At 36.6% G+C, this 144,179-nt stretch overlaps 6 protein-coding genes across 11 annotated transcripts in view; 2 read left to right on the top strand and 4 right to left on the bottom strand.

Annotated features, from left to right (window-relative positions):
- Positions 1 to 17,143, bottom strand: part of LOC116726161 (homer protein homolog 3) — a 58,444-nt gene extending 41,301 nt beyond the window's left edge. The window contains exons 1-2 of one of the 3 annotated variants that reach the window (XM_032572740.1): positions 16,640 to 17,143; positions 14,074 to 14,119 (exon numbers count right to left, since the gene is read on the bottom strand). In XM_032572740.1, the coding sequence (XP_032428631.1) occupies positions 14,074 to 14,096 (23 nt within the window). In that variant the 5' untranslated portion in view covers positions 14,097 to 14,119; positions 16,640 to 17,143. The remainder of the gene's footprint in view (positions 1 to 14,073; positions 14,120 to 16,639) is intronic. The other 2 variants (XM_032572739.1, XM_032572741.1) reach the window with 2 other exon arrangements.
- Positions 17,144 to 24,653: 7,510 nt separating this feature from the next.
- ddx49 (DEAD (Asp-Glu-Ala-Asp) box polypeptide 49) lies at positions 24,654 to 33,202 on the top strand. Its single transcript, XM_032571015.1, has 13 exons — positions 24,654 to 24,913; positions 25,773 to 25,896; positions 27,329 to 27,414; positions 27,591 to 27,712; positions 28,064 to 28,251; positions 29,236 to 29,376; positions 29,958 to 30,033; positions 30,556 to 30,632; positions 30,710 to 30,807; positions 30,910 to 30,984; positions 31,512 to 31,600; positions 31,733 to 31,804; positions 32,963 to 33,202. The coding sequence occupies exons 1-13, from the start codon at positions 24,799 to 24,801 to the stop codon at positions 33,125 to 33,127; spliced, it is 1,428 nt and encodes a 475-aa protein (XP_032426906.1). The 5' UTR covers positions 24,654 to 24,798; the 3' UTR covers positions 33,128 to 33,202.
- LOC116725133 (regulator of nonsense transcripts 1) lies at positions 33,198 to 55,630 on the bottom strand. 3 transcript variants are annotated; one of them, XM_032571012.1, is made up of 24 exons: positions 55,238 to 55,630; positions 54,552 to 54,694; positions 53,115 to 53,204; positions 52,261 to 52,428; positions 49,923 to 50,103; positions 49,649 to 49,810; positions 48,303 to 48,390; positions 47,952 to 48,050; positions 47,730 to 47,838; positions 45,998 to 46,157; positions 45,780 to 45,898; positions 45,542 to 45,706; positions 44,530 to 44,644; positions 43,098 to 43,241; positions 42,027 to 42,240; positions 41,819 to 41,936; positions 40,902 to 41,058; positions 40,091 to 40,233; positions 39,204 to 39,378; positions 39,038 to 39,119; positions 38,788 to 38,952; positions 37,327 to 37,535; positions 36,851 to 36,973; positions 33,198 to 35,562 (listed from the first exon to the last, which is right to left on the bottom strand). In XM_032571012.1, exons 1-23 carry the CDS (start codon positions 55,406 to 55,408, stop codon positions 36,854 to 36,856), a joined length of 3,297 nt encoding a protein of 1,098 aa, XP_032426903.1. In that variant the 5' UTR covers positions 55,409 to 55,630; the 3' UTR covers positions 33,198 to 35,562; positions 36,851 to 36,853. The 3 variants fall into 3 exon arrangements, with proteins under 3 accessions (XP_032426903.1, XP_032426905.1, XP_032426904.1); XM_032571014.1 differs by having other exon boundaries at positions 48,306 to 48,390; XM_032571013.1 differs by having other exon boundaries at positions 33,198 to 35,450; positions 55,238 to 55,408.
- A 2,790-nt stretch (positions 55,631 to 58,420) lies between these two features.
- On the bottom strand, positions 58,421 to 66,674 carry LOC116725136 (pyroglutamyl-peptidase 1). Its single transcript, XM_032571017.1, has 5 exons — positions 66,497 to 66,674; positions 64,935 to 64,987; positions 63,810 to 63,926; positions 62,910 to 63,145; positions 58,421 to 59,582 (listed from the first exon to the last, which is right to left on the bottom strand). The coding sequence occupies exons 1-5, from the start codon at positions 66,528 to 66,530 to the stop codon at positions 59,387 to 59,389; spliced, it is 636 nt and encodes a 211-aa protein (XP_032426908.1). The 5' UTR covers positions 66,531 to 66,674; the 3' UTR covers positions 58,421 to 59,386.
- A 481-nt stretch (positions 66,675 to 67,155) lies between these two features.
- On the top strand, positions 67,156 to 69,814 carry lsm4 (LSM4 homolog, U6 small nuclear RNA and mRNA degradation associated). Its single transcript, XM_032572689.1, has 5 exons — positions 67,156 to 67,308; positions 67,692 to 67,733; positions 67,949 to 68,047; positions 68,931 to 69,111; positions 69,252 to 69,814. The coding sequence occupies exons 1-5, from the start codon at positions 67,171 to 67,173 to the stop codon at positions 69,356 to 69,358; spliced, it is 567 nt and encodes a 188-aa protein (XP_032428580.1). The 5' UTR covers positions 67,156 to 67,170; the 3' UTR covers positions 69,359 to 69,814.
- Positions 69,815 to 70,294: 480 nt separating this feature from the next.
- LOC116726134 (E3 ubiquitin-protein ligase rnf213-alpha-like) lies at positions 70,295 to 131,501 on the bottom strand. 2 transcript variants are annotated; one of them, XM_032572687.1, is made up of 72 exons: positions 131,442 to 131,501; positions 131,066 to 131,175; positions 130,876 to 130,982; positions 128,849 to 128,952; positions 127,331 to 127,640; positions 126,953 to 127,239; positions 124,367 to 124,649; positions 124,034 to 124,275; positions 121,266 to 121,775; positions 120,973 to 121,151; positions 120,585 to 120,728; positions 120,286 to 120,482; positions 119,478 to 119,743; positions 119,087 to 119,313; positions 116,002 to 116,202; positions 115,728 to 115,920; positions 115,514 to 115,569; positions 115,192 to 115,351; positions 114,943 to 115,077; positions 113,244 to 113,342; positions 113,045 to 113,164; positions 111,924 to 112,113; positions 107,945 to 108,118; positions 106,945 to 107,097; positions 105,385 to 106,004; positions 104,573 to 104,732; positions 104,282 to 104,499; positions 103,453 to 103,590; positions 102,832 to 102,987; positions 101,459 to 102,695; positions 101,150 to 101,334; positions 99,843 to 99,998; positions 94,140 to 97,718; positions 93,274 to 93,404; positions 92,997 to 93,092; positions 92,796 to 92,917; positions 92,484 to 92,597; positions 92,350 to 92,399; positions 91,795 to 91,933; positions 90,392 to 90,530; positions 90,023 to 90,205; positions 88,501 to 88,619; positions 88,210 to 88,370; positions 87,611 to 87,814; positions 87,187 to 87,374; positions 86,357 to 86,477; positions 85,522 to 85,622; positions 85,229 to 85,408; positions 84,598 to 84,743; positions 84,288 to 84,390; positions 83,934 to 84,048; positions 83,198 to 83,402; positions 82,917 to 83,107; positions 82,568 to 82,690; positions 82,312 to 82,422; positions 81,800 to 82,042; positions 81,476 to 81,563; positions 79,852 to 79,886; positions 79,580 to 79,683; positions 78,839 to 78,992; positions 77,932 to 78,106; positions 77,170 to 77,258; positions 76,216 to 76,467; positions 75,697 to 75,826; positions 75,496 to 75,579; positions 75,139 to 75,319; positions 74,745 to 74,946; positions 74,422 to 74,499; positions 73,195 to 73,392; positions 72,953 to 73,042; positions 71,915 to 72,093; positions 70,295 to 71,701 (listed from the first exon to the last, which is right to left on the bottom strand). In XM_032572687.1, exons 3-72 carry the CDS (start codon positions 130,976 to 130,978, stop codon positions 71,545 to 71,547), a joined length of 16,263 nt encoding a protein of 5,420 aa, XP_032428578.1. In that variant the 5' UTR covers positions 130,979 to 130,982; positions 131,066 to 131,175; positions 131,442 to 131,501; the 3' UTR covers positions 70,295 to 71,544. The 2 variants fall into 2 exon arrangements, with proteins under 2 accessions (XP_032428578.1, XP_032428579.1); XM_032572688.1 differs by having other exon boundaries at positions 124,367 to 124,526.
- Positions 131,502 to 144,179: the final 12,678 nt, after the last annotated feature.

The following is a 144,179-nucleotide window of genomic DNA, read 5'->3' as shown; positions in this document are numbered from 1 at the left end:
AAGTTAAAACAAAAACAAGCTGACGTCGTTTTAGCAGCATTCAAACAACTTAGTGTCTTAAGCAAAAGCAACTCAAAGCCCATAAAATCAGACTTTTTTATGGCGTCCAAATGGCCCAAATACGACGTTTTCACCCCACTAAACATCTGATACTCACCACTTCCATAATGGTAGTAAATCAGATATGCAGCTGATTGTTTTCAAAGTGTCTGGAGTCACAAGTAACCAGAAACAAAAGTGGGAATTACCTTGTTATAATAAATATATTTATTTATCTGAATGAAAACAGTTGCTGCATTTTTACTTTATTAGAGAGAGAAAAGAAATCAAGCAGAAAAAGTCCGGAGAGGAACAGAGCCAAGTCCAGACTTGAACGGACTTGATTTCTGTTTCTTCACGTGATTTCTCACATCTGCGGAAACATAATTTTGATTCACCGACTGCTGCTTTAAGATAAAATGGTAAATGGACTGAACTTATATAGCGCTTTTCCAGTCATTTTGACCACTCAAAGCACTTTACACTAGAGTCACATTCACCCAGTCACACTCACAAACACATTTATACACCGATACGCAGATCGGTAGGCAATTTGGGGTTAAGTGCCTTGCCCAGAGGCACATCGACATGTGGCAGGAGGAAGCTGGAATCGAACCTACAACCTTCCGATCGCAAGACGACCACTCTACCATAGAGCCACAGTCCTCTTTCCTCTTTACCTTCCTTATTGAAGGAAAGAGCAGCTCTTTCCTTCAATTTAACCTCTGAATGTTTGCCTCAGTGAAATCTTTATCGCCGTTCCGCCGAGGTGAGAGGAAGGGGGAGTTTAATAGGTCGATCTGAACTCACACACCTTCTGAAATTACAGCAGATAGCACAAGAGTTGCTAAGGCTATCAGCTACATTAATCTGTCCTGATAAATCGATTGCAGCACAGATCTAAGGAAACCAACATCCTCTTCCTCCAGGTGAGCATACACATCTTTTCTTATTTTTTTACAGATGAAAATTTCTCTCTGATGTGCAGAAAAATATCACAAGCTGGACATGAAAGCTGAGGATCCTACAGAACAAGGAGACTAATGGACTTCCTCTGCACTCATGCGCAGTTTTAAAATATAACTATCTCCACTAAGAAAAGAAAATACAATCAATATGACAGCATGAATTGCAACTTTCAGCAGTCATTGCAACTTTTCTGCAAATCTGACCTTAACATTTTCTGTATTTCCTTCTTTTCTGACCAATCACTGCATTTTGACCAATAAACTTCTAATTCGACTTCCTGTTTCACGACGTCTGCTGACAGCCGAACCTGAAAGATGAAATGTTTGACGCTAAATGGTAAAATTTGCCTTTTTATTTTTATTTTTCCACGAAACATAGTTGAGATGTTCAGTAGGATTTGCTTATTATGTGTAAATAATTAATGTTATGTTGAATGCACTCTAAACATTTTCCAGGACTTGATTTTATTTGTATTAAGGGCATTATTTCAAAAAGGTACTTTTGTTTTTATTTTTTTTAACTTTTATATCACAAGGAAAATTCCATTAAAATGAAAAATTCCTGGAAGAACTTGAAAATGTTATTGGAACTTTAAATATTAAATATGTTAAAAGGTTATGTGTAACTTTTTTGTAAGGTCATGATATGGCAAAAATTCAGATTAAAAAATTAGCAAATTTGATTGGAAAGTTGCTGCAAAATCAGTAAATTTAGTCTGCAACAATCACAACATTTACGTTTTTTAATTAAGTGAAATTATTTCAAGTAAATCAAATTTAAATTTACAAACAACACTAATCCATAATTAACTCTGTTCTGCCTTCTAAGTGAATATTTTGCATTTCATTTCTCTATCATAACAATAAGAACGTTTTTAATGTATGAATGTAGAAACACTGACATCTGGTTTTAAGTCACGCTCTGATGTGGGATGAAATATTTATCAGTTTGTAACTTTTTGGTTTTATGTTTGTCTTGATATTTAGTTAATATTATCCGAATTAGATTGAAACTTTTTGTAATTGGTATAAAAAAACCAAAATCAACAGGAAATGTTCATTTCCCCACACGGTTTTGACGCTGAAATTAAAGTCACATGAAACAGTTTACAGTCCAGATCAAATTTATTATCATTAATCTCCTTGCTGTAGAGTAAAACTATGGATTATTCTGTGATTTTGGGATGTAATATTAAGCTAACGCAGTTGAAACAGTAGGAAGAAGCAACAACTGATAAAAAAAGATAAAATATGAGCTAAAAACTGCATGACAAGATGAAAAATTTAACTTTAGTTCACTTTACAGCCTGATAAAGTCGCCACTGAACGGGATTTTCATGGGAACGATCTAATTCTGTAGCAAATTGTCAGGAATTCACCTCTCAGCAGTTTTCAGCTTGAATAGACATTTATTATTTTATATTCTGATCCTTGAATGTGTCATAGTTCAGCAGTAATTTACACAACAAAACAACTTTTATGCAGAAACTTTAACTCCCTAAAACAGACTGAAAGTTATCTGTCTGTGATATCAAACTCATCAGATACAGGAGGAAACATTTTCCACAGATTTTCCATCTGCTCCTTATTGCTTAGTAAAAAAAAACTAAAAATGTTTCTCTTTATTTCAGAAAACTCACCAAGAGAAAAGCTGCAGCCGGAGAGGCAACAATTGCTACTTAGACATGGAGAAACTGCAACCATGAGAAAAATGCAACTAAAAATTATCCAGCTGTAATTTATCATGTAGGCAAAATGGGATTTCTTTAAATCTGCGGGGATTAAATTAAAGACCGCTATGGTTTAAATTTAGGACCTACTTCAATAAAAATAATTTGTTACCAGCTAATGATTTTTTCAACCTAAATTGGTATTTTTATGCTCTGGAATATGACTCCATCACACCAAAGACACCTTAATTCAGCTCTTCTTTTGTCTGACTATGAGGTAATACATGCACGTTATTTAAATATTTAGGAAAATAATTTATTCTAGGTTATTTTGGTAGGTCTTTAGGATTTCATTGTGAGTTCTTCAGAAGTAAAACAAACACACAGCAGTCACCAAGTTCACACCTTTGAGGGAAAACATTGTGCCTCTTTTCAGCAAAGGGGTTGCTGAAGTTTTTCTAACACATATTTAGTTTATATAGATATAGAGTTATATTTACTGGCACAAAGGTGAGCCGCTCTCAGAACAAGTCCAAATGTTTCCAGGCCCTGGAGAAAAACCCTAAAGAGCACCAACCTCTGGCTGGGGATCCACTTCACAGAGAATCCTACACATCATGTAAAGAAACTTTTAGATTGTTTTTTATTCACTATTCAATAATTACTGCATTCATTTTGCATAAATACTGGATCATGCTGTCAGATGTTTAGACAGCCATGAGTTCTGTGGCGGATAATTTTACAATTAGATAATATATTATGACTTTATTACCACATAGTAACATTTTTCATCACAGTCCCCTCTTTTGATCATAAGACAATATCAAATATTTTATTTTAATCACATCAAATTTTATTGTATTCCAACAATTATATGGATTTTTTTCCATTTCTTGCTTGCTACGCTAGCTTAAGGAGCGAAGCAACTTGATAAATTTGACTGGGAGCCAATCGGAAATTGAGGATCAGAAATAATATTTAAATCAATTATTTTCACATATCTCATAACAAATAACAAAAAATTTCAATTAACAAATTTATGGGATAAAAAATTTTTTTTTCTTCATCTTTCCTCCAACTTTATGAGCACTGCTCTAGAAAACTAACGCTAATGAAGCCAATGCTAATGAAGCTAATGAATGCGCTAACTTGAATGCAGTTGGGTGTGGCTTAATTAAAGCTTGATTTAGAAGTGAAACGGGAAAAGTTTTCTAAAGCAGCAGCTACATACAGCCCAAGAAATGTTTTATTTTTAGAGTCTGGAATGTTTTACAAGTTTTTTCCAAACTCAGGCAGAATTATTTTAATTAATTTGTATTAATAAGCACACCGACCTTAACTTGCAAACAAAGCAACAATAATACACGCAGGATTTGAGAAGTACTTCTTATTCACTATTTAGTTTTATCATGATACACACACACACACACACCTTCATCCCTTCCTCCAATCAGTGAGAAAGCTGCTCTCTCCTGTCTGGCCATGCCGTCAAACACAATCAGCGACTCATTGAGAAAATGTACGTCAAACTGCCAGTAATGAGGCCTTAAGGCTTTGTGAGCTCGTAAAGAGCGTGGAGGCGGAGGGAGATTTTAAAGTGAGAGCCATAAATTGCACCGATTATACCTTGAAACTGAAGTTCACACTTGAAATGGCCAAAGAGGACTGAGAGCTTGAGAAAGACGGGAGAAGGTGCGATTCTGCATGCTGTGCAGAGGCGCACAAATGATTTAAGCTGCAGATCTGTGAGCACACTGTGAATATAAGTAGACAGTTTTAATAAGAACATTTCTAAAGAAAGCAGAAGGTGCATGAAAAAGGTTTGGATTTTAGGAGAGAAGTTTCCAGTTTTTAGATCCAGATGATTCAGTTTGGTGAATCAGTTCTTTTACTGCTCTGAATGTGTTCAGCCTTTTGTTAACAATTAATCGATTCCTAAATCAGTTAACGATTATTTTAATAATCGAATAATCACAATGAATCTGATTAATTGTTTCCGCCCTCCATAAATCTCAATAGTTTGTGGTTTCAAAGTGTCATAATGTGGGGAAGTTAAGACAGTATTGTTCCTCAAATGGCGAGAGGCTGCTGGAAGTCAATCGTTAATTATTTAACGATTATAAAGGAAAACCAACATGTTTCAACTCATGAATCACAAACACAGACCTCGCTTTCTGCATCTTTCAGAGAGAGAAAAAAACTAAATTCTGTCCAAACACATTCAGCTGGGCATCATTTTCCACCATCTGCACGTTCAGAGAAGCGACTGAGTGTGGTCGCTGTTCTTTTAAGCAGTTCCGCTTTTGCTCGTCAGACGCCACTTCTCCTTTAAGGGTCCACTTCCTCCGACCTCTCAGGCTGCAACCCCGGGTCCACTTATTGGCTCCGTTGGGCAACACAACACGCCCTGCTTTCAGCGGCGGATTAAAATAGCACAGCGAGGGAAAACGCCAGCTCACGCTGCTGCTCAGCAGGTCATCGCGTTGGCAGCACAGACCAGAACCCGACACGAGCCATGTCTGATATTCTCTAACTATGTCAGGAATGCTTTGAAGGATTGAACTAAAAGTGGAGAAATCCTGAAAATGTGAGCTCTGCTTGCAGGAGTCTGACTGATAACTAGCTGCTGTTGTGGATTGTGAAGGTGACACAAAGATGAAGCACTTATTGCGTAAAAGGTCAGAGAGGGAGAGCTGATCTGCACATTGTTCTGGGGCTTTATGGTGAGAAAAGGAAGAGAAATCACAAGAAAAGCCAAAGTCTGGCACCCTCTCCACATAAATCAGCAAGTCTCCTAAGCAGCAATTACAAAAGCTCCCACATACAGAGCAGCTGCTTCAGTTAAAACCGCTCACTTAGTTAAAATACGTAATAAAACTTCAGCTTGATTCAGAGATATATGAGAGTTCCTGCTGCAACGCTGCTGCTTCTAAAACCAAACTAATAAAATGGAAAGGAGGATATTAGTTCTGTTTGCTCCTTTACTTTCAGTTTCAGTACAAAACATTTTCCATGTTGGGTTTTATTATCTTTATGCTGAGGTGCACTGTTAGACCTTTTATTGTAATTTTACAGTAACTTACTGGCAACACTGTTGCCAGCAAGTTACTGTATTTACCATTCTACAGTACCCTTACTGGCAACAGTGTTGCCAGTAAGTTACTGTAATTACCATTCTACAGTACTCTTACTGGCAACAGTGTTGCCAGTAAGTTACTGTAATTACCATTCTACAGTACTCTTACTGGCAACACTGTTGCCAGTAAGGCAACAGTACCCTTACTGGCAACACTGTTGCCAGTAAGGGTACTGTAGAATGGTAATTACAGTAACTTACTGGCAACAGTGTTGCCAGTAAGTTACTGTAATTACCATTCTACAGTACCTTTACTGTTATGATATTTCACAGTTAATTTTTACTGTGAGTGTGCTTTACAGTTATAACTGCATTACTGTAAATGTAGTTTCTAGTATAATACAGTAATTGTATTTTATAGTAAAGCTGGTCTACTGTAAACTTGTTTCACAACATAATGTCAGAGTTTTACTGCAAATTAAAGTTTACATTTCTTTAAGATAAGAATATTTTACCATAAACCGAAAAATTTCATAAAAGAAATTTTAGTCCAAGTACTGTGAATAACAGGTATTTATTTTCAGCAGATTTGTAGAAATAAAATCCATTTACATATTCGCAATGTCATAAAAAACAATGTCACAATACAATATAATGTGCTGTAAAACAACAAAACCATAGAACACATTTCCTACATCAGAAGAACTTTTATTCCATTCGTCAAACAAAAGCAGCTTCTTGTGGAAGCTGAACTGTAAAGAATAAGACAGACAATGTGGGAGGTCATGAGATGGTCAGGAAGTTATCTACATTTTCAAATCGACAGGAAGTTGACAAATTAAGCTGACTTGACAATGTTCACATGCATAAAATCTTTGTCATAAAGCAGCATTTAAGTTGATAATTTGTTTTAAAGAAAAAATCAATTGGACTGAAGTGATAATAGAAGCTGCATAAAGAATGAGCAGGACTGGCTTCACTTCAGGTTTTTGGATTGTTTATGGCAAAAGCAGTCAGTCAGTCAGTCTTCAGTAATTCAAAAGATTTTAGTCATTTTGTTGGTGCTGACGGATTACTGCAAAGGTGTGCCTAATAAACTGAAAACTGCATAGTATAAAAATACACCACACTTAAACGACTACACACTTATACATTTCTGTGATTTATTAAGAGATGCAGCGACATCCACTTTTTACCACGGACACAGAAAAGATGCAGGCTACTCTAAAGGGCTATTGTGTAGGAATCACATGCCATTTATAAATAATCATTAAAATCATATTATAAAGGCTAAAGTAAAGTCAGAGCATGCAAGATAGGAGGAAAAGACAACAAAATAATAAACATTTACATTTGGTAAAATACTTACCTAGTTGGAAGTCCTCCATTCAAATTCAGCAAGTTGTTGGAAGAAGGTGGTGATCTGGGAGTTGACACTGACTACTTTCCTCTTGACAAGACTTCCCGTCTTGCGGCTTGTACCGACTTTGGCTGTGCATTTGGTACCAACATCTGGATTGATCCTCACAAAGAATCTTTTAACAGAAATAAAATATATTAATAGTACTTTTTTAATGAAGACGTACAATACAGCAATCAGCTATGGTTCTTCATCATCAGTCAAACTGTCATTAAATTTAATTAATAAATGGCTTGGTGTAGAGTACTTACCGTTGTATCATCTCCAGCGTGGTGGATGCTGACTCCTGATACTCCAGATTGAAGACATAATATGACCCAAAAAAGACAGCAAGGACGCTGGCAAAGTCATGTAGTTGCTCAGGCTGGAAAAATACCTTCTCCTCCATACTGACCATCCACCGGGTTGCAGACATCAAGCTATTTCCTAAAATAGACAAACCCTTGTCAGGCTAACGCTAGTGAGTAAAAGTACAGACTACCATAACAATTACATACATTGCTACGAAAAAAGTATAGTGATAGAAAATATTCCTCTTACCAAGCATGATTACCCTTGGTGTAGTGGGTAAGGTCATTTCCATTTCAACAGACATCTTGGTGGAAGATACCTTTAAAACATAAAAGGAAAACTCTCTTAAATATGAATTACTGGTAGTAATTTATATTTAAAGGGCCAGTTCACCCAGATTACAACAGGTTTTTGAGAACCTCATCCCGGAGACTAGACTAGATTTTACTCCTACATCCTGCTACCACTCTGAAACAGCGGATGTGAATGACAGTTTGTGGGGCTAAATGCATTTTTTAAAGCATTACATTCCACAAGTGTTCAGTCTGACTTCTGCAATGGCGGTGACTCCTGTGCATGTGGGACCTGAATGCAGAAAATGTTCTGAAGGAAGCAGGACATTGCTCTATTCCACATGCAAACCGATAATTAGCTGTGTGTTGATGTTTCTTCACATGACTACAAAATTCTGTAAATTCTGAAGTACAAATGCTGCAGAATTTACACCTGTACATAGTTGCACCTGTTAGTACTGACTTAACTTTAAATTTGCAGGAGCATGGTTTAAACATGTGAACAGTCCTTAGGTGTAACCAGGGTTGGAAATTAACTTTTTTGTCCACCTGCCACTGTGGCTGAACCAACTCAAAAAATAACAGAAACTACTTTAATGTTTTTCACCTTTGTCCTCATTTACAGACTCTTATACACTATGTTGGAGATGTAATGGTACTTTAGCAGGCTAACCAGCTGTAGCAAGCTCAAAGTTATAGATTAGGTTAGCTGCTCCTCTACATTTCCAGACTATTTTGTGGCTTCAAATATGTTTGAAGAGCTGTCTTTTTACCTGTTGTCTTGTCTTTTGAAGAGATGAAGCTATGTTAGCAGTCAGCAGGACAGAACTGCACAGCCACTTGGAGGGAAAAAGCTTAGGAGTTTAAAAAAAAGGTCATCTGAAGAAAAGGAAAAAAAAGAACAAAGTTAGAAATTCATCCTTGCTGACCTACATAGCTAATCTGCACTTTTAACATTTGCAAGATCATGGTTTAAACAAATGAACAGTCATTAGATGTAAAAAAAAAAGAAAAAAGAGAAGGGGGGGGGATCAATTATCAGTTAAGGTTATATTGTTCGACAAAGGATGTAGCAACAATGCTAACAGACACTCAGCACTGAGCTAATCTCAACCCAAAGCCGCCCGAGGAAGATTAAGCGGTAAAAGTCAAGCTAAAACCTTCAACGGTAAAATTAGCACCTTAGCTAATGTTAATTCCGAACCAGCTCAAAAAATAACACCATCATATTTTCCTTTCTTTCACCTCATTTACAGACACATAACTTATAAGGTTGCAATATACCAGTTATATAAAACACCAGAGTTAGTAACGTAAAGGTAACGTTATGTTACCAGGCTAACCAGCACAAACCAGCTATAAGTTAACGTGCTATAAGTTACGTTAACTCCATCTAAAATGTACATTTCCAGACTAGGTTTTGGCTTCAATCAGTTTTCTAAGAAGTGGTTTTTTACCTGTCTTGAAGAGCTGAAGCAGTGTGAGCCCACAGCACGGAGACAGAGCTGCACTTGCACTTGGAGAGAAAAAGCTTCGGAGTTTAAAACAAACGTCATCAGAAAACAGTTGGAAGCGAAGCCACGCTTGATGACGTAGCTAGATAAACTGCATATTAATGTTAGCTAGGATGTGAAAAAAACAAAAGTACATGCTCTCTTTCTGCCTTAAAAATATGTTAACCACTAAAGGAGTAAAAATACAGAAACAGGGAACCACGATGAAGCAGCTATGATGACCGTTGGAAATCAAATATAATTCTTACTGTATATTATAAGTACAGTACCACTACTGTAATGTGTAAACAGTAAATTACTGCAAATTCAAAACATACAGTAAGTTACTGTAATACTATGTACTATACCCATAATGCAATGCAAATTACAGTAACTACTTGTAAAGATGTCTTATGGTAGTTTTACTGGGCATTTTGTGGTATTTAACTGTAGAAAATACAGCAAAGGATAACAGTGTGAGAAGAGCACCCAAAACCTGTAAAAATATGTTTTTATTCTTACTCCAGTAAGGTTGCTCAAATACTAATTATCAATCATTTAATATTTAAAAATTACATCACCAGACAGACCAAAACATTAATTTAAGTGGAAGCTTTGGTATTTTAAGGACCAAAACAACAATAATTCATATAAGTAACAAAACATAACAAAACCAGGCAGAATTTTTTTTTCCAAATCAATTTCTTTCAATATAAAACTTATGAAACTTGAACAAAAACTGCAGGTGTGTGTCTGTTTTTGGTGAATTTTTGGTTAAAACATGTTTACATTCAGTAGGAAGAGAATCCAGAAACTTTACTCAAGTAAGAGTAGCAAAACTTCATAGTAAAATTACTTAAGTAAAAAAGTATAGCATAGTAAAAATACTCATAAAAGTGCCTTTTTAAAAAATAAATTATTCAAGTAAATGTCATTGAGTAAATGTAATTAGTTACTATCCTGCTCTGTCTGTCTGGTCCAGAAAACATTTAGCAACATGAAGTTGAAGCTGAATTTCAGCTTGTTAATGTAGGGAAGGACTTTTTCTCACATTTCTTAGGCATCTTGGCCAATTTAATTCAGCTCTGTCCAAATCTAAACTGGATTTTTCTACAACATATGAAGATTCTGTGAAGCAGCTGCTAATGTGTGATTAAAAACTCAAAGTATTAACCAGACTCATTTCCAAACTGAACCAAGAGCCATTCTCTTTCTACACCATTCCACTCGATTTTCATCTACCTTCAGGGCTCCATCTGGGATTTCTCCCATTGAACTCAATTTGATGTTGATGGAAGTGACAATAAACCTGTAGTTTTAAAATCAGTAACCAACACAAAGCAGAATAACCAGGGTTATAACAGTTTTAGGGCCATTTATAATTTAGAATCAAAATAAAAGAAAAATAGACTTGTACTGTGTTGGCAAAAACAAACATTTTCTTTCAGGCACTAGATAGTCAACATAAATAATTTTGTTTTAGGTGTTAAGATGCAGTTAGTCAGCGTGGGCGCTGTTCACTGCCTCGTTACTGTAATATCTCATCCAGACATAGATCCGTATCTTAACAGTGTTCAAAAACAAAAACTCTGCAACTCACCCCGAGAAACTTTCCACCGGTATCTTCAGGCTTTTTTTTTAGTGACCCGGTCTTATCCATTAAACCTGGGAGTAGTGATGGACTCTGACCTGAACCTCCAGAGCCACATAAAGACAGTTACAAAGTCGGCCTTCTATCACCTGAAGAACATTTCCAGGATTAAAGGACTAATATCTCAGCCAGATCTAGAGAAAGTCATCCATGCGTTCATCTTCAGTCGTATTGATTATTGCAACAGCGTCTTCACAGGTCTGTCCAACAAATCAATCAAACAGCTGCAGCTGATCCAGAATGCTGCTGCTCGCGTTCTCACTAAAACCAGGAAGATAGAGCACATAACACCAGTTTTAAAGTCCCTACACTGGCTCCCTGTAGCTCATAGAATAGACTTTAAAATACTGTTGTTAGTTTACAAATCACTGAACGGCTTAGCACCACAATACATTAAAGACCTGCTGTTGTTGTATCAACCTTCCAGACCTCTCAGGTCTTCCGGTTCTGGTCTGCTCTGCATCCCCAGAACCAGAACCAAATGAGGAGAAGCAGCTTTCAGCATCTATGCACCACAAATTTGGAACAAACTTCCAGAAAACTGTAAAACAGCTGAAACACTGACTTCTTTTAAATCTAGACTAAAAACCCACCTGTTTAGGATTGTATTTGAAATGTAATCAATTACAAATTTATTGATGGAACCTGACTTAATGTCGTGTTTTGATTGTTGATTCTATGTTGCATTGTGTTTCTGTGTTTGTTATGATGTAAAGCACTTTGAAATGCCTTGCTGCTGAAATGTACTATACAAATAAAATTTGATTGATTGATTGATTGATTGATTGATTGATTGATTGATTGATTGATTGATTGATTGATTGATTGATTGATTGATTGATTAAGCCACTATTATTTTTAAACACGACCCTTTAGCAAGCTAACTGTAGCGTTGTACTTTGAGCTAACGGAAGGGCAAATAAACGGTTGTCTACATGCAGTACCCCGAGGACCACCAGGGGGAGCCCGCGGACCACCAGGGGTTGAGAAAGACAGACAGAGGGAAAAAAGATCACTTGGGCAGCTGACGTCATCATGAACTAAGGTCTTTCAGATCTGAATCTCCCACATTTAGGTCAACTTCACAATACGACCACCAGACCTAAAGAATCTCCACAATACAGCCTCCATCACGCTCTGCCATGTGAGTGTAATTCTGTCTAATGCAGCATCTTCACTCACTGCTCCGCCTGCCAGATGCTAACACAGAAATTTGGAACATTATGGCTCCACTTGTTCTGCAAACTGTTTGCCCTCTGGTGCCTCTTCTACCATCACCTTTAAACCTGAATCATTCACCTTTTGCTTTCTGGCCTTGTTGGTGCTACAACTTGTTTTGTCAGTGAGTGTAAATTTACACCCCAAAAACAAATCTTACAAAGTACTTTTGGTACAGTTTCTTGTGCAAATATTATAGAGGTGAAATAAGATAAAACTAAATTTAAATAAAGTTTTTAGTAAGATAAATCAGCTTGGTTTAAGTCAATAATTCTTGAATATAGATAAATGAAAGGCTGACTTTTTTCATTTTAAACTGGAAAAATATTTTGTTTTAAGTGAAAAAATATGCCAGTGGAACTAATACTTGGTTATTGTTGTCTCATTTCAACCGTAATACATTTGAAATGTAAATTAGACAAAAATAATTGATAAAATTGTGTGTTTTTTGCAGTGCATGTGACAATTTTGTCATGTTACACTGCAAAAACCCAAAATCTTACCAAGTATTTCAGTCTAGTTTATAGGACAAATATTGTAGTAGACTTGAAATAAGACAAAACTAACTGACAGGTAACTTTTCTGCTTGCTTTAAGTAATAAATTCCTTAATATTGTTTTTTAAAACGTACTAGTTCAACTGCCGGATTATTTATCTTGTAGCATTTTTTCCATGTTATGATTGAAATAATCTGCCTGAGGAACCTGAACTTTTTCATCAATATTAAGGAATTATTTATTTAAAATAAGTTCCTAATTCTTGCTGAAAAGCTACTTGTAAGACAGTTTTTTCTTATTTAAAGTGTAAAAGTTATTCGTACACTTTAAAAAGTTTTTTTTTCATTAAGTTTTGATGTTGTTGAAATAGCTTGTGTGGTGCGGTATTTTGTTGTGTCTTTTTGTAATGTTTGTAAGACGTAGATTCAAATTTTGTGTTCAATTTAAATTTGTTTGTGTTTTAAGGAAAACCATTAGATCTTTTTTGTAATATTTAAAAAATATTTTTATTGCCCCAGGAAGAATCGTCTCTACAAAGGTAGATACTAATGGGTATCTTTAAATACACAAATAAACAAAATAAATAAATATTCTCACAAAAAACTAGACCAAAAATAGTTGGTAAAGTTTTGTGTTTTTGCATTGTAAGCTGCAATATTGTGATACATTCTTTAGCCATGTCTCTAAAAAACTCAAAAGTAAAATCATATCTAAACTTTCTTGTTTTTTGTTTGTAACTTGAAAATACAAAAAATTTATATCAGTTGCCGTCAGTCGGCATAAACAGCTACTTTTTGCTTGGATTAGCACATATAATTTGGTTCGCTGCACATTCAAACAGCACTACATATTCATTAATCAGCTGTAGTTATTGTAAACATGGAGGTTTGACATGCAAAGCGAGTCTGATGAGCTGTTTACAGAAACCAGCGGCGGATCCGCTGACAGGAGGTCGAAACACGATAAAAGGGACATCAGGCGACGACAGCAGGAGTTGCACTGACAACATCTGCACAACACGACAAGCACGAAGCGTCTGCAGTTTCCACAGACACTCAGGGAAGGATTAACATCACAGCAATGGAATGATGGAGGATTCGCTTCATCAATGTTTCATAAAGCAGGGATGGGCGATTTATTCCCAATATGGCAATACCTAATGTTAAACTTTTGAGTTTCAAGCCAAACAATTTCAAACTCAAAAGGTTTTCATTTTTGGCATTTTGTGGTATTGTTGACATCTCCAATGATAGTTCCCTAAACTATGACACAAATCCATCTTTCTTTCACACTAATAATGCTAAATTTATGATCACACACTAATAAATTATGCATGAACAACTTGGTTCTCGTAAACAGTTTTAGGGAGGGATTTGAAGCATTGTTTTTAGACGTTTTGGTCATCGCCCATCCCTGACATGCAGAACCACGACACAGACACGGCGGCGGGTTTCTACCTCTCACGGTGTCGCGGGTACATTTTACAGCTCTCAGATACCTCCGCTGTAGACCAACCAGAAGAAAGAAAGTCCAAACTGTTAGGCGAACTGGAGCGTCAAATAAAGCAACACAGTCATTAATGGTTTTCTGCTGTTGATTCTCGGTTTCGGTTCCTAACTTTTCCACTGAGAGAAGTTTCACGTTTGAAGTGGCATTAACAGGATTTAGGTCAGATGTGCTTAGGAAGAAAAAAAAAACTTTTAAGAATACAGTTATAGCTTTGCTTTGATGTCTTTCAGAAGATCAAAATGTGCATAAATACCAGAGAAAAGCTCAGACAAGAAGAATTAAAGCTCCTCTTTAAAACCGAACTGCTCAGACATTATTTCCACTAAATATCCGATTGTGGAAGTCGTTCGCAGAGATTTGCAGCTTTGGGTTTTGAAAATGTGAAAATGTATTACAAGTGGAATTAAGGTACACCAATTTGACTTTAAAATAATAATAATATGAGTTTATCGCATAGTTTTAGCCAAGTTAAACATGATATCGTTTAAACTGACCCACCAGGACCAGGTGACTCATCTGGATAAAAGTGTGCAGAGTTAAACCGAGTGAAAGCAAACCGAGGTCATCAGATATGATGCTTAACACCAGCAAATGACTTACTTTCCTTGAATCCTCTGAGACGATAGAGACCATAGCAGCTATCCTAAATAAAAAAGTTATTTCCTATTCATCATCTGTATTTTAAAATGCCTGATTTCTGACTAAGACTTGTTTTTTTGAGACGTGTAGCATACTGACAGCGTCACAGGCTCCTGTGAATCTCCTGAGAGCCATCATGTAGTTTTTAGTGCAGCACAGAGGAAAACTCTGACTCTGCTGAAAACGTTTTCAAATGTACAGATGAAGGCACCATTTTACATGTAATATTTGGAAGCAGAAAGATTGTATTTATGCATCATGTTCTGTATTTTCCTGCTTGACGTTCGTCCACAGATGCATCAGATCTACTCACTCTACTGTACAGCGAAGGGCAGACAAGTCCAGTCCTGTAGAGCTAAAGTCCTGCAATGTTTAGATAGCTCTGGCGCTAATTGTGCTAACCTCACTAATCTTGCTAATCGCTAAAATGCTCACGACAACGTTTTAGTCTGTTTGTTTGATCAATTAAGTGGAAGCCTGTTTAACTGCAGAGCTGTGTAAAGTCAACTAATCCTCTGGTTGTAATATGAACATTTACTGATTTAAAAATCCAGCATTTAACTATGATTCACAGATTTATTAAGTCGGATGTCTCTACTACTTGTTTGAAACTATCTTATAGAAAGAAAAATTGGTATTTTGTGAAATATTTCACCCTGGAAGAAAAGAAAAAAGGTTAATGAACTTTAACCTGTCCTGCTAAGCAGTAAAGGAAATGTGCTGGTAGGTCTGTCTTAATAAGCAATTAATGGCATGATAAATTAAGATAATGATTAATATTTTTCTACTTTTTAATGCCTCAAATTTGCATTGTTAGCCACTATCAATATATTACATTTAAATGGTCTCAAAGCAACAATAATATTGTTTATTGTGATAATATTTGGGACAATTTATCATCCAGTAAGATTTAATATTGTGACAGGCCTAAGTGTTGGTTGGATTTTATTCTTATGGGTGGTTCGCTACAAAAACCTGGAATATTTTCAGAGATGCAACTTTGGGATTATTGTTATGGTAAAAATCTGAACAATGTTTCATCTAGAGTCATTTGTGTATGTAAAAATTAGAACAAGCAAAATTTGGGATTAGCATCTTAGAGCTACGACCGCAACAAATCTTTAGTCATTGTTATTTACATTTTAATTTATTCTACAAATATTTTTACTAATCCAAAAGGGAAATCAGAAAAAGTCACAATTTTCTGATAATGTGCAAAAAAATAAAAAATGTCAATACAACCTAAAAAACTCCTTATCTGTGCAGGTAACTGAGTCCCATCCTGGAGACCCAAAGGGGGGATTTATGTGAGTTTTAGCTGCAGGCTAGTATATGAAATATTTACGGCTCTAACTCAGACGCAGCGTCAAATGGACAGAGCGAAGCGTCACCCGGAGATTCCCAAAGCAAAACCCAGCCGGGATCCTCTGCACAGAAATCGGATGGGAAATGATCCAGAGGCTCCCGGTGTGTCTGTGGAGCTGAGTAATTTATTCTGAAGGTGTTTAACTGGCCTCTAGGATCAACATCCCAGGTAGAGCTGAAGAAGCTGCAGAGTGATCGCAAAGGCAGTAAATTAATTATACTGTCAATTTGACCTTTTTGCGGTCACAACTGTCGTTAAGGTTTAAACGGAGACGTGAGGAAAGTAGGTCAGACTCTGCGTGAAGGATCCCCCTCTCTGGGATGTCTTTTATGGTTTAAACAAAGAAAAAAAGCCCAGCGTCTCATACAGACTGATTAGAATGACTTCAATGCTGCAGTTAAACCCGATCAACTATGATAATTCCCTCAGAAAAATAAACAAAGTTCACTTTCAAACATTTAGCATTTTCTGGAGGGATCTGAAAGGATCTTATCAGATCACTAACTCACCCCATGCTCCGATGATCTGGATGCTGATTTTTTTAGGAGTTGTTCCTGTCAGAAGTCCGCCTGGCCCAGTTCCTCCTCTCTCCAAAAGGCTGACTTTCTTCCTGAAATCCTTTCCTCACGTTACATTTCTCAAGAGTAAAAACACAAGTCACTTCCGACTCCGGATCCCCCGGTTTCCCTCCCAACCACACTTCTCTCCTCTCAAGTCAGGCGTGTTTCTCCAGCCCGCCCGCCTGCCTGCCGTCCTTTGTCCGCGGTTTTCCACGGCCGGTAGCGGCGTGGATCCGTCGTGCCCGTGCGTAATTACGCACAGTGAACGTTTGGCTCAGCCGTGCGGGCGGAACAGACGGAGGAATGTCGATGAAAGTCGGGCAGCCGACAGCTTCTAGCTCCGACCTCCTCCACAACTTGAGTGCCCTGCTCTCCCCTCCCGCTTCCGAGCGCGATCACACTGGGATCCCATTCAGCAACCTCAGAGGGGCCGCGGGGCCTCCACAGCGCCACCTGGCGGACACAACGCGAAGAGACGCTCCTAGCCTAGAAAACGTCAGTCTGAAATCAGCAGTTTGTTGGCAACTAGTTACATTTACTTAGTTACAACTACTAGAGTAGCGTTTGGGGGGAAAAACGTAGTTTTATGAGTATTTTTATTACACTGTACTTTTTACTTTAACTTGAGTAAAATTTCTGTATTCTCTATTCCTGGACTGTAAAACATTTGAGCCACATTTAGTTGTATCCACTGTCTTCTACGCTTTAAGTCAAATAAATGTAGCCAGTTTTAGATTTTGAACCTAAATGGGTGAGTTTGTGAAAATAAACTTAGCAGTAAGTTGTTTTAACTTTTTATTCATTCTGCCAAACCTCCAAAAGTTGAATAAACCAGAGTTTTTAGGTTGGCACTTAAAAAATCTGAAAGAAGAAAAAGACAGGAGTGGGAACTATTTCCCAGAATGCTTAGCGGCTTGTTTTTGTATCCTGAGATGGATGTGCGTTACATTGATCTGACTCTTGTGTTTTAAGATAAATGTTTATTTTTATGTCCCGTTCACACTAAATGTTTCTGAGCTGAATTCATTGTGATGTTTAATAAAATTTATTAGAAGATCAGAAATTTTGTTCATGCAGTTTGAAATTCTTCTAAAGAAAAATAATTAGTTATTTTAACTTGATATTGTGAGTAGAAATAATAGAGAATGTGGCTCTTTAACTCGGTGAGGGCAGTTTTTTTTTTTCTTCCATATTGTGAAATTATTATTTGGTTTAAATTGCAGCATTAAGTTAAAACTCACAATTCAATTTAATGAACTTTAAAAACAATGTTTAGAGAACTTGTGTCTTATTAAATAAACTTCATGAAGTTTTATTGCTGAGTTAAAACCAAAACAATTTTCTTGTTGACTTAAGTTGCATTTTCAAGGCAGCAGGTGGATTTTCATGTTCAAGTTAAACCACCTTCAGATGTTTTACTGTCTGAATGAAAAACAAAACAACATTTTAATCAAAAATACCTGACACACATACCTGCAGTTTTTGTTAAAATTTCATACGTTTTTTATTTAAAGACACTAATCCAGAAACATTTTCTTGTGTGTTATCCCAATGTGTTGAATCTTCTCTTCTGTTTCCAAGCATATACATGGAAAGTTGAGTGGAAGAAACTAAATTTTGGGATAACCGAAAGGAATTTTGACTCAATAGCCTGTCTTTTCAGATAAAAGTACATTTTGTATTCCAGTTAGAAATCGAGGTCACAGAACCCGGGCCGCTTGAGGTCCGGTTTGAGCTTTCAGTGATGATTTACGGAGCCATTCGCTGGAGCCGGTCAGCAGAGATGTCCACCGGTGAAACTTTACAGCGCTTCATCCCGCCGCTGAAAGGTTTTATGGAGACGCGGATTTCATTTTCCAGCAGGACCTGCTTGGCACCACATGGTCGGCGGGCACCAGTACCTGCCTCGGTTACCATGGTAACGCATGATGCAAACCGCCCGGATCGAAACCTCAGAGAGGAGCGATGGAGCTTTACCAGACCAGAGTGGTTCAAAGTGTGGTCCGGGGGCCATTTGTGGCCCTTGAAATGATTTTGTTTGGCCCAGACCTTAAGTCAGGAATGGTAAAAAAAATAAAATAAAATAAATAATAATAATAAAAGGCCAACAAAATAGAAAACGGCTGATGACTCCAAAAATTTGGAAATTAACAATTTTTCTTTTAACAAATTGAAGGCCTTTAAATGTTTTGTATCTTTATTGGAATACAGATTTCATTAAAAATAATTTATTGTTGAGCAGGTAAAGCTACAAAAAAAGAAAAAAATCAAACATTTTTATTTCAGTAAAATAAAGACACATATTAATTAATTTGTGGCCATCCAGTATTTTAAATTAGTCACTTTTGGACCCTAATTGATGAAGCAATTTATGCAAAAGGCGCCCCAACCAAGTATTGAGTCCATATACCATAAAGTGGAGATACTTTATGGTATATATATTATTTATATATATATACACTGATATTTCTGTGCAGAAAATCCTTTTTTATTGGTTTCATGTAATCTTCTAATTTTCAGACAAACCAAATTTCATCTTTTCCTTCATTGTAAACTATAATTATAAAAAACAGAAATTAATGTTTTAAACTATTTGATGTGTAGTAATTGAAACATTCAACAGTATTTTGAGTTTTTGAGATGCAGCTATATTTTATATTCTTCAGTTATTACAGCTAAAAACCAGCAATCAGCCCTGAAACCTGTGAGTAGTGATGGACTCTGATCTGAACCTTCAGAGTCACATAAAGACAGTTACAAAGTCGGCCTTCTATCACCTGTAGAACATTTCCAGGACTAAAGTCTCAGCAGGATCCAGAGAAACTCATCCATGTGTTTATCTTTAGTCGCATTTATTACTGCAACAGCGTCTTCACAGGTCTGAATAAAAATAATCAAACAGCTGCAGGCGATCCAGAATGCTGCTGCAGGTGTTCTGACTAAAACCAAGAAGATAGAGCACATGACACCAGTTCTACAGTCCCTACACTCTGGAGCTCAGAGACTTTAAAATACTGTTGTTAGTTTATAAATCACTGAACGGCTTAGCAACACAATACATTAAAGACCTGCTGTTGTATCAACCTTCCAGACCTCTCAGGTCTTCTGGTTCTGGTTCTGCTCTGCATCCCCAGAACCAGAACCAAATGAGGAGAAGCAGCATTCAGCTTCTATGCACCACAAATCTGGAACAAACTTCCAGAAAACTGCAAAACAGCCGAAACACTGAGTTCCTTTAAATCTAGACTAAAAACTCAGCTGTTTAGAGCAGCTTCTGAAACCTAATCAATGAAACATTAATCAATAATCTGATGTGAAACGATGACAAAATATAATGCTGCAATTGTTGACTGTGTTCTATTAATTTGTACTTTTGTGTTTATGATGTAAAGCAGTATGAAACAATTCACATCACTAATATCTCTCAATACATTCAAATATGAATCTGTCTAAAATTATTCCTTAGTTGTTAGAGATGATTTTTCATGCATTAGCTCAGAAGCTCAACCCTGATTTAAAATATGTGCAGTAAGTTTTGGAGGCTCAGATGTGGAGGAGGAGCGCGGTAATCGTGCTGCTCGGTGGCCCATTTCAGCGGCTCAGCTGACTGCTCCTCTGGGCTGCAGGGAGGCAACGTGGGCCACATCACGTCTCTGCCTCACAGAACAAGAAACCACTGAGGCTGCTGGTTTGCAGAACCGACTCTTCTTCGTTGGTTTTGGGCAGTTTGCAGCACAGCTGGACGCTCTGGGAAAGACGGCACTGAATGTCCAGGCGTCTGCCTCCAGCACAGAGGAAATAATCAGCTGCAGGGGACGGAGTGTGCAGACCGTCTCTGCAGGGATCTTCATCCCTCTTCAGTCAAACAGCGATGAGTCACAAGTTTCCATCCATGGAAACAAAAATGTGCTCAGAGAAATGTTTCGCTTTTAAAACGTTTAACGAGATAAGACTGTTCTTTCTGGTGGTCTGCAGAATTTAGCAGAGAAAATCTTTACTCTGTTTCTGCTGTTTGATGGAGTAGTTTATCCTCAGTTAGGGAAATGGACCGGAACCAGATGGAGATCAGCTGTTTGAACAACACCTGGAGAATATTCTGCTTCTTCACCTCTAAAATCTCCAGGGTCGCTGTTTGCAGAGTGTTTTGAATTGTTATCCGTCTGCTTGGTGAAATCAAGTTTATTTGTATATCACTTAAAAAACATTATATTCACAAATTAACAAGTAAAAAACATTTCATTTTCTGAAATGCCATCATAAAAATAATCAATACATAGCAAATATTGATCTATTTTGCAATCAAAAGTGATTCTAACCAGCTGGGTTTTTAGTCGAGATTTAAAGGAACTCAGTGTTTCGGCTGTTTTACAGTTTTCTGGAAGTTTGTTCCAGATTTGTGGTACATAGAAGCTGAATGCTGCTTCTCCACATTTGGTTCTGGGGATGTAGAACCAGAGCCAGAAGACCTGAGAGGTCATTCCTCTTTAAGTCCAGAGGGAATGACCTCAGTTTTGTTTCTGTTCAGGAGAAAGTTGTGGCAGATCCAGAAGCCTCTGTTCAGTTCTTGGATGTGTTCAGAGTCACCCGGTGAAGTCGTAAAGCAGAGCTGCGTGTCGTAGTTGGGTGGTGAAGTTCGGTCCAGTCAGGGATGAATCGAAGCAGGCCGGATATCTTTGTGCTCGTCAGCATTCCTCCAGCTGCTCCTGCCACATGTGGGACCCAAAACATCTGGAATGCATGTGTGCTCTCAGATGACGCTCTCCATGCATGCATGGACTGAGAGTCTCATTTTGTTTTATTTCCCCATCAGAGACCGTTTCCAACCTTTCCAGTTGTTTACCCTCCCAGGTTTTGTGAGTCACTGATGCTTTTCACCTTGTGCTGCTCATTCTGGATGAAAATCCCTCATTATGTCTGGAGTCGGTAATGACAGGCTCATCTATCAGAGAGAGTTTTTCTCTTGCCTGCATGTCCTGAAGCGCTTTTTTATTTGAACATGACAGAAATCCTGTGATCATCACTGTTTTCTGAATGTCCTCCCTTTTTAATCTTGTCGATATTGTTGTTGCTTTTTTTCTCTCTGAGTAAAAAACAAAAATGATTTGTCCACTTCTGCGTTTACAGTTGATTGATTTATTTTGTTGTTGCAACTGTAAGGACAGCTTTCAGCTCACCAAAACAACTTCATGTGCAAATGCTGACCTTTCAGCAGCCTGAACATGTCTCTGAAATATATTCTGTCAAATTTTAAATTACATTTGAGTCCCTGGATAAAAAAGGCCTGTGCATGTTCTCATCAGACACGGCTAAAAATAAAAAAGAAGCATGAATTAAATGTTGCTTTCAAACATTTAACTGAAATACAACTTCGAAAAAGCAGAACAATAAAATTTGATTTAGAAGGTTTTTTTTTTTAATAATAAATCATATTATTTTTGTTGTTTCTAGTACAACTTGAAAACTTGAGATCAGTTTGTAAATCTTCATTAAATCAGGACTGAAAATATTAACTCATACTGCAGCTTACAAACAAAAATATCTTATAAAGTACCGTAGTATATTAAGGCCTTTGTGTAAAGAAAAAAAAAGGAAATCTGAAAAAAAATTAAATTTTTTTTGGATTAATTTCAGAAATTCTTTGAGAAAAAACAATAAAATTTCTGAGCTTCGAAAGTCAAAAATATGAGAGAAAAGACTTTGAACATTTTAGATTAATCTCAGAAATTTTTAAGAAAGAAACTTGAAAATTTCCAAATGTCAAATTTGGAATTTGTAAATAAAAAAAAAAGGTGAAAAATATTCAACTTTTGAAACTCAAAAAATTTCCAGGTTTCAGTGATTAATCTCAAATTTTTGTAAAGTTTTTTTTTCTAGCAAATTTTCAACTTTTCAAACTGAGACGTTTCCACTCTTTTTTTCAGAAAATGTCAGTTTATTTCCAGCATTTTTTCTACTTTTGAAGATCAGAAATTTCCGAGTTTTCTTTTTTAGAAACTTTTGAGTTATGGTGGAAATTTACTCGTCCTTTTTTTTATGTCTCCAACGGCCCAAACAACCCATTAAACTTTAGATATTTATTTACGAATTTCAAAAATTGACATTTCTCAATTTGGATGTAAAGCCAAAATCTTACAGTTCCACATTTATTGCATTTCTTTAACTTTTTCCTTCTGTTTTGCTTTTGTACGAGTGTTAAAATTCGCCTTAAAATGATTCTTACAGTGTATTCCCTGTTATCACACCATTTTGCTTGTTCACAGATCATCTTGCAGGGTGAATTCCTTCATCCTTTACTCTCGAAAATAAAACATGAAGTGATGTAAACCTTCTGTGAAGCAGACTCAGCCTAAGATTTTGTTGAAAAATCCTGCAGGTCTTTTCCTTCGCTCAGTCCGTCTGCATGAATCAGTGTGAGCAGCTGAGTGAACTAAAGTCAGAGCAGATGGAGACGAACAGAAGGCTGAAAATCCAGGACAGCACTGATCAGTCAATTCTGAATATAACATGACAAATAAAGGTTACTAACATCTTATGTAACACAAGAAAAGGTCGTGAGAAGATAAAAACACTGGGAATTAACTGTGTGGTATTTTGGGGACATTTCTGGTCGTTAATCACGGTGAAAACTGAACAACCTCACAGTTTGATTTCTCTGCTACATGGAGAAAATAAAAAAAGCTTTTATCGATCTGAGGCTCTCTGTCGATTTATCACTTAACTCCATAAAAGATGTGTGAGGACGGATGAGTGAGAAATCCTGCTGTAAAAACAAGATGAATCTGTAAAACTGCTGCATGTGTTGCATTTCAGGACAGAAACAAAATGAACATTTGTAAATTATTACACCACAAATTAGTGAGATGAAATAACAGCTGCTAGGTATTAAGAGCAGCTGCTGAGCTGCTTTGAGACGATGAGTATTTAGTGACATCATTGTTTTCTGCACACTGATGTAGGTCATTGTGGCCATTAGAAAATTAATTTCATCTGATTTCACAGCTGCTCTCATTCAGCTTCAGCTCCGTCCTGAACACAGTCCTTCACCTGGCGGCCATATTGGTCACATTTCACTCTGAAATACGTCACTGACGTGTCCACCTCTGCATAAATATGCCATGATATTCTGGGCTTTGTTTTGTTGCTTTCAGCAGATCATACAGATTCAACTTTGAATCTTCAGTCTTTTCAGGTAAACACTTTTTCTGGCAGCCAATTCAGACACTTTTATAAACTCCAAAATTTGAGGTTTTTTAAGTCCAAGATGGCGGTTCTGGTTGTCTTGACTTGTCGAACATTGAACATTGTCGCCACCTGCTGGCTCATATTTTTTATTTTCAGCGATTTTTGACATATATACAGTCATATATGTCTAATTTAAAATTATAATAAAGAAAATATTTCAGGATTACAAGTGTAAATAACTTTTTTGTTGTGGTTTATTTGTCCCTCATTTTGATGTTTCTTCTTAATGATTTCTATGATTATAATACTGCAATGACTTATGACAGCTACCTTAATGCAATTTGATGTGTAAAATAGGCATAAATATAGGCCCTGGCCCTTTTTACTCAAAATGTTAAAATTGTTGCAGTGTTTTGAAGTGTTGATAACAAATTATTTGATGACTGATTTAATAAATAAAACATATAAATCAATCAATACACTGTAAATCAGAATGTGAGTTCGGATTAAGCTCATCTGCTAAATAAAAAGGACATTTTAAACATAAAAATGAGTAATTATTCCCACATTTCTGTGTTAAAATGTTTTTTTATCAGGTTGGTGTAATATTCTGGTATTAAATATCTGGTATTCAGTAACTGTGGGTGAAACTTATTGAAATTAACATTAATAAAGGCTTTCAAACATCTTACATCATATAACTCAAACACAAATGTACTTACACATTTTTTTCTATTAATCATTTGACCAGCAGGGGGCAACAATGAGCGCCTGTCTACTTCCGTAAGCGTCACGTTGTTACTTAGCATCATGGCGGCTGTGGAACAAACACGAGGATTCGAGTTAACGCAAAAATAGTGTTTTAGCCTAAAAAAAACCCCTCATAAATGTTAATTTAGAGTCTTTTTGTATTAATATAATTTAAAATGAGCGACTTGTCGTCCGTGGGCCTGTCGGACTGGCTGGTGAAGCAATGTAAACAGCTGGGGCTCAACAAACCCACTCCGGTTCAGGAAAACTGCATCCCACCCATCCTGGAAGGTAACGGCTCTTCTGTTTAAGTGGAGGATAAAAAGCTGCATTTAGCCCACATTTTACCAGCTCGCTTTATGTGTTTATGGTTTTAAAGTAAAAAATAAATTACATTAAGCTCTTTTTAAGCTGAATCTACAATCTGCTTTCCCAAAATGTTCAACAGATAGACGAACATGCACTAATAGCACAAGTACATTGAGATTTACTGAAATTATTTGTTTAGATAGTTTTAATGTCCACATTTTATCACGTTTAAACTACAAATTTGGGTGTATTTTGTTGCATTTTATAGACCAGAGATCTACATCTTTGCCTCTCAGTCCAGCGGCTTGACCTTCAACTTATAATTTTTGATAAATATCTAGTTCAGGAGATATTTTGTCATTTTTAAGGAAGGTAATTTTCTATCAGTTTTTAGGTTTTAAAATAAAGAAAAACAGAAAACCTTCACAGGAAAGTTTCCGTATGTGGGATGTTGAAACAAATGAAAATTTAAAAAATGCACTTTATAACTTAATGACAAAAAAATTAGATCTAAAACAATATACAGTATTTTTGATGTAATGTTTATATATCTGTCTGTCTATGGTTGTGATTGTAATGTGATAAAATGTAAAGCTTTATAAACTTGAGGTTTCTGGTATTAAGATGGATTTGTCTTTTATTTTAGTGACGGCTTGTTTAACACAGAATCTTATTTTTGGTTTGTCAGTTTAAAAAGTTATACAAGTTTAAAACAAATAACTGATCATAATCATTTGTTTAATACACTTATTAATTCTTAGAGAAGAAAATGGCCCTCAGTTTTTAGCCTTTTCAGCAGGACCTTGTTCTGGTTCTGACCCAGATCCGTTTCTCCTCTCAGGGCGCGACTGCATGGGCTGCGCCAAGACGGGAAGTGGGAAAACGGCGGCCTTCGTGTTGCCGGTGCTGCAGAAACTGTCGGAGGAGCCGTACGGCATCTTCTGCCTGGTTCTCACTCCCACCAGGTCAGAGGTCACAGATTCACATCCAGTTATCACAGAAGTCTTGTCTCAGCATATAAATAGCATTTATAATTGAAGTTTTCAAAATACAAACACAAAGGTTATTGTCTTGACATTTCACTCTGAATAAAGCCACTGAGAGAAAAACAGTTGAATAGAAATATGAATAATAATTAAACAAAAATGGGGCAAAAATGTCTTTTTCAACCAAAAACTCAGTGGAACGAAGTTAAATTAAACCCCACAGTAAATAAAAACATGATGTTGGTGCTTGACACAGATTCATAGAGATTTGCTTCATTTAGGAACCTTTCATGCAGGATTTATAATAATTTAAATCCACTCACAGTTTATAAACGGAGGGATCAGATTTCACCAACCGGCCCTTTGTCTGCTTGCCACTGATGGAAAAAAGCTGAAAGATTACGAGTGAACTCTCTGTCTTTTTGCTGCGCAGTTACATGTCTGTTGCTTTGCCCCTTAATGTTTTTGTAAATATTTATGTACTCAGATTTGGATCTTGGTTTCTAAATTATTTAACTGCTAGATATTTATTTTAAAATAAATATTTTCAAATGATGAGCATCACTGCAGTATTGTTGAACTTGTTTAGAGGTTAAATAATATCGCTTTTATTCAGACGTGACTCTACAGAGGAATGTCCCAGAGCTGAACATGTTTTGTAATATTCATGCCTAAATTTTCAATTCCTTACTTCATATTTTATTTATTATTCCAATGTCACTAGTTTTAGCTCTAGATGCTTTTCCAGGCTGAGATTTAATGGCCTTAGCGTCGCTGATGTGAAAATGTGACATGTATCTTTTAAGACTTTTATGCAAAATTCACGATTTGCATGTTATTTTACTTCCATTTGGGTTTCTGCTGCTTCTAAAAACAGCATAAGAGCTTTAAAAGAAAACCTCAGATGTTTTTTGACAATAAGTTAACGTTTTTCAGTTTCTGGAAAATGAGCCGTTTCAAAAACCGTCAGAGGTACCCTGTTACCTAGCAACCGCAGCAGAGCTTCAGCACATTTTGTCAGCTGTTTTTACCACTAGATGCGTTGTACAATGGCTGCTGGAAAATTGAAGTGTTTTGTTGTTGACTTACCATCCAGAAACGACTTTCTGAATTCTTGTTTGTGCAGGAGGATCTACTTCTACTTTTCAAAGATGTACAGTTGCATAATTTGCCCACCCAGTAGCACCTTATTGGGATTTAAAGTGACAAGACGCCTTAAAAGAGAAAATAGGCAGAACTGAGCTGATTAAAATCTCATTATCTAAGAATGATTTTGTGCAAAAAATGTAACGAACATGTTTGGTATCGCCCATAGACTAATCCCATACGTCACCATTAAAGCAATAAAATCTCTACAGATTCTCTATTTCTGAGTTGTTTTTTTAAAAGCTTGTCATGTGATGTCACGCAGGGAGCTGGCCTATCAGATTGCAGAGCAGTTCAGAGTCCTGGGCAAACCTCTGGGTCTGAGAGACTGCATCGTCGTCGGAGGAATGGGTAACTACGTTTAGCGTCGCGTCAGAACCGGCCGCATCAGAATTCAGCATCGCTTGATTTCTGTGTTTAAATGAAGAGAAAGAAACGTTTACAGGATAAAGTGGAAAATGTTGCTTCCAGTTTAATTTCTGCCTTGTTGTGAGTGACTGGTTTCCTGTGTGGTGCCGTCTGGACAGACATGGTGAGCCAGGCCGTGGAGCTGTCCAACCAGCCTCATGTTGTCGTGGCAACGCCGGGTCGGCTGGCCGACCACATCCGCAGCTCCGACACCTTCAACATGAGAAAGATCAAGTTCTTGGTGAGAAAAAAAATAAATATAAATATTTTATCACTGATGGAACAAAGATTTAAATCTGTTGCAATTAATGAACCAATTAATTAATTGCATGAAAAACAGAAAGGAGCTCAATAATTTACATTCTGATTATTAATATTTTTTAAAGGGCAGTTTTGTTTACGGAGTATTTATTTTATTTATGGTTTCAGATGTATGCTTTATTTCTGATATATCATCCGATTATTTGATTTATTGCTCTTGAAGCTGAAGTCAGAAACACGTAAACCTGAAGTTAAAGTTCCTGAAGCAGTTTTGTTTTTGCCGACTGCCCACTTGTGACTCTTTTTGTGCTTTATTGTGTTTTTCTGTCAGATTTTGGACGAAGCAGACCGGCTGCTGGAGCAGGGCTGCACCGACTTCACCAAAGACCTGGAGGTGATCCTGAGCGTCTTGCCGGCCAAACGCCAGACGCTGCTGTTCAGCGCCACGCTCACCGACACCCTGCAGGAGCTGAAGAGCATCGCCATGAACAAGCCCTTCTTCTGGGAGAGCACGTCCGAGTGAGTCAACCCCATAATTATCATCGTCTAGAACCGCCGGCTCTGCCAAGCAAAGTCCAACTTTATCAGTTAAAGTTCCCAGCTCAGGAGACGTTGGGAGATGAAACCTGGAAACTTTTGAGTCAAATTTAATGAAAATATTCCAGAAAAATTGCTGAAATTTGGAGGTAAAAAGTGTTGGCTCAGCACAGCTGAATGCAAGCTTTGTAAGTTTCTATTTGTAAAAGGAAATTAGTATCATGTATTATTTTCCCTCCACTTCACAAATATGGACCAGTTTGTTTTGGTCTGTCATGTAAAAAAAATCCTGCTGAATACTTTGACATTTTTTTTTAGCTGTAATTGAATTTAAACAGGAGTTGAGAGAGAAAACTGCTATTATTCTTTCACTTTTTGTAAACTCATGAATTGTCATTGTTTTTAATAAGGCTTCAGCTTTTGATTATTTCTGTAATCAATCATTCGGACAATTAATCAGATAAAAAAAATTACCACATTCTGCAGTTTTTCTATTTTTAAAATATTAGGAATATATAAAAATGCAAATGAATTGAAATAATTCAATTTCTTTCCAAAATAAACATTTTGTTGCCTGAAATGAATGAAAACAGCTTTCTGTTGGTGAAAGCTTAATCTTTTGTAGCAAAGCATAAAAAATACTTTTAATATCAAGACTGCATTGACTAAATATGGATACATTGTAGAACTGATCTTTGATTGTTTTGATTAACTGATCAATAACTGGAAAGGCGCTTAAGATTTTTTTTTTACAGAATTTGAACCAGATCAAGTTAAAACTTCAGAACTTTTTGGTATATTTACAGACAAAAAGTTTTAAAAAGAAAAAGTGTATATTTTATGAACAGTTTTTGCTCTGGCTGTTTTTCTCTGAGTCTGTTTACTCCGATTAACAGTTAATCAACTACTAAATAAGTTTTATTTTAATAATCGATTAATTGTTGTTGATATTATTGTTGGTGTGAGGACGCGCACAGTGGAGGAGCTGGATCAGAGGTACATCCTGACTCCAGAGAAGGTGAAGGACGCGTATCTGGTCCATCTGATCCAGACATTCACAGACCAGCATGACGACTGGTCCATCATCATCTTCACCAACACCTGCAAGTAAGGAGCCACAAACATGCCGAGTTTAATTATCTTCCCTTTGTGATCTATAGGTTTATATGAGGTGCTAAAAAAAAGTAAATTCTACTTACTTTGTACAAAGTAGTTCACAAAAAGCATTCTGAAATTAAATAAGTGCAACTTTCTTCTTAATATTCTGCAATCTGGCTTTATGGATCAAATAAACCTTAAATGTGGAATAATTGTTGTGAGGAGTTAAAACTTTTGTTTTCACTCTTTAAATAAAAAGCATAAAACTCACTTACTAAACAAATGCAATCAGGTTTGATGATTGTTTATTTTATTTTATGAGTTTGTCGATTGACTCAACTGAAATTCCTTGAAGATGTTTTATAAAAATATACAAGAAAGATGTTTCTGTTTGGGTTTTGATGAAGGTATCTGTTACCATTGGAAGGAATTTAAATATTGTTTATTTCTGTATTTGTTTTGTCTAATTCTTTTTCCTTTTCTTGTTTTCTAATTTGTGTATGAATAAGTTAAAAATAAATAAATAATAATTAAAAGTGCATTGATCAGGTAGAGAAAAATCAATCATTAAATAAATTTTTTTTTTTTAGGAGCTGCCAGATTCTCACGATGATGCTGCAGGCGTTCAACTTTCCTACAGTCTGCCTGCACTCCATGATGAAACAGGTGAGACTGATCAGAAGAATTGATTAGAAACGTCAGTAATGACGTCAACGACTAACTTCATCCAAAGCAGCATGTTCTGATCAGTTACACTGCAAAAAAATCTACTTTTTTAACAAGTATTTTTGATCTAGTTTCTAGTGCAAATATATTAGTGACCTGAAATAAGACAAAATTTACCTACAAATGATTTTTTGGCAACATATAGGAGCTTGATTTCAGTCAATAATTCCTTAATATTGATGAAAAAGCCGTAATACCTCTGGCAGATTATTTCACTGGTGAGTAAAAACATCTCCCAATGGAACTACAACTTTTTCAATAAAATTAAGGCATTATTTACTGAAAACACGCTCTTATGTCTTGCTAAAATGTCACTTTTATGTTTGTATCATTTTAAGTGTTTTAGGTTATTTGCACTAGAAACTAAACCAAAAATATTTGGTAAGATTTTGTGTTTTCGCAGTGTACTCTTGCCCGAGAAATGATCATTTAAAATAAATGGTGGCCATTTTGTTTCTACAGAAACAACGATTCGCCAACCTGGCCAAGTTCAAGGCCAGCGTCTATAAAATCCTGATCGCGACGGATGTGGCTGCCAGGTGAGTTATCGTAGATTGGACTCGTTTCAGACGGTTATCGGGTTTGTTCTGATGGTTTCTGTTTGCTCCGACTTCAGGGGTTTGGATATTCCAACAGTCCAGGTCGTCATCAACCATAACACCCCAGGAATTCCCAAGATCTACATCCACAGAGTCGGGAGAACAGCGAGAGCAGGTAGCAGGCTGGTTTACGCTAACATCATGGCGGCCATGTTTAATCCACTCTGAATTGATTGATTTGGTGAATAAATGTCACTTTTGATTTTTCTCTTTGTAGGGAGGAACGGAGTGTCAATCACACTGGTGACGCAGTACGACATCCATCTGGTGCATTCGATCGAGGAGCAGACCAGTAAGTCTGAACGTTATAAAATAAAACTAGTAAAATAAAAACAGTAATGGGGGGAAAACTATAACTAACTGAAACTGTACTGCACGTTTATAAAACTAGCTAGAATGTGCTGAAATTACAGATATAATATCCTCCTTATGTGTGTTTCTGAATTTATTTATCAGCCTTTTGAACTGATGGGAATTTTGTTTCTTCCAACACAAGCAGTTGTCGGCAAATTACGGCTCTTCCTAGTCCCCAAAATGCCGACAGCGAAAGTTGGAATAAAATGAGTCAGTTGTTGTTCAACAATAATTGAATACATGTTTTTGAAAATGGTATCTTCTGTTGAGTATTTATTACCCAATTGATGTATATATAATCAAAATATAATACTTAAGTTAACTTAGGTGCAGAATTCAAAAAGGTCAAAGTATGAAAAAACTAAAATTACTACTATAACTAATAATTGCTAATCTAGCTTGATAAATCAATCATTGACTGGAGGCCAGTTCAGGCAGATTTTATTTTATTTATTTTTTCTGCAGAGACGAAGCTGAAGGAATATCCCATGGAGGAGAAAGAAGTCTTGAAGATCCTCACACAGGTCAACGTGACTCGGCGGGAGTGTGAAATTGTACGTTCTTCTCTTCGCATTAAGGATTTATGTATTTTGTCATCTAAAAATAAAAACAAAAACATCCTCTAGTTGTTGCTTCATTGGCAGCCATGATGTAAAAATGTGAATTTATTTAAAATTCTGTTACAGAGGCTGGAATCGACGGACTTTGATGAGAAAAAGGAGATTAACAAGCGGAAACAGCTGATCCTGGAGGGGAAGGTGACTAACGGCTGCACATATCACAGATTAATTCATTTATTAGTTATATAGTTCAGAAAGAGACGTGTTGATTTAAGTATGGTTTAAAGTTAATAAAAAATTACCTTTAGCAATAACTATTTCCCATATTACAAGTTAAAATGTCTTGGTCCACTGGCAGATTATTTCATTTGTAACTAGTACTTTTTAAAATGAATATTAAGAAATTATTTACTTAAAACAAACTCCTATTTCATGCTGAAAAGTTACTTGTAAGCTAGTTTTAAATTATTTTAAGTGTATTAAGATATTTGTGATAGAAACTACACCAAAAATACTTAGATTTTGTTTTTGCAGTGTAGTGACTGTAGCCACAGTACATGTTTTGCTTTACAATTCCTGCACATAATAAATCAATAACAATATATATATATATTACAATAGAAATGTGATCAGTGTTGGTAGATAGTACATCTGATAGAATGTACTCATTCCAATCAGAACCGCACAGCATTCTGGGGGATGTAGGCAGAGGAAAGGCTTTAACCACTCATCCCCTCTCAGCCTGTAGAATAACTTGTGGTTACCTAGCAACGAGAGTAACTTACAGTTTTGTCAAGTTCCTACTGCTGTTCTTGTGGACATTGAAACTATTTTCAATTTTAACTTTAATAAATGGTTAGTTTAAGCCAGTGAACTTTCTAATTTAAGCTACTGGTGGCTCACAAAATTTATCAAATGGTAAAATTTTATTTAACCAGGTGAGTTATTAAAAACTAATTTAGGATTATTTTTTTTTTAGTTTTACCTACTAAAAAATAAATTTATTAAATTTATATCTTTAAAAGATCCAAAACATAAAAAGGCCTCCAGACTGTTGCCTTATTAAAAGAGTCAGTTTCCAAATTTCTGGGTCATGAATTGTTTTCTATTTTGTTGGCCCAACAAAATAATTTCAAGGGTCACAAATGGCCCCCGGACCACACTTTAAACACCCCAGGCTTAAGAGAAATATTTTATTTATTTGCATATTGTGCCTGTTAAACTAAAATTCCTCAGTGTAAATAAGACGGAGGGATCTTTCATTTACCGCCTTCTCTGTTGTTGAGTGTTGATGGAAACTGAATCCATTAGTTTTAAAGTTCCTGCCGTTGATTTGCGACCTCTCTGCCGTGGCAGGACCCGGACCTGGAGGCCAAGAGGAAGGCCGAGCTGCAGAAGATCCGGAGCCAGAAGAAGAAATTCAAGCAGAAAATCCAGGAGAGCATTCAGAGACAGAAACACGGACAACTGAAGAAGAGAAAACAGACCAAGAACAAAAAGGCAGAGCTGACCGCACCATAAGAGCTGCCTCTTGTATATATATATATATATATATGTTTCTATATGCAAATAAAGTTCATGTCACTGAAGCTCAAATCGACTACCTTTATTGATTCAGTTACCAAGGGAAACACCGTCTTGTGATAAAACAGCACTGCAAAGAATATCCACTGCTTCAAACGCTATTTACATCACATTAAATCCACGAATTTAATCTCTGAACTCAAATATTCAGATCGGATGCAGATGTTTGAGCAAATCTACTGAACCACTTCTAAAATAAAAATCACTGCGCGTTTCAACCGACCGCCGCTCCGATGATGGAAAAACTACAAAACTATATTAGGGCAGCGTTTTCCATTAAAGCTATCAACATGTTAGGCCTTCAGTGGAGCGGGTTAAAATAATTTATAGCACAAATGAGAGCCGGATGTCAACAAAAACTCTGAGTTAAACATCATCTACCCGGAACAGGATTGTCATGTCTGCAGAAGTGAGAAGCAGGTGAGGACTACATTCTTACAGGAAGTGTTGCTTACAAAACTACAATCCCATCGGACAGTTTGAGGAGAATACAAAAGTCCAGGTGAGGGAAGGAAAACGGCATCTGCCTCCTTCCTGTAGTCAGCAAAATGCTACAAAAGAGAAATCTTTGTAGAAATGGGCCAAAAAAACAACACCACCCGCTGATCATGATGCACACAGCAGCAACTGATTGAACAACAAAAAGGCCCTCAGATCTCCGGGAAGCTAAAACGTCATAAATCTCCAAAAAGGAATAAAATACATAAAGCAAGCAGAACAGCTCTGGACAAATCAAAACGCCACTGAAGGTAAAATAAACTCGACCAGCCTGTTTTTACTCCACAGAGAAGGAAGGTGGCTTTTAGTCAAGACCAACATCAACCTCGCTGATTCAACAAAAACTCCTTTCTGTGGCGGCCATCTTGCTCTAAGGGGTCGTCAAATGCTGGTAGTTCAACTTCTAACTACATTCATGGCTGTGCTGCAGCTTTTTATCTGAAGGTTGAATGGTTTTAGGCACTGATTAGTATTTGTATCTTTTAATTCATCCCACCGTCATCTGATCAGAGCTAACGGCGTTCCTGCTGATCAGGAAGTTTTTAAATTATAGGATTAATCTCATCCCCAATTACGGTAGTTTGGCCGAACAGCCACACCTTTTCTTTATAAATATTTTGTTTCTGAACTGGTTTCTCCCTCAGCCACCTTCCTTTTCTACCTCTCAGTGGTTCGATTGCCTCGTCGTTTCCCTCCACACTTATTCCACTCCCAACTCAAGCGGGGATTCGTTCATTGGGTGTGGGAAAAAAAACACTTTCCGCTCCGAGGAACCCCTCAGCACAAAGCGTTTAAGCATTCGCCAATCTAAGCACACAGAGTACAGTCAAAAATAAAATAAAATAAATCTGGTCATGAAGCGAACGCCAACAACCCCCCCCCCCACTGTCGTGAGATTACAGTAGGAAAAAAAAGCCTTAAGCTGAAACATCAAATGACACCGAGCCAAATATTTACTGCTGGTCATGTTTTGATAGTTTCACCAACTATTATTTTTCGATGCAATTTTGTGCTCTGTGGTAAGAAAGGTATTCAGAGAAGAAAAACTGTCCCGTGGCGATCACCACGTCGGTCGGCGGGATTTGCGTCTCATGCCTGCCTGAAGTCCGCGCGCCGCGTCCGCCGCCGCCTCGCTGGAGACCTTGTGACGGCGCCGGCGGTTCCCGAGGCAAACGAAGGCATTTCGACGTCAGACTGGAGTGTTCCTGCGTCCTCTGAGAGGGAGAGTCGACTGCTGCTTCCTGCGGAGGCTACCGAGGAGTCCGGGCCCGGCGGGGTGTCCTCCCCCGTCGAGCCGAATCGTTTTTAATTCTCTGGGACGTTGAGGCAGGTTGGCGGTCAGCCCGCCTTCAGGTGAGGTCGGGGGGAGAGAGTGTCGTTTTGTTTCTGACAGTTTCTGTCCAAATTTTTAGAGTTCTTCAAAATTCCACTGATTGGCTTTGATCCTGGAGCGTTTCCCAGAAGCTGCGGGTGTGGACGGCCGGGGTTGGGGTTTGGGGGAGCGGAGCCTCTTGGATTCTCAGGAGAGACCGCGGATCTCTCGTCTGTTTCCCTCAGCAGCCCGACCTGATGCCGCCAGATCCTCGACTTTCCTCCTTCACTCAGCACGGACGTCGCCTCTCGCTCGCTCGCTCGCTCACGCGGCCTCTTTCCGTCTCGCTGCCCGTCTGTTAGCGCTCTCTCCTCCTCCTCCTTCTTCCCTCCCATTCTCTCGCTGGTCATCGGTTTGGTTTCGCTATCCCGTCGCTTTCACTTGGTGGTGCTTCGGATGTAGCAGAGGAAAACAGGTATCCATTTTATGTTTTTATTATTTCCCGGATTAAAAAGCTGATGAACTAAGCTCAGCTCAAGCCTAGCTCCCTTCTTCAGGCAACCTGGAACACAGAAAGCCGCTTTTCAGATTGACTTTTGCTTACTATGTATTTAAAGCTGCAGAGTGTAATATAAAATATATTTTAAAATATCATGTTGTTGTAGTACGGTAAGAGATAGATAATCAGTGGAGGGAAAAGGAAAAAACTATGAAGCTCCTCTGTCTCCTCCCAGTGCTAACTGGAAACAACCAATCAGAGACTGGAGGCGGGTCTTAACGCTGTCAATCATTCCTCTCTCTCCCCTCTGGTCTCTGATAGCAGCTAGCATAGCCTGTTGTGAATGCTCAGGCTAGTTAGCATAGCCACCGATTGCAGCAGATAAATGGTTTTCCTGCCATACTAAGCTGTTCCTCTGCCATTAGCACATTGAACAGCGAGTACGTGAGGATGATTGACAGCTCTAAGACGCCTCTGGGTCTGATTGGTTGTGTTTGGTCAGCACATTTCTTCAGACAGCAACATTAGCACAAGGAGGATGTGGAGGAGATCGATCTTTTCACAGATCATCTTTCTCACATTTTTTTAATCAACGTAACAAACTGCAGCTTTAAAGTTTATTTTGTGTCTTGATTAATACTAAACCAAAAATAAAAACATTAATCCTCAGGTAATCACTTTAAGTGCAAAAATGCAACATTTTCAGGGGAATAAAAATCTACTCCAACCAAGCCCCCAAAATTTTAAATTCTAATCGACCGCACAAAAAGAAATCATCAGTTAATTTTACATTTACTCAGCTCACTCTGATATTAAAATGTGTTAAATGAACTGAAGATAATAAATAAGGTACCAAAACTTGTATAAAATTAGTAACTTTGGTTGAGTTGGTTAAATATTAAATCATTAATTTTTGTAGTAAATTGTTTTATATTTTCTGATTTTGAGTCCATGACATGATTTACACCGAGTGGCTGGTTAACTGCATGATAGCTAAAACTGATCAAGAAAAAAAAAATCCTGCAACACGGAATAATTGATATTAGCTTTAAACATTTTATATATTTAATTATTCATATATTTTCCAAATTAATTACAGATCTTTGTATATTCAGGATGGACCATTATTAAAACTTAATACTGATATCAGATATTAATACTATCCCTGTCACGGTAAGAAATAAATCAGGTAATTTTACAAAAGGCAGCTGAGAATTTGCAATACTTTTCTTGTGTCGCATCTCAATTTATTTAAAATATCACAATTAACCATTTCTCTAGTTGTTCCTTCACTGATTGATTCGCTAACTGATTAAATAAATGCGTTAGTGAGCGAACCGTAGCTACTTACACTTTAATACTGTGACAGTCCAGTCACCCCGCCATGCTGGTACGCACGTTCACCCTGGTAAGTCGAGTCCTGGGACAAAGCTACATCGATCTGGGACTTGAACTCGTCGCCCAGGTAGCTATCCTGCAGAAGAAGAAGAAGAAGACAGGAAGCATCAGAAACACACAAATCAAACTAACTTCCTAAACATCAGCATGATTTGTTTTAAGGTTAATGGAAAACACATTTCCCAGATAACGAGGAGAAAAGTTACTTTCAATAACTTTTCAACAAAGTTATTGCAAACTTTAAGTTTCAATAACTTAACTTAAAACCTGTTTGGTTTATTGAATTTGTAAACTGAAATTCAACTGAATTTATCCAAACGTCACAAAAATAAAAATAAATGACCAAAAATAAAGAAAAAAACCCTCAAGTTTAGATATTCTCTGTAATAAAAGGTAGATGTGGTTAAATCCTGAGTATCTGTGTGTTACCTGGGACAACTCTGGCTGGGAGAGGCCAGGTTGGCTCATCTGAGAGGGCTGGCTCATGGAGATGTAACCCTGAGTCAGCGGCCCCTGGGAGAAGGACTGGGAAGCCCCGTCCTGGCTGGCCTGGCTGTTGGGCCCGTTGCCGTGGTGAGCCGAGCCGCGGACCCGCTGCCTTCCTCCACGTCCAGGTTTACCCTTCATGGCACCGCGGCCTGAAGACGAAGGAAGAAACACAGAGGTGAGAAAAAAATAAAATCTACAAAACACAACCGAGTATCCAAATAAATTATATTTATACCAGAAACAAAAAGCCATCAGGAAGTAACAGATGACATTCACAAACACCATGTTGTCATAGTTGATTTAGTTCAGGGGAGGCAAACTCATTTTTATTTTGGGCCATATCAAAAATACGAATGTTCTTAAAGGGCTGCTTGTGCCAGAATATATTAAAACTGTTAAAATATCAATAAATAGCTGTTCTTCCAGGATTTTGTGATTGTTTTAGTGGGGTGTTTCAGAAAAAACTTGCAGATTTTGTGGTGGCAGTTTAAAATGTTTGTAAGGATTTTTTGCAATATTTGTGCTAATGTATTATGTTAAATGTGACTTTTTATTAATCACCGTATCACTCATGGACTATAACTCCACATCATAAGGCTGAGACAGCAGTCACTTAAAATCAATGTTTTTGACCAATTTTGAGAAAACTAGCAGTAAAATCAGTAAAAATGTGGAGATTTGTTGGTTTTGTGTGAATTTTGCAGATTTGTGAAAAACTGGAGAGACTTATTAATCTAATTTAGAGTCTAAAGGACCATTTAAAAAGCAACGGCGGGCCAGATTTGGCCCCCGGGCCTTGAGTTTGACACGTGTGCTCTAGTTCGATTGGTGAGGTGTGAATGTGTCAGTGAACTCCGGTGTGGTTAGAGTGCAAGCAGACCAGAGACCGCTCTAAAAGCAAGAAGTGGACTATAGCACAGGGCATTCTGGGTAAATACAGCCAAAACAAACGTGAGAGTCTAGTGGTAGCGGGAGAAGTAGCTTGTGTTTTTTTTTTTTTACCAAAGACAAAAGAGAAATTATACAACCACTAAAATCTGACGATATTTTTATTTACATTTCATGAAGAAAGTTGCTCAGAAATCTGCCTTCTGAGGCTTTTGAGTTGTTTCCTTCAGTTATTATTGGTGCAGCGCCCCCACAGGCGAGGAGGGGAAAAGGTTTTTCAAAGGATTTGGATCGTTTGACAGTAGAGCAATGAAAAAGTGAACTGTAACAAATGTTGCATCAAACTATCAGGCGTGAAAAACAAAACACTCCAAAAGTTTCCATGTTTTCCTCTTTGGCTGTCCTGCTCTTTACACACTCCCAGTGTCTCGTTTTATTTCACACCCTTAGAGTGCGAGAAGCTACAAAGATACAAACCAGTGTATGCACAGAGAAAGAAGATGTTCTAAGTACCTGCAGCCGGGCCGTTGGTCTGACCCAGATAGCTGGGCGGAGGCATCGGGGGCATCACCAGGTTGAAGGGTATTGGGATGTTCATGGCCGCCATCTGACCCGGCCCGGTTCCGATCATCCCGATCTGATCGTGAGTTTGGAAATACATGTTGGACGGACGTCCAGCTGAAACACAATTCAGCACATCAGTCGAGGACAAACGCAGATGACTGTAGAAACGACTTGTGATTTTAAAACGCTGAATAAATACCAGCGCTGCTGCGGTCGTAGGCGGAGCCTGGGATGAGCGCCTCGCGGGCGTCGTACATGGCGGTGCTCATGAAACGTCCTCCCTAACATTCAACGCACAACAATATTAGTTCATTAAACCCGAAAACCAGAGGAAAACTGACGTTTCAGATGAATAAGTCACGGACCGGGTTGATGGTGTTGACCAGTTTGCGAGGCTTGCTGAACTGCATGAGGCTCTCTCTGAGGTTGTTGAGCGGGCCCTCCACCAGAACCTTCTGCTCCTTGTAGTAGTTCAGCAGGTTGTTCCACAGCGGCTGCTTGGACAGCGCTTTGGGGTTCCCCACGATGATCACTCCGTACCTTACGCACACACAAGACAACGTGTTAAAAGCTGAGAAAGAGAAAATAACCTGGATATTTTAAATAAAACTAATACTTGACTTAGATGCATCTTAAAAACAATAAAAGGGTCATCTTGTATTTATAAACTCTCAATATCATTGGCCACGCTGCAAAAACACAAAATTATTCTTAATTTAATCCAGAGATCAAAATATTTAAAAATATGAATCAGAGTTTAGGCCACTGTCAAATAAAGAAAAACCAGAGGCCACATTTTATTCAATTAGAACGAGCGTGATCATTTCCATAACGATTATTAATATTTTTTGAAGGGCAATTTTAACTCAGTTTATTTATGTTTTCATTTGTGCTCTGCAAAAATACAAAATCTTCAAGTATTTCTTGTCTAGTTTCTACTGCAAATATCTTTGTACACTTGAAATAATACAAACTAAATTAAGTAATTTTTAGCAAGAAATAGGAGCTTGTTTTAAGCCAATAATTCCTTAATATTGATGAAAATGTATTAGTTCTACTGGCAAATTATTTCACTTTTAGCATGAGAAAAATATCTGGCTGTACAGAAAATAATCTGTGAATGGTACTGGTACTTATTCTTACGAGGGAAATTATTGACATTGTCTTATTTCATGTGTATTAAAATATTTGCACTAGAAACTAGACCAGAAATACTTGGTGAGGTTTAGTTGTTGTCAGCAGGGTCACTTACTTTGCTCTGGTCAGCGCCACATTCAGACGCCGCGGGTCATTCAGGAAGCCGATGCCCTGATGCTCGTTGGCTCGAACACAGGACAGGATGATGAAATCCTTTTCTCTGCCCTGGAAGGCGTCCACACTGGCGATTTCCACTTGCTGTCCAGAAACAATACAAGTGAAGAGTTGACGTAATCAAATCCAATAACGTCAAATAAACTGGAGCCCTGGGTAAAGGTTCGTCATTACTCAGCTGTTTGCAGGTGTTGTAGCTTGAATACACTGTAAATGTTCAGTGTTGATAAGATAATTTTATTAGTCTCCCATAGGAGAAATTTATCTTGGAAGCAGGGGCAAAACTGCAATACAACAATAAAAGCCCATCCAAAAGGACAGTAACCACGAATGAATACATTAAAAACAAAAAAATACATAAAAGCATAAATGTCAGATTGGCAGTACAGCCCCATAACCATTTCCATTCACATACAATACACCCTCTACATACTACTGTTGGTCATCGTCTGGACCTCTTGTTGCTCGGTCCAGGCCTGCTAGTCTGTCATTTATCAGGTTAATGGTACAAATGAATGTTTCAGACGGTTATATTTGCACAGGGGACCCTCAACCGTCTCCCAGAGTTCATAAGAACATATTCATAAGAACAGATTGTGACCCATCAGATGTTCTGAGCTTGCCCGATGGTCCACCTGCTCAAACAGGTGCTGTGGAGAAGATAGATCTGGAGTGTTGATATTCTTACTTGCCATCTTCACCAGACTTTGAATTTGAGTTTTTAATTTAACGGTAAGATTTCCAAACGGTACCTGATACAGCTTGGTGTGCAGGGAGCCGCTGAACTGCATGTACTGGACCAGGTAGGAGCGCTGACCCTCGTACGGCGTGATGATGCCGATCTGGTCCGGTTTCGCTCCTGCCTTCAACAACCTGGTGGTGATTTTCTCCACGTTTGCTGCCTCGGTCCTGGAAAACATCAGCATCAGGTAAATTTAAATATCCATACTGAAAACAGAGGAAACAACAAATAAATTGTTACAGATTGGATCAGTAGTTCTGATGTAAAAAGTGTAGTAAGAGCTTACGCTGGAGGATAAATTGACCCAGCAATAAATAATAATATTGTTGCTTTAAGACCATTTTCAAATAATGCAAGTTGGCGTCCTCAAATACTAATAAACTTTAATTTTGTAAAGAATAGCTAACACTGGAACTGGAAGTTATTTTAAACATCCAAAATAACAACCAAAAACAATAAATAAGAAGATTATTTACTGCAAAAACACATCTTTCACCAAGAATTTTTGGTTTAGTTTCTAGTGCAAATATTTAGTACACTTGAATTAAGACAAAACTAAATAAGAAGCTTTTCAGCTTCAATATTAAGTAATTTTTTACTTAAATAAAGTTTCTACTTTTTGCTGAAAAGTTACTTTTGTTTAGTTTTTGGCACTAGAAACTAGACCAAAAAGTAGTTGGTAAGACCTTCAGTCTTTTAAGTGTAAAATGGATTTTAATGTCTCTGTAAACAAAATTGCTCTACAAAAATATTAATCATTATCCAAAGGAAATTACTGAGCGCATTTTAATTTATTTTAACTAATTGCTTATTGCGATGTCTGTTTTCTCTTTATGATAGTGGCTTAGACTTTGATTCATATCCTTAAATGTTTTTGATCTTTGGATTAAATTATGAAAAGCAGCCAAGGAAGATGGCTGTTGATACCTGTTCAAGTATGACGTTCCAGAACTGGCGATTTCCTCCTGACCCTGAGTCACGTAGAAGAACATGGGTTTGTCCGGTTGAGGCCACTGGAAGTCGAAGCCTTTCTTGATGCGATCAGCTGGGAGAAAGAGAGATTAGGTTTTTTTTTAACCTGCCAATCTGCAGGAGGAACCCACACATGTGAGGAAACCAGAATATTTGGGCTCACCTGCTGTAACGCCGTTCTGCAGGGAGCCCTCGTAGAAGATGTTGGACGGGAAGGCACTGAGAGCCGGGTGCATGCGGTACTGGACCTGCAGGCGGATCGGCCGGATTCCCAGCACCACCAGTCGCTCGAACAGAGACTGAGACAAACCCGCCTTTGCCGCTTTCTTACACATCACCACCGGACCCAGCTGGCAGTGGTCGCCCACCAGAATCAGCTGCAAAACAGGCGAGTTGGACAGCTGAGTTCCACTTGTGGGGCAGAACTTCACAATCAAAACCAAAACGGGTTCATACAAGTTTCCCACAGTGAAGTTCAAACACCTTCAAAACATCTTCAGGGTAAGTTTTCTAACTTTTCAAGCTCTACACGTTGGAAATAAAAACAATACTAATTAACTAAAACTTCACGATTATCTAATTTATTCCTGACTATTAATATCCTGATAGTATTTCACATTCTAGAGGAGAGACAATGTGAACTAAAATATAACAAAACATGTTTGGAAATCTCTCTCTCACTCCCTATGCACATTACTGGTCCGAGAACAAAACACTAATTTAACAAAAAGGCCCCCAATTTCATGAACTTAGTTGAACACATAAAGTAAAGACCAACATTTAATTCAATTACACAGATTAATAAGTATATTGACAAATTAGGAATAATACTAATTTGTTTCAAAGTTTAAATTACCTTCCTGATCAAATTAAATGCTAAGCCACAAAGAAAATCTCTAAAAAAGTGTTTGCCAAGTTTTCTGGCATTTAGCAAATAGATTTTAGATAATTTTGCCAATTTTAATTTACCTAAAAAACAAGAGAGGTTTGGCCTGCTTTAACTTCAGACAGTGAAAAAATAATTTCTCTTTTCATCAGGTGTATGAAAATATCCAACTGTAAATAATTGTTGTCTGAATATCAAACACTTTTCGCTGAATTGAAATTCAAGCAATTCCAAGAATTTGAAGAATCCATCAGACTCTGATTTAACACTCAGATGAGAATGAAAGTTGTTTCTGTAATGAAGCAGCGTTTAGCATGGAGAAGGTTGTTTTGTTTCCTGTAACGGTACCTGCTTTGCTCCCAGCACCACCGGGACCATGCACTCCGGCTCGGTGGCCTGGGTGCTCTCGTCGATCAGAATGGACCGGAACTGCATCTTGGCCAGACGGGGATCTCCAGCTCCAACGCAGGTGCAGCAAATCACGTCAGCGTTCTGCACAATGAAGAGGAGACAGAAGATTGATTCCTTCTGTCTGTACGGCATCAACACAATGTTCAACAAGCCAAATTAAAGGTGACCCGTTATTGTTCCTTGAACAGGTTAGGATACATCTGTAGGCTGTACTAAACCTGTTCATTAATTTATTTATTTATTCTTTTTTTTTTACACAAAATCATTTTTCACTGATGATCAGTTCTGCCTATTTTGAGCTCCTTTCAAAATGAGCTTCACTTTAAGTCCAAATAAACCGCAGCTGGCCACGCCCCCAACTACAACGTTTACACTCCCAGGTGAAAATAGCTGCAAACAGGTGCACAATTATACAACCGTACATCTTTGAAAAGCAGAAGTAGAGCCTCCTGCACAACCAAGAAGAATGCAGCAAGTATTTTCTGAATGACAAGTCAACAACTAAACACTTTTCTTTTCCAGCAGCCATTATACAGCATATAGAGAGATAAACCCAGCTGACCAAATGTGCTGGAGCTCTGCTTGGGGTACAAGGTGAGCGGCGGTGTCTGCTGATTTGTGACGTTACATTCTGGACGTTATTGAAACGGCTCGTTTCACCAAGAAACATTAGCTTATTTCCAAAAGCAAGGCTGGGTGGGATTTTTTTAAACGCTTGGGCTGTTTTTAGAAACAGTAGAAACCCAAATGGAAGTGCAAAAAAAACCCACACAATGGTGAATTTTCCATAAAAGGTCTTATTTCTTCTTAATGCCACCTTGAATAAAATTTAAGGCCATAAAACCTATAAACTATAAATACAGGGGATGCTCAGGGGATCCTGCTGTATTACAATCAAGTTTAGGACAAACTGAAATTTATGTTTGTGCTTCTTACACTCCATGTGGCTCTTTGAATGCATCAAAGCCTTGCCTGGGTTGGCAACAGAAATGAACCAAAAGCAAAAACAACAGTTAACCAGCCAACTGGTGTTAAATTTCTAATAACTCATGACAGAAGTAAATCATGTAGCTAGCAAGAGTAGATTCGCAGCTAGCTAGTGGTAGCCTCAATCGGATCGAGAAACAGCACACAATCAAGATATCTGCGCACGACTCAAACGTTTTCCTGACACAAAGGTCCCGGCAGAAAAACAGCAACATATTAAATAAAATAGTTGTGTCACACGAGGGCAACTTACTATTTACTTTATGAACTTCAGACTTTTTAACGATGCAGACACCGTGAACAAAACAGAGTTTACTTCAGAGTCCGTCACTGTTTTATGGATGCTCTTATTTTTCACACACAGAGAACCCTGAGCTCTCACCATGAGCAGCTCCCTCTCGGCGGTGCGCTTCAGAGCCCGGTAACGCTTCTCGTCAGCAGACGACAGCTCTCCAGTCTCATCCTTCAGCTGCTGCAGCTTCTGGAGCTCTGGCATGCTGCAGAGACCGAGAGGAGAAGCAAAAACCTAAAACTCACCCACAGTTCAATGCTGTCCCCATGAGACAAGCAGAGCTTGAATCAACAACGTTTACATCTGTAGCAATTACAAATATCAGAAACATTTAACTGAACAAATTAAAAATTTATTTAATGGTTTTGAATTTATATGTTTTGTTTCTTTTTCAGTTTTTTTCATAATTTAACAAGAAAAACCACAAGAATATGAACAAATGAGCAAAGACTTACAGCAATGATGATTGATGGGTTGCAGCTAACAATTAATTTAGTTTAAATATTTTATAGAATAAAAAGCAAAAACCAAATGAAGCTAAAAATGCCACTTCAAGAGTTTTGGCTAAAACATACTTACAGACAAAAGTGTTTTTATCTTAAATGCAAAATGTTTTTAGAAAGTTTTGGCTTAATTACTGCTTTGAATATGTTGCTTTTTTCACCAAATGAAATTTATTTTTGTGAGTCTGTTCAGTCCACTTAACTATTAGTTTGATTAATCGTTTCAGCCCGAGATGATTGTTAGCATTTTCTAACTTAACCAGAACCAAACATGGTTGCAGCATTCAGCTTCTATGCACCACAAATCTGGAATAAACTTCCAGAAAATTGCAAAAGTAGCTGGAACACTGAGAGCCTTTAAATCTAGACTAAAAACCCACCTGGTTGAAGTTTCTTTTGAAACATCAATCTGACGTGTAACGATGGCACTCTAAGACGTTCTAAGACTTTATATTTTAGTGTTTTATTGATGTAAAGCGACTTGAAATGCCTTACGAAAAGAGTTAATTGAAATGTGGTTATTGATTGACTGATTAACTGATTTAACAACAAATATTAAAACATGTTTAGGTGTTTGAAGTTCTTTCTCCTCCGCTGACCTGTCCATGTTGCTGATCTGGTTGTGGAGCGCCAGAAAAGAGACCGGAGACTCGATGGCCTCCCGGCTCTTGGCGCACAACCTGACGACCTTCAGGCCGGTCTTGTCAATCTTCTCCGTCAGCTGATCCACGGCGATGTTACTGGGAGCGCACACCAGGACAGGTCTGCAGGACCAAACACAGAAACAGTAAAACTGGCATCTAGAGCGCGTCTAAATTTAAGGATGATGTGTCTCACCCATTTCCCTGTCGGGACAGGTGGTACACGATCGTGGCGGAAGTGACGGTCTTCCCGGTGCCGGGCGGCCCCTGGATGAGACTGAGCGGCCGCTGCAGCACCGTCTTCACAGCGTAAACCTGGACAAAGGTGCCGTTTTTAATACAAATAAACAAATAAGTGAGAAAACTACAACATTAGATGCAAATAATGGAGGGTAATCAGAGTTTGACTCTGACCTGTGAGTGGTTCAGGTCCGGCAGGCCCGGAGCGGTGAAGCGCTTCGGCAGCTGGCACTTGATGGTGACGTCTTCGACCTCGTGACCCAGAAGTTTGTGGTAAATGTAACCGGACACGGAGGTTTCATCGACAGCAAACGTCTTCAAGGCGCTCTGCATCCTGAACAAAAAAACAAACAGGAAAAACGACTCCAAGTCCAGATGTGCAACTTTTAGCTTTTGGATTAGGAAACATTTTAAAACCTCTTTAAAATAAGGACTTCTAAGGAAGATTGCCTTTGAACTGGAAACTATATTGAAATTTAAATTAAGACAAAGTTGAAATAATCACTGGATCTAACCAATGTTTATGCTGAGTGACTTTTAAGTTGATTTAATTTCCTAAAGCTAGAATCACAATTATGAATGGAAATCTGTGAACAGAGCAAATGTTCTCCATACTGTTGTTTTCCAGACGTTCTGCAACAGTTTTTGGAAGAACCTACTGGAGCAACGCTTCGAAAGGATGTGAGAAATTACCTAAAAAGCTAAAGCTCAAATAGAGTAGGACTCAGCGGAAAGAAGACAGAGGAAGAAAAGTGGAATATTTCGCACCTGATGTCGTCATTGCAATATTTTCTAAAATCGTGCAGCCCTGTATGCGATCATTAAATACTTTTTCTCCCTGTCAAGTGCTTTTAAAAGAAGATAAACATTTTCAAACTTCTGATGCATTTAGGCTTCTGTGTTTATTTTTGCTCAGTCAATCAATATTGTTGCCTTAAAATCCAACAAACAAAATATTATTTTTCATAAATCTTTCTTATTTCTGTGTTTGAGGGACTGAAGCTACAAATTATTACAATTAAATGTAAATAATTCCTGCCACCTGATTTGTAGACTAGGATTGGCCAGAAGATCCACAGTTTAATGAATTATACATGAAACTTGTTTTCCAATCATCTCTGAACCAAATCTAGAGTTTTCAATAAACAAGGCCCTCGATCTTTACTAATCACCAATTAACTCCTAATTAATAACAATTTTTAAAATGGTAAACAAACTCAATTTATATATCAAGTTGCTTCACACTACAGCCACATTCACACAGACTTTACACACTGATATGCAGCTCAAACTAATATATAATTGTAAAATAATTCTAAATAAATTATGTAAAACATTTTTAGAAATTATCTTATTTTTTAGACATAACTTTCCTGAGGCTCCTGGTCATTTAAATATGTAATGGGAAGGTTATAATGGAACATGAATTGAGAAATACAATAATTTTTTCCAGAAAATAAGAGCATATAGTAAAAACTGGAACAAACCAGAGACATTTCCAGAATGCCAGTATTTTTATTTTTATAATTTAAATTAGGGGTGCACCGATTGCAGTTTTCTGGCCGATTGCCGATCTTTTAAAAAGCCTAACTTACCGATTCCAATTTTGGCCGGTACCATTTTTTTGTCCGAAATGCTGCTCAATATATCAAGAAAGTTGCTGAATTGGCAACAATGGGGTGACTATTAAATGTGAATGTGCAGACATGACCTGGTCGGCCGGTTTGTCGGTCAAACTTCTCTCACAGGAGAAAAGAAAAGCACAGAGGTTGATTTTTAGACTTTTGCAGAGGTGGATAACATCGGTGGACAAGATTGGCCGATCACCGATCTCCCAAAATTAAGGAAACCGGCTGGACGATAAATCGGTGCACCCCTAATTTAAATCTTTAAAAATGTCACAAACCTGTCAAAGGAAGTTGATTTCCAAACAAAATCCACTTGGAAGTTATGAGGGATTTCCACAGGCGCTCCGACGCTGCTGCGCAGCTCAATGGCAATTTCATCCCCATAGTCTTTAAAAACAAGCTATTAAGGAAAAAAACAACACAGCTGCACTTTTAACAATTTTTAAGCATGTCATTGATTTGTTGAGCACAGCTGAAGCTGTTGGGAACATAAAGGATACTGTCGGGGACTTTGATGACATGGCCGATGCCTTTCCACAGAGGAGCCAGATCTCCTTTGTAGCGCAGGCAGATCTCATCGCCCTGCATCAGCCGCATATCTGGGATTCACCAAAAACAAACAAGTTACTAACCCGTTTATGCTGAAAAGCGACAAAAACATCAATCACGCCCTAATACTCATGACAACAAACTAGTGAAAAAATTAAAAAAAAAAAAAAAAAATGTAGGGATGCCACCAAAAAATGCAGGAAGGAGGGAGGCTGCATGCAAGTCTGATGACTGAGGGGAGTTTGGAGGGAGCTACAGCGACACCACAGAACCACTGGAGGAAACAACGTTGAAAGCATTACCACCTGAATCCGTCTTGGGAAGTGTGAAATAAGCAATCCGCTTTTTGTTTAACCCCAGGTCCCACCTGACGGTTATATTGTCTTGAGTCTGGAAAAGAAAACAAAAAACAACTGAACACCTGCAGAAGAAGAATCAGTAAAGCCACAGGTGTTTAAAAATGAAAACTAATGTGAGTTTTTCTCATGCTTTTCTCTCTTTCTGCGGTGAGAAACGCTGCTATGGCAACCATTGCTGCTATGTTGAATTGCAGGGGAAGCAAGTTCAGTCAATGAGATTTTTTTCCTGCAACTTTTACACATCAATCAAAAACTCTCCAGATCAAATCGACTGTAAGTTGACCTTCTCAGTACGATGGAGACGTTTGAGCCTGGCGGTGAACAGAACCGACTGCGGTTTTATTAGGACTCAACATAAAGTCATCTGAACGCTGTGTGGAGAAACGAGGGAGGGAGCTTCTGCATTTATTAAAACTAGGCCTCATTCATAACTCCTCACCTTTAGTCACTGAGGATTCGTGCTCTGTTTTACACTGATTAAGACGAGACGCAGAGGCTTCAGATGTAACATTAAAACATTACTTTACATTAAATACGCTAAGATGTTTCTCGTTTAAAGTAATTTTGGTGAATATTGCACACTATGCATTGTTATTTTCCACATATAGTAGCAGTGGTAATCTAAATAATAAGGCCTATGGTAGTTTGTTTCAGTAAAGTTATTATTTTCCTCTTTATTATTATTATTATTATTATTATTATTATTATTATTATTATTATCTTTCATTCTACTTAGAAATTACAAAACAGCCAAAAAAGTAACAAACACAGCTTTATTAAATGCTAAGTTTGTCATATTTAGCTCATTTCTGTGATTAAATGATTCTAAGCAGCAGATCTGAGGGTTTTAGAAAACTGTTGGAGAGTAAAATCTAAAATAAAAATAAAAATCATTATAAAGGAAGAAAATGTGCTGCACTTTTCAAAATGATCCCTTTTTTGCAGAGCAGTACGTTCTTAACCTTATACTAAACTGAAACAATAAAGTGAATCACAAATCATAAAATTTGCTTTTACAAATTAAAAATAAGAGACTGAATTAAAACAGAAACTGAATCGTCAGTATTTGACTCATTGATTGTTTATCGAGGGAATGTTGGAAGTTTCAGTAATGCAGAAATGCTTTTGTTAACCCCACAAAACATGAAAAATAACCTGGAAGATTAAAAGAATATGAATCCAAAAAAAATCTGCAGTAATGTTTGAGATAAGAAGCAAAACTCCCATTTACTCATTTCTTTATCCCTTATGATTTAAACTCTTCTATTCATGTATTTTGCACTCTGTACCTGTGACTCCTTTAGCTTTTTGTCATAGTCGGCCTCCAGTTTGACCAAAGGGCCGAAGATGTTCTGGTACTGGTAGGCGTCTTCGTAGCGCAGCAGCACATGCTGGGGTTCTTCATCCACTCCGGGTTTCTCCAGGTCTTCCAACGTAGCGCCAGGATTGTCCTTAAAATAAAAAATAAAACAGTCAGATAGAGCCGGCCTGTAAATCTAAGCGGCGGAGGCGTTTCCTGCAGCTGCAGGATGCTCTAAACGCCTCGTAAAGCAGCTCTGCTACCTTCCAGAGCTCCTCCAGCTTGTTGATCTGCTGGGCGGTGATCTGACGGGCGCGGAGCTGCTCTTGCTCCGACGGGATCTTCACCAACCAGGACAGGAAGCAGCGGTCCTGGATCAGCGGCTGCCACTGGGAGCTGTCCCAGTTGATGTCTTTCAAGCTGCTCTGGCTCGCGCACGGCTGCCTGCACGCAAAAATTAAATCAGAAAGTAAATATTTAACAAAAACGATTTAATAACTCAGTGGATATTTTACAACCTATTGTGCAAACACAAACCGTGTGGCCCCAAGCAAGCCGTGCTTCGGCCTGCAGCTGGAGGCTGCATCATGAACCAATACAGACGTAACAAACTGAACTGTAATCTGAAGGCTCCCACTGAACAGCTTTTCATTAATCTAGATGTAATTTTGTCTTTAGAAACAAATTAAATCAAGGTAGTCAGAAAACTTTCTGGCTTTTTGACCTTTTACATCAACTTCTCAGATTTTCTTGCTCTGAAAAAGGCAAATAAAATATATTTTCCCAGGTTTTGAGATGCAAAGGAGAACAATTCAGAAGCTGTTAACATTTGATTATCTTTGTTAACAAATTCTTAGGAGACCAGAAAATTCTTAGTGAGCTTATAAAGTTGAATGGACCAAAACATCATGCACCTTCAGCACCGCAGACAAAACGACTTCAGAATATGTGTAAAACAAAGCAGGGCTGCAGCTAACTATTACTTTAGTAAATCAACTATTCTGATGATTAATTGAATAAAAATCCAGCAGATTTTTCATTTAACAACTTGGAGCTTTTTTGCATAATGTTAGAAATACATTAGAAGACGCAAATAAACAATTCAAATAATTTTTAAAATAAATTTTATTAGTGAATTTGAACCAGCTGAAGCTAAAACTAAGCCACTTGAGGAGTTTTGGGTAAAATAAAGTTGATTTTTATATTCAATACAATATAGAAAATACATTTTGAACATTTCTGGCTTAATTTCCGCTCTTAAGTTGATTTTTTAGCCTCTTTTTCAGTCTGTATACTCTAATTAATTAATCGATTACTACATTAGTTGACAATTATGTCAATAATCAAATAATCTGATTAATCGTTTCAGCCCTAAAACAAAATTGCAGTATTTAGAAACACCACCCAGCAATCAACATCAAAAAAATTTTCTAGCTCAGGTAAGGAAGAGCTAATTAAAAAAAAGTTAGTTCCAACTTTTACTGGAGAGGATTTACTGAAACCGAGCGCTCTTCTGATTTAATACTGTATGTTAAAGACATTTAATTGTTGCTGTGATCCTCACATACAATGAGATCAAAAAGTGGCATCAGAAGCAGGTAAGAAAGCTCCAACAAATGATGCATGGAAACCGGAACACAATCATGTGTGGATGTAAAAGCACATATTTAGCATATTGGCGAATAAATCTCCAAACTGTAAAACTAAAATATAAGAATCCAGAATGACAGGTTGCTGAGAATGATTTAGTTTCTGTTTCTGATGAGGTTCGAGACGCTGGGATCATTTATAAGTGAATAAGATCAGCTGATTGTTGGCTTGTAAGGGGCAAAGGTCAGCAAGTGTTTAAATATTCCCACCCATATTTAATTCTGCAGTGGAGCATCTTTTACCAGCCAGACTGAGGCAGCCGAGGCGCATCACGTCACACTGCAACAGGTGTGTAAACAAAGTCCAAAGGAACCCAAACCAAAACTATTTTTCAGTTCCAACTTATTTTTAACTTGACTGAAGCAAAATAAATACAACTTTGTTCACTTAAACTGTTTTTTTTTTTATTATCTGATATGTGGCAATTAAAAAATACTTTATAAATCCCAAAGGGAAAGTAAATATAACTATTATTATACAGTTTTCTTTCAGAGATCAGAATGTTTCTGCTCTTACATCAAAGTTACGTCAACACCTACACTGTTGTCGCAGTTCAGTTACCTTTCTAGTTTCTTTTTCTATTAAAATTTCATTAACTGTATTATTTTCCATGACAGAGAACCAACTAGTGGATAAATAAGACTGTTTGAGGTTAGCCACCTAAACAAAGTTTTAAGCCTGTTTTAGGAGCAGATTTGGAAGAGAAGAGAATCTAAAACAATCATTTTAGATCTTGTCAATGTTTCCCCCTCAGAAATATACATAAACTGTGAATCCCTGCTTTTAAACTAAGTCAGCAGAGACATAACTGTTCACTGGACTGTAGAACAAGAAAGAAGTGCTACAATAGACTTCTCAAAGTAGGAACCTTCGTCATATATTGTTTGTAAGAAGAGTGTAATAGAAAGTTTAGTAGCAGTAATAAACCAGTCTCTGGATGTTTGCCTTTACCTGCAGAGCAGCACCACCACAGAGTCGGCTTTAGCTGGGATGAAGCCCAGCAGGAAGACGTTGCGACAGCCGCAGTTGTAGCACTCCAGCACCGTTTCGCCCAGAGGCCCGTCTTTATGAAGAGTCACCTCTTTACATTTGGCCCTCACCATGTGGTTCACAATGTGGCTGGAGGAGAAACAAAGGACACATAAAGTCACCAAAGATGCAGGTATAGTTGCATATATACAACTCTGGTAAAAACTAAGAGCCCACTGCACTGAACCTCATTGAAAACCTCCTAGTTATTCCACCAAATATTGATTTCTGAACTCTTCCCGAGTTAAAACTTTAGTATTGTTTCTAAATGAATATCAACTTGTTTTCTCTGCATTATTTGCATCTTTTTCATTATTTTGTCCATTTCTCATTTTCTGCAAACAAATACTAAATTTTTGCTTGGAATTTCAGAGACATGTCAGTAGTTCATGGGATAAAAGAACAATGTTTATTTTGCTCAAATATATACCTATAAATATATTTATAAAAAGTAAAATTAAAGAAACTAATCATTTTAAATGCTCTCTAATTTTTTAAATAGCTGTAGTGTTTATTGATAGTATTCTATAATGCATGACAATTGGTCTACATACCACATTTTAAGATTTATTTAATGACACGATATAGTAATTTAGTAGTAAACCACATTTTTGGTAATATTGGTTTCAATGTGACAGAATCAACAGAAAAATACACATCCACATTCCAACAATCTGACTGTTTTCATGCCAACATTTCCTGATTATTGCTGCTACAGTCATGGTGTGATGATCTAACAGTACGTGTGTAAATCAGAGGAAGATGAAACCACAGACCTGCCAGACGTGTTACCACGGCCGTTACAGAACCACTTCTTACTGGTGTTGCAGTACACCACACACGCTGGGTCATGGATGCCGCAGTAGCTGCAAAACAATGACACCTTTCATCCCACAAATCTAGATATTTAGCATTTTACATCATTTAATATTACATTATTTTAAATTCTAACCACAGACTGATCCTGCGAAACAACTTTACAAAAATATATTTATCTTATTTGCCTCTTTAGTAAAAAGTTAATGGTCAACAGCAGCATCTCTCTTATCACTGCTCCACGGAAAACATCTTCCCATTATGGATCACTATGTCATTTTCAAGTCAAAATCACAGCAGTGATCGTTCAGAAAATGCAGGACAGGTGAAAAAGAACTGTAAACAAAGGAGTGTTTATCTGAAACAAATCTGCACAAGGTAGTGAGTAAAGTTACAAATAGTTTCCAATAAAACGGATGTCACTAATTCAGGATGGTGACGCGCTGCAGTGCTGCTACATCAATGAAAAATAATTTAACAATAAAAGAAATGATACATTTTTCTCCCAAGGATCAGACTGCTTACACAACAGCTCTGATTTATATGATTGTTAAAAAATTAACACAGAGAATTTACCTTTAGTGATTTGTAAAATACATAAACGTTTGCTATTATACAAAGAAGCGTGATGTTGGACCACAGATCATATAAATCATGCTATACTTGGAAGACTAGTTTCCTCTGTGAATCAGTTTTAATTACATCATCATTGCAGCACAATTTAAAGCCAAAACCTATAAAACTTAAGCCTTATTTATACTCCCTATTCATAGTGGTTATATAAGACAATTTTCATTTAAACTGCTTGAAAGAAGCAGCTGGAAGAATGAATCCAGTGACACTGACGTGCAACAAAGAACACGTCTGATCAGCTGCTGCATTTGTTTATATTTCCAACTAACTGGAAAGACTCCCGGATGAGTATTTTGAGCCATAAATCTAAAGTGGTTCCCTCTGTGTCTGTCTGAGCTCTGGGTCTCCATCATCACTAAGGCTGCACAGATATATCTTAAAAACAAGAAAAGCTCTGCATCACTCAACATGTTATTCTACTAAAAATATATGTACACAAACAATGGATGCCAGAGGAAAAAACAGGACAAGCTGGAGAGATTATGTTTCTCAGCTAGTCTGGGAATGCCTGGGGATTCCCCTGGAGGAGGTGGCCTGAGTGCCTCCTGCTGAGGCAGCTGTCCCCACAACCTAAACTAACCAAAAATAACAGATGGATGATCAAAGACCAGAAGGTTCATCTGAAAGGTGCTACTTTAACATAGTTAGAAACATAAAATGTGTCTCAGGTTCAGGTGACAAAGAGGATTAAGTGTTAGCGAAACAATATGGAGAAAAACAGAGCAGTAGAACCACCCAGGATGTTCTGGTTCCTCTCACAGTACCTGCATGCGTGTATTGGAAGATCTTTGGTGTAGTAGGTGTCTTCTTCATCCTCCTCAAAGTTGAGCTCGCCCAACAACTGGCTGGTTTTGACCACAGAGTCATCCATTCCTCCATTGTGAAGACCCTCATCAGGACCATTGATCTGTCGAATGCGCAGGAAATAAATTACTGATACATTTTACGTGTGATTTTCACCTTCCACATGCGTTTTTTTTCATAAGCGTCATTACAGCTAACTATACTTTCACCGGAGCACAAGCTTCACCAAACAGGTTTACTTATAATTGAGTAAACTTTCTCCAGAGAAGCTGTTCTTCTCCTTGAGAATAGTATTTTAGCCTCTAACATGTGGTAGAGACGATCATTATGAGACAAACTCGGTGCTAACAGACCAGCTAACGGCTGAGGAAGGCGCACAGTGAGGATGTGGACACGTTGACAGATTGTCAACGGTGAAACTACTGTCATCCCAAACAACTGGAGACATTTCCGTGACCCTGTTTTGATTTAGATATCAGAAATAAGGAGGTGAGACAACTGGAGCAACTTTAAGAGTGTACTTAACGGTCTTAGCAAACGTTAGCTTAAGCTAAGCTAAGGAGGCTAGTAGTTTTAATAATAGCGGGCTAGCAGCGGCAAGCTAACGTCAGCACCGCGCCTTCTGCTGAAAATGAAAGCCTCGAACCTGTCCGTCCAACTGGCTCTGGGTCTGGCCTTGTGTTTGCGTCTGGCTCGGAAGAGTGAAGTCGGTGAAGTCGTACTCGGAGCCCTGGGTGTCCGCTCCGAGCAGCTCCGCTTCCTCGGTGTCCAGGAAGGTGAGGGTCTGGGAACTCGGCCCGTACGCCTCCACACTCATTTTCGTCCCTTAACTTTCGCTTTACTCTGCTGTTTCCGGTGCTCGTAACAGACGAATAAACAGCGCGCAGTGTTTATTTGTTGATTTATCTTTCAGAAAGCGTCGCCAAGAGTCCGAATTTGAACCCAAACAAAAATGGAAACGATCAGAACCTCGATAGCTTCAGCGGGACCAACAGCCCAGCGGCGGTGACGAACTTCCCTGCGCCGCGCAATCTGTGACGTAACCGAGGGAGGTGGGGAGGATTGGGGGAACAACACAGACAGATTATTGAAAAAGAGTGTTCACTCTTTTGATTTTCACTCTTTTGATTTTTTTGATTTTCACTCTTTGATTTTTTAGAAATGTTTCTCTTATTTAATTTTCTAGAATTGGGTTTGTGGTGACACCATGTTCCGTAGCTCTGTTACGTTAATTCTGATTTATTCCTTTTATAAACTGTTGTTCAGATTTTTTATTTGGATGAGTCAGTACACATTTGGATGCAGATGGAATCATTGTTGCATTTACCATTTTACTTTCTGACAGTTATGTGTAACCATGGCAACAAATGTATGTTTTTACAACTGGGAGCAGGTGATTAGCATCTCAAAAGCTCAAATAACACCTTATTTACCAGAGGAGTTGAAAAGGAGACTTTGCTGATGGACCAAAGCAAATGGGACTAAGTTAAAACCATTTCTTCCATTGATCACATCACCAACTTCAACATTTCTTTACCAGACAGAGACGTAAGGAAAAGCAAAAGCAAATGAGGTGGATTAGTAGTGGCTGATGACAACAACCGATGGTGTCATTCAGGAAATGCTGCTGTAGAATATTGTCTCCGCTGTCCAAATGTTGAATTGTTGAAATGTGATGAGTCATGTGGTCGGCATACAGCACCAGTCTTCAGTCAGAGGCATCAGATTACTGACAAGATGGTCTGCTACTGCAAATCCTTCCTGTTTCCTGGTTTATGCCAAAGTATATTTGTGTGTTTGAATGGCAAAAATCCCAGAAATCGATTCAATCTGTGCCAATACTTGAAAGCTGATGTTCAGAAACTCTCCAAGCTTGAATCAAAGTTTGTGGATGCTTTCTTAAAATGATGTCAGTGCTTTTATTCGGCATCACCGCTGAGTTGTAAGAAAATTAAACAGAAAGGTATTTAATGTCATCATTTAATTTCTTTATTTCAAAGCCTTTATTTTACAAAGTGAGATTAAAGACTGTAACAGTGCATAATAACACAAAAAAAATCTTTCAGAGAACCGTCAACATGTCACAGAGCAAAGATGTAGGTGCACAACTGAGCACACACTGAGATCAAAACCAAAACAGTATTTGTGAGGTAGCCACACGTCTGTACGGACAGCATCGATAATACTTCTCAGATCTGACCCACGAAGAATTAGTAAGGCCTTTTTCAGGACACAAACAGCAACAAGGCACAGGAGAGGGTCAGAGGTCACCTCAAAGGTTAGCTTGAGGCAGAAAATTTGCAGACAGCCTTCTTCACAACCCTCACAAAGCCACACAATAACCTGCCAATATTTACAACAACTCAGGACAAAGCTGTGCTCTAAGGTTTAATCACTGCAAAGATTTTTAAACACAATGACAGGATGAAATTTAAGTGGCTCCACGATCCAATTATGCCATCACAACTCTTACCTGGATCCACATATAAACGGCAGTGTTAAAATTAGGGGTGATTTACTAAAGCTCAATGAATCCAAGCTGTGTAACAATGTTAAAACATGAACAAGTCTAGCTATAAAAGTTTAAAAAAGCTGCTGAGGCAAACTGAAAAGAAGTGAAGCGCTCTAAACTGTCCTTGGTATTAAAAGAAACAAGACAGCAAAAAGGGAGGCCTGTTTATGTAAAAAAGCAAAACAAAACACAAAGCTCTGGAATAATAATAATAATAATAATAATAATAATAATAATAATAATAATAATAATAATAATAATAATAATAATAATAAAAACAGAATAAGTAAAACTCAATGAAAGATAAAAATCTCATAATAGTTGGAAAGAAAAAAACAAGTTAAAATGGTCATGGAAAGCTACATGATTCATTTTAAAGTGACAGAAAATTAAAAAAAACATGCAACCATTCACATTGTTTGACAAATGCTGTTCAGGACAGATTAAACCAATTTACAAAAAACAGAAAGTGCAACAGGAATAAAGTTAAAGGCCCAGTTCTGACTGAAAACTCTGCGTCCGACTTCAGTACGTCAACATGTCACTTAAAATAAGAAGCTACAATAAAAGTGACTCACTGAGGTCAGAGAGTTTGGATTAGGAAGGAAAAGCTGCACAACCAAGACAGAAAAAACTACATTTGGCTTCGAGCTGCAAACTGCTGGCATTTTTTTCCTCGAGAGTCTAAGATGCAATTAATTTACATCTTTAAGCATCTTGAGTTTAAATACAAAAAAAAGCATGAAATGATATGGAAATGTAGCATCTGTGTTTAGTTCCCTAATGCCGTTTTACATCAGCTGGATTTTATTGCATTAAAAAAATATAAAATAGCGCTTTGATTCTGAAATATTCACCGCCTTGGATGCTTTACTCTGTTTAAAGCTTTTATAAATCAATCATTATCAACAAAATTAAACTGTGTTGACAAAAAAATAACCAAGAAAATCCTTTGATGTAAAAGAAAAACAGATTTTGTTAAAATAAAGACAATTAAAAAAAGATACATACTATAACAAAATGGAAAAAATAAAAATTTTGCTTTTTTTATGACTGATTTGTTAAAGAAGCAAGAAAAGGGTAAAACATCCAAGGGGTGTATACCTTTTATACCCTACACATTTTGAATATTTTAACTAAACTGAATATCAGACGAATAGAAACTCTGCAAAAACAAAATGCTGTTTTAAAGTTACTTCTAGTGTTTTTTAAAAGGGGAAAAAAGAAAAACCAAACTGGTTATGAATGAAAATGAATTTCCAAATAGCCAGATTGTTTCTTTAAGAAATTAAATTTGAATCACTGACTCAGATTTTCCTCTGATCTGAAACACTAAAATGGGAGAAACAAACATTTTCCAGTATTTTCTTCGTTTACTAACCTTAAAAGAAATAATTTATTTTTAAATTCTGCCAGGAAACTTAAAAACTTGAGCCTTTTGTCAACAGGTGTGCAGCCGTAAAATCCTGACTTTGAGAAGGTTTCCAGTGAAGGAGATCCGTAAAGTTTCATTGCACAGTCCGGGGTCAGATCTCAGCGGGGCAGATTTATTTATTTCTGTCAGAACTGGGCCAACAAACTGGGGAAGTATGAGCTGGAACCAACCCGTTCCCTGATTTAAATAACCTTTGTAAAGGAAGGCAAATTCACAACTTCTTATAAAGAAAACCGACTCGGAAATAATTCAACACCAAAAGGGAAAGAAGACGGATGAGTTCAGGACACAAAAGGTGACGGAGAATGAAGCTTACAGCTAAACATTTCTACTTAAACCATGTTGTGTTATGTACATTGACATCTTCTAGATATTTAGCAATTGAACATGTAAAAAAAAAAAAGAAATAAAATCTCGATCTGATGCTACAGATTCCCAGATGTGTCTCCTACAGTAACCCTAACCCTATAAGGTGCATTAATAGGAGTCACATTTGGGCTTTTAGATCGTATTTAACGTCACATCACAGACTCTTTGTATCTCCGTTTGTGACCAAATATAAAACAAAAGCAGCGACTTGCTCTCGTGTATCTCTTTTAAATCAGATTTTAAACTTAAATGTTCCCTTTAGACTCCCATTTTATCTTCTTACCACGGGGAGACATTAAGTGACGAAGGGAAAACAGAAACATATATAGTGATATAAACAAAAGGGCCAAATCTCAAAAGTTCAGTAAATTAAGAGCAAAAAAAACAAAAAAAAAACAAGAAAAGGAAGTTTTGGCTACTTGTGGTCAAGTGCAATTACTCTTGTGTGGCTCGGGCTGGAGACGCTGGAGGGAGGTCACTTAGTGGATGTGCTGCTGGCAGTGGATCTGGTCCTCTGCCTGGTCCAGGAGCTCCAGCATCTCCCTGATGATGGCCTGCAGCGCGCGGCCCAGCTCCTCCCCGCTGTAAGGCTTTCCCAGAGGAGGCACGTGGATGAAGGCGGAGCGGCCGCGGCTCAGGTACAGAGACGTGTAGTAGGTGAAGTCGCAGAGGTACCTGAGAAAAAGAGCAGAAAACGGGACAAATGAAGAGATTAAATTAAAACAAAACAGGATCTGAACTGGAAGCAGGAAGGCCTGTCGCGATAAAGAATAAATGAAAATTATCAACCTCATTTTAGTTTATCAGCTTTATCGTTTCTTCCTGCCCTTTTCTCTTTCTATTGATGTCACTGGATGAAAAAGGCCTTCCTCATTTCCTTAATGGAGGAGTGAACTATTGCCTCAGGCAGTCGGATCTGCCCGTCTTCTCTATCTGAATCTATTGATTATTGAAGGGCAATATAGTATACAGACTTCATAATCTGCACTCTCTTGGTTGAAGGTAGTTTTTATTTCCACTTTGGTTTTATGTTGTTTAGTTTTCTTTGTTAACAGAGACTGAGAATCCATTTTATTTATTTTTGGTTGTTTTGTTTAACAGCTCCAGTGTTAAATGTTCTTTTGAAAATGTTTTATTTTTATTTTTGGCAGGATGTGCTTACATTATTATGTCATTACCATTACATCAGTTTAAAGTTATCTTCAAGCAATATTATTGTTTATCGCAATAATTTTTGAGACAATTAATCGCTCAGCAAAATTTGTTATTGTGACAGGCCTATGCAGGGCAGAAAATTACTATTAAGTTATTACTAGGCCTGTCATAATTGTCAATAAATCAATTAATCACATGATAAATTAAAACAAATTCAATAACTTTGACTTGCATAATTTATCATTTTTCTCTTTTTCTACCAAGAACTGGATATAAAAGTCTTCAGTTTGGTGATTTGGTCTCAACTGGGCTTTATTTTGAAGGACTGTTTTGTTTACAGAGACTTAATTCATTTTATTTCTTATTTCTGTTTATTTCTTGTGGACATTTAAAATGTCTTCCAGTTCCAGTGTTATATGTTCATCAGAATTTAAAGTTTATTGACCTGTAACAATGTGTTCTTGTATTATTACTTGAAAATGGTCTCAGCACAGCAATATTATCGCTTATCGCAAAAACTTCTGGGACAATTTATCATCCAGGAAAATTTATAATCATGACAGGCCCAGTTATTACAGCTTAAAACATTCAGTTGGTTCAGGTTTTACAACTGAAATCAAATAATAATCTTAATTTACAATAGTGTAGGGGTGAAACAATCAATCAGATTAATATTGAAATAATCTTCAACTAATTTAGTAATTGATAAATCATTAACTGGAGTCAAAGAAAAACCAATTACATGTGCAACAACATGTGCAAAGCAGAAGTTTAGCCAAAACTGGACAAAAATATATAAATCTTTTGTTTTTGGAGTGAAATTACAGTAATTTCACCCCCATTGTAGCAGGGAGTGAAATTAATCTGATAAGACAATCTTTTAATAGATGGTAAATTGAAAAAATAAGTAGCTAGATATTGAAAGTTCCAGTTTTATGGATAAATGGGCAAATATATATTTACTCCAGGATATTTAAAGAACTGCATACAATTAAAATAAGCAAAACTAAACTTAGGACTCAAAGTGTTAAAGTGATAATTTACATTTATGTTGAAGCGATGCAGATTAAAAACAGCGAACTCCCACCACAGCGGCTCAGTAACAGATTTTGGGTATAAAAAGAGCAGACAAGTTGCTGCTGCTGCGACTGAGATCCATTCAAGGTTTTCCTTTGGGTTTGTAGCGACTCTGCTGAAGTGTGATCACAGGAACAGAAGCAAAGGTCACACTTTTATTCATCACAACCTATTTTTGTTGCTGCAACACATTTTACATGGAGTCAGAGTGAAATCATTTATAATCTGCTCCAGTTACACATTTTTATGAAAGTTTGTAGTACCAGCACATGGCTTTTAAATCATAATTACTATGAAACCACCAGAGATTAATGCTGCATAGATTTTACTACACCAATATTCTTCACTGTGAAAATACAAAGAAATAAACTTTCGTACCAAGAGAAAATCCAACATGCAAACGCCATGATTCAAACCCAGGATCCCCTCGATACCAACAGTGCTACTGACTTCTTTCTGCACTGTGCTGCCCTCTGCTACATCGATCTCTACTCAAAATGGGATTTTTTCTCCTTTGTTCCATTTTTGCTGCTGAAACAAGTCAAACCTGGAGAATCTAAAGACCAAGTCAACACTTAACACTCGTTCTTATGTTGCACAAATCATTCCTGAATCTACAGGGTTGGACGATATGATCGAAAAATGTATCATGATATAAACGTTTCATGTCAGCAGAGGCGGGCAGAGTACCCAAAGTTACACCAAAGTAAGAGTAGTAGTACTTCAACATATTTTTATTCAAGTAAAAACTAGCCGTCCATGAAATTACTCAAGAGTAAAAAGCCTTTGGTAAAAAGTCTACTCAAATTATCAATCATTTAATTTTAAAAATTACATCATCAGATGAACAAAAATATAAAGTTAAGTGGAAATTTTGGTATTTAAAAAATTTGTACTTGAGTATTTGTACTCAAGTACAAATACTTCACAAAAAATACTCAAGTAAATGTAGGTAGTTACTACCAACTCTGCAATTCATACAGATAAGTATCGATTAGTTTTTATTTATTTGTTTTAAATTATTCTGAAAATGTTTCTACTTTAGCACGGTAACTTTTTCTTGAAAAGCCAAAAACTACTTTAATGAGCTTTCAAACTTTTTTTTATTGCAAAATAGAGGAAAGTATTTTCAATTTTCAGTCAATCAATAAATTAAATTTTATTTCTAAAGCACCTTTCAGCAATAAGGCATTTCAAAGATGTTGATGTTTACATCAACCTTTTCTAATGCAAGCTTTCAAAAAATAGTTGTTGATGGAAACCAGAGTTGGGCAGTAACTAGTTACATTTACTTGAATAACCTTTTAGGAAAAAATACTTTTAGGATTATTTTTACTCTTACTTAAGTAAAATTTCTGAATTTTCTTCCCACTGAATGAAAAATAAACGTGTTTAAACCAAAAATTCACAGAAACAGAACTGCAGTTTTTGTTAATAAGTTTTATATTTAAAGAAACTGAGTTTTTCTTCTTTTGCCTGATTTTATTATTTTGTAAATTACATAAATTCTTTTCATTTTGGTCCTTAAAATACCAACATTTCCACATAACTTTATATTTTGGTCCATCTGATGATGATTTTTACATTTTAAATGATTGCTTTTTGATCAATACTTTTTAAATTAATTTCTTGGTTGGCTGCTTTTTACTTTTACTTGAGTAAAAACATAATGAAGTGGTTCTGCTCTTATTTGAGTCCATTTTTTGATTTCTCCACCCAGCTCTGATGGAGACACAGAAGAAACAAAACGAAAACAAAGATCCACTTCACCTTCCAGCATCTTTGGAGACGGTCACAGCTACTCCCAGTCCAGCTGTCGCAGTCACTCTCTTGCAGACCAACTCCATGTCAATAACTGAGTTGATACAGTCTGGGCCTCCCACGATGCAACACTGTGAGTCTGGACAGAAGCTGCTGTTGTCCAGGCCTTTGTAGCCGTGATTTCTGCCACACTTCTCCAGCGTCACAGTGGTGGCCATCCCTGAGACTCCCACATGGACGATGAGCTGGACAAGCAACCGATTGTTAGAATCACTAAGGCGGCTTTACAACAATGTTGCTATAAGTTTATGTGGCATAAAACAACTTAAATTGAAGCAAAATGTGTTATTGTGAAAGTTGTTTTAAGGTCAAAGAGTATGACTGGGTGTAATTTTGTTGAAAGTCTGAACACAGTGTTTATCCAAGAGTCTAATTAGATAAAATCTGAGTCAACAAGACAATATGCAGCTCAGGAAAAAGTTAAGAGACCACTTAAAATGATCAGTTTCTCTGATTTTACTTTTTATAGGTTTAAGTTTGAGTAAAATGAACATTGTTCTTTTATTCTATGAACTACTGACAACATGTCTCTGATATTCCAACCAAAATTTTAGTATGTATTTGCAGAAAATGAGAAATGGTCAAAATAACAAATAAGATGCAGTGCTTTCAGACCTCAAATAATTCAAAGAATACAAGTTCATATTCATTTAGAAACAACAACACTAATGTTTTAACTCAGGAAGAGTTCAGAAATCAATATTTGGTGGAATAACCAGGAGGTTTTCCATCGGGTTCAGTGCAGTGGCTCTTAGTTTTTTCCAAATCTGTCTCAGACATATTAGGGACTAAATTCAACCTTTATAAACACGGTTACTACACCAGATGTACGTGATTTTTTTGTCTTACCCGTGGATGAAATTGCTTCCACAATGAGGGAACCAAACTCTGGACTTTCTGGTACTCTACAGGAACCTCATGTACATGCAGGTCCACATTGTTCCCCAATCCAAGTTTCTTCATTTCCTGACAAAAACAAAACCTTTACGGTTAAAGAAATTCAACAGCAGAAATAATTACAGCAACTATCACTGTTTGACAGGAATAAAACACATTTCTGTGCAGAAGTTCCTGAATTATGACTGATTTTTATTTACCTTTAAAGGTGTGAGACATTTGTAATATTTTAAAGCAGTTTTGAATGCTTTTCAAAGTTGTTCTTTAAAATTTGGGTGATTTTTTTATAATTTAGTCACAAATAACTTGTAGAAGTTTGTTTTTCTTCCTTAATTTATTACAGATGCATCTTCAGAGATTCTGTGGCCTTTATTGATCAGTTTATTGATCTTTGAGAATGTGTTCCTGCATTTTTATGTCATTATTGGAATTATAATACTTGAAAATGTTCTCAAAACAACATTATTGTTTATGGCAATAAGTTCTGGGACAATTTATCGTCCAGCAAAATTTGTTATTGTGACAGGCCTACATATTTCCACCTAAAGTCTCCATTATTCATATTAAAAAAGATGCAATAATAGATTTCATAAGGAAGACAATTTGTGTTGAATTTACAGCCAGTGGACGTCCACCTCCCCCCCGTCGTCTCGATTTAGGACAGGTCACCGAGGTCGCTGACCCCCTCACTAGTGTTAAAGTAGGTTGGTCTGGCCGTGTCTGTGACCCTGCCTCAATGAGGCCTTTTGTTTGGCTCTAATATCCTTATCAAGTCCGTCTAGACACCCTGACAACCACCATCATCCCCCCACTGCAGCCCCCGACAAACAGCGAGGCGGAGTGTGAAGCCGGCCGGCCGGCGGCCATTAAAGTGTCACATAACTGTCTGAAATACAAACATCTCCAAATGTGAACAAAAACATGCGACACGAACACGGAGGGCATTACAAGCTTTAAGTGTTGCTACTGCAAGGAGATAAATGTTAGACTTTACTTTCATTTTCTCTCTCTACGTCTTTATGATTAAACATAATATTATTTATGAGGCCAAATAAAACAAACAGATGAAGGTAATACCTGAACTGCTACCCAGCTGGCGTTGACAGTGTGTTCTCCAAATGGTCCAAAACCTGCAAGAGACCCAATGTTTACTTTACTCAAGATTACAATCATGACTGTGTAAAAGTTAAAAAAAACAACTTTTAATTATATTCATGCAGAGAAAATGTGATAACTCAGTTTAATTTATAAGAAAGTACAGATTTTATATGTTTTAGTGCTGAACTGCAAATGAAAACAAGCCTGTCATTAAACAAAAAGGTGAAAAATAAACACACTTTCCTACAGAGCAGGAGTAATTATCACCACTTCATGAAGAGCATCATAAAGACTGAAGAAAAATATCTGGACAGCTAATGGTTGTTCAGCCAGGCTTGTTTATATAGGGATATACAACTGATCCCCCCCGCTCCTTCTCCTCCACCCGTCCCGGGGTCAGCGGGTCCCTGGGGGTTGGGTGGAGAAAGGATCAGTCTGTCTGACAGGCTGCTGAAAAGGAGCAGAGCGAGGGGCCAGCAGCTGCCCGCCGGCCCGCTATTGTGCAGGAACTGTTCCCAAGCAATCTACACATCCAGCCCTTCGGATGGGGCTGCGAGTCTCTGCACTCTTTTGTGTCTGACTGCACAAAATCTCAGTCTGGAGCTCCTGTGTGAAGGCAACAGTCAGGACTGTGCTTTGTGCAGTTAGAAAGCATTGAGTTAACGTAGCGAGATATGAAAGCACACCTCGCAAATTTAGTTTAAAAAAATAAAATAAAATCATAAAAATATGTTTTCATTTATCAAAACTGGTAATATTTTAGAATAAGTTTGTTATTTACTGATGGAAAAGATATTAACATATTTGATAACTAGAAGCAAGAAGTATTAAACAATGTTTATTGTTTAAGTAAAACAATAAACATAAGAAGAAATATTTTACACATAAAGCAATATAGTACAAACATTAAAGCTCTGAAACATTATTGGACTGCTAATTAATTACAGAACTAATGAGGATACAGATCCTCACTCTTTAAAAGCAAATAAAATCAAAAAACAAAAAGTTACAATTAAGGTAAAAACATAATTAAATGTATAAAAGTATCAGAAAAACATCTAATTATTATAAAATGCAGCTTTTTCTTTTCCTTTTGCTGTCAATAGCTATTAATAACTATTAATAAATAATAATAAATTACTTTATTTTAGACAAACAGGATAAGTTATTGCTTAAAACTCGAGATAACGTAGGTTAAAAAATATATATTACGTTTAAAGACATGATGCATAAACAATCCAAGAAAAACAACAACACTGATTTAAGAAAGACAACGTGCAATTATTAATTTATGTTAGAAAACAAATAATTTGCAAAGTCTTTAGTGCTGTCAAAATAATAAGATGCTCAGCAGCTGTGGATTAAAAGCACGCGAATAACTCTGCAAAGTGAGCAACAAAGCGTTTCTTTCAGGGCACAAGTGCAGCTCAGAACAACCTGACGCCATTAAGGGCAGAGCAGCTGTCATCTTCTCCAACTTTTCCTTTACTTCATTCACTCCCGGGAGCACGACAACAACCGCGCCGAAACGAGACACCGACCTGTCACCACCACAGTCCGGCTGCTGTTATCCATCGCCTGAAATGTCGCCTAGAATCCGTCGCTTCTTCTCGGTTCGTAAACTGAAGCAGATCCCCGCAGAGAGTCGAAGCCCCCCCTAAGCTGACGGCTCCTTCTGCCACAATCAGAGGAAACTAGCCCGTTCTCCTTCATTCTACGTGGTGCGTTGAACGCAACGTCATGACGTTGACGTGAAATTTTCTTCTTCTTCTGTGTCTACTAAGCGGTCGGTAAACTAGCTGGTGATGCACTTACCTACCGCCACCACGTGAATTCTTGTTTTCAGAAACGTGTTATAATGTTTTTCTTTATTTATTTCTTTTACTGTATTTTGTTTTTAAAATTACAACAGTTTTAAGAGTATTTCTTCTTCTTTTTTTTAACGGTGTATGCAATGAAAAAAAAGATTGAAAGATATTCTGGTTTCTGCATTTTTTTCCATGCACCTATGATTTGTTATTCTAGGATGCACTTGCTGGGGATAAATTGTTGACACAACAATCCCCTCTCAATCCTTTTTTAATGCTGACTCCCTTTTCACTCACTAGACTCGTCTCATTGCTGTACAACTACTCAAAGAGATACATTGAAAGCTATTTCATCTATTAGAAGCAAAAAAGAAGCATACAGGCAGAGGAACTCAAAGCCATTGAAGATGCATGTTTTCAGCAGCAGGGGGCAGCACTATAAGATACGGCCCCCTACCATTAGGAGACGAGGAAGAAGTGTAGGTGGGAAAAGCCGTGTTATTTATCGCAGGAGACAAGAAATAGAAACAAATATAACCATAATGGTGAGTAAATAACAATTTAGTCTGATCGGTTGCTTTATTTTATTAATCTAAAATGCAAATGGTAAGTTTGACTGACAGAAACAACGTTTATAGGTTTGTAAACCAGGAAATTGTTGAGCCGACAGCTAACTGATGTTAGCATCTATGGCTAAATGAGGTCTTCGTTACTCAAATAAGTATTTTATGGGTTAGAAACCTGTCCTGTGATTTTATGAATATTCATACTTAGTTCTATGAAGGTCATGCTTTGTCGTTGATACTGTAATATATCTTTATATGACTCGTTGGATACTAATGGATAACGTGTTTGCTGCGGAAAAGACAGCAGTTGCTTTGATTGCGCTTTATGAAAATATAAACTATGTACTTGTGTTATTTTTCAGCTTCCATTGTCTCTGCTGAAAACTGCCCAGAACCATCCCATGGTGAGGAGACACACTAACTCCTAAATAATTCAGTTTTAATGCTCACAACTCACACATCGAAGTACAACGTCGTTTGTGAAGCATTTGTTATGATGTGTTTGGCAGAAACATAACTTAATTATCAGCCTGATGTATACAATTAACTGTAATGTCTTCTGTGCTGCGGACTGATAATTAATTATTTGCGTTCTGTGATGATTTGTTTTGTTTTCCAGCTGGTTGAGCTTAAAAATGGGGAAACCTACAACGGCCACCTGGTGAGCTGCGACAACTGGATGAACATCAACCTGAGAGAAGTCATCTGCACATCCAGGGTAAAGCCGTGGTGAATCACCTTCTACTGTATCCAGACTAAATATGTTTTTTAAGATGACTTAAAGCATCTCTGAGCTACAGGGAGCTAGAGAAAGGACTCCAGAACTGGGTGATGTGCTTTGTTTTCCTGGTTTAGTCAGAACGCCAGCAGCAACATTCTGGATCAGCTACAGCTGATTGATTATCTGTTTTTAGGCAGATTTGTAAAGATACTGTTACAGTAATCAGTGCGACTAAAGATGAACACATCTATGAATTTCTCAATATGCTGTTGGGACATTAGTTTTTTAATCCTGGAAATGTTCTTCAGGTGATAGAAGGCCAACTTTGTAAGTGTCTTTATGTGTCTCTAAAGACAGCCAGCGTTTTATTAAGCCTATAAGACATACAGCAGGGAAAAATCCAGCAGGTTTGGTAAAAGACATGCAAAAAGCATCATCTTTAAATCAAGAAACTACTGTGTGTCGTATGTTTAGGCTAAAGCTTTTTGTAAATTGTTTCTTCTTTCTAAAATCCTTCCTCTTTGTGAACTTGATTCTACCATTTTTCCTGAGATTTTTTTTTTTTTAAAGTTCAAGATGCTGAACTGAATGAAGCTTTTTTTCTGAAATATTGATAGAAAATTGGTTAAGAGAGCAAATAAAATGTTTCAGAAAGTTTAAAACAGGTTTAATATTTGACTTGAAATCACCTTAAAATACCAAATAAACTCTGTTCCTTTGTAGCAATTGTTCTTAAAAATTCCTAGCAGTTTCCATTTTTTGTCTTCATGATCGCAACTTCTCATTCAGTCGTTATTTTCATCATTACTAATTTTTTTTCCTGTATCAGAGGCTTTCAGTCTTCAATGACTAAATTATCAACACTTATTTCCCCCCACAGGATGGAGACAAGTTCTGGAGGATGCCTGAGTGCTACATCCGAGGAAGCACGATCAAGTACCTGCGAATCCCAGATGAGATCATCGACATGGTGAAGGAGGAGGTTCTGTCGAAGGGGCGCGGGCGTGGCGGCTCCCAGCAGAACAAGCAGCAGGGCAAAGGAAGAGGTGGACCCGGCCGAGGTGAACAGAACTACCTCCTGTTTGTTTCCTCTGATAAATGTGCTGCTCAAACTTTCCACAGTTGAATCTCCTGACTTGTTTTACTCCTAGAGGAGATTAGATGTCGGAGTTTAAACACGTGGTGATCGTTTGATTTGCAGGTGTGTTTGGCAGCCGCGGCAGAGGGATGTCCGGTCCTGGGCGGGGCCAGCAGCCGCCGACCGATAAGAAAACAGGCAAACCTCAGGGAATGAAGAACCAGCACTGACCCAAGCAGCCCGTTTACTGAGCGGCTCCTGATGCATTCAACACAAAAGCTTTGCTGATTGTATAGATTTTTTTTTATTTGTCTCATCTTCAGAAATTTCTGTCAATCTGTGGAGGAATATCCATCTGTTGTGTTGTGAACAACTTAGCTCAGATCTTTTCATGATGTAGGAAGTGTCCAGTCTGTACGAATATCTTTTTAAATGTCTTTTTATTTACTTTAGTTGTACGTTTGATATGATGACATCAGGAGAAACGTCAGACTGGGAGCTGAAAGGGTTCAGCTGCTGATCTTTAGTTAAAAACATTTTCAAGGTGATGCATGAAAAGATTCTCATATTCTTCATATGGAAATGGAAAAGTCCAACATAAGTTGAGTTTTCTTTTATTTTTCTAACACACATTATTGTAATTTGTGTACAAAAGAACGTGAGAATAAAAAATGTTTTGAAAGCAGTTCATATTTTCCGAAAATATTTATTTTTCAATAATGGTTTAATTTACAAATCTGAGATACTTTAGCATCTTTTCATCTCGGTCTAAAAAAATAATAATTTGGTTTTTAAGGTTGTTTCATTTACTTTGAAACTAAAAGAATGAAAGAATAAGAGCCAAATCAAAGTTAAAGTCTTACAGTATTATTTACATCAAATACACATTGGGATTATTTTATTCCAGAAATAAAATTTTGGGCTGATTTAAAATGTAATCAAAGAGTTAAATTTGTGACAACTGCAAAGCTAAATTAAATGATTTGATCTGAAGTGTGAAGACCATCTTGAGGATTTATAAATTAAAAATCATTGGCTATAAATCAAAATCATCTATATTCATAGAAACAAAATATTTAAATCTGCTGACAGAATCTAAAGTTTTTCACTGTTTTACAATAAAACATTACAACTCACCAATTAAAAAGATCACTGAGTAGTCAAGATTATTTTTGATGATTTTAATTTCAGTGATGAGTACAATCAAAACAAAAGCAATCACTTATAGGTAAAACATAGTTGATTCCCCCCCCCCCAACAGTACTTTATTAATCGCATAATGGTTTGACAGTGAAGCTAAAATAATAGTAAACTAAAAGTAATCCCTAAGAGTAAAAAACATAACTTTCAACAGTTCTTGACTTTATATTTCACATGAAATTCAGCACTTGTCAATTTTTTTAATCAAAATGTTAATATATTTATGGTCAAAGCATAATTGTCTCCGCAAAAGAAAAAAAAACCACATTAGAATATTAAAAAATTAACTTCAGCTTGAAAAATTGTTGTTAGGTGACTTAAAAAGTCTCTAAACTTTATTACTATTTCATCTGAATTCTCATGAACATTCTGACACAAACATAGTAAAATAAGAATAAAAACATGCTAATTTATCACATGCATCATAATTCCATTGTTCTAAGCAACAAAAATATTCTTTTCTATTAAGTTATTTAAAAATGTAAATTTAAAACAAGTAAAAACATTTTCCCAAGTTTGTCCAACATTTTCACCATAAACTCAGAATGATTGTATTGATAAGAGCATTTAACATATCTGTAGTTATGCATTGCTTAATAAATGGGAAAATTCAGTAGAATAACAAATATTTAAGTAAAAGAAAAAAAACTTTTGTATTTTTATGATTTCAAATCTTAAATACACAATGCCAAATTCTTCTGATATAAGTTTTCTAAATAAATCATTCAAAAAAGTAAATGTGTTTAAAACAAGTAAAAATTTTTTTTAAGTATGTCCAATATTTTTTATATAAAACAGCAATATTGTATTGATATGAGAATTTTAAGCTAAAACACGTATCTGTACTTAAACATGTTTCAATAAATTGAAAAAAAATAGCAATTTTAGTTAAAAAAAGAACAAAAATTAAAATTAATTTCAAATCTTAATAAATTTATCATCCCAAACAGATGACCTAGTTTTACGATACACAACAATCTGAGAATAAAATATTGAATAAATGACATTTTTAGGAGAATAAAAACATTGACTAATAACATGAACTGATGGATCATAAACCAGCTGAGATAATTTTGTTCATGATTGGTTAGAATAAATGATAGTTATAATTACTGTCATAGTGAGAAAAAATACTAGAAAAAGCTACAGATGTCTTAAAAAGTTTCTTCGTTCAACAAAACAACCAGAAATAAATTGAAAATCTTCAGCAGTCACCTCATCCCTCCTTCATCCACTCCTGTTTGGATGTGACGATATATTTCCAAGCCTCCAGAATTTGGGAAAGCTGTAGATTTTCAGGGAAGTTTTCCTCCACATACTGAGGAACCTTTTCTTTTTTCTCATCCATGTAGAGCTGCATCGACTCTATTACACTACGAAAAAATAATAAGTAAAAATCACTTTATTTTCTCAAGTCTATCAAAAACAAAAGCTTAAGAAACCCAAGCAAGCAGACATGGGGAAAGCTAACTTCATGCTAAATTTAAGGAGTTCATTCAAACCTTCTTTTTAGAAACAAAATCTAGAAAAAAGCTGGAAAAACAATCATAAAGAGCATAAATTAAATTCAGCTGTGTGTATTTTACCTCCATGAAGGTTCATAGAGATCAGTGATGCGAGGACGGCTCAGAACCAGCAGGATGAACTCGTGCATCTCCAGCAGCCATTGTCCAGCGTTTCCACGAGACATGAAGCCTTTCAGCTCAGCCTTGTTTGGGTCAGTCAGCGGCTTCTTATACTCTACTGCATGCTCCAAAAACGGGTCCTTCATAAATAAACATCAAGCAAAGGCGTATTTATTCTGGTCTACTTAGAACCCAGGTGGATTAAAAGAATACGCTGTATTAAACTGCCTTAAACCTTAAAAAGTGCAGTACACTGCAAACTTTATGGAGGTAAAAATTGTTTTAAAAACCCTTCAGAGAGGTCTTATGTGATGCAGCCAAAAAGGAGAAACAAGCTCAAAGATTAAGTTTTTATTTATGTTGGTTTGTAGACATACAAATGTATTGTTCACTGGATCAGTTGAATAATTATTTTACTATTTTGGGTGTAAAGCTAACTTCATGCTAAATTTAAGGAGTTAAGTCAAACTTCCTTTTTAGAAAATAAATCTAGACAGAAGTTGGTGTCTTGTAATAACTAGATAACAAATTATCTTGTTACGCCAAGATAATTTCTTGGCGTAACAAAACTTTGTTTTCAAGTTGATGGAAGTGATAATAGATTCTGACTTCTACTCAGCGAAATCCTCCAGTATCTCAGTTAAAGTTTTGTCTGTTTGTAGTTGGACCCACATGCAGGCAGATCAGACGGAGAGTTTAAGTCTTAATTTTGAAAATGAAAAAAAAAGACAATAGCAAAAGAACAGAAAACGCTTTTAAAAAAGGAACCCTTAAATAGTGAAATGAGGTAGAAAATGACTTGGAACCATTTCTTAGAGTGTGACCTGAAAAGTGAATACATCAACCTAGAGTGATGCACTATAGCTTAGTACCATATGTTATAGTATGTTTTTGTTGTTTAGTTCACTTTTTTCTGTAAAAGTAGTAGTAATAGAAACATTATATTACAGATTTAACAAATGTAGACTTAAATGACATTACAGTAAAATAGACACGTACCCTTTTAAGAGGCAGCATGTTTTCAGATTTGAGGGAGGAGAGAAGTTGCCACAAGAAGACACAATGTTCCAGGTTACATTTCCTCAGAGCCTAAAGAAAACATACAGTTAATGCAAACATGGAACTACACGTCTAAAGAATGTAAATAGAGTAATGGTGTCATTTTTATATTATTTTTGCTTATATTGATGATTGTCTAAACAAATAGACAGCATCTGTCTGTCTCTGCCAGAAGTACTTACCTTCTGTATGTACTCATCAATGTTCTGGTCCATCTTTAATATGTCGTGGAGGTAAGTGACCAGTGGCATTCTGGGATCACCACCAGTCATTGACAGGAATCCCAGTAGTAGCTCAACAATCTTCAGCGCTTCACACACCTCACTTAACGAGTCGAGCTCTCTGGATATTCTGTTCCGGGTCATCTTGGTAGGCAAGACCTGAAACAGTAAGAAAAACCATCCATGAACATCCTGGTCACGTAATCATGAATTAATTGCATGTGTATCGTGGGTCCATGTACAAAAAAGTAAGTGTTCATCAAGTTAAGATGTTGTATTTTTGTAAGCAATGATGTTTGTTTAATATAACTACGCACAGAAAAACATTTGGTAGAACCTTTACTGTCATAGAGAGGTAGAGGGCTTCTCTGACAAAATTTTGCACATTTTAATATATTTTTATTTATGTACTTTTTGGTTATAAATTATATTTATTTTGTTACATTTGAACTTACTTATTTACATACTTTGAAAGCAGTGAGAAGTGCTTAGTGGCCTTCTGGACTTGATAAAGTGCTATAGAAGTACAGGCCTCTTTTTTTTTTTTAGCATTTTAATTTTAACTAATCTTTCTCTTATTTCCTAACGCCAGCTACTAGATCACTCGCTTATTGTTACTAACTCATGTTTAATTTGACCAAATTAGCTTTAAGTTCTTACTGAGTTTAGTTATCAACTTATCTTCAATTATCCATTTATTACACACAGACCTACTTCATTTTACTTTCTAATGTACTTAATTATCTACCAATTCAATTACTGATTGTAGATCACTTACTTTTACTGACTTACTTCTGTTTACATTCTTGTTGACTTTTAGTAACGCACTTACCTTTAATAAATTACTTTTCATATACATATTTACTTAATTGTTTTCTAATCTATTTATCTTCTATCTATCTATCCTACCCACAACTTTTACTTACGGACCTAATTAGTTGTATTTACTTATAATTACTTGTTCACTTATTTATTTATTTATAGTTACTTTTTACCTTTTTATTTACTGTTAATTGATACTGATTAGTTAATAAGCAAGAAATACAAGTTACATCTATAGATAGTTATAATTCAGTTTATTAATAAATATGTAAAATACAACTTTAAATTACATTTTTGTTGTTTATTACACTAACTACAGAAAATAATTTTTGTTTTGTAAATCAAACTGGACAGTTTAAAAATTACCTGTGGGATTTTTCCTTTAATAGCTTTGAAAATAGACTCATAGTCTTTGCCTTGTGCGTTGATCAGAGTGGGAATTCCCTGAAAAAAACAGATAGTTTAGTTCAGTAAATAAAATACAGTAACATCATAAAAGAGACAAATTGTGTAATATACCAAGATGAGAAAAAAAAAGCTTTTGGTCTCACTTATAGCATATAAATTTGTTATTTCTTGACTTACTCCTGTCTTAGTGAAAGCCAAACAGTTAAAACAATCAGTTAAATTTTATTTGCTGTTTCTGTTTACGCTCACTGAGTGACTGTAATTAAACTCTGCTGACTCACAGTTCGGGTGATGAGAGGTTTTTCTTGTAAGAAGCGTGTGAGGATCTGTTGCTGGATTCGCGGCAGGTCGTATTCGGATATCGTCTCTTGGCCGCGTCCCAGGCTGTACTGGCAGTTTGACAGAACCAGAGGCAGCAGGTCTTTCTCCACATCATAGCTGATCACATGCTCATCCATCAGGTCTGCAATAGCAACCTTGTAGCTGTGTTTGATAAATAAAATGTAAATTAAGATGTTCTGCTTCATGTTCTTTGTAAAAAAGAAGAATAAAGCAACAGAAAACAGATAAAACTTGTTCTTTATTAACAAACCTTTAGAGTTTCTTCTGTTTTGTGATTCTGTAAACTTTGTTTTCAGTGTAGCTCTGAAGTATAGTATTAAATAAGTTTTGTACCTGGGTTCTTCTCCAGAGTGGCGGTGCACAGCGTTCACCAGCTCATTCTGCAGGGTCACCAGGTAGCTGACCAGCCCAGTGGCACACAGTCCTGGACCCTGACGCCGGGGAAGGAGGTACTGCAGGGGGCTGTTCATGTCCAGATCGGTACTGCAAAATTCCTCTGGGATTTTTAGCTCATCTGTTTTTTAGGAAGACAGGACAGATATATTCATATTACTGATACAACACGCAGCTCGTTTTTTAAAAGTGAGAATCAATCTAAATCTATTTAAATCTTTAATTTTTTATTTAACTTGAAACATTTTAAGCTGGTGCCTTAATCCAGCAGGCATTGGGAGAGAGGCAGTTACTTACTGGTTGTCACATGGACTCTTAGCAGGTTCCACGTTTGCAAGAATATTTTGATGTGTTTTTCATACCATGGCCTCATCTGTGAGCCTGAACGATTGGAAAGAATAAAAGTAAGTCACTAAGATTTAAAGATAGCAGCCCAATAAATTACTCCGTAAAACTGAGTATTATCAAAAATATTTGCTCTATGATATTTAAAATTACCTTTTTGATTTTCTAAGAAATCAGAAATTGAACCAACAATCTGTTCAGAGGCATTCTGGTACTTTTTCACCAAACGGTTCTGCAACGTTACAATATCTGGCAGAAACATAATCTGACGATATTCTTTCTCCTGAAAGAACAAAAAGTGGTTCTAGTTATAACTTTATCCTACATCCTTGGTCATTTCTAATTTTAACCTTAGAACTTGTTCTCAAAATGAATATTTTCATCAGAAGACTGTTTTTATAATTAATTATTAGACTGCTTTGAACTTTCTCTTTATACCCTTAAAACAAGACATTTGTTTTAAGTGAAAGTTAGTAATCTGCTACTGGAACTAGTGATTAAGATTAAGGTTACAAGCTCCTGTATCTTGCTGAAAAGTTACTTGTAAGTTAGTTTTGTGTGCAAGTGTACTGAAATATTTGCACTAGAAACTAGACCAAAAATACCTGGTAAGATTTTGTGTTTTTGTGGTGTAGCTGACAGATTAAATATTCGTTTCTGGTATAAACTCACTTTCTGTAGGAACTTCCAGAGCAGCGGCAGCTCCTCTTTTAGATCGCTGTACTCTATGATGTGTGAGAGGCTGAGCAATGACAGCCTCTCCCTGCAGCTCCACACTGCTGAACTGTGAACCTCAGATGTTTGCTGCAGCGATGTGAGGAATTGACAATCATTGCCAAAAGTGATTCTCAGGATGAAGTTTGAAGAAACACGGGAATCATTTGTAATGTGGCCTTTTGCTTCCTGCAGGAGTTGATCAAGAATCTAGACAGAACAAATTATTGTTGTTGTTAAGTTTGTCACAATAATGAAACATCACTGTGGTTGAACATAAATCTGCAAGAAATGTCAATATCTCTTAAAAATACTAAGAATTGAAAAAGGAAAGTGTCAGTCTCTCAAAAGGAAGCAATGATTGATTGATATTTAAAAACCCACCAATAGGATTCCTGTGATTTTAGCTATTCAAAATATGTGGACAAAAGTCTCTCTGTAGATCATAACATTTTTAATATTGCTGTTATAGTATGAACCTTTGAAGTTCAAATTTTCTTCTCCACTTTAGCTGGCCATCTGGATTTTGTGATTTAGTTCAAAAGCTGCATTTTTATGGAGGTAATAAACATTTGTCCCAAATTGACGTATTTCCTTATGTTCAAATTGTTATCACAATTAGCTTAGGATGACTTTTTCTTAACAATTTTAACGAAATGTTAATTTTTCCATGTGGATTGTTTCAATAAATCCTAAAATAAAGAATCTTTGCCTCCTTCATGATGACTGCAGATTTTACCTCAATGGAAAGATGTAATTAATTTTGTAGATTAAATTAATGGCACAAATGTATTTTTTCACAGCCGATAAGTCTGGTTGGTCTACTGACATCAAAGTCAGTTTCTGTAAAACTTACAGAAATTAGTCAATTCAGAGTTTAATTGAAAAAGTGAGTAAAAGAGGAGACGTTACCTTCAGTTTAGGGGTCATGATGTCCGTAGCCACAGACGTCTCCCAAGTGTTTCTAGATGCTTTTGTAGAAAGTTGAGCATCAATGTTATCTGAGGGAAGTAAAACAGATCATATTAGTAAAACTTTCAAAACAGAATTGTTTTGTTGAATCATGAAGTGATTCAACAAAACACAGTGCTCGTTAGTACCCAATAAAATCACTGCTTTATGTTTATGCAAAAAAAAAGAGCTAAATCAAAGAGTGCAAACACTCCCATACAAATACCTGCTTTCAGATATAACTGAAATCAACATTTACAAAAATTCATTTCTTTTCATCCCTTTTCGATTTGATCAAGGGCAGCCTCATTAACGCATCACCTTGACAGGAGGCAGCGTCATGTGGTGGGCATGCGTTTCATCCACAGGGTCAGTGAAACTGCTCATAGTTGAAGGCAGATGTTTTTTTTAATATTACATCAATATTATATCAAAAAATTTTAACAGAATTGTATCAGTAAAACAATTCTGTTTTACTGATACATACTGATACAGTATGTATCAGTAAAACAGAATTGTTTTGTTGAATCATGAAGTGATTCAACAAAACAATCATGTTTTGTTGAATCACTTCATGATTCAAACCTATGAGAACAAAGACAAAAGAAAATTGTGCACATTGTTTCACAGTACTACAGGTTTTGCTCATGTGTTTGTGATTTATAATAATAATAATATAATGTCTGAAACAGTTACATAAAGACTGTCTGGTGTACTGCTTACAGTCATTGGGCTGCACTGGTTCTTGAAGGGATTTGAGAATCAAGTGGGCAGTGGTAGCAGCATCATCCGCTCCTTTTGCCAGGGCCTGCGTCAGCTGCTCCAGATCCTTCATTATGTGCTGACTGAGAAAAAAAGTAACATCTTCCACAGGTGGATGGATGATCTGCTGGACGGACTAGAAACAGAAATTAAAAAGAAAACAAAAAACTGTAAAATATTTTTTGCCGTTTTGCTGGACATTTTAGCTAAACTAAACTAAACTAAACTAAATGACTTCAATAGAAGTCAATAAATTAATAAATTACTGGACAGAAAACCCATCGAAACCTTGATACTTTTGCCAAAGCTTTTCATAAGGAAAAACTAAACTCAACCTCATTTCACTGGAAAAAATAAATAAGTAAATTAAAAAAAATATATATATACTGCTCAAAAACATAAAGGGAACACTTTAAGTGTTAAACACCTGTTTAAGTGTTCCCTTTATTTTTTTGAGCAGTGTATATATATATATATATATATATATATATATATATATATATATATATATATAAAATATACTTCCATCGTAGGAACATAACTCTGCAGTGGCTTAGAGCAGAAGCAATAATTTAATGAGCTGCTTTAACCAAGAATAATGCATGATACTTCAAGCTTTCATAAAGAAAAAACATATTTTCAGTGATCGTTCTATAGAAATTTCACCGTAATCATTTTTTCTCTGTTCTCTTATTGTTTTTAGTTTGTCACCTTAGAGATTCAATACGTTAATTTGTCACATGATCAGTTATACGTGTAAAACTTACAGAAATAGTGCAATCCTACGTAGCAGGAAAAGTAACATCTAGTTTCCTACTTGTGGACGGCACTGTGTGAACATTTGTAGGGGTATTTTTCTCTGTCTTACCTCACAGTTCTTCGAAGTGCCAAGCAACATGGCCAAATGTGTAACCAGCCTGACCAGCGTGAACGGAGTCAGAGACATGCTTTTGGTGTCCAGGGCATCTGGGTTGTTTCTTTTCTCAGGGTCTCCAAGGATATGACCAGGTCTTGTATAATCCCTAAAAAAAATAAGCATTATCAACCGAAATTTAAATATATATATTACATATAGATATGAATGGAATACTTTTCCATATTTGACTGTTTTTGTTTTAAAAATCTGATGGTTGTCTGTCATTTTGACGGTTTAGAATTTAGACCCCTGACTACTTGGTGTAGCTGTGCAGAAGACATTTTCAACTTTATGCAGAGTAAATCACAGAGGCAACTAAATCAATCCATAAAGAAATCCTCTCTGACATGGACACTGAACTAAATGCTAATTGCTGGGACCTCACAGTGCGTTGAAGAGTTATGGACATTATGCTTTTGGAGTGCATCTGATTCTGAAGTGCATTGAAAGGTTTGGCTGAATTGCCTTATAATTCCTGTCTCCACTGTGGCAGCACAGTACAGATTAATGTTTAGACCTACAGCTTATTTTTAGTTATCTAAATAAATAATGACTTTCCTAAATGACTATTAATATTTCCAAACATCTTTTAGGCTAATAGATTAACAGGTGTAAATAGTTTGAGGACTTCAGAATTTTTTTTAGAACATCCTGTAACAAAACAGATATTGAGTGGGAACTAATCACACTTACTGCTGTAGTTGAACTGGTGTGAATCCTTCCAAGGCTTTATGACTTTCCCCTCCAACCTCCTCACCACACTCCAAACATTTCCCTCTCTCCATGGGGAGGCCACACTGTAGTAAATAGTACAAAAACATAAACAAATACTTTCAGCCATTTATTGCTTATCAACACTATGAAAACCAGATAAAAGAACAAAATAAAGAATAAAAATACAGTACAGAAAGGGCAGATACAGTATATACCACATAGTTATAAAAGAACAGCATTATATGACTTACCTCATCAACGAAGCATGGATGATTGTTACGACACACTGTGGTAAACAAAATAAAATAACAAAAACTGCTGTAAAGATCTGCAAAAGAGGGAATTCCTGTCCATAGCAATATTATTAAACGATGAGCTATGCTTCCCAGTTTGATTTTGTTTTTATTTATTTAATCTTAGTGAGACTTTTGTAAATTGATTTTATATCAATATATATACACTGCCTGGCCAAAAAAAAAGTCGCCACCTGGATTTAACTAAGCAAATAGGTACAAGCCTCCTATTGGATAAGTACTGCATAGGCGATTATCTTTCAGCTGGCAACAAGTTATTTAACCCCAGCTGATGCAATGAGTAACTCCTCATTTCTTAAACAACCATGGCAAAAGGCACATCCTGTGGTCGTGGAAAAGACGTTAGTCTGTTTAAGAAGGGTCAAATCATTGGCATGCATCAAGCAGAGAAAACATCTAAGGAGATTGCAGAAACTACTAGAATTGGGTTAAGAACTGTCCAACGCATCATTAAAAACTGGAAGGATGGTGGGGAACCATCGTCTTCCAGGAAGAAATGTGGTCGGAAACAAATCCTGAATGATCGTGATCGGCGATTACTTAAACGTTTGGTCAAATCAAATCGAAGAAAAACAACAGCAGCACTCAAGAGTATGTTTAATTGTGAACGCAAAAGCATTTCCACACGCACAATGCGAAGGGAACTCAAGGGGTTGGGATTGAACAGCTGTGTAGCCGTAAGAAAACCTCTAATCAGTAAGGCTAACCAGAAAAAAAGGCTTCAGTTTGCTAGGGAGCATAAAGATTGGACTCTGGAGGAATGGAAGAGGGTAATGTGGTCTGATGAGTCCAGATTTACCCTGTTCCAGAGTGATGGGCGCATCAGGGTAAGAAGAGAGGCAGGTGAAGTGATGCACCCATCATGCCTAGTGCCTACTGTACAAGCCTGTGGGGGCAGTGCTATGATCTGGGGTTGCTGCAGTTGGTCAGGTCTAGGTTCAGCAACATTGTGTACCCAAAGAATGAGGTCAGCTGACTACCTGAATATACTGAATGACCAGGTTATTCCATCAATGGATTTTGTCTTCCAAATGGAACGGGCATATTCCAAGATGACAATGCCAGGATTCATCGGGTTCACATTGTGAAAGAGTGGTTCAGGGAGCATGAGATCTTTTTCACACATGGATTGGCCACCACAGAGTCCAGACCTTAACCCCATTGAGAATCTTTGGGATGTGCTGGAGAAGGCTTTGCGCAGTGGTCAGACTCTCCCATCATCAATACAAGATCTTGGTGAAAGATTAATGCAACACTGGATGGAAATAAATCTTGTGACACTGCAGAAGCTTATTGAAACAATGCCACAGCGAATGCGGGCTGTAATCAAAGCTAAAGGCGGTCCAACAAAATATTAGAGAGTGTGACCATTTTTTGGTGGCGACTTTTTTTTTGGCCAGGCAGTGTGTATATCCCAACAAAATAATTTCCAAAGGGGTTAGAAAAAGTATAGTTTATTTCAATCTATTTTTAACTAATGCCAACTCACAAGAAAGATGTAACTTACTCAAAGAGTTCTATTAATATTCAACAAAAAGTACAATAAAAGATGGATACTTACCATACCAGGTGAGTTGACCATAATCTTGTTGGATTGCGGTTTGAGCAATCGCTACCATATCATCAGGCATTGTGGGTATAAAAGCTCCCTATAAGGTGAAGATCAATTAAAGATCAGTTGTAATTATAATCACAATTGTCCTAAATGTCTGACCACTGACAAAAGTTACGTGACTTTACCATTTATTCAACTTTTTAAAATTGTTCTAAATAAAATGTCAAAATCCATATAAAGATCATATTTGTGAATCCATCCAAAAAGCAGCAGCAGACACTCTGAGAATAACAAATTCAGGACAAAAAAACAACAAAAAAAGTGAAATACCTGCATGTTATCAGGAAACAAACCAAGCTGTTTGAGTGGCCTGAGCAAATCATTGTTTGTGGTGAGCAGAATGACAGCCAGATGAACGGCCAGCTCGATGGGAACGTTGTCTGCAGGAGTGTGGCCTGACTGAACGGAGAGTCCTCCCAATTTGTTGCTGATCAAGGCGGATGCAAAGTCCCTCATTTCGTTATCACACAAATAATCTGAGCCTTCGATAAACTCATCAAATGCTTTATATGTCTACCAGAAACAAAAACAAATGTTTAGCATCAGTTCAACACATAAATACAAATTAACTGAATGCCAAAAATGAAACCATGAGGTAAATATTTTAATGTCAAACAAGATAATGTTAATACCAAAATTGTCCATACTCTTGGCAGATTTACATTGAATTTTACACATAGGTGTTTGGATACTAACACAGAGTTAGTTTTTGTAACTTGAAAAAATGCATTAATTGCATGAATACTTTGGGTGCATATTGGATATCTGAGGACTATTCATACCTCAGCTGTGGGATGGAGATTCGCAGTTGGAGATCTGTAAAGAGTGGTAACCTCTCGGAAGAGAGCCAGAAGGACAAACACCGTTCTATTTCTTGGTGTTGCTGTGCATTGCTAAACGAGCAAAGAAAGAAACTACATCAAATAATGTCAATTGATTATTTTAAAAACTGATCCATAACCTGGGTTTTTCTGAAAAAGGAAATCTCAACAAACATTTGAAGGAAGATGACTGAACATTTAGAAAATAAAAGCATACCTCCAATACTTCTTCTATCTGATCAACGTCACCATCCATTAAAGCCTTAGCAACTGCATCTCTAACGGTTTTGTACTCGTCACCGTACATCAGAAACTGGTCAATCAGGCCTCCATCTTCAGTCTGCTTACACAATGAACAGAGTTCAAAATGCATACTGTAAATGTGACTTATTTTGAAATTACACAATTATCGTTTTCACATTACCGTAGATAAAAATAAACAGTTCACACTAACACTTTAAAAAAATATATATCTTGTTGCACCCTATAAGACTCGAGTTATGTTAAGTCATTATATGACATACGGTTTTATATCAATCTTTCTAAGTTGATAGAAAAGTGCATACCTGTTTTTTGATCTCTTCTGGAAAAAGCCAACTGAACTCTGTTTGTTTAGCCAAAGACTGGACTTGCTCCACACCCTGCAATCCACTGATCTTACGTATCAGGTAAACACGGTACCAATCGTTGCCACTCTCCTCACAGAGCCTTATCACCATGTTCTGAAAATCATTTTCTGCATCTGGACCAATTTTGGCTGAAACAATAGTGTGAATTAACAATTTTTTTTATTGCTGCAAATAAACTAGACAAACTGCTGGAATTAGTTAAGTTAAATATATCTCACCAGAAAGTTTGTCACTGATTAGCTGGGCAGCCATCGTGAGAATCATCCGCAACTCGGCGATGTGCTGCAGGTGTTGAATAGACACCGTCCCTGAAATGGAAGCTGCTTCCCTCAAACAGAAGCCAAGAAACTCTGTTTCTTTTTTGTAAAATTGTGACTCTTCAGTGCTGTTGCTTCCCAGAGACATTTTCTCCCACATGGCGTCCTGCAAAACAATTTCACAAGAATTTTACTTTAATTTCCACCTCAATTTATAATTAACTGATAGACATTTTTGGTGCAACAGTTATTCAAAGTTTACTAGAAAGTCTTTCCCCCCTAGATCATTAAATATTCCAGAAAACAACATTAAGTAATCAGGTCACACTAGTTTACTATTTCATTCCTTATAGAAAAAACTGAAGTTGTAAATTTTTTAACATAACATATTAACTTACAAATTAATACAAGTTATATTAATATAACTTAGGTTAACTTATATTAATTTGTGTACAAGTGTTGTAACTGATAATGTTCTAGGAACTGACCTTCAAACATCAGATTTTTGTAAACATATAAACAACAGGGCATGCATTTCTCTACTGTCACCTAAGGGTACATCTGAGACTTACACAATGTAACATATTGTCATGACTTAAAAAAATTTGGTGGAAAGTCTCAGTCTACTGAAGTTTAATCTCAGTTTGCACAAATCCTTTTGCAAGGTACCTAATGAAACAAATAGGGATGTTTTTACCTCTAAACAGTTGATGTATAAGGCATAAAGTTCTGATTTATCATCTTCATCCACAAATCTGCTGTCTTCCACTGTTGACAAATGCTGCTGCAAATATTCCTGGACTTCATCAAAGCTGAAACAAATATGCAAATCAATATCTGAATGCAGTTCATAGAAATAGTTGTTAGTAGCAATAGGAAGCTAAAGTTTGTATAAACTTTACTAATCAAAAGGCTTGCTGAAAATAAAGTAACAATCTTTAAAACTTATATTTGCACACTCTAACAGCTGTCATCTTCCAAACATAAATTCTCTATTACCATATTAATCTAAATAATGTTATTGCAGTAAAACAACATTTAGTTAATGTACCTGAACTTCAGCAGTAGTTTGAGGATTACAGATCGCACAACAGGGTTTTTATCAGGCGACTCGTCAAAAGGTGACAAGTCTTTGGTCTGGACATGTTCATGTTCTGTTTCAAAAAGAAATAACATAAACCCAGTAGGTAACATGACATCTTTATTATAAAATTATATTTTGATCTATAGCTTAAAACAGGAGATATATAGTCAACATGAACAGCTCTGGTTTGTTACATGTAGATACAGGTGACGGAAAAATAAGAAAAATGCAACAGCTTGTAAAATTATTTCTTGTGGAGAAGTTTCAGAAATGATACCTGTCTCGATCCTCAGGTAAGACAACAGGTGTGTTATTACTTCTTTGCTTGGCGGTTTGTTGTCTTTGAAGCACACAGCAGAAAGCAGATCAATGAAGAAACCATTGCAGCGTCGTCTGAAATCTCCGTTTTTCTTGAGGGAACCCCTGCAAAAACATAATAATTAAGGGTTATCTAAAGACTGTTTCTAGCCTCACTTCAGCTAACCAGGTTTAACTACTTAGATAAAATATAGAAAATTTTGCCAAAACCATTTTTAGGCCCAATATAAACTCTACACTACTTTAACTCTATTTCTTATTAATATAGTGGAACTTGAGCAAGTGAATCACATAATTCAGCACATTATTTGAATTGTACGGCTGAAATAACAGAAGTTCAATATTCAAGATCATTTTGTCCAGAAACTATATTTAAAGAAACAATAAACTTTTTTTTACCAAAATATTTTTTTTGAGATTTTCCACATTGAAGATACAATCACGTAACTGTCATGTAATAACTTCTTGGTTATTACATGACAGTAATTATTATTTCTCATATCAGAGAAGTGAAAAACAAACAAAGAATAGAAATTTAATTAACAATAAACTTTGAATATTATTTAGTTATTCAAGGGTTTGGTGTTTACCGTATTTCCTCAGAGACACAGAGCTGAAAGCCGTCTGGTAAATCTTGCCTGCAGGTGGGACAGGATGTATTTCCAGCATTCAGACTTTCTTTTATGCACGTCAAGCAAAACATGTGATGACATGGCAAATCCACAGGCTCCTCAGGTTCTGCCATGCATACCCCACAGTGAACTCCAAACCTTAAGGAAGTTAGGTTAAAGTCAGCTATATAAAATTGTATGTAATTAATGTTGAGAATATTTGTCACATTTCCCCACCACATATTTTAAATGAATATGAAAGAAGTACTTACTTAAATAGTTTATCAAGTGCTGCTTTTTTACAGGACTTCAGCATTTTAATCACAGCTTCAAAAGGCCTGTTGACTTTTACATCTGAGTTACTCTCAAGGACCTTTAATGATTAAAAAAAAAATTAATACAAAAACAATATCTGCAATTACAGGCGTTTTGACCCTTTTTTGCCTATCAAATCAAAATCAAATCAAATTTTAGTTGTATAGCACATTTCAGCAGCAAGGCATTTCAAAATGCTTTACATCATATCAAACACAGAAACACAATGCAACATAGAATCAACAATCAAAACACGACATTAAGTCAGGTTCCATCAACAAATTTGTAATTGATTACATTTCAAATACAATCCTAAACAGGTGGGTTTTTAGTCGAGTTTGCATCCATAGAAGCTTTACCTGTTACACTCCTACTGTGTTATATGGAACAAAATACCTATTGCTATTTTTATTCCCACTCACGCTCACAATCACACAGTTTAAAACGATGTAGACAGCATTTTAATGGGCTTCTGGCACAAGGCTCCGTACACCTCTTTCATGGAATTTTGAGCAGGGACTCCACCGTCCCTCACGGATTTTTGTGCAATTCTATGGTACCTGTTAGTGTCTAGAATTTACAGGGTTTCCGTTACGCGCAGTGACCCTCAGTCACTCGCCATTTTTCTTTCGGCATGAAGAAAAAAAACAAAACAATAATTGCTCAGGTAATTTATCAGAAATATTTATATTAAGAAACAAATGATTCCAACTATAGATGAATAAAAAAAGAATGAATACAGTAAATGTCATACTGCTAATTAACTTTGAGAGTCACCAAGCATCTACTCACCTTGCTCAAGGTATTCATGTGCTCCATGGCCAGTTCCTTGAGCTGAAGGTCTTCACTTTTAAAACCCAGCAGCAGATGTTCCACAAAGAGCGAGAGGATGTGAATACGTTTCCAGCCGTTACTAAAAAACAGAAAATATTCGGTATAGTACAAAAACAGATACATTTTTTTGTGCGGTTCACATAAGTTCCTCTTGAAGAATAATACTTTTATATCAACTGATTTGTGCACATTCCAGGACACAGTTGTTCATAAATGGTCAAAGGCCCCTAAAACACATGAAAATTAGCAATATTGTGATAATATACAAGCATATGGATGGATTTTTAAAAACTGATTAACTTTGATGCAATAATATATAAAACGGCCTGGATTATTATCTATGTCAGAGCATAAGGTTGTGTTGTCAGCTTACTACACAGAATTCACTTCAAACTAACTAGTTTTTAAAAATTGTATAATAGTGACCTGCTGTGTGACAAACTGAATTCGCTCTGCTGTTTTTCAGATATTGCTCTTCCTAAGCATGCATGTAAACAGTGCCAGACATTTTAGCTGCAACGCTTATTTCTACTATGACCATGGTATGCAGTCTTTTTTGACACAAGATTTTACTATTCTAACCTAGTGTAGTTGGACTTAACTTATGTAATTTGATCCACTTGAATGAGAATACTATGAAGTGTTTCCCTAACTTGTTTGTTCTCTTACTATGGAGACTGAGAAACTGCATAGTCTACAGTCTTTGCTGCTCTTTGAAATTCCATTTTTGTTTTTTGACTTATGAATAATTGAACTTTTATTACCAGTTCTGTGGAAGAGATTCATACCTGATATGATGGAGTTCTCCCTTGCATCGATCTCCATACTGACGGAGACTATGTTGAGAGAAAATCAGCTCCATAGACACCTGAAGCCTCTTCACCTGCCTCATCCATTGTCGGCAGAGGGCATCAGAGTCTAAATTTTGGGGTTCCAGCTTCTCCACACAAGCCTTTGCTGCAAGAACATCTAAAACCTAAAAAAACATCAAAAATGTTGAAGTCACTCAGTACTTTGTTTTATTACATTCTTCATGCATTTTGAACTCATTTATTTAACTCACTAAGCTTCCATGTGTAAGCACAAAGCAGAGAAAATAAAATAGCCTTAAGTTTTTGTATAGACAATGTTTCCCTTATCTTGCATTAACAGATATTAAATTTATAGAATCGGGGTTGGACCTTCTTAGCTCATAAATTAAAATACTTTTACCATTTCAGGACAGTTTCTTCTGTGTTGGTTTTTTCGCAAAGGTGAAACAATTTCAGGTTGAAGAGAAATAATCCGTGAGAGGTTCTGAAGGCGCTTTCGGTAGGAGTCGAAGGCAAAGTGGATGTGAAGGAGAGTAGGTTTTTCTGCATCTCTTTTTTGTCTCTGCACTTCATCAATGCAACTGGACAGAGCTTGAAACAAGAGCTGAGGAGAAAATGCACAAGTGGATTTATAATGGTTTTATTTAACTGTAAATAAATAAAGTGACACAAGAATGTAAAAAAAATCTCAATACATTTGGTTTGATTTTCGGGCAATGTTGTAATGATTTAAAAAAAAAAAATCTTACTATGAACTGGATGCATTTAATGACCATTTTCAATATTACCCAATAAATGACCTTTTAACAGAAATCACTCATTCACAACATTTAACAAGGTATTTTCTTTTTTAAAGACTAAAACACAGAGGGAGCTTCATCGGGACAACATGGGGTTTGTTAACTTTTCTGAAAGATCTGAGCATTGGATGGAAATTTCCATTAATATAAATATAACCACATATGAATGTAGTAAGTTTGGACCTTTATTTACTCTTACCTCTAATTGATCATCTGATGCCACTTTTATGGTCATAGAAACAAAGTCCTGAAGGTACCTCTCAAAAAGGTCATTCTTCAGTCGCTCATTCACATTTTCAGCCATGTACTTGCCAAATGATGTATTCAAGAACAACTCATGGAAATACTGAAATGAATTACCTGAAAGAAAAATTTTAAAATATACATTTTTTAAAGGTTAGTCTGAAAAGAAAGATTTCAGTGTTTCAATATCATGACTTAGAAAGAGCAAAAAAAAATTTACATAACCATTTTCATAAAGTTTATTTACTTTGATGTCTAAATGATTGCATCATGAGCTCATCCAGGAAGTCTTTGATACACCAGCTGAAGGGCATGCGGCAGCGCATGGTGTTCCCACCTACGTTGTGGCTTTGCACAACTAGCATCCTGAAAGTCAGAGAAACAAAACAATGAATATCTGGTACAAAAATCCTCCAACTGATACTACATACTCTATTTTTTTAAAGGTCACAATACCTTTTGAATTAAATGTAAAGGTTTACACATTCAGCTTAATTGTTTGGAGGAGATAACTGCATTCTGCATTCTTTTTTTTTTCTTCTCTCCCCTTCAGGGGGTCTTTTGTGGGCTCTAGTGTCCCTTATATGAAAGTAGGTTGACAGGAAAGGGGGAGGGGAGAAGACATGCGGTAAATATCGCTGAGTCTGGGAATCGAACCCGCGACGGCCGCGTCGAGGACTCCAAATGCGGCTCGCGCTGTCCCCCCTACGCCAGCGGTCCCCAACTTTTTTAGTCGCACGGACCGGTCAGCCCTTCGCAATTTTGCTGCGGGGGGGGGGTAAGTATCTTGTCCGATGCTGTTGTTCGGGAGGGGCTGGGGTGCGCGCGCAGTACTCCGATGTTGTTTTGTTACTCATTCTGCTGCAAGTTGGCTCAATTTTGACGTGCAAGACGTAACCGGTAAAATCCGGTTTAGGATTTTCAAAATAAAAGATCCGGAAGTAGTTCATTATTTCTTGCGCGGCCCGGTGGTAGGAGACCACTGCCCTAGGCCACCACAGCACTCCCGCTAACTGCATTCTTTACAGTAAACTATGAACAGGACATAAAAAATTCTTTTGAATTGTTAGTTGTCCAAGCAAGTAAGAAAGGTCTCCAAGTTGGTTTTAATTTATGCGGGATTGGTACATGGCACTATTAGGCAAGGCACATTTATTTTTACATTACCAGTATGAAATGGCAAATGGGCTAAATGACCAGCAGCAAGAACCAATGCTGTGATTGGGTAGAAATCAGCCCGCCTAAGAGTGAGGTAGCCACAGGTCTGCATTGAATGGTGTTTATATAAGTACAAGCCAGCCTGCCGAGTTCGAGGAAGAAATGTAGTGATGGCATATGGTTTGTGCGACAAGCTGTCCACAGGACTTAAAAATGCAAGCAAGACTCATTTTCAATGAGAAGAGTAAGCATTTAAGCATTTGCTTGGCAATAAACAGAATTGCTACACTGAGTTTGCTTTGAAAAGACTGGAAAATGTTGACTTTCAACAAAGGCTTTATGTGTAGCGCTGAGATCAATGCAGCACAATACCTCCTGTTGTCCTAAATTGGCAACTTTAATTTTAATTTTACTGTATCCACTTGTAATTTATGAAAGAGATAGCACAAAAGGTAACAAGTTTTAGTGATTTTGTTATTAAAATATTTTGTGAAAGAGGCTTAAAAAAGCAGTCAAAATAACTTTAATCTAAAACAATTCTGTCTGAACAGCATCTTTTGTCAAGCTCCGAATTTGAAGGATATTATCTGAACAAAATCAAAATTACTTACTTGATCTCTTTTACATAGGGAACACTGAGCATTTCTTTGCTGCCAAAAATATGAAACCATAGGTTCCTCATCTCCTCCCCTTCATCCACCAGCAGGTCTAAATTGCAATCTTTGTCAATGACTGAAACCAAGTTGGCTAGAAGTGGAGTCACGACTGCTTGTATTTTCCTCCACAGTGTGTGTCTGTAAGAAGTAATTATGTCAGCAGAAACCCACTTAACCCCTGGTGTCACAAACAACAAAATATTTTCTGAATGCAACATGTCATTATAAACTAAATTTATTACTGACTGGTGGCCTATTGACTCCTTTTCAAGAAGACACCATAACTGTAATATAAGAAACCAATAGAATAAATGAGAAGCTTACACAAATGTTCCTCCCTCTTGAAGGGCACTGACATTAGAAGCTTGATTTAGGACCCAGTCTTTTGGCTGACTGAGGATGTTAGCCTCATACTCTTTCAACAAGGAGTAGAGATGCTTCCTCACATGATCTGCAAATATACCTAAAAAGCAAAAATATTTTTCTCACATCTTTTAAGGACAATATAATTTCTGTTTTACAAACGGTTACCCATTTTTCAAATCAAATCAAATCAAATTTTATTTGTATAGAACCTTTCAGCAACAAGGCATTTCAAAGTGCTTTACATAAAAATGTTCATCATAAAAACAGAAGTTATAGAACACACAGTCAACAACATTACATTTTGCACATCAGATTATTGATTAATGTTTCATGATTAGATTTCAAAATCAACTCTAAACAGCTGAGTTTTTAGTCTAGATTTAAAGGAACTCAGTGTTTCAGCTGTTTTGCAGTTTTCTGTAAGTTGGTTCCAGATTTGTGGTGCATAGAAGCTGAACACTGCTTCTCCATCTTTGTTTCTGGAGAAGCAACAGAACCAGAAAACCAGGAAGGTTGATACAACAACAGCAGATCTTTAATGTATTGTGGTACTAAGCCATTCACTGATTTATAAACTAACAACAGAATTTTAAAGTCTATTCTCTGAGCTACAGGGAGCCAGTGTAGGGACTTTAAAACTGGTGTGATGTGCTCTAACTTCCTGGTTTTAGTGAGAACGCGAGCAGCAACGTTCTGGATCAGTTGCAGCTGGAGGATTGATTTTTTTGGGCAGACCTGTGAAGACGCTGTTTACTTGTGTAAGTAATCAATGCGACTAAAGATAAACGCATAGATGAGTTTCTCTGGATCCTGCTGAGACATTAGTCCTCTAATCCTGGAAATGTTCTTCAGGTGATAGAAGGCCAACTTTGTAACTCTTGATACAGAAAGAGTATTATTGTTGGCTAATTTGGAACATATCCCTTGTAAAATAAACATCTAATCAAAGTGGGACTTTCTGCTTAGAGACAAGGGGTAAATGGACTGAATTTATGTATCACTTTTTTACTCATACTGACCAGTCAAAGTGAATTACACTACAACCACTTTCACCCAATCACACTCACAAACGCACGCACATTCCTACAACAAAACTCAGCTCAATAGGCAGCTTGCAGTTAAGTGCCTTGTCCACAGGTGCATTGACAAATGACAGGCACCCCCAACTCTTCAATTACAAGACATAATACCACAGATACTGATATTTTCCATGATTTAAATACCTTGGACCAGGAGATTTTATAACTGGCCAACATCAGTAAAGATTTGTACTTACTTTAAGCCAAAATGTATTATTTTTAATAATGGGTAGAAGTAAAAACAATAAAAAAGCCATGACTATTTCCAAAAGAGTTTCTTACTTTCCTCCAGAAGTGTTAGCAAGTTCTCAACTCTCCTTGTGCTCAGCTCCCCACTGTCAACAACATCTCGAAGCATCCCCACGGCAGTCTGAACACAGGTCTTCACTAGATCCGTTGTATCAAAAACATCTCCCATTGCCTGAACAAAAAAAAAAACAAGTAAACTATTTTTATTGGATAGTTTTTAAATACTAAAAGTACAGAATTAAGTAACAATGAGAAAAAAAAAAAATTATTTGTAGTGCTCTTTTAATATTCTGAAGGGCTACAGTAATAATAGTATAACGAGTAGAAGTATAAATGTATGAATGAAGTGAATGAAGAAATGTCAGGCAGGTTAAATTATTTACTTATAACTTACCTTAAATTTACTATTCAGAGTTCAAATAATTTAAGTCTTTGTGAGTTGCTATTTGTTTTTTTTTTGTTTGTCTCATCCTCCTGTTATACAACTTCAACCTCTCTCAGATTAGTACAGTGTTTATTTGCCATGTAAACTGACTTTCATCTTGACCATTCTTCCAAATTTGTGCAAGAGTGGAGAATTTCACTTACCGCATTGTTGTCATTTTGGGGTTGTCCAAACTGATCTTCAGTCTTCATGGCTGGATGAAAGAAAATAAGAGGTGTATTTATTAGGCTAAAATAAACGGTATAATACTTAGCTAAGTAATAGTAATATAACTTACCCTCAGGTGGGTTTTCAAAGAGATCACTAATGCGCAGATTTTTCAAGGAATGAACATCAGAAACAAACTCGCTTGATCTTCTGAGATCATCAATGTGAACAGATTTCCAAGGACCTAAAAATAACGTCTTCCAATTAGTATATTTACAGTATTTTTTCATTTATTTTTGAATAGTACTACATGCAAATTTATTGTACAAAATGTGCTTTGAAAAATTTTGTAACAGTGTTTTAGTGTGTTTTGGGGGAGGCAGCTTATAAAATTGTTGATGACATGAAATAGTTCGTAACTGTGTATGAGATCACGACTAACCGCCTTGAAATCCAATATGGGAGGTCCCCCCTTCCATTCGAGAAAGTTTTGTGACAAAGTACACAAATGTGTTTGTGTCATCAGTCCTGAGGTCCTTTTTTATTTCATTGATGCAGGAGTACCTGAGAAGTGCAAAGATTATTTACAAGTGTAACAAAAAAGCAAAAAAATATGATGTGATTGTGGGATGTCTTCACTTACTTGGCTGAGGAGAGAATATTTCTTTTTTGAAAGTCATCATCAAACTCAGTTTGGACAATGAGCACATTGTTCTTTTGTGCTGAGCAAAGAAATTCCCTAATGCCAAGATATTTTTATAATGGATGTTATAGCATATAGTACAATTTATAAAGATCACTTGACAATTTTTCCATAAAAGTTTAAAAAAAACTTTTTTTACTCTTATACTTTCTACTCAATGGATCTACTTGTTTTGTTGAATAAAATTTTGCATCTAAGATGATTAAAAGATACACACCTGATTGTTTTGAGGAAAGAGTATTCTGTTTCAAATTGCAGCAGAAATAGCAGCTTGACAGCATCACATTTTATCTCATTTTGCAGTTGTTCAGCATCTGCTGCAGTTAGCAGCCTGGAAAATGTTGTCACCTAAAATAAATAGAAAATGAAAGCAATAGCAATTATGTAATTAACTTTATTGGCTGTGAAAAATATGTGAAATGTAAAAAGAATAATTTCAAATGTTACAACATTATAGATATTGAATTAAAACTTCATATTAGTACCATTTTGTAAGAGGAGATTTCAAATTTTTTGCTACACCCCAGATTTCCCTCAATAAAACAATTTATCATTGACAATAAAATTATTTACTTGATGTAAATATCTGGAAAATAAACAAGTTGAACTAATTGACCAAAACTACAAGTGCACACAAGGCATGATACATCTTCTCCATTATTCAACAAGCTAGATGTGCCTCTAATGACTTTGGGCAGAGGTGCCCAAGGCGGTTCTCAAGGGCCGGCATCTTGCATGTTTTAGTTCTTTCCCTGGTGGTAGTAACAACCTTTTCATCATGTCAATGTTCTTCTTAGATCTTCTAATGAGCCATCATTTGATCCAGGTGCGTTAAACCCAGGAGAGAAACATGCAGGATGCCGGTCCTCGAGAACCAACTTTGGACACCACTGATCTAATGTCAGTAAAAAAACTCATGGCTCTACACTTTTGAAAGCCTTACAGCAAAAAGCCCGTAAGGTCTCAAAAGGCTGAAGTAAGGTTGAGAATAATGTAGATACACAAAGAAATGCAAATTTTGATTCAAAGTTAGAATGAACTACGACACAAATAAAATTTTATGAAATTGAAGAAAAACCTTACCTCAGTGAATGACACTTGTGAATGTTCAGACCTCTGTTTTATGTGATATGCAATGTAGTCTCCCAGAGACCTGTGCTTGTCCTCTTTGACATATTCCTTCATCCAATGGTCTCTTTCATCATCAGGGAGTTTAGATTTGTCCAAACGAACAACTGAGTCTGGGGTTGCGCAGTTGAGCATAACAGTTTTGACTTTATTCAGAGTGACTTGATCATCTGGTTCAATATCTTTATTCTTGGTTACTTGAAGGACAACAGAGGAGCATGTGTCTGAATGGTAGCCAATGAAAACATCTCCTGGAATGTATGTCTTGGTTGTGGAGAAGTCAAGTTCTATTGAGACAAATTTGCTAACCCAGGTCTGTATTTGTTCTGCAATGTCCCGCTGTTCCATTTTGAGGACAGTGTTGATGTCCAGGCAGTGTTTCTCCAGTCGGTTAATGAGTGGAATTGGAAACTGCTCATAAACAACTTCCTTTTCTTCAATGACAATGAGCCTGAACTTTGGATGAACTCTGCATTTCACACGATGCGTCCCTAATCCAAGGTCAACGTACTTCTGACCCCCTAGGGTCACATAGTACTGGTTGAGTGCATCATACAGACTTTCATACAGATTCTGTAGGTTTAGAAGCACAACTGTCTGTCCGGTCTCCATGCAAACTTTTACACGATTGATGTTTCTACAAATCTGCATGTACTCCTGGTCCTTTGGGAAGCTGGACCCAAAGATGATCTCTGGATGGACTTGACGAGACAAAAATATCTGTTGAAGTATCTGGAGTGCTGCATAGTTTTTAGTAAGGATTAAAAGATACCGATTTTCCTCCATTTGGCAAGCTGGGAAAATACTTTCTTCGATCATGCTAATGGTACTGGTGTTTGTACTGGAAAAGTCATGCTGGAGTTCTCTGGAGAAAATGTCAATCACCTTAACATCATCTTTTCCACTGAAGTTTCTCAGAACTGCTCCAGCGATTTGATCGACAGTGGGACACTCATTTGAGGTCTTTGTGATGGAAAATACCGTCTTTATAAGACTATAAAAGTCCCGTAGACCAAAAAAGCCTTTGCCCTCTTTGCATACTGTTATATATGCTTTTGCAAAGGGCTGAAAGAGATGCTTTATCTTCTCAAGGATGTTTCTTTCAGATGCACAAATTCCTTCAGCACTTTTGATGAGTTCTGTCTCGCTTAAATCTCCACGGGACACAAAAATCCCACGATTCATTTTGGCAGGGTCCAATGCCCAGTTGGAAATCCCAATAAAACCAACCCTCTGATGAGGCTGTGGCTTTTCATCAACACATCCTTCTTCCAGTAATGGGTGTAGTGTTTTCAATGGCATTTTCGGGGAATCCTCAGCTAACCCTATTTCATCAAGAACGACCACAGAGATGTATTCATCCAGATTTTTGCTCTCTTGAAATCGGGCACATTGTTTAAACGTGTGGATGATTCCTTCAGGGGTTGAATGGGGACTGCACTGGAAAGACACCAGATGTATCTGCTTAAGTCTCTTAAACAGGTCTGAGTGTGATGTGGGGCCTTGCATAGCATCTGCAACCAGGGTTTTAGATAGTGATTTGGAGCTCCCTGGTTTCCCAACAATGAATAAGGGGATTCTTAGCTCAACACAAAGGACCATCATAAAGAAGTTCTCTTTCAAAGCTTCATTTCTGGCTATTGTCTTTCCCAAGGGTACACCACTTAGTAGAAGCTCCTGCATGTGTTGGATTTCCTGCTGTATTCTCTGTGGTTTGTACTCAGGTGTAAGAAGTTGACCAATAATTTTCTGATACTGGTCTTTGCTCTCCAAGCAGGACTGATAGCAAACTCCGGTTGCCATCAAGAGTGACCAGGTCACTCTGTCACTAGCAGGAGAAAAGTTTGGTTTGTTTCTATTTTTGGTTTGTTGCTGCATTGAATCTTTGAGATTTTTGGCAAACATGGAGTGATTCTTGTAGAACCACACAAATACCTGCATGCAACGTTCAACATCTCTCAGACTGACAAAACTACATTCATCCTTCTTCTCCCTCATGAACTGTTGTGATGATGATAACATGTTACATATCATTGGAATGTGCCGTTCCTCAATCTCATTGGCTTTTACCTGCCTTTGCACGATTTGTTTGATATACATTTGTTCTGCTGAATCACTGAGTTGCCCAAAATCCCACACAAGAGGCATCAAGCTAGGTGGTAACACATGGACACGATACACAAGCTGGCGAAGAGGAATGGAGCCCAACTTTTCTTGTGTTTCTTGAGCATGGACTCTGTAGCCCAATCCTGATGCCTCAAGCCTCGCAATCATTTCAGGTGTATGTTTTCTGTATGGGTTGCATGCAGCAATAATCTGTAGCCCTGTCTGAGTGCTAAGGCTTTTTCCCTGAACTGAATGATCACAAATGATTTCTTTGATGCTGCTTATGGCTTCTGTGGTGTTTGCCTCATCAAAGAAAAGAACTGAGTCAAATTCATGATTCTCTTTGTTGGTTTTTGCAAGAGCTTCTGCTTCAACCACTTTATCATGAATTATTCTAGACGTTGTCCCTCCATGAACCTTGACCAGTTTCATGTTCTCTGCTGCCGCTCCACATCTTCGCAGTTCACACATGAACTTTATGAGTCTTGTCTTACCACATCCTGTCTCACCCATTATTATAACTGGGATGCCACACCTAAATCGCATGTGTATTGCCATCATTTTGAGGATATTGTCTGTGGTCAGTTCGTAAGTTTCATCAGGATCAGTTGGCCATTTGATCCCAAGTACACTACACAGATGCTCAATCTTGTCTGCTCTAGGCAGCTGATCAAAATCCACATTAAAAGGGACTCTTTGATGAAGTAGCCCCCTGTACAGCTCTTGAGTCATGATGTTTTCCTTTATTACTTTTCCTGTTGACGGATTTATAGCATCAACTCCTCTCCGGTCATTAAGTCTCAGATGAAATCCAATGAACGTCATGGATGTATGGTCATCATTAAAAAATATGTATGGATGAGGTTCAGCTTCCCACCTTTTTCGAATGAGGAATGGAGCCAAATCTTTTTCATTTACTCCAGTCAGGTCAGTTTGTTTTTTTCCAAGGCTCTCATCAGTGATACATAATGACGGTGTTGCAAAGTCTTTGGACATCAAGATCATAAACTCAACCACAAAGTTTTTGAACCCTTGAAGAGTGTCTCCTACAAACTCAACATTGCAGAAGACTGAATTTTCACAGGCTTGCAACTGAAGATTAAGAAACGACACAAAGTTACAAAGTTCTGCCCATGAAGGATCCAGGACACCACAGTAGAACAAGAATATCTGAAGACAATGTGAATGAGAGCCTTCAATTCCCTTGTAAGTAAACTTATCAAGATTCTCATTATTGTGAAAACGTGTGAGATATTGGTATGGTCTCTGAAAAGCTTCACTCCCAAAATACTCATCATCCATAAGAGGGTCATCGTTGTCAGTGGAAAAATTTTCCTCCTTTTGCTTTTCCAATGCCATGACTTCTTTAGGAGGTCGACAGAACACTTTTGGGAAAACGTCAGGGATTGCAAAGTTTTCCTTTTGTCCCTAAAGGTACAGAAACAAAAGGACTTAAGTGAACATCTAGGCCTGTCACGATAGCAAATTTTGCTGAGCGATTAATTGTCTCAAAAAATTATTGCGATAAACGATAATATTGTCTGAAGACCTTTTTACACTGATTTAATGGAAATGACGTAATAATGCATGTGATTTCCTACCAAAGATAAATACACTTTATTTTCAAAAGAATATTTAACACTGCAACTGATAAACAAAACAACCAAAAACAAAATGGATTCTCAGTCTCCATTAACAAAAAATGTACTTGATAAAAACTAAACATAAAGCCAAAGTGGAAATAAATACTGCATTCAATCTAAAGACTGCAGATTATGAAGTGTGTATACTATGTTGCCCTTCAGTAATAATTAGATTTAAATAGAGAAGATGGGCACATCGACTACCTGATGCAATAGTTCACACTACATGATTTTTTGCTCCTATTTTTCCCCTTACAACAATCTTAAAACGTTGATCTTTCTAAGATTGTGTGGTGTGTTACGTTAGATCCTCGCTGCCGCTCCGATCTAAATCAGGGATTTTTCCCGACTGGGATCTTAACGCAGCCTGTTGAATGTGACAGGCAGCCAATCAGAAAGCGCGGATTCTCCTCGTGTTTTCTGAGGGGAAATTACGTCGGGGAATCCCAAACAGCTGACACAGCGCAACCTGAAGTCCAGCCGACGTGGAAACAACATTAATGTTTATTCAACATGCAAAGAATATAGAAATGACAAGAGGAGGAGTTGGAGCGAAATTGCTACCGCAGTTGATAAACCCGGTAACTTTTCAGCTGTTCTTCGTTAACGTGACGTAAATAGGTTCTAATGATTTTCATTCAGTCAGGACTTTACGCTGACACTAGCCACATGCATTGCAGGTAGATTGTAGTAAAGCATTGATTAATGCCTGGTTTTAAAATTAGTTCACTGAACTTGCAGCCATTATTTTGTGCCCATTGTTGGACACCACACGGCAGGAACGAACCCGATCGAACCGTTACATCTAGGATTTCTGTCGGCTAATGTGTGATCTGTCAGGTTTTAAAAATGGGCCGACAATCGGCTGACAGCTCTAAAATCGTGTCGTCTGCGCTGGGCTTTACACTAAGGAAATGAGGAAGGGAGGAGTCAGTGGAGAGCACCGGAGTTGAGCCTTTTTTCATTCGGTGTCATTAACAGAAAGAGAAAAAGGCCGAAGAGACGATAATGCCGATAATTGAAATGACGTCGATAGTTTTAATTTATCGTACGATTAATCGATTTATCGTTTATCGCGACAGGCCTATGAACATCAATTCAAATACTTTCATTCAGTGAATTACATAAGTTACAATAGCTATGTTTCACTCTTCTTAAAGCTAACACTTCCAAATACAGCAGCTACTAAACAGTTGAAACCAAATATGATCATATACTGTTTAAAAACATATTTTTTTACTTAGTTTTTGACATGAAAGCAAATTAAACTTTCTATTTTGGGTAAATGTAGTAGACAGGAATGTATACTTTTTTTTTTTTACTGTCTGAGCATATTACATCTAACACAACACTTCGCACAGAACTATGTCGAAATAGTTCAACCAGGGCCTGGTGTCGAGTTCAGCAGGAGGATAGCTCTCTGTGAACAAAATTCATTGCACATCTACAGCAATGAGAGTCGATATGGCACTTCGGATGAAGTATGTCAAAGCCTTTAAGGGCAACAAAGGCAATGAAGAAAATCTGTGTGAGCAGGGGTAAAAAGGTGTGAATGCCAGGTGACCCACAACCCGACTCAATTACACAGGGTCTTAAGACGTAATTGGGCCAAAATTCTAGCAAACTCTTGTAAAATGCTTGAGAAAGTATTCCAAAAGGTATAATCCTAATCATACAGGTACACCAAAAAAAATTTAATCTGGTTGTTTTTCTGGCAATAATCCAATACTTTAGCAATCCTAACTGACCTAAACCGAAAAATGTGAATGAAAATATCTGATTTAACTGTATTAATTATTCTTTTCCTGTGGCCAAAATAATTGGAAAGATGCTGGATAAAATAGAAATAACCATGAAAATTAACCAACCTAATGATCATCACGTTTTTAAGACATACTAGACAACTTACCAATCTTGTGCCACATCTGGCCTGATCATTTGTGGTTTCTGTTAATTCCATGATATAGAGGTGGTTATGGGTACAATGCCACATTTGCCCATCTGAATCCATCAAGTATCGTAAAAAGAACAACTTGAAAAGGAATTCATCCAGGCCTTTCTGTACCTGAGATTAACATTTTGTAAAGAAAGCAACACTTTTTGAGTCAAAAACCAAGTCAAAATTAAAAGAAATCAGATTAATGCTGATCATCGAGTACAGGTACATATAAAAAGAAATTTATGTCATGAAAAAGTTAAATATTTGTGTCACTTATTTCAGAAAGTGAAACTCACATATTCATTATATATAATATTGTATATATTTCAAATATTTCAAGACTGCTGACTTGACAAATCTCCAGAAGACGGTCGCTGATATGTCCACAGAGTCTTGTATCCAAGCACATTCATAAAGAACACTTAACGAATATGCACCTACTACACACAGACAAATCCTACATATGGGCTACAATTGTTGCTTTGTTCAAGTCTGGACCATTGCTCAGTGGTCCAAAATCCTTAGAAGTAAAGTTTGCATATAATTTAGAATTCAAGGTCCCAGAGTGTTGAGGAAGACTGGATAGGCAAACACTCAATGTTGCTTGAAGTTCAGTGTGAAGTTTCCACACACAGTGATGGTTTGGGGTGTCATGTCATCTGCTGTTTCTGGTCCAAAAGGTTTTCTGAAGTCCATAGTCAATGCAGTATTCTACCAAGATTTTTGAAGCACTTTTTTTCTTCGGATATCTTAATTGATATGCTGGTTTTATTTCCCAGTAGGACTGGGCATCTGCTCACTCTACCAATGGTGCCAAATGCTGGTCCACTAACCATGGTGTTCCTGTTCTTTACTGGCTAACAAACTGGCTTGGCCCAAACTCCATAGAAAATCTATGAGGTATAGTTAAGAAGATGCCAAGAGACATCAGACCCAACAACGCAGATAACTTGATGGCCATCATCTTCGTTGACAGCCTTCAAGTCATCTGCATTGACATCCGCCAACCTCTACCAAGTTATGATGAGGTTCTCTCGTGTGCCTTCAAGTCAATGCAGATGATTTGCAGGCATTTGACCCACATTGGCGAGTGAAATGGAAACCCAGCAATTCATAGTAAGCCATCGACACCAAATCGAAAGAAAATAGGATTCAGAGATTTCACCATAAGTATAATGAATCTGAGTTTCACTTTCTAAAATAAGTAACTAAAAATGTGCCATTTTTCACAACATTCCTAATTTTTCTGATGTACACGTATGTATAACGCTCCTTACCGATGATGTTACATCAAGGTGAAAAACCTTAATATCCATTTGTGCTGGAGTTTCGTACAAAGACTGGAGAACTTGGTGGTCATCAATGGTATGTTCAGTGAGGCGAATGCACTTTTTAAAAGAAGTACCTTCTCCAACATATCTTTCCAGTTTTTCATACAGCCTTTGGACATATAGAGACTTCCCTAAAAAATGGAAAAAAAACTATTTATTATATGGCTGACTAAAATCATGACATCAACAGTAACAGGGAACAAAGATCACCTTATCCACAATTATGAATTGGTCGATTTTACATGTAAAACTTACCAACTCCAGCACGGTGTGATGAGACAATGCCAACAGTATGGCCCCCTTTAAACATAGCGCCCTTCAGATCTGAGGAGGGAGAAAAATGTCTGGACAAATATTGCTGGATCTTCCACAATGGCTCTTGAGGAACAAAGTCTCTTTTGAACTGACTAAATGCAGTTGGAACATAAGTGTGTTCCCTTTCAGAGCTACAATAGATCACAAGCCTGTAATCATGGTGTTTAAAGTGAGTGCTCAGTCTCTGAAAACATTTCTCCATCGCACAGCTGACATCATATGCAAGTTGATCTGCCCAAATCATTGTGTAAACTTTCTGGCCAATATCCCCTGGTGTGAGACATCGCCTCAGGAATAGCTCTACTTGCTCGTAGGATGTTGATGGGGTACACAAGAGAACCTCGTCATAACTTGGTAGAGGTTCATATTCACTGTTCCTGTACAAGCATATACTTGAAGTTAGAACCTGGTCATGTGGACAGATTAGTAGATTTGGTTGCTTTGCAATGAGACCTTTTGGGAGAGTCCTTCTTAGGGAAGAATCCTTATTTTCACAGAGTACCGGTTCTTCTGATTCATCCTTTTCTGGGTCAGCCATCATTTTAAATAAATGTCCCAAACTCCGTATGTCCAAAATGTCATGGAAAAACATTCTGTCATTCCCAATATAGTCTCTCCACAAGTCTTCTAGTTCTCTTAAACCAAAAGTCTGGTCTCCATTTTCTACTGCATCCTCATGTGTTAAATGGCTAAAGCAGACTGAAAATTTGTCATCATTTTTGTTAAGGATTTCACCATGCTCAAATCGGTTGGAGAGCATCTGCCAAGGTCCCCAAATATCTGAAGCTAAGCAGTTAGGTTTTATGAAAGAGAGCATCATCAGTACTTGCTCATCTATTTCTGTATTTACATTTGCAGGACTCAGGACACTGCATAGATGGAATATTTGTTCTGCTGTGAAAAAATTTAAGTAGTAGTGATCAGATCGGATTTCGTCCATGAATTTTTGCCAGTCACCAATAAACAACTCCATCTTCCTGGACAGTTCTATGAGTTGTTCAACCAGATTTCCATTTATTTTAATAGTAATGGTCTTGCAAAAGTTGATTTCCATGATGATGCATGGATCACTTTGACCTTTGCAATAGATCTTTGCTTCCCAGCATCTGAAAAGTGGATTCCCTGCTGTATGAAGATCTACAAATGCTTTGGCAAGTCTCTGGACATTTTCAAACACCTAAATATAAAGAACACGTGTTATAGCAAAACATATGTGAAAATCATAGATTATACAAAAATTTATACAAATTTAATTTCAAAAAGTTAAATTCCTGATCACAAAATTATAAAAATATGAAATTCATGGAATGCACCTCAGTGAAACGCTCCACTTCAGTCTGATTTTGTTGCTTTTTTCCTGACATGAGCATGAGCTTGTTTTGTAGCTCTTTCAGATCCTCATAAGTATGTGTCAAGCTTTGACCTTGTCCATCTTCAATCTGGAGTTTCAGGGAAGACTCCAAATTCAACTGTAGAAGAAAAATTTTAATAATGAAATGAAGCAAATTTGGTTTATTGTACAAAGCCACAGATAAGATGAAAAGTTTTTGTAGATTAAAAAGATATTGCTGTCACCTCAGATTGACTACTGTATTATATACCAACTGGGGATGCAAACAATTAATCAACTTACTTACTTGATATCCGAAAGCAGCAGATGCTGCTCCCTACAGTGCTGTCTGATATCATACATCTGAAAATTATCTAATCAATATCCTCTACATATAACCCAAGTAATTAAGATACTTTTTCAATAATCTTTTAATATACGTATATAAAATTATAAATGACATCACTTGTTACTACTTATGGTTGAAGTACTAAAGTTTCTTTAGTATTTAAAAAAATCTTAGATATTTTCATACCACCTATAAATACACTTATTTGAATGTATTTGCATACAACACTAACAGCAAAGAATGATAATGATTTACCCGTTTCTGATTTTGGGCCCTGATAGTATACATTCCTCTCTCATTAATGGATGTAGCCAAGGACAAAGAAGAAAATTCAACAGATCCATGTGTTTCTCTGACGGTTTTCAACCAATCCAGATGACGAACTGTATCTGCCTGAAACAAGAAAACCATTCAGGGAGTTAATCAAATCTTATGACGTTTACAGATATTTATATGTATTAAATGACAAATATATTAAAATAAATAAAACATCTTACATCTTCTTTTATCATCTCTTTGAATCATCTCCAGTCAGAAAATGACTCATTGGTAGAATAAAATAACTTGAAATGTAAACATACCAGGGGTCCAAATAATTTTGGACTTTACTGCAAGAACAACCTCTAAATGAAGATGTTTTCAAACTATTTTGTTTATATCTTGTTGGGATGCACTCACGGTCTGACGACAGTTAATTCTCAATACATCATCAAAGTTGGATCTGGCTTCCAAAAATTTGTTCCTAATATCTTTACAAATTGATGTGGATACATTAGAATGTTTTAACTAATTAAGAAAACAAGAGTGAAAATATTTTGAGTTCTATCCTGTTCCCTGTCTATTTATATTGTCCAAATCAGTGCCACTAACCACTTTTTACAACCCATTGTTTGTTTTGAAAACTGTTTTTCTTCTCATGGTTAATTCCAACCAAGAAATTATGGCTCATTTAGTCACAGTTTATAAATGTAATTAAGAATGTGTCAAGAAATTGTATATTGTATGTAATCCATTCACAATCATTTTACAATTTACAACTGTTCTGTTACAATAGTTTCAAAAAATAAGAAATATCTAAGATTACCAGTTTTTTTGGTACGTTTTTGTCATTCTCAAGAGCTTTCCATAGGGTTGGCAGAGAATCCAAGAGATTTTGAAAACTGGAGTCCTGTTTCAACCCATAAAGCAGTGATGAATAACCAAGAACAGCATCATGAAAACAGGCCACTCGATCCACATCTAGATCATTCTCTCCAGCAGAAATGGATGCCAGGTCAACAAAAACTTTCAGCTCATTGATATCTGCAAAAAGAAGTTTATTTTAGCAACTAGGAAATGTGACATTTTTTGCAACAAAATGTTAAATCTACTGTACCTTCAAGTTCCTTTTTGACCCACTTAATAAAATTTTCACTTTGACTGAGCACTTGAAGACACTTCTTGCGTTGATCTGTTATGTCTTTCAGAACATCTTTTGCACGGACAAAGCTTGAATCAATGTAGTTCAAATTCTTTGTCTTGGAGTTGTCGTCATTCTGAAAAACATAAATTATATAAATTCACAAGGTGAAGTCATGTATTGGGAACAGTACAGGATTTGAAAAGTAATGGGAACAGTTTTAGAACATTTTAAAATTTCTAAATATTTTTGAAAAACCGTACTTGTTTGAGCGACACAAATCTGCTTAAAGTTTAAGCAGATTTGTGTCGTTTGTTGTTGTTTAAGCCTTAAACAACAACTATTCATAAATCTGTTTTAACCTCCTGCTTAATTGAAAGTCTTAATTTTAGTCATGTAGCACACCAACATGGTACAAAAGAAAAGTTATTCTGGTTTAGGACATTGATAGTTTTGCATAGTTTTGAGTCTTGTTGCCCAAAATACAACATTTTTAAATGTGAGAATGAGGTAACCAAAACTCTGTACATTTCATGCTTATATCTACTCTTTATTTATTTATTTATTAACATAATTGCATTTTCTTTTTATTCTATTTTTTTTATTTCCTCTTATTTTTTATCTCAAGTAAAGAACTTGGTTTTTTCTCCACTGTATATAAAAAGTGTGAGATTAACAGTTTTAAAATATACTCCAGAGTTCAAGTAAAAAATTATTTGGGACTGATATTTTGTTAAAAAGTTTTTATAAACAAATCTTCCCCGAGTGACAGACATGCAGAAACTTACCATTTGCAGTAATTTCTCCAGGGTGTTGAAATCTCCTTCTGGACATAATGCATTCTTGATGTTCATGATTATTTCAGTAGAGTCCATTACCAAATGGTGTTCATGGTATTGCCTTATCTGTGCAACTCTTCTTTTGATCCATTTTCTGTTATCAGTTCGGTCAATCTTGCACATTATGTCTAAATCTTTGCGCAGGTCTTCATACTTTCCTTTGTAGTCCTCAAAGATGTTGTCAACTTCTTCCAGTAGCAGTTCCCCGCTCTTGATGTTGTCATAAAGGTTTTTATACTCGCAGTAGCAACTCTGGAAAACTTTGCTGTGAATAAGATCAAGAGTATAGACGGTTTCCTCTTCTTCACTGTGTTCAGTGTCATCTTCATCAGAGTGCTCTCTTGACAGTTCTTTCACTTGGTTGGTCCAGCATATTTTGAAGATCAAGCTGTCTTTAATGCCATGTAGTTCTGAAGCCATTTCATAGATGGTATCAGAGAGGTTAAAGTAAGTGACCTTCCTCGTGGCCTGCGAGCTGAAGTTATCAAGTGAGCAAACTGCCATGAATTCATTCAAATTCATTGACTCAAAGTTCTGTTGAAGATTCTTGTCCAGCCCCTGGAAGTCAACTGGAATTAAAAAGAGAAATGTATAGATTAAAATTAAAGTAAGATGCATGTTAAATGAGGATTCCAAATCCTAGTTTAGGTGGATACTTTTTATGTAAATATCTAGTTATATGCTATGAAAGGATTCTTTGACAAGTTTTGACATTTCAATAAATCTCGAAATAAAACTCATTTTTCTTTCACAACTACTCTGAGAATGATTGTGCTTTTTCTTTTCCTTGCAGTACATGATTCATGTTCACTAGAACATGAATCATGTTCTCTAGTGAATCAACCCTGAACCTCAATTTAGTCGTCTTTTTCCTTTTACAAGTTGTTTAAAGTCTCTTACTGAAGAGTCATGATTTTTTTTTTATCCTTTTACAAACATTCACATATCAGAGATTGATTCAAATTGTGATTCCCAACACATTGCACACACACATCAGCAGTAATGTAAAAATGTTGATGCCTGCATTGAGAATGAGAAAGCACGCCTGAAAAGCATATAAAAATTATTTTTCTTACTGGCTGGGATCTTAAGATGAAAGAATGAGTTGAGTTTATCTAGTTTGATGATTTGTTAGGACCATTTAGGAGACCTTCAGAACAGGAGATAAGTTGTCCCAATACTTACGTGTTGTTCCAAATGTAACAACAGAGAGCAAGTTTATGCATATAATCAATATTACTTTAGGGAGGGGAAAAAAGGTACAATAGCCCCTAAATGATTTAGAGCTTGACAAAGTGTAAAACAAATCAAGAAATAAGGCTGCATTTGGTTGTATATGTCTAAGGTAGTGGGGGCTTAGACTGCAAAATCCCATTGATATTGACAAGCATGTGTTAACAGTTTTAGGTGGTGTTGAATGGGTGCAATTTGTGTTGTACTTAGTTTCACTTACTCAGGACAAAAACATCATGCAAATTATCTGCAGGGTCCTTTGTGAATGTTACCCACCTTTGACATATTTAGAGGCCTCCTGACAGAATTGTAGGAGATCTCTGATCATCTCTTTTTCACTGGATACTGCATCTGCTTCCTCTTTCCTTAGTCTCAAAAATCTTCTCATGTTGGCTTCATCTTTACAACGACCGTCATCACAGAGGAAATCTAGAAAAACAAATAAAATGCAAATAATAAGAAATAACAACAAAAGAAAAATAGCACCCATTTGTAGAATCCTATTGAACAGTAACAGATGTCCTAAACAAAACATTTAAACACTCAAAGAATTTTTTTAAAGACTACATGCAGCATGTTGATTTGTGCTATTAAAGGCATGTCTATATATATAAAACATTTAAGAACACATGTCTTAAATAAGACATTGTAATTTATTTTTGCTGGGGGTTTATTTGTACATATGCTTTTTCTTTAAAAACTTTGAGAATTTTATTAATTGATCAAATAGAAAAAAATCTCAATACTCTCATGTTGTATTGGAGAAAATTTAAGGCTTTTTATTGTCAATTTTTAAGTACTGCCACTCTGAATGGCTGTCAAGTCCCCTTAGATGGATCAATTGAAACTAATACTCTTGTCATGTAGTCTTACTTTGATAGAATACTGAAGGTGAATGTGGACAAGCCCATGGGCACCTAAGTGTTTTAAAGGGGTGGGGGGACATTTAATGGTGCATTTAATGACAAAGAAATATTTTGGGGGAAATAAATGCAACATTTTTATGTAGTGCATTTTTTCTGAATTTTTCTCTCATGGTACTAAATCTACCATAAAAACCTGAGGGTGTCCATTGCTTTGCAATAGATCAGCCTATTTAGATTTGTCAGTAGACCGCCTCCCACATGGTATTGTGTGAGTGAATATTGTACATTGAAACATACAGTAACTAAACACAAAGGGAACACTCTTGAGTATTAGATTTCAGAGAAGAAACTATTTAAGACAACAAAATAGTTGGAAGAACAAAGTGAAGAGAAACAGAGAACATACTCACCTATTTTCAGCAAACCAAGAAAGTTTTGTTCTCTCTGGAGAATTTGGTGCAATGTTTTCATTTTGATCTGCCCACTGAAGAACTTTACGGAGACAGATTTAAACACAGAGGCTCCCAAAGTCATCTTAATTTGTGCCTCTTCTGACAGTTTGTTAATCAGGCCTTCTCCAGCACCTTAAAAACATTAAACAACAACTGCTGTTAAGGTTCAACAAAAAGTAAAGAGAAGCAAAAAAAAAGTATAGCAGTTTATTCTTAAAAGGAGAGGATTCATTTCTTCTGAACAGTTGTGATTCTATTGCCTGAGTTAACATTAATGCAATATCACCCAAACCTATCTATCCTCATATTTTACATTTAGTTTCCAATTTCTCCATAAAATGTGAAAATAAATTACTTGTGAAACCAGTATTAGCAGCAAAAGCTGACGTCAGAACTGGAAATAGTTATTTATGCATTGATTTCTTTGAAATTGGATTTTTATGACATATTTTTCACTTGTATGGATTTGAAATAGCAACGCATTAGATAACTCGTTACTGAAAAAAGTGGTCCGACGTCAGTAACGCGTTACTGACATCACTGGGTAGGACATAGTGAAAGTTCTAATACATAATGTAAAAAAAAACCACACTGCAGCATTAAGGAAACATTCAATGGGAGACCACTAAGTCTGTGAAATATTACATCTCAGTAGCACATAGCGGCAGTCCAACAGCAAGAGCAGTCGGCAGAACCGACTTCCACCACTGAGAAAGGGTAGTCATGTAGCCTGAGGAATTAAATTATTTTTGGGGTTATTTTCTTAGCCCTCTGATTGCCATGTTCATATAACTGAGTGTTGGCAATTGTGGGCAACTGCTCCATGTGTCTTTTTTTATTATATGTGGTGTGGTGAGCCTCAAAAACTCAACACACTCCATCAAGTGCTTGTTTATTAAATGTCATTAAATTTGTTGCGTTGATGCTCCTTGACATGCTTCATCCCCAAGGAATTTTTCTGTCAACAGACGCTAACTTCACATTACTCACAGACATTGCAAAAGTTCCAGATAACACTGCTTATTTATTGCTATGCCTTTGCATTATATGAAGGATTCCACTGTGGATTGCAAAATATGAACTACAAGTGATCAGGTTTTGTGATTGGCAACAAAAGACTTAGATCAGCAAACACAATTACTGTATTTTCCGCACTATAAGGCGGACTTAAAACGCTTCAATTTTCTCAAAAGCCGACAGTGCGCCTTATAATCCGGTGCGCCTTATATATGGACCAATATTGAGCCACAACAGGTCTCGCAACTACGGTAAGCAGCCGCCGACTTCATTTTCCCCCGTAGAAGAAGAAGCGCGCGGTGCACGCTGAGATATATATCTGCGTGAAGCGTGCCGTTTCATTTCCATTTGTGTGTTTGTGTAAAGAGTCAAAATGGCTCCTATTAAGAGACACGCTTACAATGCAGAGTTTAAACTCAAGGTGATCAGTCATGCAGTAGAACATGGGAATAGAGCAGCAGCGAGAGAATTTAACATTAACGAATCAATGGTGCGGAAGTGGAGGAAGCAATAAGATGACCTGCGCCAAGTAAAGAAGACTAAACAGAGTTTCCGAGGGAACAAAGCAAGATGGCTACAGTTGAAGGACAAACTCGAACAGTGGGTTGTTGAACAGAGAGCAGCAAATAGAAGTGTCAGTACAATCACTATTTAAATGAAGGCAACAGCGCTAGCAAGCAAACTTATCAATAAATTTAGAGGCGGTCCTTCTTGGTGCTTTCGGTTTGTGAAAAGACGTAATCTCTCCATCCGCACACGAACTAATACCACGTCACTGACTTTACCTCGGGGAAAATAATAAAACAGCTGTTTATTCATTTTTTGAATGAACTGAGTTTTCAGAATGCTGGTTTGTAATCTATTAATAAAGTTTGACTGACCTATCTGACTATTTTGTTGACATTCCCTTTAGCGCAGCTCCATCTAATGCAGGGGTCACCAACCTTTTTGAGACTGGGAGCTACTTCACGGGTACAGAGTAACACGAAGGGCTACTTGTTTGATACGGACATAAATTTTCTTGGCTCAGCCATTATAATAAGAGTATATGGTATATGATTGCATGCTGCCTGATCATATTAATGTTAGGGACTACTGACAATAGTTATCAGTAATAATTACCATGCAGCTATGGTTAATTGCTATTATGTGATCAGAAATTCTTAGTTCAGAGTTTTCAGTTTGATTCCCTTTTGGAGCTTTTCTGTGTGATTCTAAATTGCCCACAAGTGACTGAAGAGTCTGGATTGGTGCAGCTGAACAGATTTAACTTTAAATAAAAAAAATAAACGTTATTGTATTTTGTTATTATCCAACCCTCTTTACTATTAACAAAATTGTGGAGAGAAGTGGAGAGAAGAAAAAGTTATTTTGTGCCAAAACATCTTGTATGTAGCGCACATCAGTGTGAGTCTGTGGGTGTCAAAGGGCACGCGAAAGCTTAAATCTGATTGGTCAGTTTGCTTTTTCTGTGAGCTAAAAATGATGAGTGGAGTTTGAATCTCCCATAGTTCTAAGATCCCACCTGAACTTTTTACAGTGTGCAGTTCTGGCGAGTCGCCGGTTTATTAGCTTTTTTTTGTGGTTTCACAAACTTAAAAGCTGACAGGTCACCAGCTGGCTGACACCAGCAGATGTCGGAAAAAAACTGTCCGACAGATTGGAAGTTATGTACAAAAGTATCACTGCACCTGACCTGCAAGAGCACAACCACCTCTCTCATCATGTGGCGTCGCACAAAAGCCGCACAAACCTAAACCACTAAAGCAGCGCACCCTTTTTTTCGTTTTACACAAACGATGCTAAATAATAAAGACATGGAAGCGAAGCCGACCCGTGTGATCCACGGAAAGAGGAGGATGTTGATTCCCAGGTTCAGGTGGTGTCAGACGTCCAAAGGAGGAGAAGGTGAAGCAACAATGTTTGCTTAATTTCTACTCTTTTGGGGAACGTTTCGACTAGATTAAATTGTTTAACTCGCAGTCTTAGCGCGACGCTCAGGAAGAGCAGCAGATGTCAGCCGACAGGTGACCATCAGCTCTCCAGGTCGGGAAACATCAAAAAAGCTCAGAAACCGACGACCCGCCAGAACCGACACGGTACAAAGCTCCGCCGGGATCCAAACCGCTCTTAGAACTGCGGGAGGTTCAAACTCCTGTCATTCATTTTTATCTTACAGAAAAAGCGCCAAGCCACAAAATAAACAAAAGCAAACTGACCAATCAGATTTAAGCTTTGGCGTGCCCTTCCCCTCCCCCCACAGACTCAGACGTGCGCTACGTACAAGATGTTTTGACACATAAGATCTTTTTTTTTTCTCCACAATTTTGTGAATTGTAAAGAGGGTTCGATAATAAAACTTTCAGAAATTATTATTTTCTTTTTTTACTTCAAGGAAAATCTTAAGGTAGGCAGAGTGGGTGCAGCCGTCCAGCTGCAGGCGCTGCTGCCCTCCGATAAAATCCTGCAGGCGTCTGCGCAGTACTGAACTTTAACCATAGAAAAAAAATTTATGCATAAAGCAATTAATTTTAAATCTTTTTTGTAATTTGCTTTAAAAAAATTCTAATATAAACAAATGTTATTAATTCAATGTAAAAACATAAATTAAATAATTTTGTTGGCAGTGCTCCCTAATGACAATGGCTATTTTTAGAACTTGCTCTGCGGGCGACTGACAAGGTCCCCTCGGGCGACCAGGGGCCCGCGGGCACCGTGTTGGTGACCCCTGATCTAATGGATGCATAACGTAAACCCAGCCTCTACTGTAGCGTCTATTCTATGCGCCTTATAATGCGGTGCGCCTTATAGTGCGGAAAATACGGTACATACTTTCTTTTTTCCAATCGATTAGCGATAGGTGGCTAATCAATTGGAACACCACTAACAATAATATGTATACTGTATATGCTCCAATTACCTGCCATTTGGAAGACAGTTTCTGCCATGTGCCAGTCCAAAAGGTACTGGATTGTCACATCTTCATCTTCAGCATGATCTCCATTAGAATCTGCTGGCCATGACTTGAGCACCACAACGGACATCAGTTTTCCAAACTTTGATATATTGTGCGTTTTCAACAGTTGATCCATAGATACATTAGATTTATCCTGAAAAAAAAAGAAGAAAAAAAAAAGACATGAATAAAGTGTGACAATATGGTCACAATGATTTTAGAAACAGCTCTAAAATTTCCAGCGACAGGATTTCCGTGATGGGTAAATCAATTGTATTCTTAAAACACTGAATAAAGAAACCATTCTGGAGAGATGTCAAGAACACACAATGAGTGCTTGATTATTTTTCAACAGACATGCTGCGGTAGTTGTGGGCTCAAAGGGCGTGGGGCACCATTTATCCCACTTACCACAACCTGCAACTCATTTTTTCATCATTTTCCACTACCTTTTTTATACGTTTGTAGTGGTAACTAAGTGTTTTAGTTTATGTGGTGGATAACAACTGATACACATAGGCCTGTCGCAATAAACAATAAATCAATGAATCGCACGATAAATGAAAGTTATCGACCTAATTTTAATTTATCGGCTTTATCGTTTCTTACGGCCTTCTTCTCTTTCTATTGATGACACTGGATGAAAAAAGGTTCAACTCCAGTGCTCTCCACTGACCCTTCCCTTCCTCATTTCCTTATTGCCCAGTTCACACTACACGATTTTAGAATTGCCCATTTTCAAAACCTGAGAGACCACAAACTAGCAGACAAAAAAAACCGTAGGTGTGGGCATCAAACTGCACATAATCAGATAACAGAATTTTTTTTTAAAAATGAATCTGGTCCACTAGATTTTACAACTTCAATTTGCCAAGCATAAATGTTATTTAATTCTTTTAAAAATAGCCTAATATACTTTTGAGAACTCTATTTTGTCACAGTCAAGCTATGTACAGTACATCCTCTGCAATCCTCATGTAAGGTTTGGAATCACCAGTAAAAAAGGTTCACACCAAATGCAGAAACTAAAAAGAAGAGTTTTATTGTGTCTTGTGAAAATGTTTACTACATGAGTGATGTCTTACCTGGCAAATATGTGCTACAGCCTCCAAGGCACATTTTTCAATAATTAACAGCAGGGGACTTGTGTCGCTCAGTTCTTTTACAAATTTAGAGTAGAATCCAATTTGGTTAACATGTTCCTCCTAGTAGGTAAACACAAATCTTAGTGTAAAGAAAATACATTGAAAACATAAATATACAGTACCAATAAAGAATCCCTACCTTTTTTAGCTTTCCTTCAAAGTCTTTTAAGAATGTGTTTCTCCAGAAAGAAGTTTGTTCCTCATGACTGAATGACACTGAAAGTAACTTTGTCCAGACCTATTAATGGGAATGTTTTTTATAGTAACAGATAAGCAGCATCTAAACTAAAACATTGTCAAAAATACAAAGTTGAACCTTTTTTTTTTCATTTTCCAAAGAGCAACAAATAAAATCCTACAACAATTAGAGATGCACCAATCAATAACCTGTTGACCAAAATCTGCCAATTTTATTTTGATCGGCCCTGATCAGATACAATAAATATTTTAAATTTTCCCTTTAAGTGCAACAAAAATGAAAACGTACTTTTCCAGTTTGTAAATATACAATATACAATGCTTTCTTTTAAGGTAAGTGAAATCAGATCAATTTTAGGAATATCTGCTTTTATGCAAAGCACAAGGAGAATAATCACTGCTGCCGCTATCAATTGGACAGCGGCACATTTTATTTTTATTTATGGTCTATTTTGCATCTTAAGATTGAGTCAAAATCTACGGTGGTCTTGAGGTGCAAACCACTACAGCATTAACCAAAGCACTACAACATTAATAAAAGCACTACAACATTAACCAAAGCACTACAACATTAACCAAACCACTACAACATTAACAAAACGGAAAGGGTATGTCCCAGTTGGAGACCTGAGAAATCGCTGATTGAACGACAATGCTTTTAAACCGGAAGTTATCGCTTGAGCGGGTCGGACTGTTGTTGCGATACGATATAGAGTCCGCCATATTGAAATTGGCTTATCTACTAGCAAGCTAATACAAGTAAATGGACCGAACTTCGTAAAGTGTTGTTCTGCAAATATTTCAAGTTAATGAATGCCGCTGACACAATCTCTCACACATTATCATATAAGGATGAAAAAACAAACAAAAAAACAAAACAAAGGAAAACATTTCAAACTTTTTGATGTGATTATTTCATTGTTTTGGGGCATAATAATTACATTTGATACAGCTGATTCTGATAAATCATTTTTATTGATGAACACACACACATACCCTTACAGTGATGTATTCATGAACATATTAACACAATTCCATAATTCAATGTGCATTTGCTATTTCAAGATATGAATTAAAAAACGTAACGTAAAGGCAGTGGGTCCACTTTGTACAGTAAAACCGTTGAAACTAATCCACGCAGCAGGTTTTCTCCACTGCCACTTTCAAGATGGCGGTGACGTAGGACTCAGCATATACGTATGCTGAGTCCTACTCCGCCCACAACCGACCCACGTGACCGCAAGTCTCACAAACAAAGCTTCACCGCGCGTTTGTGAGGCTTGCGGTCACGTGGGTAGGTTGTGGGCGGAGCTTGGTAAGGTCCATTGTCAAATCAGCGATTTCTTAGGTCTCCCACTGGGACATACCCTTTCCATTTCGTTAATGTTGTAGTGCTTTTGTTAATGTTGTAGTGGTTTGCACCTCAGAGTCACTGTAAAAATCAGGTTTACAGAAATGTAATTTCCATGTGCTCTAGATATAAGAGTAAATTAGAATAGCCACAAATCAGAGGAGAGGTCAGACCTCAAGTCAGACCTAAAAAACTCCCCAAAACTGGAAAATAGTGTGGGCCAGTTAATTGGTGCGGGTCAGTTGTGATAGAAAAAGTAATGCATCATATTGCTGCCCGTAATTCTTACATTCATTTCTTTGGGAAAAGAAAGCTCCAAGTAGCCCCATGGTTTAAGCAGTTTGCTGTTAAAAGTGTTTCTTCGCCATTCAGTTATAATTTGTAATGTCTCTCCAAATGATTCTTCCTGGGTTCTCTTTTGTACCTGCGATCATTAGTAGAATATTATTAGTTGAGCTAAACATTGCCAGTGGTAATTTGACAAAATGTTAAAACACAGATGTGAGTAAAGTGTGACAGATTAACTGACAATTCTTGCCTCAGAATCAGTGTGACCATATCTCTTAGAGATCAAGCAGACGAGCTCAAGAAACTGAAGAGGAACATCACAGCGGTCTGGTTCTTTTATGTTGCGGCAGACAGAACCAAGTAGTGTCACAGCGGTTTTTAGACAACACTCGCCATATTTGTCATCAAAACTAGGCAAAAAAGAAAACATTTTCTAAAACATGTTTTGTTATATTGCAAAAATTGCAGAGGAAAATCTTTTTTAACAGGTTGTTAAAATGTTATAGGTAAAATTTATAAAACTTGCTCCAGCGTTATGTTTTGACAAGTGAATAGGTTTGTTCTATTCTTACCTTTGTTTATGACTGGATTCCTTTCTGATGAGATGAGATGACAAGTCTTTTAATGCCTGTTTAAAAAAACACCAGCAATTGACACTCAATTTTCATGAAATCACATAAAGTTGTAGATCTCTGTAGACTACTCATCTTTCATTTTATCCCATTGCAATAATGTCTTTTTATTTGTTTATGTATATTTATTGTTAAGATCTTCAAGTATACACACCATGTAGCTGGAATGATTTAGAACAGATTTCATGCTGAAATGCATATAACGAAGGACGTCAAGGAGCTCGACTTGAACTTTAGTCAAAAAGTTCATCACATCTTCCAAATGCAGCAGAGACATCCAAGAGCGCACAAGAAGTTGGTCAATGTCCGCAAGGTATGCATGCTCTTTAATGATTTTGATCAGACTCCTATTTAAAGTCACAAAAGGTTAAGATAAGAAATTTGAAGAAATTTAGCACTTTTAAAATTATGCAATAAAAATGTCATACTTTGCACCACTGTCAGAAGTGGAAGATCCTCTGGTTTGTCTCAAAGCCCTCAAGGGATCACATTGTGGATCAAAAACTGGTGGAACTGGCTGAAACGGTTCACTTTCTCCTTTCAGCAGATGAATCAAGGGGATGATCAAGATCCACTTTGTTGTTTGTTGTCTCGCATGGTTGCAAAACCTCTCAACAACATCTGCAATACTGTAAAGAGAGGGTCATTGTTTGGTTATATTATCTATTTTAATTTTCAACAAAAATGTTGAACTTCAATGTGGAAATTTTGCAAAAAATACAATGGAAATTCAAGGTTCTGCTTGTACTCAAGTGGCAGTGGTATAATTGTCCCTGACAGTATGTGGGCTCTTCTCAGTAATACTCAAAATAAACTTTTAATCATCAACTGATTAAAATTTAGATATTCATAAAATTAACTATTATAAGCTGAACAATAATTTAAAACTAGAAAGTTGAAGCCTCCATAAAGACAGGCAACCTTCCATTCATCAGGAATGATTGAATAAACAGTTAGATAACTTCCTAACAATAACCAACTGCTTTAACGTTTTTCAGTCTGGTTTCTGTGATCACCACAGTACTGAAATAGAATAGAATAGAAGTACTTTATTCATCCCAGCAGGGAAACTGCCCTCATCAAAGTGTTCAATGACATTCACATAAATACAGACTGTGAAAGAACCACAGTTTTGGTTCTGTTGGACCTCATTGCAGCATTTGACCTGGTTGACCATGATATGTTATTGAAGCGACTGGAGAGCTGGGTCTTACTGTTACAGAACTTAACTGGTTGAAATCTTACCTTTATAAGAGGGACTTCTTTGTGTCAATAGGTAACTTCTTATTGGAGGGGACAGAAGTCATGTGTGCTATCCCAGGGTTCAATTCTGGAACCCCTACTGTTTAATATCTACATGCTGGCTCTAGCTCAGGTTATAAGAGGTAATATGACTGGCTACTGTAAATACCCAGATGATAAAAAGCTCTACATTACGGTGTCACCAGGTGACTCTGAACCCATCCATGCATTGAACAGATACTTGGAACAAAATAAATGTGTGCATGTGTCATAACTTTCTCCAGCTGAAGCAGGTGAGAGGAAAGTCTGGGTCTCTGCTTAGGCTGCAGAGAGATCCTGCAACCTGACCCCAAGTAAACAGAAGCTAACAGATGGATAATAATACTAAAAACAATAATAATAATAATAATATATTTAAATTAAACAAGTATCTCAAAGTGATACAACACAACAGTGAAATTAATTTATACTTCAAAAAATCATTCAAAATCTGTAATCAAATGCCAGTAAACGCCAACCCAACCCCCCAACACATCGCGCTGTGTGGTCTCCAACTCTGTCGGCCCAATACTACCTCCAATCTTTCTATGACAAATTGGAATTGACGAATATTACTCACTTGACCAAAACATTGTAAACTACGGCAGGCCCATAATAATTTATTACATAAATTATTATTTTTGTAATAAATAACAATTATTATTACATAAATAATAATTGAACTAATAAAGGAGCCACAAGGGGGGAGACTATCGTGCACAAGACACTTATTTGTTTTTCCTCCAATATCCCATTGGCTACGTGATTTTTATATTATTTAAACATTTAAAATATTTTCACAAGCAATATCTTCTGTCATTTCCGTCTCACCACAGTGACCACAGTCATTTTTGCATTCCAGGTTGCACATGCTTTACAAACATGCTAAAAATGTCCAAAAACAGAACCCAAAAATTGGTTTAGCAATCTACTAAACACATTTACTCTGGTTTAGTAAATCGCATTGATTGTGGTAAGTCATACATTTGGATATCCTCCTCCCAGTATCTTATATGTGATGGTCAGAATATGTTCAACATATTTATGACAACAAAAGTGCTAATTAGGTTGTGCCTGCTACGCTGGTCATTTTGCCAACACAATCCTGCTTTTGTGTTTTGCCTGTAGATCAGGTTTGAAGGTGCTATCACATTTGCACCTGTTTTTATACACACTTTTAAAGATCAGTTTCTGATTTGTTACATCACTGAAAACTTGGTCAAGTCTGTGTTCTTCTTCACTAAGGTCAAACAAGCATTATTTGAAAGTCTTTAAACAAGATACATATTTAAACTCCAGTGTATCACTGTCAAGTTCTATAATTTCCTTGTTTTATGATTTACCATCTAGTTACATTACTATAGTCTGAACAACAAAAACAAACAAGTTTCTTTATTCTTCTGGTCATGTCTATTCTGTTTTGTGTTCCAGAGAACTTTCTTTTGTATCTCTCAATTTTTAGCTCTCTCTCATCAGATAGCACAATTGGAATAAATAAAAAATAATAAGTGAGCTTTAGCGTGTTCTCGAAGGGCGCACACTGGAGAGCTTTTAATGTAATCAGTGCGGTCCTTTTGTTATTGATTATATAATTTATACATACACAAACAGCTGTTAAGAAAATGACAACTAGAGATTGTTTTTAACCATTGCTTTAGCAACCCCTGTAGAACAGCATCCCTATGCCCTCCATCTAATGAATACCCACTTTTTGTGTCACTACAGGTGCAACAGCTTACAATTATTATTATTATGTCATATTAGTGAAACTTCTCTTTGCCAAAATTGATTATTTATTATTGGTAGATGAAACACTAGTAACATTTTCTCTATTTCTCATACTTTAATGTACCACTTTGATGAGGAGCTCTTTGTTTTACATGTATATGGTCTTATTATGGGTGTAATAGTGCATTGGTATGTAAAGTATATTTCATAAAAGACTAAAAATACTTCTTTAGCAGTGTTTCTTCAACATCCAAGGTAGAAATTGTCCATATTTAACTGCTTCTCTCTTGACTTGGTAATTTACATTTTTGATGCATGTTCCTGACAGCATGGACATATATTCTGTGGGATATCGTGTGCCTTTGCATATTGTATAAATAATCATGGTGGGCTGTGTAATATATATCTGTTTAAATCTTGCAATCTCCTTTGAAGTCCATTAACATACAAAATTAATAGGTTTTCGTTTGTTCATTTCATTAGTGACTATATGCAAGCAGTTACCTGTTTTTATCTACTAAAGGATCTCCAAAGTCTTTCCAAAACTTTTTCAAATGATGCGGTGCCATATTGGGCAGGCAAAGGAGATCACACAAAGTAGAACACTGATCTGCCATGAACCCCTGTAGATGCTTGTTGCTGACAAGCAGGGCGACGACTCCGGTATGTAGCGGATGAAAGAGAGGTTTGTTGATCAGTTTGTTCAGAAAATCTTTCAGCATTTTTTTCACCTGCAATATAAGTTACACAATCAGCGAATATGATTCTACATCATTAAACATCACGTTTGCTCAATTTGCTAGAATAATTCTTGGTGAAACACAGTGCTTTTTTAAGTATGTCATACAATAAAGGGATCATTTACATACATTGATACATATACATTGATATTTACCTGTTCTTCACCATATGACAGCTCCCATGTTCTCTTATGACCATCATGAAGTAAAGGACGGCTGTATTCATATATAAACTGTTGTAGAAGAATAAAGAAGTTCTCCACATTTTGTTTATTCCATGTTGTTAGAAGATCAAAGATCATTTTTAGCATCTCCTTGCCAGCTTGATCTCTTCCTTTAACCACAATGCTCTTTAAGGAATCCCAAGGCCAGAAACCTTTAAGTTCCAGGTAGATGACATCATCATACTGGTGCCATGACCCTTAAAATTCAATAGATACATTTGATGAGAATATTTTAATGCAACACACAGCAAATTTTGTACATTTTCAATATACTAATTACATATTTTAATTGTTAGTCTTTCAGTAACATATGATCTGCAACAATTCTTACTTGTGAAATGCACTGTAATTTACTAGTTGGTATACCGATATGTGCAGTGTAGCGCAGATGATATGCAGAAGGAAAACACAATTTAAACATAACTTTAATGCTTTCTAAATTCTAATTTAGAAAACATTTTGCTTTCTAAATTATTCTCTGAAAAACCCAGTTGAAAAACGTTTTGTATCCCGCTTTCCCCTATTACTAAAACAAATTTTACTGGACTAGCCGCACATAAAGAAAAATTTAACTCAAAAGTTAAAATGAACTGCATCTCAGTATCAATACACTTGCACCTTCACCTATATTTATTGTATTTATTGTTATGCTGTTCGATATAATAGCCACACACTTGTCTCTATTAATAAATAAGCACCTTCTGTTGAATGTAAAGGCAACAAGCAAAATCTACTATACCATCAAGACTTAAACATTCGTCCTTGATTGAAAGGCACCTATTGATCCATGTATTTCCTTCTTTGTTGTAGATCTCCTCATACGTCTCTTTTTCGCCATGCTTGTATATTAAGTATTTGTAAGGGAAGTTCAAATGAATTACATCTTTGGGAATCCAAATCTCTGCTACAACAAGATACTGTTTGTCCCCCAGGTTCCTGTGAAGCAAAAAAGTTGAACATTAGCAACAAAGCCAGCAAAGATTTAGCAAATAAGTGCTAACAATCACATTTATATATTTAAGATAAGATAAAACCTACTGGAAGACGATCATTTCTGGGCCCCGTTTATTCCAGCTCCCAAAAAGTTTTTCAGACATTAGGAAAATTCTGTCGCTTTTTGGATCTATGTCTTTGGAAGTGACAGCATGGAAGTACACATGTATATGGTCCCCGTTTGCTGAACTGAAGCAAAAAAAAAAAAAAAAAAAAAGTAGATTAATGATTTAAATTTTAGGTCAAACTATTTAAACTAGACAATTTTAAATTGTCCAGTTTAAATAGACAATTTTTGTACAGCTACAAAATCTATGATTACATTAAATTTGTTATAGCCTAAATATTTTGTATTTTGAAACATTTAGTTACATATGGTTTGACTACTCCATAGAATATTTATAGAGAAATTTCCTAAGTGTTTAAAACATACGTTGATAATTCAGTGGATTTAGAAACTTTTGCTGGCACTGGACAATCTGGGTCCTCTTTCCTGGGTGGGCTGCATGGAGAAGACAGCTCTGAAACACCTTTGTCTCTGTTGCTTGGTTGCTGTTCTTGATTTTTTGGCATCTGTGAACTTATTGCCTTATCTGACTGAACTTCAGAAGCCTTTAAAATATAGAAAATAAATAATAATTGATATGAAATCAAAAACTCAATATATTTGTTCCATTTTAAAAATATTAAATCATAAAACTTTTTCCCTGCATGTCAAATAATTACCGCTGTACGTTTGGATTTTTCTCCTGTGACTCCTTTGTGAGACAAACCAACAGACCTCTTTCTGCTGTTTGTATCAACTGTTTGAATTTGTTGACCACCATCTTGAGAGAAATATGACTGATTACTGATCATTTGATTGTTGTTTATGGGAATCTTTTCATCATCTGGCTTCACAGAGGCATTATGGTTTGCTTGAGCTATTGCCACATTTTTACTTTCAACATCAGTAGGTTGATCTGCTTGGTTGCCTTCATTATCTGTTTGTTCAGCTGACTCAGATCTAGTGATACTGGAATTGCTAGGCAATAATGGCGATGCAGTCTTATGCATCTTGTTCCTAAGCAATAGCTTAGGAACAATGTCACATGACTTGTCACTGTGAACCTGTAAAGCATCCTCCCCAGTACAATTTTCTTCCTGTGCACTCTTTGGTAGTTTCTGTTGCATGTGATCTGATTGGTCCTCTGATGGAGCAACATCTCTAGTTGTATTTGAATCAATCTGTTGTTCCTAAAAAATAAAAGAGTTAGCCTTAGTTTCATCTACATATTTAAAAAATGCACAATGAACATTAGTTAACATATGCAGTGTTGTATAGTAACGAAGTAAAAATACTTCACTACTTTACTTAAGTATATTTTGGAGTACTTCATACTTTCCTGGAGTATGAAAATTTTTGATGACTTTCACTTTTACTTCACTATATTTCCGAACTTAATTGCGTACTTTTACTCCGATACATTTTCAATGTGTGGTTTAGTTACTCGTTACAAAAAAGCGAGAGAGAGAAACGCAAGTGTTTTGACCCCACCTACTGATTAGCAAGTAGCAAGTAGGCTACCGAACAAAGTCCGTAGCCTGCTTGCCTGGGCTTGTTCATCACCACCAATAGGATACTTCTTCTTCTTCTTCTTTTCTATTATGGCGGATCACAAGCAACTTTAAGGTGCATACCGCCACCTACTGTACATGAGTGTGTAGAAGCATTACTTCATATCTATTAAATTCTACTTTTTAATTTTGTATTCTTAAGATAAATAAACAATGCTTTCCTTAATTTGTGAATATCTGTTATGTTTCCTTCATTTCCTAATATACCTTTAAGATTCCATTCATGCCCCATATTTCTAACTATTCTCTTTAATTCTTCCCTTTCGAGTTCATTTGACTTACAGTTCATCAATATGTGTTCTACATTTTCTTTCTCTCCACATCTCTCACATTTATCATTATTTTTCCTCCCTATTTTATAAAGCATGTCATTTAAGTAGGTATGACCTACTCTTAATCTACTAATTATTATTTCTTCTCTTCTGTTTCGTTCATTAATGCTTCGAATTCAAACTGACTTTTGTACTTCATATAATCTTCTTCCTTTCTTATCTTCATTCCACATTTTTTGCCATTTCTTGATTTCTTTACTTTTAATTAGGATACACCTGTTTCGCTTCTCCCATTAAACACAAAGCAAGTCTCGCAATCAGTAGCAGCCACATGGAAATTCTATCTTACAAAAACTCCCCGTCCAACTTGAAGAAACACATCGAGGTAACTTCTTATGAAATGGTTATAATCCTCCTGTTTCAGTAACTATAGCTTGGTCACTAGGCACTACTGTATTGTGAAATCTTGACCATAAATGAACTTTGTTTGGCATTGTTTCAGTTCCACACGTGGTGTATTTAGCTTAGGCCTAATGTTGACTGTAGCAGGCTACCTAGACTCCTCTGTTCAAGGGGGGACAGAAGCCATAGCAATAGCAATTTAGACTAAATTTAACGAATATAGGAAAGGCATGCAAGTTCAAAACCAGGTTTACAGATGCCAATAAGCTGCATTTCCCTCCCAATTCTTTTTTTTCTTTTGCATAATGACCAGTTGTGTGTACCACCTACTGACTGTAGCATTGACTGATTCACTGATTTGTGAAGTAGAGTAATCGTAACAGCTCTTTTTCTTCATGTTGGCCGCATTTTCTGTACTATTTATTTTTCTCATTTTCAGCACTGACCTTACTTGAAGGGAAAACTTAAGGCTTACAAAAACTTTGTATTTTCTGTCCTGGAGGGTATACTAAGAAGCTGGTTCAGTTGTAAAGCAGGTTAAGTTAACCTTGTGCTATAGGTAAAGCACCTAATTTTCTTAACTAAATGATGCCTGCAGGTATATCTATTAGCAGGTTTAATTTTGCCTGCACTTGGTTGTGTACATTATTTTAAGTGTATTTGACAAGTTTACCAAAATATAAAAAATGTCATTCAAACTGCATTTGCTTTGTTTTACTTTTTACTTGTACTTTTCATTACATTACTTGAGTACATCCATTTTTACAGTAATTTCCATACTTAAGTACAAGAAGTTTCAAATACTTTAAGACTTTTACTCAAGTAACATTTCAGTCAGTGACTTCGACTTTTACCAAAGTCATATTTTGGAGAGGTACTTGTACTTTTACTTGACTCTGAGATTTCAGTACTTTATACAACACTGAACATATGTCTACTATCTAAGTCTAAAATTTATCATGTAAATATGGTAAATTTAAGCTAGATGATACAGAACAAGTTTGAAGACAACAGGTTACAAGGTTTTAAATTATAAAATACTGTGGAATAAACCAAACCAATGTTAATAAAGACATGTCCTGCAACTGCTAGAACCAAAATATCTATCACACCAAGAAGTCAGCCAATGTGAAAACATACTTAGCACCATACACTTAGTTCCATACACTTAGCTTTGGATTGTATTTTATGACTTATAACTACCTGAGTTAAGGTGTCTGTGTCCTTTGTTTCAGAACATACATTTGGGGAACTTTCAGTGTCTTTGATAGTACCCGCATCTGGGCAACTTCCAACAAGAGCTGATTGGTTCTCCTTATAACCTGCATGTTCTTTATTGATTTGTTTTCCATTACTATCTTGAGTTCCACCCACACTTAGTCCATATTTAGACACTTGTTGTTGAGGTGTTTGTTCAGATGATTCAGGAGTGGTGGAACTACATTCTGCAGATAAGATTGGTGACGCAGAGTAAGATAATTATCAAGACAAATTCTTTTGTTTGTCACCAGTAGGTTGCACATTGTCCTACTATACCTTTTGATTGCTTCTCTGTCTGATCAGTGCTTATAGGTGTCAGCGGTTCAGCTGGGTGGAGAGAAAGGCTCAATCCAGTAGTTTCATCCGACTCTTGTGAACCATTCCCATCAGTAGCAACAGGAAATGCCTCTGTGCCTTCGGTACAACTTCCTTTGATCTGAGGGATTACAACATCTGGTGTCTGGTTCTGTGAGGACATCTCTCTCGTGTCCTCTAAGACAGTGCCAGGAGTGTCATTTCTGGTAAGACCAGAGTCACTGACATCGGCAGCTTTCTGCCCCTAATACAAAATGGCAAACATGTTTTTTTTTGTAATAAAAGGGTTTTCTGAAATAAAACATTGCACAACTTTTATGACAACAAACCTTAATCCTATAAAATACTGTCCATTAAATATATCGGTTAGGATTCTGATTTTGAGTGGTTGTCCTGAATCCATATTTCTCTGAAGAAATATCAATTTGATTTATTTTCTAGATTAGCTTCCATTTGTGCCGGTTTTCATTTTCTTCATATTTACTGTTAATGCATCTCTTTGTAACCATATAACTTGGTAAGTTTAGTCCGTCTCATGTTGACATACAAAGCCCTTATTTGCTAGTTTACGTTGTTTAGTTCTGCTTATTTGGTATTGTTACTAAAACTATGCTCTTTAATACAGAGGTTGAACCCAGTGTTAAGCTAAGTGCTTCAGGCCTTTGGTTTGAAAGTCATTTTAGAATGCAAAATAAAACAATGCAAGAGTATGTTTTACTTTCAAGCTGTTGAGTTTTTACCAATGAGCAAATATTAGTATAACATTAGCTTATTTTTTACAAAACAGACTACCTTGCTGATCTTTTTTCCATTCTGCTCATGGTTAGACTAGTTGTCTTCTTTAGTTGTTTACGTTTTAGTATCACCTTTGGAATATGGTCATGTTTTGTTATTGGAAAGCCACTGTCAGCATGTGTGGTTCACACACTTACATAATATACAAGTTAGATACTGTCATCTAAGGAGTAACTGTAATAACCTACAATGCAAGGACAGCACAATTTAAATTACATAAACTTTCTTTAATATAAATAGAACCATCATTTCCTAAGTAAACACAGTGAAGTATCTGCTATTCAGCAAGAGAACTTAGCTGATTACTGACAGGTTGTCTGGCTTGATATTGATTATCTGTATGAATCTAATTCAACCCTACCAAACACACAGGTGTAGTTCTAAAATAAGCCTAAACTCTCCACAACTAAAACTACGGTATGATAAATAGAAACTTGTCTTTGGTTTCTTGTCTTTGGTTATCTTAGATATACATTACATAAAAATGTCAGCGTGAGAAAGATTATTTGATACTGCAATTCAGAAGAGCTGAATAAGAAAACCATTCTTACCTCCTGATACTTAATTATATTAGAAACTAGATGAGAGAAAATCTAGTATTAGGTTACAGTCTGAGCAACACAGATCAGATTTTTTCACATACGACCCCAGCCATTTGGATCAATGGTCCTAAATGTTTTCAAATGTGACCTGTGTCTGTATGGCCAGGTTACATTCATCCGACATGTATGTCATTGATATTCGACAAACATCACTAGTCTGCGTCCTGATACATGGAAACGGAAACAAAAACAACAATCATGGCGAATTAAACTGTTAATGTGCTGCTCTGGTTGGACAAAAACTTTAAAATCACAAGATTTTAAAGGTTACCATTTTACTTCTGCAAAAACTGAGCACGTTCGCTACGTGTGACATCACTGCACCCTCTACTGTGTATGTGGGATACTTTTAGATCATTTGCTGTTCACCTGGGAGATTACATACAAGTTGCATATATTTCGAAATGTGAACAACCAAGCAAAAAACAAACAATAAATCTAGTTTCACAAAAAAATTGTAATTGAGCAATATAGCCCGCAGTGTGAACGTAGGCTAAGGCCTTTTGTACACTTTGCACAAAAGTGTACAAGTGAAGTACTATGTACTATAGTACAGAATTAAGTACTATGGGATTATATTTAATCTTTTATTATAATACGTTAACCAGCAGGTATTGAAGCTTATATTACCTAATAACCATGCTATAACAACATCACGGCATGTCCCTGCTGTTTGTGGAATAATATTTGTGCACTAACATTCCTGCCCACGTCAAGTTGACCGAACCCGGCTGGATCTGCACCTGGACCAGGAAAATCTCGGAAATAACCACTCCCTATCAGGAAGTGGGACTGAAGGTAACCCAAAACATTAGTTATGCCAGCAGGCGGTGCTGTAATATTCCAGAAGCAGTTCATTGTGCAGTATAAGGTGTGTGGCTTAGATCTCTAACTTCAGATAGTCAGAATGTTTATCAGATATGACAGAATCTTTGTATGCATTTTTTCTGTCTTATCTCTGAAAGATGTTTCTTGCATTTTATTAAAGTTTGGTTGATTCTAATTTGCTGACTCGTCTTTGATCTCGCACATCACAAACCTGGGGAAGATGTGTGTGAACGTCTTTAACAGTACTCACACTAATCTACAATATGTAGAATTTAGAATTACCAATCAACATACAAGATACAATTGTGTGACTTATAACTACCTCGGAAAAGGTGTCCGTTTCCTTTGTTCCAGAACAAACATTTGGCAAAGTCTCAGGATATTGCAAAGTGCCATCATTTGGGTAACTTTCAACGACAGCTGCTTTGTTTTCCTTACAACTTGTGTGTTCTTCAGTCATTTGTTTTCTATTATCATTTTGCTTCCCATCCACAATCAGTTTGTCTTGAGATGTTGTCGTAGCTTCAGGTTCTTCAAATGTTGACAGTTTTGACATTTCTTGTTGTTTAGGTGTTTGCTCAGATAATTCAGGAGCAGTAGAACTGAATTCTAGAGATGCAGTTAGAAGTGAGATAATTATCAACACAACTTGATTTGCTGTCACCAGTAGTCTGCAATAGATCTGGTTGTTCTACTATACCTTTTGTGTGCTTCTCTGTCTGATTAGCACTGAGGGGTTTATGAGGCTGAGTTGGGCTGACAGACAGGCTCGATCCAGTAGTTTCCTTACTGCATAGTGGACCATTACCCTCAGACACCACAGGAAATGCTCCTTCATCTTCTGTACAACTTCCTTTGATCTGGGAGATTACAATAATCTCGTTGGTGGATGATACCTGGTTCTGTGAGGATGTCTTTCTCGTGTCCTCTAGGACAGTGTTAGCGGCATCATTTCTGGAAAGATCTGAGTTGTTCTTGGCTGATTCAGCAACATCAACAGCTTTCTGTTCCTAAAAGAATAAGTCAAGCAAAATATATCTGATCAAAGTTTCATATCATGTAACTATAATGAAAATAAGGTAAAATCCTGTATAATATAATCCATAAAATGTATTGGTTAGGATTCTGTATTTGAGGGGTAATCGTTCGTCCGTATTTCTCTGAAGAACTTAGTTCCTGTTTTATTTTCTAGGTCTCCTTCTATTTGTGCTGGGTTTCATTTTCTTCTGGCTTTCCTGTCAGTGAGTTTCCTTGTCACCATTTTAGTATTATTGTTAATCTTACTTTTTTATATATATTCACCTTCCTAAAATAATGGCCCATGTCTTTTTTGCCAAAAGTGATTAGATGATGTTTTAGGCACAAAAAGAAAATCACTTTTGTCAAAAAATAATGTAGGCCATTATTTTAGAAAGATGACAATATTGTTTGTAACACTACAAGAACTTTTTGTGTGAACCTCTACATCTGTTACACCTTGATTTCCCCTTGCAGGACATTGAAGGCTCTTTCTATTCTCGTTTGGTAAATTAAGAACTTCTTGTGTGGAATTACATTTTCCTTCATAACTGGATTCTTCATGTAGTTTTGGTTTTTAGTTTTGTCCCATTAGTTTCCATAACTTGCATCCGTTTCTTAGGTCAGTTTCAACTATTGTCATTCAGTCATTAGGTCCACCTGGTCCCAGTAATAACTCTTTCCAGTATGTGTCTCCTGGTTTATTCAATTCACTCCAAGTGGCTAAGGAATGATATGTCATTTACTTTGTCAGTGAAATGATTCTAATTTGAGACTGGTATTTGTTTACAAAATACTGCTGCAGAAAGCTGTTTGGTATTAAAGGCATTTTCTGAACCCATAGATGAAGGGCTTAACCAATGTTAAGACTTCATCTTCTGTGTAAATAACAGAACAACATTCAATTAGAAGCAATACAGAATAATGTATTTACATTAAAGTAATTATAATTAAAGTAATATTATTTATAGTGTTAACATAAGCCTTAAAATAAAGTTGCAACTCTGCTTGCTGCACTTAGTGCTGCCTCAGGTTTGTTGAACAATTCAACAATCCAGCAATTAGCAAGTCCTACAAAGGAAGCGATGCGGTCATTTCTCTGATCCGAACAGAACATTTTTGAAAACATTTCCAGAACAATCTTAAATCCATGGATCATAAAAATATTAACTTGAAAATTACTTATTCTATGAATGTTTACCTGTATTTCATTCTGGTGCTCTTGTTCAGTTTGTACAAAGTGATCTTGATCCTTGTTTTGGTTCTCCTTTGTGACAGCAGGCTGGTTTTCTGACGAGGAGGCATCTAGGAGGATTAAAAAGAGGATATAATTAAAGGTTAACATAAAAAAAAAGTCATGCAACCCTAATTTCCATCTTGTGCGGGCCAAAAAATGGAAATTAAGAAATACTGCAAATTAAAAAATAACAATATTAAGTCATTAATGTAGACGCCTTGCAAAAGTATTCATATCATTAAGGTTTTTTTCATATACCACATTTTCTTTATTTTACACAAATCTGAAAATTGTGGAATGCATATGCATAAAGCACCTTTTGCTTGGACACACCATAAAAATTTTGTGATCATAACCCTTCAGACGTTACCCAATTTGTAAAATCAAGTCAGTCTGTGTATAATTCACTTATAAAGTGAGTATTCCTGGTAAAGTGTTATGTCCCAAACGCAATCTAGAAATGTCAGGGGGGAATATAACAGTAAATGACCAAGCAATGAAGAGACAAAAACCAGGAGGATATAGTTAAATCTTTACTTAAAAATAACCAGAAAAGTCTCAAGTTTGAAGTCTGGAAGCTAAAACAAAAATAGAGGTGTACATAATAAAATCCAGGGTTTCTAATAAAAAAAAACAAGCTTCCAGCATCACCTAACCTGTGAATGGCTTGACTTCTCAACCTCAAAAACAAGATCCCACACAGCTACGAGCTAGAACACAAAGGAGGAACGAAGAACCAGTTCTCCACAACACCATTACCACACCGCTCAATAAAAGAATGGTAAACTCACCCTGCAACATGGGAATAAGCACACACACAAAGCATTCAATTTTCTGCAGCACACTAGCTGCCATCACATCACCAAAAAGCTGCAACACACACATACAGCCTAAGTGGCCCTGAGATCAGTTCCACACCCAGCTTTATACTTTGCTCATTATGGGACAGTGTGGAACCAGTTGTGCCTGCTTAATTTGCAGGAGCTCCGCATCAAACTAAAGGGGAGAGACCTACATGCAGGCATCACTGCATGTAACAAAAGGCCTCTGAGGGTTGTCAATAAAAATTAGGGTAAAAATATAAAAATTTGTGAACATTTCACAGAGCAGTTTTCAATCCATGATCAAAAAAAGGTTCCAGAACATGACCACCCAGTTAAACTGACTGGGCCCATGGCCCATATCTCAGAGACCCACAGTTCAGGTGAGAAAATGTGGTGGTAGGATACCTACTGGTCATCCACTCAACATAAAAACCAAAGCTACAATGGAATGGTTTATCAAACCAAATTCCTGGATTACAGAGTGCAAGTACAAGTCCAAACCCAAACAAAACTGAAAATGTGTCATGATTTAAAAATTGATGTTTACAAAAACTTTAAATCAAATCCAAACCAGATTGAGACAACTTGGAAAGAAGGTAAATATTTAATTAAGATTTGAAAAGAAGGTAAAGACATGAATCCTTACTTAGAGTGAACTGTAGTAATATTGACTGAGGGGTATCTGAATATAAATGCACACCAAATTTTCACAATTGTATTTGCAAAATATTTTGAAAACTCAAAATGCTTTTCTGCCCACTTCACAATTATGTGCTACTTTATGTTGTTCTACCACAACAAATCATAACAAAATCTACTTAAGTTCTAAGTTGTCATGTAGAAAAAAGGATTAAAAAAAATAGGTCTATATAATACAGCAAATTATGTTTAGTCTTGAATTCATTTTAATTATTGTATTAAAAAAACAACCATTTGTTATCTAAGTTCTCATTCCTTTCTAGGTTAAATATCCATCAGTTATTGCTATATTGTTGTCCAAAGTTCCCTTGAAGATAATTAAGGTGAAAGAGGGCACTGTAAAGCCATAAAGGGATTTAAAGTTCATATTTTATATATTGTTTTTACCACATCAATAAAATAGGTAAAGGGTTAACACTGAGATACTACAGAAACATCAGACAAAGTGTTTGCCTAAAAGAAACTAACCTTGCTTCCTGTTTTGAGCTAGTAGATAGAGCTTAAACCCACAAGAAGGGCAGAATTTATATGAACTATCCACTCGATTTCCACAGTCTGGACAGAAGTTCATATTCCTGTTTAAACAAAAACAAAATAAAGAATAATTGTGTATACTAAGTTTTGGATAATATAAAGACTCAATAGATATTTGTGTTACCTTGTAATTTAGGACATCACATTTTATGAAGACTGCAGACTTACAACCATTAAAACAATCTTACACAGTTCGACTTCCTCCTTTTCCTCCTTTGTCTTCAAAGCTCAAAACTATGAAAGAATGATTGAAAAATAGAATGAAAAAATCAAAAGAAATCTACATCTTAACCTCGATATGATTAACAATTTGTATCCTAAAGAACAACATTGAAAATATATGCTAAGAATATCACGAAATAATAGATATAAGCAACCGATGAGAACGATACACCTTCAAAGAACTTCAGTGGGTCCATTCATGATTAGGTGTTTTAAAATACAATTCTTAAATGTATTATTAAATTAATCTAGACTAGATTATGAGGTAGGCAACCTACCTTGTTAGTTGTGCTCCTTGACAGACTAAAAGTGAAACTCTGAGACAATGAACTTTACTATATAGCGCTTGGTACTTTCATTTTCATTTACAGTAAAAGGAGTGGCAGTATTGCTTTTTCACACAATGTTCTCAGTAACAGAACCAAAAAAACATAACACACATCCTTTCAGTTATGTGTGTTAATTAAAAATGGCAAAAAAAAAGCAGGATAACTCTCTAGATTTTCTACTGATCTGTCTCAAAATTACTCAGTGCTGTTCTGTAAACTAAATCATGCTTTCAATATCTGTCATCGCTGGCTTATAAAATTATCAAGCATACAGCAATTGTAATGTTTTAAATGTTTCTTTCAAACTTAGTTGCGAAAAACAAAGTCATCATTTTTCAATAACAAAGTATCACCTGAACTACAGTGGCTGCAACATTTCAAAAAATCCTCTAAAAGTGCAGTAGTTAACAATAAAATCCAACAACTTTATAAGCACATCTCTTACCTGCTGATATGTTACACTGTGCTGTCAGTCAAATAATAACAATAAGTAGGCTGCATCAGTATCGCTTATAACTAACTACCTATTCTTGGGTCATGTTACCAGAAAAAGTATGGGTCTCTATAAGTGCTTCCCTTCTCTTCTTTTATACTTTAAATTAAAACAAAAATGAGGGGTCAACATCAACTACGCTGGGGTTTCTTGTTCCTTGCTAAATTTCTGCCATAATACAATCTGTAGCAAAAGCAATATCAAGTTGTATGTTCAGACAACACAAGATGTTAATGTCAGATATGGCCATTAGGTGGTAGCATTGGATTATATTGTGCAATGACCCTTTCATAATTTGATCTCCAATCCTTAACAGACCAGCATTATTTATGACACGTCACAACAGGACAAGCACAAATGTAGACATAATGTCTGTGGTTCACTTGGAGCAAGGTCCAAGGTCTACAAGACCAAGAAAAATTATGTAATGGTCATGTTAATCATTACAATCATCCAGTCATTGACAGTTATCTGAAAAAGGTTTGAATACATTTCTAAGGATTTGGGTTTCCATCAAACCTGATAACTATTATCCAGAAATGGAGAAAACATGGTGAACCTTCCCAGGAGTGGCTTCCCTACGAAATTATTAATCCACAAAGTCACAAAAGAACCCAGAAACCCATCGGAGTCTGAATCAGAATGAGAATCAGCTTTATTGGCCAAGGTTACTTACTCATTGAACCAGATGATAACAATTATCTTTTACAAATTTTTATATGCTTTAATTCAGGTTATCTTTGTCTGAAGTTAAATCTTGTTTAATGATCTGAAACATTTAGATGAAGGAAAATAGCAAAAACAAGAAAAATCTTTGGGGAGGCAGATATTTTTTCTAACATTGTGTATATAATTAAGCAGCCATGCAAAAGTGTTTTTATTTGGCTCTTTAATCATATTCAGTTTGTTGGCCAAGATTGTGTCCACAAAAAAAATCAGTTCAACATGCTCAGAGAAAATAAAAGAAAGGGAAAAAGGAACAGTAAGTACATGTATCTCCCTGTAGAGCCAATTTTTTATGGAAAGAAAACAAAAAAAGAAAGGCAAGTCATGGTCGTGCCTATATGCTTATTGTTTAAAAATCATGTTAAATCCCATATCCATTTATTGGGTGAACTGTTAAAAATCTTAACAGGCTTGAGCTGTGTGTATCTGTGTGATGCAGTGTGGGAGCTAATCTCAGTGCTGTGTTGTTGAGTTTTCCTCCTCCTCTTTTCCACCCACACATCTCTTCCACATACAAACGCCGCTGCTCTAGGCAGCCAATCGCCACCTCTCCTCCTTTGTATTGCTTTTACCTGCGTCACTCTGCACATGTTACCATGGTGATCACTGATGCTCCCCCCACACTCTGTGTCTCTGCTCTTCCAGTATGAAGATGAAGCCGACTTGTGGCTGGTGATGCAGGCAGGCTGCAGACGTCATCAGTCCCTTGGGAAGAAAGCCTATTTTTACTGGTGGGCACAGAGAACACCAGGCTGCCAAACATATTTATGGAAGCTCCTCTAATCCCGGTCTGCTGGGAAACATCACGGCCCATGCTCTCCACCTCCCTCCCCATTCATTTCTCACAAATGCAAATCAGTCGAATACTGTGCCCAAAAATCAAGATAGCAATAACTGTGATAGTTTTATGTAATCCTGCTCTAGTATTTCTTATGTTTTTTTCTGAGAGGTTTGAGACAAACATTTGTCCTTCCTTTGAAATAACAAAAAGGTTGTAATGTGGCAGCAAATCTGACAGATTAACTATAAAAAATAAACATAGTGTTCTGACTTCAACAAAATATCAAAGTTACCTTAAACCACTGGACATTTACGTGCAAATTAATGAATACTAAAAGAAAAGCTCAGTTGTTACAAGGTCTTAATCCTAATTGTTTATTTAAGATGTTTTAATCATATCCACAGGGATGTGTCCAGGTTGGTGGGTGTGGCTCTACCTCTTCTGATTGTCTGTCAACAGATGCGTCCTCACAGCTGGAGCTCATCAAGCCAACTCAGGAGGAACTTAAAGAGAAGTTGAAGTAGATGCCACATTGTTTTACTCCTTGAGTGGTTATCAAGCCTTCACTACTTTGTAGTGATGGTGAGATGAAGCCTCATGAGGCATTGAACCACTTGAGCCAACTGGTTCGAGAAAGGGTTCATTTCTTGAGGCTTCATGTGCACACGAAACCACCTACTGGCCAGGTGTATAATCACAGCCAGCTGTATCTTAACACGTGTGATGCATTGAATTTTTGTCTATTATGGCTCTTGGGAATGACTTCACAAAAGGTGTAGGACGAAATCATTTGTCTACATAAATTATGTATACACATATGTGTATAATAAAATATTGTTTGAATGTATCCTCTGTGTGTAATTATTCCCAAAATAGTAGTGTCATGTGATATGGCATGTTGTGTAATAATGTTTTTCTGTGACTCTAGAAAAATGGCCTGGGCTTAATCAGGCAGAGGACAGTGAAAGTGCTTGTGGAACTAGGGAGGGGTAGTGAATAGGCTAATGCTTGTGTAACTTGGATGATTTCATGCATTTTTATTAAGAAACAACAATTTCTCCACAGTTTTTGGTTTCAAACGATTTCTCTTTTTTGACACTACATGGATGAGGTGTTATTATTGTACCCCAACTCCTTGGAGCACAATAAACACCTCACCTTTACAGAAAATAAGAAACAGTGAAAAATACAGTTCCTCATAAGCAAACCTAATGCATCTGCAAATGTTCAGTTCACCTTACCTTGTTAGGGCTTATCAAATCAAAATGTTCCCACATAGGGGAAATCCTCCTCTTTCTCGCCGGCTCCATCCTACTCCTATCCTGTCCTCGCGCTCCTAAATCTCCTATCTATTAATCTCTCTCCTAAACTCTCCAAACACCAAACTAACTGTCTCAAACTAAATGACCACTATCCAAACTCTGCTATCCAAACTATCAAAACTCTATCCACTCTCTCAACTGACCGCAACTCGCCTACAACAACCCACATTTTGAATGGAGCCTGTGGGGTTTCTAAAGCTGTCAAACCCCGCGCCAACATCTGAGCCACTTCCCGAAGCAGTCACGTGGTACAGCCAGGCAGCGAGGCTTCGGACGTCATCGTTTTCGGCTCCTCCCCTAAATGAAGCAAGCCTCGATACGCGCTTTACGGAAACGCCCCCTCCATTACTCGACACACGCCTCGAAGCCTCGGCACATCACGTAACATCACTACTACTTTGCTCTTTGATATACCCTCTTGTCCTCCTTTTCAGGAAACAAGTTCGCACTTCATTCCCCTCCTGGATTCTTGCACACTGTCTTTCCTCGCTCTCCAATTTTGCTGAAGAACTCGCCTGAGAATTGCCTGAAGCTTCTCACCTCCCCTGATTCATGTAGTTTGAACTACTCCACATCCGATGATCGTACTTACCTACCTGTCCACCTTCCAGCGCTTTAGAAGAAAGAAATCATAACCAACAAACACCACTTTCAACCATTATCTGATCTAGGCCTCTGTGGGTATACTCACGTTCTTCATGGGAATTTCACCATCTTTTCAGCAGTAAAATAATCACCTCACTCATCATCTCCATCATATACCAATCAAATCATACTTGTCTTTCCTCTTATATTCTATTCTATTCGATTCTAGCCCTTGGAGAAACCAATATGGGGCTTTTTTTTTTCAAACATAATTTTAAAATCCAGTACCATGTACCAATATAAAATCAGGTTAGCCTGTTAAATAAAACATACAGGAAACTTACATAAAAATTATTTCAAATATGCTATTTCAGTTTTCAACTGGATACAGAACCTTTAGCGCCTTAGAAGCATCTTTAAACAAAATGCTAGGCTATGCAGCCACATCAATATGTAGATAGACATTTACAATTAAACACTTAAGAATTAAGAATGAAAGATCAACGACAAAAATACAGCTGTTGTTTTACAAAGTTAAAACCAAAACTCCAGTTTCCAAAAACGAACACAAATCTTAACGGTCAACGGTCGCCAAGTTCGCTAGTAGTCGACCGTTAGCATCTACAAATTACATTCATTTATAACCATACGAAGATATATATATATATATATATATATATATATATATATATATATATATATATGAAGTAAAAACTTATTTTCAGAAGATTTACAGTTGATATAAGTCACTGAATAGTGATGACTTACCTCAGAAAATGAACGGACATGAAGTACCAACTTCGAAGAGACACTTCCGGGCAGAAGCTAACGGCGTTAGCCCCGAGATGCTCCAACTGGCCTCTCCTAAACCCAAAGGGTCGAGCTCAATTCGTCTCTCCGTAAGCGTCTGCCTGGCTCTCTTTAGATAAGAGAACCTCCTCACATTTCCACGTAATGTTTTATTTTCTTCCATTCCAACCACAAACTTTGAATAATGTCTAAAACTTCCTCTTCAAACAAGGACCCACTTGTGATTCCCCTCGCCTTACGTGCACGCGACTATGAATATAAGCAAATTAGGTCTAAAATTCATTATGTGCTGTTTGGTATCTGAATTTTTTATATCTATGAGCTGCACAGATTATGAGCTATAGTCCTTATGAGTTATAAGTATAGTCACAAGTTATGACTATGAAATAATGATCAAATTCATCTGTTAAATCAATAAAAATGTAAAAAGTACTAGGCCAGTGGTTCCCAAAGTGTGGGGCGCGCCCCCTGGGGGTGGGGGGGCGCAGTGCCATTGCAAGGGGGGCGTGGGAAGCCGTCTGGATGAATGAAAAAAAAAACAACAGACAAAAGTGTTTTACTGTAAAGATGGTTTGTAGTGTGTGTTCTGTTGCAACCTGAAGTGTGAAATAAACTTCAGTGGAGTTTGAAAACAAAATATGTGTATAGGTTTATGTCTAGTTGAATGATGTTTGTGCCCAGTTGATATGTTTTTCTTTCTTTTTTTAGGGGGGGAGAGAGGAGTATTGTAATCCATAGGGGAGGCCTAGAAAATCTTTGGGAACCACTGTACTAGGCCTACATTTTTTGTTTGCTATGGTATTTCCTTGGTTTGTATGCAGACAAAGGAGAGAATTTTGAGTTTAATCTTAGCTTTCTGATGTTTTTTGTCTGAATTATGACTTTATTCTGAGAATTATGACTTTAATCTCAGATTTTGACGTTAATGCAGATGATGTATTATGCCGGAGAACTAGGTTTCTAGAGGAACATATCAGTTTAAAGTGATTTTTATGTGAGCATTTTAAATTAGAATTCTGCTTTACAAAAAATTCAACATTTTGAGAAAAGTCTGAATATTTTTTTTCTGCGGACTTCTAAGTATACAATTGTACAATTCGCTTTGTTTTTGCTTTTCTTTTTTAAAATCTTTACTGGCTACCTTAAGTATTTAGACAGAATCATATTTCTGAGAGTTTCCCCTTTGAACGACCATCCGTCCATCCATCCATCCATCCATCCATCCATCCATCCATCCATCCATCCATTCATCCATCCATTTTCTTCTGCTTATCCGGGGTCGGGTCGCGGGGGTAGCAGCTTCAGAAGGGAGGCCCAGTCTTCCCTCTCCCAGACATTTGTTCCAGCTCCTCCGGGGGACCGGGGGAATCCTGAGGCGTTCCCAGGCCAGCCCAGAGACATAGTCCCTCCAGTGTGTCCCGGGTCTTCCCCGGGGCCTCCTCCCTGTGGGACGTGCCAGGAACACTTCACCAGGAAGGCGTCCAGGAGGCATCCTGACCAGATGCCCGAGTCACCTCAACTGGCTCCTCTCGATGTGAAGGAGCAGTGGCTCTACTCTGAGTCCCTCCCGGATGACCGAGCTTCTCACCCTATCTATAAGGGAGAGCCCAGACAACCTACAGAGAAAACCCATTTCGGCTACTTGTATCTGTGATCTCGTTCTTTTGGTCATGACTCAAAGCTCACGACCATATTCCTTGGCATGTAAATCAAGTAGAAGTTAAAATACTCAAATGTGAAGCACTTATTTAATAAGCTAAATGTTCAGTTCTCACTTATTACTAAGTGAGAGCATACGTATTTAATATGCTTCCAGGTGTAAGCCATTTACAGATGCCAGGATACAATATATTTATACTTGGCAAATGTTGAGTTTTCACAAATAGATCTGCTTTTATGTTTTTGGGATTTGTTTCATCCATTCATTTATCGGTTCATATGTCCACTTATAATAATTTTGGCTTTAATGTACTTGGCCAGTTCAATAATGCATCTATGTTGTGTAGCATGAAAAATTCAGCCGTTGTTTTTGTTATTTTCCTAAGTCAAAATAATTTGACAGCTTGTATTTTGAGTCTTAATAGGTACTTTTTATGATAAAAAGCAACATTAATCCCAGCAAATATTTAATCCAGTTGAAGAAAATTTAAAAAGAGCATAACTTTTTCAGGCAGCCAGGAAAAGTAAGGAAATCGATTTTAGTGTTGTGCAGCAAAGCAAAAGCAAATTTATTTACAACAATACTGACCTGAGATTTTTTTTAGCTATTTAAAATCTGCTTATGCAGCCTTTCTCAAAACAGGCATTTACTATAATATATACACCACATATTTCAGCAACTTTTTGATTATTATTTTTGATTTCATCAAAAGAAAACATAACAGTCTGCAAGCAGTTCTCCATGTGGACGTTTTCCCAGCAGAAACACAGTTAAAATCACCAATAAATCTTCCTAACTTGTTAACCTGATAACCCACATTGGTAATTTCAAAGTTTGATTGGTCGACGTTGTGTGGTAACGTATGAGCAATCTGTAGCATTTAGATAACCTAACATGAAACTCCGTCAATTGTGGGGACACAGCAAAGACTCCTGAGATACAGAAACAGTCATCCACTCCCAGTACTTTCAGGCTGTGGGGTGGCAGTAAAAACCACTGAGCCACTGCAGCAGCAACAGCAAAGTTTCTGTTCGGATGTGGCACATAAACACATTTTTCTCCCACATGCTTTCCAAATGTCTCCCTTATCTATTAACACAATCAAAAAGCTTCCTGAACCAGCTGTACTGTAAAAGATAACAACAATAAATCTGGAGTGATCAATTTAAGGTGTTTTTATTACCTCACTTCTAATACTTAAAACGAAGCGTTCAGTTTTGATGAGACTTTAACAAGATTTTCCATCAAATATGATTTACATTTTTTCAGTTTCAAATTTCAGCTGGAAATTGTGCGGAAATCTCCACTTGAGGTTCATGAGACATGCTTCTTAACATTTATGGATAGATTAGATCAGAACTGCAGATCAACAGTACAGAACTGTGTTGATCTTTTTATTAAATATTCCATGTTGTAATTAATAATTGTAGCAGCTAAATGCCAACATATAGCTTCTCGGAAGAGTTGCTAAATTGTGGCTAAAGTAAAATATCATTTATAAAAAGTTGGTTGTACTGGGAAGTTCAGATCAACTTTTAATACAAACAAAACTGATCTGATTTAATACTGAGCTTTATGTTTCCATTTACACCAGGAAAAACATCAAATTTTTCCTTAAAAGTAGCATGGAAAGTAATATTTAACAAATTCACGTTTTTCTCTTCAGTGTTTAACAATGAAAAATCTGGGCCTACAGAGGTTTTGTGGTTTGGAGTTTGAAATTGTCAATGTGTGCTGCAGTCTGTTCAGGTGTGTCGTGTGAAAAACCACCAGTGCACACACTAATGCGCTTCTCTGTCACGGCATGGGGTTCCTACATCCTTCGTCACGGTGGAACTTCACCCACACTTTGAAACCACGTCATCAGGCCCAGTGGAGCAGCTTTGTGGGACACAGATACTGATTTATGTTAATTACGACCACATTTTTACTTTTAAAATGGTGCTAAAAAGTGAGCATTGTGAAAAGACTAAATGTTCTTTATTAGGTTATATAAGTAAAGTGGTGGAAACAAGTGTTGAACAACGAAAATTACAAAGAAATTACAGGAAGAGATAAACATCAATGATTGAATGAATGACTTTTTTTCAGAAGGTTTGCACACAAAAATTTAAGGCAGTCAGATTTACAGAAAAACAGAAATAAAAAAAGAACAACTTGAATTGTAAAGCATATATCTTGTCAATTTATGGTACACTACACACAATATGAGCCTTAAATAAAAACAAAACAAACAAAAACAAAAAGAACTTGGACTAGTACTAACTCTATTCCAAATTTAAGTCCAAAAACTGAAATATTCCTAAAATAAATATTAGTTCTCCAACCAATACAAATAATCATTCTTCATTATGATGTTCTTGCTAAATTTTAAAAAAGGTTTAATAAAGCAGAGTACAGTTTATTGTTTAGTACATGGAACTTTGTTATTGAACGTACAATTTCTTGGTATTTTAAAGATCTGGTTTGAATAAAAGATTAACTGTACATTAATTGTCAGAGTTTCTGTTTATTATGAAGTTTCAATATTGGATATGTATCAGTTTAATATTCATCCCCCTAACAATACATATGGCAGTAAAATAGAAGTATAACACGTGTATTTCATCTTCAAAATGTCCTTAATTTCTTACAAACTGGATTAAATTTAGAAAACTTTCACTTTAATGCAACATAATTTCTACTTAAGTTTTATTAAAAATGTATGTAGGATCCAGAAGCACTAGAAATCTAATGTTAGCTTTATTAATTGATTACATGAACCATTTTTTAACCTGTTAAATGGTAGATTTAGACATCAGAAGTTCTTGCAGATTAAAATAGATTATAGAAACGTTTACTACTGAGATTGAGTGGGAGAGAAAACTAGTCTGTCAAAACTGTACCATATGTAACACGGGAGTCAGACATCTATCTCGGAAACAGTTGTAGAGCTCGCAGATATTTTTAGATTTTCTTTTATAAGCAGAATCTAAAAGCCACATTAGCTTTCGAAGCAGTCATCAGTTTTACAAACAAAATATCGAAACAATGTAGCTCAACAAACCTCCAGAGTTTGCATGAAAAGGTGAGTGTGACAAAGGAAACAAGATCTAAGATAAAGTTTCAGTTTTGTTTCTGTACCAAAGAGTCACATATGTGTAGTTCAGGTACTAAATCCAGTCTGAACACTTTATTACCTTTAGAGATATTTTAAGCTTTTATTTATTCACGCCCATTCTCACTAATCAAACCATTTGTCAGCACAACAATAAAAATAACAAAATGTTTTCTTTTTGTTCTTCATTTATTTCAAAGGACTCTCAAAGAACCAGATGACGGATGCCTCAGAACTGTTCACATCCGCCCTGCTCGTTTATTTTAATTACATTTCAAACCCACCACACATCAGCTGCATGTTGCTCAACCCAGTAGAGACAAAAACAAACTACAACAAAAAAAAAACAACAATTTCCTTTGGGAAGGGTGGAAGTTGAATCATCCTCACTGATGCCAAACATTTCTGACTGCGATTCATCACAATTTGTCTGAACATGCAGCTCTAATTCAGAGAATGGGATGACAAATACTTCTGGAGATCTTAATGTTCTCCACAATTTAAAGTTGACTCATATTTAAAGGATTCATTAGTCATCTGACTGATTACTGTGAGCTGGATGTTAGTACTGAATTACAACGTAATATTATGAGCAATGTTTATTTTTCACCTGGTTAATTCTTTGTCGGTTTTCTCTGTTTTTTTTTTTTTTTGTTTTTTTTTTCCACCTGTCAGGGAATATTTGCATTTTAAGGAAAAGCTGAATGAGCTGTTGTAGAAACTTTGGCAATAAAATCCTGATTTCCCAATCAGAACATCAACAGTTCAGAAAAGTCCAAAGTCAACATGTTGGCGTCTCATTGTGTGAAACGCTTTGGGATAAATTTATAAATAAATTGTAAATCACCTTTCACCCAACTTTATATATCAGTGTAAGGAATTTGTTTTGGATTTTTTTGGCAATTCTTTTGTAGTAAAGCAGCTTCCAAAAGTATTGGCGCCCCTATAAAAGAGTGTTTTAAAAAACCCTGAAAATATGTATATATTTTTTCTTGTACGAACATCATCTTGAACATTTTATAATTTATGTAAATTTAATCACTACTGTAAGGGGTGGAGAGGTTGAGGGTTAAGAAATAACAGTTTTTATCCAGATCACTTTCATGAAATTGTGAAATCTTACTGAACTGGTAATCCATGTCTTCCAGATTCAGTAGCGTAAAAGCATAATATGACATGTGAACATGCCATACAAGGTAAGATAAGGTAGATTTATTTATATAGCACATTTCCAGCAACAGGGCAGTTCAATGTGCTTTACATGAATTAGAAGGAAATACAAACGAAACAACAAACCAAACAAAAGACAAAAGGTAAAAGTGTAAAGCTACATATTGGTTCCCCATATTTAATAATAAGTAGTCCATAATTTATAAACTAGTGGGAGTTTCTCTGGATTCCTGTTCTTCACCAAACTAAATGTTGGTTCTCTGTGTTTGATTCTATTAGTAAGTATAAAACTAAATGTTGGTTCCAGTTAGTGCAGCAGATGTGTTATTGATCTTTATAAGTCAGGAAATGGCTACAAGAAAGTAGATCAAATCTTAATGTTCCATAGCTACTACCAAAGAAATAGTTAGAAAGTTAAAAAACAATTGAAAAGGTGATCCACACAAAACCAAATTTGAGAAAAAAAAATCCAGCTGTCTTACATAATGAAGAGGATAAAGGAAGAGAAAAAATGTAAGGGACACAACTAACATGTGAAGCACATTGTTCCAGTCAGATTAAACCAAAATGATGCTTTTTGGGCCTACATGCAAAATAAGTGTGGAAGAAACTAACATTGCAGACCACCCACACCTTCTCCAAGGTGAAACATGGTGGGGGCAGCATAATGCTGGGCGATTGTTTTTCTTCAGTACAGATAGGGAAGCTGATAAAAGATAATAGCAAGAAGAATGGAGACAAATTAATGCTGAAATTAGACCTGTTTGAGGACGTAAAAGACTTGAGAGTGCAGCGTATGTTAACCTTCCAGCAGGATGACAAACCTAAACCTGCAACCAGAGCTGCAATGGAAATGTTCAGATCTAATCATATTCATGTGATTGAATGTGCCAGAAAATCCCCAGATAGAAATCAAATTCAGAATTTGTGCAAAGACTTGAAACATGCTCTCCATTCACTCTGACTCAGGCTGGACTATTTTTTCAAAGTAGAATCAGCAGAAATTTGAGTCTATGTGTAAATTTAGTAGAGACAGACTAATAAAAGCTCAACCTGCGGAAGTAAACGCAGCAAAAGATGGCTGTCATTATCCTGAGGTGTTCGAGTTTTGGGTTTCATTTGTGTTTGTGCTTTCATCACTTTCTGGTTATTTATGTTTGTGGTCCTAAAACAGATCTTGTCATGTTTGGTTTCATTATTATAACTGTAAAGATTTTGCTGTGTGTTCATATTATATTTAGTTTCCTAGGTTTTTTCTTATGTTCTGCTTGATCTATTTATTTCTCTTAGCTTATTTGTCAGGCTTTTTGCCCTTTTGGTTGTTGATCCCTTTCATTCACCTGTTTGGTTTCTCTCCCAGCTGCTCCATGTTTGAAATCAACCATCTGCATATTGGCAGCAATCACACTCCTTAGTTTTTAAGTTTCTCTGTTTGTCTCTCCCATTGCTGGATTCTCCACCATTGCTTGCTGGTTACCATTTCCAATTCTCTGTAAGTTTTCTTTTATATATTTTTTATTATTAAATTATTCTGTTACTGACACAGAAGTCTCTGCATTTGGGTTCTCAATAAACCAAAACATGATAATGTTTCTCCAAACTATTAACTCAAAAGGGTTGAACACAAATGAATTCCACACTTTTCCTTTTTATTTGCAAAAATCCTTCATAAACCATGAAAAATGTTTCTTCCACCTCCCAATTGTATATGGCTTTTTGTTGGCCAAAAACAATAAACAGAAGTTTGATGTAATATGAAAAAATGTGAAATAAAAAGCTCAATGGGTTTGAATATTTCCACAAGGCACTGCTTACAAGTACCTTGTTGAAATAAAGAAGCAACATTCAGCTTCTGGAACAAACGTCCAGAAAACTGAAAAGCAGCTGAAACACAGAGTTCCTCAAAGTCAAGACTAAAAACCACATGTTCAGAGTTGCATTTGCATCATAACAAATTGAATATTTGATGTGTATTGGTGTTTCTGATGATGGCACTCGAAAGAATGTAATGTTTGTTAATCATTTGTCAAATTGGTGACCGTA

Source organism: Xiphophorus hellerii, chromosome 9 (assembly GCF_003331165.1).
Source record: "Xiphophorus hellerii strain 12219 chromosome 9, Xiphophorus_hellerii-4.1, whole genome shotgun sequence".
Taxonomy (NCBI): Eukaryota; Metazoa; Chordata; class Actinopteri; order Cyprinodontiformes; family Poeciliidae; genus Xiphophorus; species Xiphophorus hellerii.
This window is presented reverse-complemented; position numbering and strand designations above follow the sequence as displayed.

Excerpts from the sequence above, each read along its gene's own strand:
- ddx49 (XM_032571015.1), top strand. The coding sequence starts at position 24,799 with ATGAGCGACTTGTCGTCCGTGGGCCTGTCGGACTGGCTGGTGAAGCAA. Across the intron at positions 27,415-27,590 it reads CATCGTCGTCGGAGGAATGG|ACATGGTGAGCCAGGCCGTG; the intron begins GTAACTACGTTT and ends CCGTCTGGACAG. Across the intron at positions 30,034-30,555 it reads TGCACTCCATGATGAAACAG|AAACAACGATTCGCCAACCT; the intron begins GTGAGACTGATC and ends TTGTTTCTACAG.
- LOC116725133 (XM_032571012.1), bottom strand. The coding sequence starts at position 55,408 with ATGAGTGTGGAGGCGTACGGGCCGAGTTCCCAGACCCTCACCTTCCTG. Across the intron at positions 48,391-49,648 it reads AAAAGCTAAAGGAGTCACAG|ACTCAAGACAATATAACCGT; the intron begins GTACAGAGTGCA and ends TTTCTTTTCCAG. Across the intron at positions 42,241-43,097 it reads TGGTGCTGGGAGCAAAGCAG|CTGATTCTGGTGGGCGACCA; the intron begins GTACCGTTACAG and ends CCTGTTTTGCAG.
- LOC116725136 (XM_032571017.1), bottom strand. The coding sequence starts at position 66,530 with ATGGATAACAGCAGCCGGACTGTGGTGGTGACAG. Across the intron at positions 63,146-63,809 it reads GGAAGCAATTTCATCCACGG|CTCATCGTCCATGTGGGAGT; the intron begins GTAAGACAAAAA and ends TTGCTTGTCCAG. Across the intron at positions 59,583-62,909 it reads GTCTCCAAAGATGCTGGAAG|GTACCTCTGCGACTTCACCT; the intron begins GTGAAGTGGATC and ends TCTTTTTCTCAG.
- lsm4 (XM_032572689.1), top strand. The coding sequence starts at position 67,171 with ATGCATGTTTTCAGCAGCAGGGGGCAGCACTATAAGATACGGCCCCCT. Across the intron at positions 68,048-68,930 it reads AAGTCATCTGCACATCCAGG|GATGGAGACAAGTTCTGGAG; the intron begins GTAAAGCCGTGG and ends TTCCCCCCACAG. Across the intron at positions 69,112-69,251 it reads AAGAGGTGGACCCGGCCGAG|GTGTGTTTGGCAGCCGCGGC; the intron begins GTGAACAGAACT and ends TTTGATTTGCAG.
- LOC116726134 (XM_032572687.1), bottom strand. The coding sequence starts at position 130,978 with ATGAACTTCTGTCCAGACTGTGGAAATCGAGTGGATAGTTCATATAAA. Across the intron at positions 121,776-124,033 it reads ACACAGACACCTTAACTCAG|GAACAACAGATTGATTCAAA; the intron begins GTAGTTATAAGT and ends TTTATTTTTTAG. Across the intron at positions 97,719-99,842 it reads CCAGATGTGGCACAAGATTG|GGACAAAAGGAAAACTTTGC; the intron begins GTAAGTTGTCTA and ends CTGTACCTTTAG.